The sequence below is a fragment of the Falco cherrug genome, chromosome 17, assembly GCF_023634085.1.
Source record: "Falco cherrug isolate bFalChe1 chromosome 17, bFalChe1.pri, whole genome shotgun sequence".
Classification (NCBI taxonomy): domain Eukaryota; kingdom Metazoa; phylum Chordata; class Aves; order Falconiformes; family Falconidae; genus Falco; species Falco cherrug.
The window spans coordinates 4,245,837-4,381,867 of record NC_073713.1 but is presented as its reverse complement, the minus strand read 5'-3'; the positions used below and the strand labels follow the sequence as shown (position 1 = coordinate 4,381,867).

Genomic DNA, 136,031 nt, shown 5'->3' with positions numbered 1-136,031 from the left:
AAGCTAACATTCAGGAGTGAAATTATTCTTAAAGCCAGATCACATAGCTGCTCTCTGGAGCTTTCCTGGGGCCTCTGGAGAATATAGACTCTCCTGGACACCTGGTGGCTAGAGGAGAAACAAACAAGCTAAAACGGTGAATTAAAAGCGACGAATACACTGACAGGTCACAGGCTGGGGGCTTCTTGCTCACAGCTCTGCTGCTGGGAGGTTACGGCACCAGCTCGGTGAGACGAGGGAAACTTTTTCTCCATCATCCATCCCCGTCCTTAGCGTGTACGCACACGTACCAGCCTTGGTGCTCTGGGCACCACGGTCCTGCCAGGAGAGATGGGAATTTTCCTCTTCATACTGCAAGCTTGGATTGCCTGTAATTCCGGCTCCTCTTCCAAACCCTCCGACATCTGCCCCTTCCCAGCCAGCTTTGCTCCTGCAGGAGGTCCTTCGGGCTTCGGCGGCTGGGGATTGCACCTTCTAGGATTCCCAGAGCTGGGATCCACCCGTGCTGGCAGGGCTTGAGCGGCAGACGCCCCAGTCTGCTCCCAAACCACAAGCTGCCACATCAGAACTGCTTTCCACCTCTGGAACAATTGCTCCCTTTTTTTCGGTGGCTGTGCCCAGCCCCAGATCAATGTGGGATGATCAGAGGAGCACGGCTTTGGTCGGAGAGGACTGATCCCTTGCAAACAAGGGATGCACAGCATCAGCTCTCTGCGGACCTCAAAGAGAGCAAGTAGGTGGAATCCAGGCCACCTAAGTAGGGAGAGCTGGCTTTCTGTGCTGGGATTTGCTCGTAGGAACATTTTCCTGATTAAAATTGTGCAGTGAATCCATAACGTCATCTGCTTCTCCACACGGAGTTATTTCTATTATTTGGGTGGGGAGCATGACTCAGAGAAATTATTTCCTCTGTTGTCCATGCTTCTCATTACTGGAAACACAATGGTATTTTTTCCCCTGTGTTTCATTATTTAGGATAATGATGCTGAGGAGGTGTCTGATAATGGGATTAGAAGCCCAGACTGGGAGTTACCTGCCTTATTCTCTGCATGCCCGAGTGAATATTTACCCCCGAGGTAATAATTAGATCCGTTTGTGCAGTGGAAAGTCACCCACCGTGGGCAGTAAGATGAAGACGTCAAAGAGTAGAGGATGGCTTGACGTTTGCCCTAAGCTTTTGCCAGGAGCGATGGGATAACTCCTCTGTGAACCTCAGCCAGGGCTGCCCCGCTAAATCTGAGGTTCCTTATTCCCCTTCCCAAGGACCAGCCCCTCTCCTCATCCCGTGTTGCCACCCAGGGAGTAGTGAAAGCCCATGAACTTGATCCTCCCCTTCGTAAAAGCTGTGGATCGGTCCCTCTGAACCCCTTCCCGAAGAATGCTCTGCTCCTTGGCTCCCAGCCCCAGTCTGGATTAGGCCAAAGGGATGCGGTACGGAGCCCATCATTTCCAGCAGCGATCCGTGGAGAGCCCGGAGGAGCAGTGGGACGTGGGCCCGGGAACAAGGGCCAAGATAAGTCTACAAAGTCTGAATTTGAGACTCCCAAGAGAGATCCTGGTTGTCAGGCAGCAGAGAATCCTGCCTCTGAAGATGGAGCTCTTTGGAGGGTGTCACGCACGCTCTCCTGCAGCAGTCGTTCTCCTAAGTCAGGAGTTACTGCAAATCCAGCAACCGGATTGCAAAGGCAGGATGGGTGGTTTGGTTTGAGTTTTGTTTGTTTGTTTTTTTTCCTTTCAGAAAACAAAAGCTTTCTACCTTTTGCCTCTTTTCTGATGGCTCTTTGTAAGGATCTGCTGTCAGCACAGAAACTAAGCTCTAGTTCCGATAGACAAGTGGACTCAAGGAAGTTTATTAACAGAATTGTTCAGGATTAAGACTGAGACTAATTTTATATAAGTCTTTAATTAAAACCCTTACTCTAGAGCAGGTAAACAGGGGAGCGCTGCTGATCTGTGATGTTCCCCGAGTGCTCCTGAGAGCCGTGCTCTCTTTTTCGGAGGATCCTATTTTTTATCAGTTTCATTTCCTGCTTGTGCTTTCTAACAGCTTCGTTTGATTAAACTCGGTGTAGTTGCAATGGCAGCAGAGCAGGAGATGGATGCCTCTGAAATGGGATGCAGCTGTTGCCCTTTCCCCCATGCATCGGGATTCTCCACTGTGCGTGCTGGGAGGCGCGTTCTCCAGGTGGGATCCTGTGTGACGGCAGGAGAGAAAAGTCGGGGTCAGCAGGGTCTCTTGGGGTTAGCAAGACCAGGTTGTTGCAGTTGCATGTGTTAGTTCATGCTTTCATAAATATTTCCATCTCTGTTTAAAAACCTTTCTGCTCCTCTCAGCAAGCCGTTTCAGAGGCAAACGCCTGTGGCCATCCTTCATCAAAATTTCTGTCCACGCTTACATACGTCCCATGTGACTGGTTTGGATATTTTATTTTTTTTTACTAGCATTGTCCGGTAGTGCAAACAGTCCTGCTCCCTCTCTGCTGCTTCTCTCCCTGGGTATTTATAGCTGGGGATCGTATCTCCGTGCAGCCCTCATCCTGCTGGGCGCTTGGAGGCTTGTCTCATGAGATAACCTCCTTCCCCTGATCACTCTCATATCCTTTAGCTGCTTCTGTTCCAGGCTGTATTTATCTTTCTCGAACACGGGTGATGAAAGCCGGGCACATTGCTGCAGAGAAGGTCTCCCAGCAGTGAGACCTCCAGCACAAATACCTGATGTGGCTCATTTTGGAGTTATAATTGCATTATGTTTTAATATGGGCCACCTGATTTTGGTAGCCAGAAAGCTTGTTGAATCACTCACTGATTACCACACTCCTGGATTGCTCCTCCCATGTCTCGCTTCTCTGCTCCAGTCCTTCATCTCCCGTTTTTTCTGCGGGATGTGCAGCCCTTTTCGGTCATGGCGATTTGGCTCAGCTTTTTGTCATCAGCAAACTTTGCTGGCTCAACTCTGCTTTTTCTGGCCAGGGTTTTAATTAAAGACTTACATAAAATTAGTCTCAGTCTGAATCCTGAACAATTCTGTTAATAAACTTCCTTGAGCCCACTTGTCTCCCTCCAAACACGTTTCCCTTTGATCTCTAGCCACCCTTGTACCCTCTCACACAAAACCCCACTTTTGTCAGTGAAGTTATTAATTCCCTATACAGAATTATACAGTCTGTACAAATAGCTGGTGTATTGTGTTTCCTTCATCTAGAAAATCCATTATCTTATTCAAGACAGAGATTAGGCGCAGCAAACTTTCCACATTATCCCATTCCCCTGTATCTCCTCTCCATTTAGGGTTGCTTCCCCCCTCCCCCCCCCCCAAGCCCCCTCCACTATTGAAGCCTGTGTTCAGTCTGCTTGTTTCCAATTTTCTTTCCAGTTCTTAAATATATGTGACATTTCTTCAGTGCCACCTTTGTCTGGATCGATTTATTGAAACTTTTGCTCTTGGAGTTTGCAGTTCTGTGATAAGCATCTTGGTTGTGACACAAGAGCTCTCTGAGATTTGTTTCTTACTAGTTCCAGCTTTTCTGCCCTCATTTCCCCCTTCAATCTGCCTCCTGCTTTCAGCAGTTGGAGTCTTTGCATTCATTTTTTCTATATGGAATCAGAGTTACCATTTCAAAAACTCAAGTGTTGCTTTCCATGAGAGCAGAGCTGCCCTTCTGCTAATTCAGAAGGTCCCAGTGGGAGTGGATACCTGCACCCAGGCACGGAGAGATGGAACCACACCATCGGCAGCAGATTTATCCCACCAAATGCAGAGTTCCCAGGTATCAGCCGAGCCCGTTTTCTGCTGAGAATTCAAAGGTCAGCCAGCCAGGGGTGGGAAATGGAAGCAATCCTGCACAATACCATTTCAAACAGTTTTAACAACAATATCCTTGCATACCTGCCAATGTTGGGGTTTTTTTAACATTTTTTTTTAGCTCTGGTGTTGTTAATCTTTTTTTTCCGTATCCTCTCTGTTTATTTTTGTTGCAGATTTATTAGGTGTGCTGTTAAGTGCCATTTAGCTTTGCAGAACTGTCATCGCCAGCACTTTATGAATGGGATCATTCACTGACAGACTATTTAAACGCTAAAAAGGGGGAAAATTTACTGCTGCAGGTCAGTGAAGAAGCCAAGATCAACTGAAACTCAGCTTCGTTTCTCCTTGAATATAGGAATGTGACGAAGGCGCTCAGAGTTTTCTTTAACGTATCCTTATCCTTAATTTATCCTCACACGTCAAACTGAATGTCACTCTGTTTTGCAGTGGTATTTTAACTAAAATAATGCCTTTCTTTCTGACAGCTTGCAAGAGCCCGGAGATCTAAAAATGTGGCTAAACAGGCAGTCACACACCTGCTAATTAAGGCTATGAATAAGCTGTGACCAGTCATGCAGCCACTGGCAACCAGTTCCAGGCAGGGAAATTTTTAGGCAAAAAGCGAGCAGAGTTTTGCGCATGAAATGCAACCCTGGTTACAGCAGCCTGGGAGCAGTTCTGACCTTTTTCTCATGATAATCTTGAAAAAAACCTTAAACACCTTACCATCATTTCCTGTTTCTGCCCCCTGCCTGGCAGAAGGGCAACGCTGTGTCCTTTCTGCTGCCACTGGGTTCACAGGTTCGAGATTTGTTTCTTCCACCCGTGCAGCACGGCAGCAACTTCTAGCCCAGGAAGGATGTTGTAAGGGCTCCTCAATGCTCTTCTCCAGCTGAAACATCTCAGAAGCAAGGGAAGTCCTGCAGGAAACGGTGCCTGCCTTATTTCAAATGTTCTTCCTGAAAGGGAATAGTCTCCTCGATTTTTAGTGTCAATCCTTATACAGAGCCTTCAAGAGACAGAGCAAGGCTGTCTGTTTGCTCCCTTTATTTTGCGTGTTGAATCACGGCCTTCACATCCTGATCTTTCATAGTTGTCTTTAATTGCTGGGGAGTGTGTAAATATATATATATTTTTTTATATATGTGCATGTGACTCTAGATTTGAAGGAGGACTGGACGAGCTCCAGGAACGCAGCCGGTGGGGAGTGCTGGGTGCTGGGCGAGGGAGGTAGGTGGCCTCAGGTTTCCCATCTCTCATGTCTCTGATGCTCGACCCTGTGAATTCTGCCGTTTTTTTCCCAAGTGAAAGTTTTCTCTGCACCTGATCCTGGGATATTGCCAGGCTTACAGCTCATTATACATGGGGGATCAAGTTGTATTGTAAAGTTGACAAAAATGACTATTTTATATATTTTTCTCCAGCGATTCCACATTGCCGTGCAAGGCTTCTTGACTAATCCGCTCCGATTCAGAGTTAATCCTCATGCACTCGGTATATTTGCGTGTAGGTATTTGAGAGATTTAAATGGACACCACTAACCCCTTTGGGGTCTCATTTCTTAACATACCTTCAACACTTAATCTGATGGAGGAAGATGAGACACAAAGGCTTCTTTTCTGTAGCAATCAGCTTTAGCTTTACTCTCCTTACAGGGTGAAATCAAGAAAACAAGAACTCCACGGCCACGATTTTAAATGCTTTAGCAACATTAGTTGAGGCAAAACTTCTAAGCCAGGGTGAGACACCTATTTTTCAGATAGGGAAGCTGAAGGCACAAGGAGGTGAAGTCCAGTCCTCAAAATAACAAAGACAGGAGTAGCAAGAGTGCAAAACCCAGGGATGCTGTCTGAGAGCGGTAAGAGCGTGGACATGCATTCAGCCTCTTATAAGAAATGTATTCGAATTCCTTTGAAAGCTTTGGCTTGTGAACCAGGGTGTAAATCTTGCAGAGTTTCTCGTAAATTCTCCCAAATCCCTGTGCGCTTTTTTTTTTTCTTTAATTATTATTTTCTATTATAACAGACTTTCAGGTAGTATTTTATCCCCCACAATCCCAGCCCCAGTCAGCAGGAGCAGAAGGATGCGAGAGGCAGGGGTGGGAGCAAGCTGTAGCGTTCGGGTCTGGAGCTGGGTTATGAAAACCCACAGCTGTGGTGGAGCTTGCGAGGGGCGGTGAATTCGTGGAGGCACCCAAAGCTGGCAGTCAGTAATCATGCAAATCATGTACGTGCTCCTGTGGGGCCGTGCAGCAGCTTTAGAGAGGTTCAGGTTGAAGCCACCAGCCCTTAATGTTTGAATGGGATCTTCACGCCCATCTCCAGTGGAGCCCCCATCAGCTTTACTGGCCAGGTTGGGGTCCGAGCCCTCTCAGGTCCCATCACTGTTTTGCTGTAGTGTAACTCCCACGCCCAAATTGCCTTATTCATTCCTGTTCTTAAGTCGAATAAGCTCATACCAGTGTGTTTCACCTGGATTTAATAGAAATGCTGCCACGGCTCCTTGGTGGAATTGCTGTCATTTACCCTCTTTTGCTGGCTCCTTCTCCAACATCCTCCTCCAGTTTCAGTCGGTAGTTGTATCACTTTATCATATTGCTGTTGCTTTTATGGTATGCAAAAAATGAACCCTTTCAGGACTAACAGTGAAAAGATGAGGAAATAAACTTTGTACTACCTTGATTTTTTTTTTTTAATTATCAAATTTTAACATTCTGATGTTGAGAATCAGTCGGACAATGCTACGCAGCAGCGGCTTGAAACACTTCTCCCTTTGGGTGGGCTTCATCTCTCCTGCCTTTGACCATCTACAAGTTTGCTGGTTAGTCTGAGCTGACCATCTTCTTCCAGTATGGCCAGTGCAGAGAACGAGACAATTTATCCTGCCCCCCCGCAGAGGTGATGCTCTCCAGAGCCACCTCTGACTGTACAAGGACGTGAAGTTGATTTCCCAAGCTGAGATTGCTGATGTTTAGGTAACATCTGAAGCCACCAGACCTTGATTTGCATGGAAATTAATGATCCCCTGGTACCTCCAGCACAAGCAGGTGCCTTAGGTTTTGACTGCTGTGCTCTTAGCCAAACGCCCCCCGCCACATGGGGTGGAAGTGGAGAATATGGAGCAATTTAGCAGACGAGGTGTCCGAAGAGTAGGCTGAGGTTTGTCCCGTGTCAGCAGTGGGTGCCAGGGGCTCAGGGGGAAATACAAGGCACAGTAGCAGACAGATGCAGAGCAATCTTTCTTCCACAATGGCCCTTTTCCTAACCTCTAACAGCTGGCTTAACCCCGGTACATGACATGGTATATGCCTTCCAACTGCTTCTTTCTTCTGGCTATAATGACCCTAGGTATTATTATCCACATAAATTACACTTTGGCTCTTGGGTTTCAGAAGCATCGTGTGGCAGCGAGTCCTGCAGCCTCATTAAGCTCTCAAGTACGCCCTTCCTTCTCCTTCTGCACCGAGCCGCTTCTCGCTCGTCGGGGATGGGCGCGTGGACATGCCCCGTGCAACCCCTCACGTGCCTTCGGGTTCACAGACCTGCCCTCCCTCCCTCCCCTGGCATCGTGCCCTTGTGGTGGCTGTAGGCAAGAGCAGAATTGGGCCCATCAGCTCTGTAATTGCTGGTGATTATAATTAATAAAGTTCTATTTTTATCCAGCTTTTTTTTTTTTTTTTTTTTTTCAGAAGCGATGGGGACTTTGGCGTAATAACAGATGTCGCATTAAAAATAGGTGATCTTTCTAAACAGGCTGTGAATAGTTACGCTCTGTTCAGCCTTTGTTTCTTAACTTGGGGAAGGAACAGAGAAATCTCTGCAGTTGCTTAATGGAGTAATAATAACTCGCTGTTACGGTTATTCCATTTGGCAAACGTGAAAATATTCCCCCGTGCTCAGGCACAATGTTTTTGAATGGAGACAGCATTAACGTGGCCGAGGCTGTACGAAACCTTCTATTCATAGGGCTCAGCTCCTCGCTGTGCCAAGTCCCCTTCCTTGCATGCTAGTTATATTGTCAATGAGTTCATTAGCTCTTGGTCTAGAGTCAGAAGGAAAAAAAGCTGTAATTGCAGCTTCTGGAAAATAATATCTTGTAGGGGAAGGTTTTTTTTTTAATTAACATTATACTTTTTGTTTAGCATTAAGAAAAAATGATGTCGAAGCTGAAATGGCACGCATCTCATTTTAAAATCTACTGGATTTTCCCTAATGGACAGAATGGATGATGGAGACGGCAGGAGAGACGTTTTAACAGCGAGGCTAATTGACCATGGAGCAGTGCGCGTAGGTTACGGTGGATTTTCCATTACTGGAAATATTGATATCCAGAGAAAATTTCGCTTCTTAAGAAACTTCCTCTAGTTAAAATTAATTCTGTGCCTGTGTTATAAGGGAGATGAGAAAGGGGGGATCGCACTGGTCCCCCCGGCACCGTGTGGCATTACCTCCCAGCCCGGTGCTGGTGGGATCACCGTGGCCCTTTAGGAGAGGGACTGAAAAAACCCCCGGGAGCTGGTGGATGCTCTCCGCCGTGTCCGTGGGTTGGTACCAAGCCTCCGGCTGCACACAGCGGGGGGCACCGCGATTGCTTTTGCATGCAGAAGTGCTGGCTGGGCAGCGCCTGGAATTGCTGCAATGCAGTTAGGCTTAATCCTGCCTTGGCATCACGCGTTTACCCGGCGTGCCTCGCCTGGCAGTCCTGCTTTATAAATAGAGGGAGCAGAATGCAAAAATGACAAGCGAGGAGCATTTAGGGCCTGTGACGTGATGTCATCGGACATGAATCTGCAGTGGATGGGGAATGGATGACACGGAGCTGCAGGATCTGCCTTGCCAGAAGCCCAGCACCAGGCTTTCTCCTCGCCTTTAGCCCCCCGTCCCGGTCAGCAGGCATCTCCAAAGGGGCCTTGGGGAAGCAGATGAAAGACAGGAGGAAAAGAGGGGAGGGACAGACAGACATCTGTAGGTTGGGTAGGAATGATGGAAAATGCAAAGAAGAGGGTGTCTGTAATTGCATAGGTTTTTGCATCTCGCCCATTTATTTCTGTAGATGTTTCCTGAAAAAACAGAAGTTAATTTACCATTTCTTGCAACACCCAGTTTCCAGCATCCCCAGCTTCCAAGGCCTGCAGTTTGCAACCAAAATACTGAAGGTTTCTTGAAGTTTCTTCATGCAAACATGACCCTTCTACCCAAGCGTAAGTCTCTTCCCTCTAATGCAAAGGCATGTCTGTGCTGGCCTGCAGGGATGCTGCTGCGGCTGCTGCCATCCTGCTGTGTGTAGTGGTGCCCATGCGGTGCCATCTGACGGCTGAGCATGGAAAACAAAAGCATAATACAGGATAAAAACCTTCAGGAACTTAGAAAAACAGCTGATGAAGGATTTCTTTCTGGATTTTTGTTGGTTTCTGGGTTTTGGGTGGGTTTGTGGTGTTTTTTTAAGAAGCTGGTAAGATGTATTCTGTTGAGGCAGGAGAAGGAAACAGTCCCTCATTCTTTTCACCTGTTGCAGTAGCTTGAAATTTTTGCTTAGCTAAAATTACTGGGTTCAAGTGCAGCTCAGTGCAATGCTATACAGGAACCTAAAGACATAGTCGAGTCATATTTTCAGCTGACATAAATCAGTGGGGATCCATTTATACCCTCTGAGCATCTGGCTGGGTATTAGGTATTCCACCCTCTGCCCTCACTGCCAGCGGCTCGCCCCACGAACAAGGAATAGCTTTGACCCAAAGAAATGAGAAAGAAAGGTCAGGGTTACACACACCAGCTCCCCAGAAGTCAGGGAGGGTGGAAATTTGCAGCGGTGTCTGCTCTTAATGCCACGTGGGTGGGAAATTATTTACCTCTCCGTTCTGGAGAGGGAGGAGTGTGTGCCCCGGCGGCGGAGGCAGCAGTGCCGCGTTTCCCAGGCCGGGGCTGCAGGACTGGGATGGGGATCGTCGCGTGGAGAACGTAACCTACGAGAAAGGCCAGTGCTGGGGAACAACGGGAGCCTTAATTGCAGATAAACACTGGGAAAGCCACGTGAATCACGAGCCTGTGCATTAAATTGTTACACGTGTTTTGGAAATGGGAAAGAAGAGCCTCAGCCGGTGAAGCCTGGCGTTGGCAGAAGAAGCTGTTCCCACCTATTTTCTTTTGAGGCAGAGAAAGGGTGAAGAGAAAGGGAAGAGAAGGTAGAAACCACACATAAACGTTAATTAATGCTCTCCAGGCTGCTGCATCTTCTTGGTCATGTTAAACCTTTAATCCCTGGGATTGACGACTGTGGTGCTTTATTGGTTTCCAGATAATAAGTGCAGAAAGGGAGCACTGCGGGAAAGCCTTCGCATCCGACCCCTCGCCCAGTGGGCGTGCAGCCTGCATCCCATGGGAATGCCAATGCTGAAATCCGCTCCACTTGCGCTCACCTGCCCCGTGCTTTGCATTGACCCCTTTTATTTTCCATTTCCAGTAGGTTAAGAGAGTCGACAAGGTCAGTCACACCGCCAAAAGGTGCCAGTGTTGCACAATACGTTACATCCCCTTTGTTCACCGATATCCTCATGCCCTTCCAGAATGGGATTGTGCCCGGCCGTTACCGCTGGCCTCATGGCGCAGTGTGGAAGGAGCAGGGTGCCTCGCATGTGTCCCTGCCACGGGGGCTCAAGGCGATGGGTGGCTGCTGGCAGGGAGGTCTGGAACGGATTTCTTCTCCAGCGATTACTGCTGCTCCTTGGCAAGGGGAAATGCTCCCTCACTTGAACTCTTGAGGTTAAGCCGCATCATTCCTGAGTGTCATTCAGCGCTTAAAGGTGCTGTCAAGGAGATGACACAAGAATTTGTTAAGAAAGTAATGTTTCCCCTCATCCCCTGCTCTCCCTTAGGGCTCACGGGCACCCTGGCTAAGGAAGCGGTAACGAGAGGGGAGGAATTAAATCGCATTGCAGCTGCCCCAGAGCCAACACGAGGGGCTGGCTCCAGCCCGCGCCTGGGCTATGTGTCTTCAAGGGGGAGAGGAGGCAGGCAAAACAAGCTCTGCACAGTTTTCCCGGAGGTATCGATGAGTTTAACCCCAATTATTATCCTTTCTGGGATGGCTGATTGGGGGTTTCATTAATGTTTATTCCAAGTGAGTTGGTCTAACCCCATTTTGCAGGTGAGCGACTGAGACCTGGCCACCTAGCATCCTTTCCCAACCTGACTCGGTCTTTCAAGCACTAGATAATATCAAGGTAATATCTGTTTCAAGAAATAGAAAACAGACATTTTTTTTTCGTGGCTGTCTCTGGAAGCCGAATACGCAAGACACGCTCATCCCACCGACAAGTAGGAGCGAGCCCAAAACGCAGCCGGGGAGGCTGCCCAGCCCAAGAGGGTCTCCTCTTTCAGAAGCTGTGCTCTTTTTTTCATGTGTGGAGCAAACCCTTCATTTTCTCTGGCAAATAATGATAGTGTAGGGTGAAGATTTATGGCATGGCTGTTAGTTTCTTGATGGTAGATATGCAAGGCTATTTAACTATTGCCGAAGGTGAAAATCCATAAAGATGATGGAAGAGTCTCTCCCCAGACAGCACAAAAGGTCATTTGTTTTCTTCCTGAAGATCTCACCGAGTTGGTGATGCTGGCGGTTTTCGTCTCCTCGGCACACGTGGCACACATTGCTTTGCTCCTCCAGTTTTGTGGGCGAGAGGGCCACAGAAAAGGTGCTTCAATTTATTATCTGCCCCTCTCTATTTGCATTCCTCCCCTAACATCTCTTGCTCAGGTTCTAAGCCCTTCCCAGGCTCCTTCCCATCCCACTCACTTCACCCCGCTCTGAAAGTTTTAGGTGGTTTTTGCCCCGTTGCTTGCTTAGTTCATGAGTTCCCCTCAAAAGCAGACATCTCTCTGTTGGGAAAACAAGGTGAGGCAAAAGCAAGATCCTAACGTGCTTGTTGCTGGGTATTTCAGTAGAAGATAATAATAGTAATAATGGTAGTAGTAATAATAATGGTGATGATTATATTAACAACAACAACAATAATGCAACAGTTGCTGGGGCTGCTGAGGAAAACAAGTGCCCTGTCAAAACAAAGTTTTAGCTGAATTTTTCCCACCGTTTTGGGTTGCAAGCGGAGCCTCGAGCAGGCAGAGCCGCATCCTGCATGTCCAGACCCTTCTCCCCGGTCCCGCACCTCCCGACTGGCATAGCCCATCTCCAACCGCACCGGAGCAGAGACAAGCATGGCGATAAACACTAAACAGAGGTGACGCGGCCAAGCAAAATGCAGGAGGTGAAAGCCCTGGTAATCATTTTTGTCTTGGAAAAAAAGAATTTGAGAACACACACTGGGGAGCGTGTAAGCGGGACGGAGCTGTGCTAATGCTTGGCACCCTCTGGCACGGCGACGGGGGCGTGTGTAGCCCTGGGCCCTCGGGGAGGTCTGTCTCTGCATGTCAGGTGGAATTTTTCTGCTCGTATCTTTCGTCAGTGAAGATGCATGTTGGCTTCCCCAAAACGTGAAAGATAGGTGGCCTCTAGGAAAGGGGCTTAGCCCCACACCTCGAGCGAACCTGCCCAGCATCCACCCAATTTCAGTAAGAGTGACATTTTCAGCAAGCATAATTAGAAAATTAGAAGTTCTCCCCTCCCAAACTCCTCCCCGTGGGGAGCAGCGGAGGGATGGTACAGCCAAGCCCCAGATGCCAGCAATGCCCCTCTGTGCCAAAACCTGCCAGTGACCCGCCAAATGCATCCAGCTGTGAAATACTCGTTTCCTCTCACCGCAGGTGCTCCTTGTGGCTTTCAGGCTCGTTTAGTCCATTAAATAATTGGAATTGCTTCATGGGTAGGCAAGAGAGAGCAAACTGGGCTTTCCCCCCCACCCTTTTTCCACAACTGTTGGGTGTGATGTTGACTTAGCTGGACAGAAACCACATCAGCCCAGGAAGATGGGAAAGCAGTGCCATGTCAAGCGTGAGATCTGACAGAGCAGTTGGTGTTTGGCATGCAATCCCACCATCCCGAACCCCTAAATCCCCCAGGCAAGGCAAGCTGGGGACTGAACTTCTTGCCCAGTTTCTTGGAAATTGCAGCCAGAATGTGCCGCGGAAGAGCTTGGAGAAGACACTCAGCAACCCAAGAGCAACCCTTGGTGAGGCCCTTTTAAAGAGAATTATTTCAGGTTCTGGCCCCAGTGCTCCAAGTCTCATTTTAGAATGATCCTTAAAGAGAAATGGAAAAAATATGCACTTAGTGGGGTGGGGTGGGGTGGGTAAAGGATGGGTAAAACCATTTTCTATCAGATCCCTGAGCAATTTGTTTGACCTCCTGCGGAATGTAACCCTTAGACCTTTATGCATGGTGCCTGTGTCAGAGGATGGGATCATGGCACTAACTTTTGTACCAAGAAGTGATGGACCATTAGAGGCTTCTCTCATCCCGGGGGACTTGCAGTCTCAATGTGCAAAGCAGGAGGAGAGAAGGGGAAGCAAGGAAAAAAGACTTGTGCAAAGCTGTGCTCCAAAAGAAGGGTCTAAGACATGCCCACCACTGGATGTAGCTTGGGTGCCTGAAGCATGGGTGCAAGAGAAGACACAGCTCTTTGCTGTGCAGATGGTCACCAAATGGACAAGGAACAAAGTGAGTAATGGCATCAGCTGCCCACTCCGTGTCTTCTTGATCATGGCTCTCCTGCCAGGAGTGGGATGGAAAGAAGCTCACAAAGGGTATCTCCTTTGCCTTGCCACTTACCTCTCTGGTGTGATGGACATTCATTTTCCCATTAAACTCTCGGGGCAATCATGTTCTTCTGTCTTCCTCACCCAAGCCTGCATACCAAACCTCTGCTCATCAGAGGCCAGGCGAGAGCCAGGAAGAGCTTTGCTCTCCCTGAGGCATGGAAACCCTGAGTGGAGCACTAGCCCTGCCTGTTCCTGGATGCTTTCAGATAATGATGTTTTAATAAAAGATCTGTCACTCAAATATTTCCGAATCATTAAAGAAAAAGGGAATGAAAAGGAGTAATTGGAACCCTGAGCCCAAAGGGGTAATGCAAAAAAAGAAAAAAGCCAAAACAAAACACAACCCAACCGCAAAGTGGTTGAGAGACCCTAAACTTGAAGCTGAGCCTGAAAATCCCTCTGGGAATTACTTTCTTGTCCAAAATCCAGAGGGGTCTGTGATTCATAGCCCAGTCCTGCCCTACAACGGCAGCTGCAGAGGACAGGAGGTGGATTCAGGTGTTAAATCCTGTCCTCTGCCCCTCACCGCTGGGTTTGAGCTGGGAATGGAGCAGTGGGAGGAGAGCCAGGAACTAGTGAAACATCTCGAGATGGAGCTGATGAGGGCCAGACCTCTCACTCCCGCTCGGGCAGTGCTCCCACCAATGTGAAGGCTTTGCCAGCTCCTGTGATTTATTTTTTTTTTTTTCTGTATGTCAAGGATAGGTGGTGTTTGTCCAAAAAACTCTGGCTTTAGGAGTCATGGGATCTCCTGAGAGCCTCTGTTCCTGGGAAAGGTGGAGATGGAAATAAACCAGGACATTTCCACCTCTCGGAGTAGGTGGGAAAAGCTGGAAAGGGTGCCTTCTATGAGTGAAGAACTTAGGAGGCAACCTTTATTGTATTCAAAATCTCGTCACTTTAAAGCTGATCTCATTATCCGTGGAAATGAGTCATGGGTTTTTGAATTCGTGTGGGTGGCAATATAAAAATTTCCTCTGAGTAAGGAGAGCGGGGTTTGGCGAGTGGGCAGCTGGTACTTTCTCCTATTCTCTCGCAACGAGGCAGCGCCGCTTCGAAAGGCGATGAGGTGAATCATTTCTTCTTCTTTTAACGGCAGTTCTGGCTGAGCTGCCCATGCCTAGCCCGGCCCTGCTTCATTATTGCTTAAAACTCATTTAATGCAGCTCTTCAAAAATTATCTCTATTTTCAAAGGGGGTTTTCAGCAAGAGAGGGCTTTGCAGGGTGGGAGCAGGGTCTCGTTGTCACCTTCCCCCTTGGCCAGGAGCATCTCCTCTGCCTGCTGTGTGTGGTTAATTCAGGGATATCTGGAGAGAAAGGTAAAACTGTTCCAGGGTAATTAGCCAGAACTCATGGCTACGTAGGCACTCTATCGGCACTTGCTGCGCCTCGGGCTCATTTTGCTGTCACTTGGTAATGCGCCTCTTATCCTGTGAAATACAAACTTGGGTGGAGCTTCCCTTTTCACCCCTTTGATTGTTCATCTGGAATCCCAAGGGACTGGAAATGAAATAACATTGGCTTTAGTGACGTTCCCCAGATCAGCAACTGGATCCTGGGAGGATGCCCTGGGGCGCTTTTCCACCAGGTGGGAAGAGAGATGTGCCTCGCTGCTGCGCTGACCCCTGCTAAGGCAAGCACATGCTTGAGTCACCTACTTACTTTTATTTGTGTGATTTAGCGCAATAAATCACGCTCGTCTTTCCCAGGCTCCCCCGTGCAGCAGTCCGGATACTTGCCTGCCCCGTTTTCAAGCGTGGCGCTGAGCTCTCCATCACCCTGCACTGCCCGGGGACCCGTTTTACCTCTTGATAGGCACCTGCATCCGCAGCACTTGCCCCTGGCAGGTGAAGGCTGCACCTCCTGCCTTGCCAGAAGCTGCAAAGGCGAAAGGACTTGTCCCTTGACAAAAAAAAAATAAATGACCCTACCCAGCTTCTTGGAGCATAGTTTCCATTGAGAAATGGAAACATTAAAGCAGGGAATTTATTCCTTGAAGAAAACAATATATTGGGTAAAAATCTCACTGTAAGGTTTTTATCATTAAAGATATCTTGGCCTTATCCTTCCAGCCCATTTTTCTGTGAATGAGAACTCAAATTAATCACTGCCATCTTATCCTCACAGATGTTACCGATAGTTCTGTCTGGCCCAGGTAGGTGGAAGCCCACCGTTTTAGGCACCATCTGGCAAACCAACAGCATACCTAGAAATAATCCCTAAACATCACAAAATTCCTTCCTTCCAGTACACAGAAGCTGGATGCTTTTGGGTATTTATCAGATGAGCTATTCTGGAATAATTATTTTGGTAGGAACGTTTGTGTTCCATAATGAGTGTCTTTTTTTCCCTTTACCTTTACACAACTTGGAAGGCAATTTCTCCATATCTGGTGTTAGGCAACTTCTCACCAAGACAGTTACACACCGTCATGCACAATAATATTAATTTCCCTCTCCAGCTGGATCTAACGCTGGATTTCCAGCATCTTTGATGGTTCGCAGCACCTTCAGCGAGGTGATTCACGGTTGTTTAATGTTCACCAAGACAGGCAGGACTTGGTGAAGCAGCTCAGGGTCTTGCTACAAGGGGACCCGAAACCGTCATGTTTGATCTGTTCTGAGCATGGCACCACGCTCCATCCCCTTGCACAGACCGGTGGGTTCCTGCAGACATACCCAGGGTCCGTTCAGGGTCTAAGGGTAGGAGGGGCAGGGGACACCAGTGATTTCCCACCCCCTCCCAGCACCTACGTGCCTTGCCGGGTGATCTCTCGCACGATGCCACATGCAACCACGCACACATAAACAGACGGAGGAGGCTGCTTGATCTGCCTGGCCTGATTGAGAGCGCAGAGGTCTGTTGTGGTGCCTGTTGCTATAAACACGCTGGCAATTTGCACAAGTATGTGACATTGTAAAAGTTCCTGAAAGATTTTATCTGGTTGATTTTGGCTGAAAGCCCTTGATTCACATAGAAATGCAGGTAGAGAGACAATAAGTGTGTATCCATGTGTATATTTTCCACTTCCTAAAGGCCATCAAATTGGAAAGGGAGTGGGTTTGCTTTGCTCAAACATCTCCTGAGTTGAAGACAAGGTAACCCAGGAAAAGCCTTTCCTTTAAAAAAAAAATATTAAAAAAAACCCACGTTGCTTCTCAGTGTTAACTCCCTGCACAGATTATCTGGGCAATCTTTAGCAATCTCTTGTACCTCTGAGTTATTTTGATTTTAAAATAGTAGTTCATAACAAATCTGAAGCTGTCAAAACTAAAGGATAGTACAAAATAGCTTCAAGGTTACATAAACAGAGTAGCTGGGAAACAATTCAGTAATGAGTATTCATCTCAAGAGTAGGAGATGTTTACTTTTTAAAGAATTTTTCCACCTGAATACTGGCCCTCTTTGTTTTGGGAAATGTTGCTTTAATGGCATTGAAAAGCTCTGTGTGAGGAGCAGGAGAGCACATGGCAGAAGGCAAACTGGGCAGAGGAGGGGGGAAGCGGAGCTGGGGCAGTACTTGCCCGAAGCATGTTCGATGAGCTTTTTGATGAGAAGCAACTGGGAAAGGGTGGGAGCTGGGGAGGGTAAGTGGTATAAATTAGAGTAGGCTGGTGCTGATGGGGGAAATAATTGGGGAAAATTGAGAAGATGAGGTAAGTGTGAGCTTGTGAGCTGCTGGGGAGGTCAGTGGGGTGAACTGTGGGAGTTTTGGGTCTGAAGAAAGGTGAAATGAGAGATGCTCTGGGATTTTGTGCTGGAGGAGGGAACGGAGTAGTAGAGCATGGGGGGTCCTTTGGAGGCAGCAGGTATCAGCTGTACCTGCAGTGCTGAGGGGAACCCCATGCTTCTGCCCTGGCTGGATGTAGGACACACCACCTTTGGAAAAGAAAAGGATCCTGGGGTTGGAAAGGGGGGAGTTATGAGCTGGCTGTGACCCACTTGCTCTGAGCAGCTCCTGAGGCTTCCAGGGAAGGAAAGAGGCGGGTGCAAATTAGTGGAGCAAATTGCAAATAGGGATTGAGATGGAGGAGGCTGGACTGGAAAGAGTCGACAGGGTCTGGGGTGGGAGAGAGAGCTCTGTACTTAAAATTGCCGCGGTGGGAGGGGAGGGCTGGGCTGGAGGTGGTAAGGGAAGCAGACAACAGCGATGGGGGAGGAAGCGACTGGGAGAACATGGAACCCGTGGTGGGGACAGGGTGGGAAAGGGGAAGGAGAGGGGCAAGGCTGACGTTACGGTGCAGAAGAGGGGTGTGATAAGACAAAGCTGGTAAGAGGACATCTGGCAAAATTCTCCATTCCTGAGGGCCCCCTGCAACAGCCTTCCCTCCTGGGGCAGGAGATCTTACTGCAGCAGGGCAAAATGCCAGCAGGAGCTGCCCCTCAACCCAAACGCGTGTGTTATCCCACTGAAGTGTATAGGAGCAACAAAAGGAGGTGCCTGTCGCAGGGCTCAGTCTGCGCCAAGGCTCCAGCTGTTTTCTTTCCTCCTCTTACTTGTCCACATTACTTTTCGGGACATTTCTTCCCCAGCTGCAAGTCTCTCTGGCCCACTCAGTTCATTAAATTAATATCAGTGCAGCTTCCGAGATGCTTACAAGAGATGTGTATTTATATTGACCCTAATTCAGCAAAACACTTAAGCACATGTCTGACTTGCAGCAGCTGAATGGGCCAACACGACTACTGTGTAACTAAAGCTCAACATAACTTAATGTCTAGTTTATTGAGGGCCTGCTCAACTAATTAGTTAAATCTTCCACGAAAAGTCACTAGGATCCTTAATAAAGCAAGGCTCTATAAACAGCTGTTGTGTGACTCTGCCCAGGTCACATTATCTTGTTTGCAGTTTAGATGCCTGAAATACCTGACCTTTTTTTTTTTTTTTGAGTGTGTGTGTGTCTGGGGTTTAATTGTTCATGAGAAACACTTCCTCCTTCCCCAGTAAGAGATACTAAAGCCACCAAACATTAATTGATTTAAAGACACATGGTACCTACTAGGTAGATGTGGTAAATCACAGTTGTCAGGTAATTAAATGCAACCCATAAATCAGATCAGAGCATGTGAACCAAGCATTCAGTGTCGATGCCTTTAATTAATGTTGTAAAACAATATTTCAGGCTTAGATCGAGTGTATGAGGCAGATAACATATCAAATTATGGCTAATAAAATACCAGCAGTGGATACGGCACTAATAACCAGTAGCTGCTCTGCTCCTAAATACCCAGGTTGCACCCCAACAGGTGGCCCGCTTTGAAACGCGGTATGCAATGTTATTGCAGGGGGATTAAGAGTGGTCATTAGACTCTCATTGCTCTTGTAACGCTGGATTAATTAACCAGCAAGCAGAATTATCTGCCCCCGGATCCATCACCTGCTAAAATGTACCAGCAGGTCATGAAAGATTAGACCTGGGGGGAGGCACTGGTTCTGCCTGTCCTCGCAGCATCCGTGTGGTTGTGGGCTCCCCCACCCGGGGTTGTTTGCGCCCCTGGGAGGGGTGGTCTGTTAAAGGAAAAAATTATTTTCAAGCCATAAGGAAAAGGTCAGATTTTAAAGGAGTGTTAAGGAGTGTGATGCTGTGTTTGAAGAGGGCAAATTCTGGTGGGTTTGCAAATCCCATGTTTGTTTCCCTACTGGTCTTGGGTAGATGCTGATGGCTCTGAGCAACAGTTTGACTGAGAATGATGGGGTGACCAACCCAGCTGGTGCAGCGCTGGTGATACTCAAGGTTTCGGATGCAGCGAGCCAAGCAAACCCCTCGCAGGGCCAGACCAGTGCCCAAGATGCTGAGGGTGAAGGTCCAGGTTGAGTGGTGCGTCTCACGTCCTGCAGACCACTTGGTGGTGTTCTGCCCAGGTGACAGTAAACCCCCTGCTGTGAAAAGGGACTTTGAGGCTGATTAATGAGTGGAAAACCTTTGCTCAGCCACATGGGTGTCTGCTGGGGCACACGGCCCATGATCATTTATGCTTCAGACATTCCATTTGGTACAGGAAGGCTGAGGGTCTGGAATAATCAAAATATGTTGCATTTGAGAATTGTTGATCAATTTAACCGGGGGAAGGAAAAAGAGGGAGAGAGAAAATGTCCTTTAAAAAAAAATAATGCTCAGTGTTAACAACCCTTTTCGTTTTTACCAAAAGATTCCTTTTTCAAGCAGAAATCGTCATTGATAAATCCGTGTTTTGCTGGTAAAGCCACCAACTAGAACTTTTTAAAAGCCATTGAAATAAAAAAAGCCTCGAATTTTGAAGAAGGAGCAGTCCAAGCACTTCAAGATGCTCAACTTTCATATTACAATCTTTTTTTTTATTATTCCCACAAAAGGAAAAAACTTCATCTCTAAGCCAGTTCCTCGTTTCCTTCTGTCCACCTCCAACCTCTCCCATGCTTTAAAAAACTGTCCTCTTCCCACGGAGCATTTCAATTCCATCAGGCCAGCATTTCCCAAAATAAAATGAGCATTTCTAGGAGTTGCTAAGCTGGTCTTCTATTTAACTTTATTTCTAATTGGTCTTCTCATCAATCCTTTCCTCTTCTCTCAGCCATTTAGATATTGAAAGTATCCAGATAGTCTTTATAACCCCTTTACATGCAAATTATCTGTAATTTATTAAGGATTAAGGCTTACCTAAAAAACACTGCTTTAGTCACATATCCATTACGCCACCGTGAATTTGTCTTAAAAGTGCTTTTTGGCTCGCAGAGCTTCCCGTGGGAGGAAGTTTAAGTTCAGACCAAATTTATCGTGTCCTAAATGCATGGTTGGAAGGAGCCAACGTCGTCACTCACGATTTCTTGCAGATCTTTGCAATTTAACAGGGCTTAAAGTCCATCATTAAAAATACCCGGGAATTGGTTGTGCAAGTGAAATGCTTTCTTTCCCCCGTGATGTTTGTAGCCAAGTTGTAGTTGGTGGCTCGGGAGTGGGTTTTGAGCGCAATGTGGGCCCTTTTGGCTCGGGAGGGATCCTACCCTGTACCAAATTATAGGGGACTGGTGTGGAAGGGACGTGGAGCTGAGCGTCAGCTCCTTGCCCAAAGACAGAATTGGAGCCATTCCTGGCAGGCATGTGTCTAGCCTGGTTCCTGGGAGCTGAGATGGAAACTCCCTGCCTCCCCAAAGAGCACAGAGGGATAAGTTGCCCTTTTAATGCCATTCCCAGGGCACAGACTCTGGGCTCTTCTCCTAATTCCTGGCTGTAAAACTCTCCTTCTTCCTCCCTTGCATGGATTTGGCCCCTCTGCCCTGCTCCACACTGCTTTTCTTCTTCTCCCTTTTAAATAGTGGAGCTGAGTCCTTTGGTTTCACCCTCGTTCTTCATAGCTGCTACTCCTGCCCGGGATGCGAATGGGAACAAATAGGCTTTGTGTGGTTTCTAGATGACTGTCAAAGCCCCATGGCTTGAATATTATTTGGCTGAAAGGTAAAAGGACTCGGGGGGGGGGGGGGGGGGGAAGAAAAAAAAAAAAAAGAAAAAGAGGCAAATAAATATTTTCTGTCTGTTGCACCTCTTGTTTTATTTCGTGATATGTTGGTTAGTACAGAGCCTGGTGCTTGCTTACTGCTTGTCTTGCCAAGGGCACTCACAAAATTTTCCTCTTCCCTTGAATTTATTTGCTTATTCTTTTTGTATCCTTGTGAACAATCCTCTGGCTTTTGAGATGCTCAGGCAGGAGGCTGGCCAAGAGCATCTTAAGTTTGAATGGAGCTTTTCTCTTGGGTTCACTGTGCACCTTGATTTATGATGCTGGAGCAAGACGCTGCAATCAGGATGCGTCGATTGAGGCTCAGTAGGTGCAGAGAATATAGGGCTTGGAGAAAGAAGCTTCAGGTTCTTCCCTGGATTCTCACTGCTCCCTGTGCTGTTCCAGACACGTTTCCTAAATATTTTTTTTTTCATGGGAGCAGAGGACTGGAAAATAATTGTGAGCAATAGCTGCCTCTTTCCTTTCATCTCTTTGCACCCTCTCTCCTCTTCTTGCATACGCAAAGGCTGCCCGCTCGGTATGTGCTCGCTCTCTGAAGAGAGGTTTGCTCGTTTGGGTTCACGTTGTTTCAGCGCTTGGCACAAGAGGGTCTGTGAGTCAGGCTTTATGGGTTCCATGATAAACATCATAAAGAACGATGCTGCTAATGCTCATGTAACCCCCGAAAGCGGGGCATGAAGAGAACCCCTTTCTGCTGTGAGCTGAGCACCGCTGGCACGAGCGTTGGCAGCACCGCTGCTGAAGCACAGGTAATTTTGTGGCAGAAATGTCATGCTGGGACCTCTACTCTCATTTGTATTCTCCTCCATTTTCCTGCTCTTTTCCCTTCCCTTTTTCTTGTTTGCTCCATGTCCCTTGCCAACAGAGCAGCAAAATAAATCAGATACAGTCTCGGTGGCTTTTCCCCCCTCCTTAGCAGGCAGGAGGGATGCTAAACCTCCTGCAACCTGGCAGCTCTGCTCAGGGGCAGTAGGAGGAGGCAGGAGTTGGGGTGCTGCATGGCACCCCCCCCCCCCTTTAGCAGTTAGCAACTCTTGAAATGCTCATCAACCGGTTGGCAATAACCTCCCGTGCAAATCACTGGGATGTTTTCAATATTGCGTCAGAGCCTTTTGTCCCTTGAATCGAAGCAATAACTTGGGGCTGTTGGAGGCAGCAGCCTGAGGTGCCCTCCTGGGTCGGGCACAACTTGTCCCCTGTGCGTGTGTCACTCCTCGCCTGCGCTTTCCAACTGAAATCTGGACGGAATAACACACAGAGCTTAATTGTTCTTCCACAGCTAAGTAATTTACACCCCAGGGCTTAATCGTTCCTTTGCACTGATTCCCAGGTTTGCACTCCAGGGCTTCCTGCGGATTTTGTGGGCACCGCTCATGGAAACAGAGGAGCGGGGACAAATAGGGCAGGAGTGAGTGACGTGCCCATGGCTGGCTTCCCCCCTCTCCCTTCCCACTTTCCAAGCCCTTCTCTCTCCAGGCACGCATGTTGAGACAGTTCGCAATGATCTAGGTGAGAAGCTGGCAGAGCAGAAGCTTAAATCTCAATTACCTTCCTTCTTGTCCGTTTGCACAGGATCCTTATCTCCCTCCGTGTAACTCTCTGTATTTAATTATACGCAATGATAATCCTTCACACACTAAGCGCATTATTAAGCAATTCCCAAGATAAGTAGTTTTCTGGATCCCCTATTATGATCAGATATTGGCAATCAAGCTGTCTTCCACTCTCCCTCCTGGGGCTAGCCTGCCAAACCCAGCCTTGTTTGGGTAGGTGAGACACAAGACCCATGTGGGAAGCTGCCTTGCAAGGAGAAATTTAGACGAGAGACTCTTGGTGGGTAAAAGATAATACATGGCCGTGCAAGTCTCCGTGAAGCCAGTTCAGATGTTGACTTGGGGATTGCTTTGCTGTCCCAGCAGACAGGCTGCCCAGAGGCAGCAGGAATCCTCCACCCGTGTGTTGCACGTCCCGCTCCATCATTTGAGCCATGGGGGCCATGAAGCTGCTGCGGCTCTTGGGTTCTGTGGTTCCCTTTTCAGCCTGCACCACGGCAGCCAGAACGAGAGCCATCTCCTTCTGCAGCCACCCCCCAGCAGCCTGTGGCGTTGGGCTTGGTACAGCTTTGAGGTCTGAATCTGAAGATGAGTGGAAAGAAGTTTCTTCCATCTTTGCATGGTTTGTGTTCCCGGGTCCTCTGACCATTTCTGTGGAGCTCCTGTGCTCCCTCCTCTGCACGTCTGCCCACGTCCCACCTGCCCGGTGCTGGGAAGATGAACTAAAGGCTTTGCAACTTGGTAAAGGCTTTAGCAGCCCACCATGCTTCAGTTTAGCTAGGGGGTTCCTCCTTGCCTTCCTGCTTTCTCCCTCCCCAGTACCGGCGTGCTTTGCAGAGCAGGGATGAAGGTCAGCAGGGCACCGTCAGGCTGGCATGTGGGGCTCCCAGTACCCAGCAAGGGGACATGGTCAGGCTCCCTGGGCAGCAGCATCACTTGCAGCAGTTTTCCCTCTTGTTCCCATGCGTGCTATGGCATTTCTGGTGCCATCTTGGGTTGTTTCCTCACGGTCCGCTTGAACAGGCAGCCCCCCACCCTGCACGTGTGAGACCTGCGGGATGCGCAGCGTATCATCACTGCACTGCAAGAGGCGAGGGATTACAGGGATCCCTCCTCGTTCTGTATGGGCAAATGCTGTTTGTAAGTGTAATTGAGAGGATGGCTTTGGAGTCAATGACTCTAAGCTTATGTTGTAGATGGATCATGTTTCACCTCCTTCAAAGCATTTAAGAGCTTACAGAAAAACAAATGTCATTGCTCAATCTGCAAAGTGTCTCTAATGCAACTTGTTGTCTCTGTTCTTTCCCTCTGAGATACAGTGGAGTTGGATTTATTTCACTTTTCAAACTTCCCAAAGGTTACAGTTGTCCCCTCCTTCGGTGTCGATGCATACATGTGTATTTGTGTACATGTGTAAAGTGTGCGTGCCTGTGTACTTGCTAAGGGTGTCTTCACCCGCTCTCCAAGTATTCCTGGTGAAAGAAATATTTAGTTATAGCTGTTTGTAGGAAATCTTTAATCTTTGAAATACATGCGCTCCTACAAATTGCAGGAGGACAGATTCTCTGGCAGTGTGAAGGAGTCGATGCTCAGCGCAGAGCATATTTTTTCCCCCCACCTCGATATCCAGTCATCATTAGCTGAATCCTGATTATTTGCGCTGTAACACGCCAATGTGGGGGAGCAGCTTAGGTAACTCCCAGCTTGTAGAGTCTTCTGCCCTGTATTTAAGAATCGTCAGACCTCACGTCTGATCATGGGGCTGTCAAAAACGCAGAGACCTGCGTAAAAGACTTGAAACATTTGCAGCTTGCAAGCATGGAACAGGAATTCAGGGACAGGAGGGCCAAACCCATAAAGCTCGATGCTGAATTTGCTGCTTGAAGACCATTTGCAAAATCTGGAGGTGAAGACATCTCTAGCAAAGAGTAGCAATGCTCAGGTGCTCCCTGCTAAGGCATTTCTTGCTCTCCTGAGCACAGATCTTATAGTGGAAGAGCCCTGGTCTGACAGCATATTTCTCCTGCAGTCAAGGCTGATCCTGCCACGTGCCTGAGCTCGTGGATCTCCACTCTTACACACATTGCATCTGTATCCCAGGTGAGCTTTGCACACCCAGCACGATGTGCAAGCTCCGTGCCCCAGCACCACCCTCCCTGCCCGGTGCCCTCACACAGCTCAGTCATTTACGTCCCTTAATCAGAGAGCAGTTTGCTGCCATGCAAATCATTGGGTTAACCACCCCACTTCCCTTCAGGAGGAATAACAATTGTGAAACAGCACGGAAGGTAAGCAGACAGCAAGCAAAGAGCTTTGCTAATGCTCCCTGGTGCGCCAACAATAATACATTTTCTGCAGTACTACCTCGCGTTTTGCTAGCACATTTCATCGTGCCTCTCATGGCGTTCTGCAAACGTTAATTAATTACAGTCTCATTACGTCTCTGTTAGATCCATTTATTTATTTATGAAGAACTTTCCATCCCCAAGCGCTCTGGAATCTGTTAATCACCTCAAGGCAAACAGCGTGCCCAGAGAGATGAGATCTGCTGCAAAAACGCTGGGGATAAACACAAAGACGCTCTTGTGCGCAGGGCTTCGGGCTGCGGTCGCAGTCAAGATCCCGCGTTTCTGCAACCCAGGCCACTTGGATCTGGCCATGCCGCACGCTGGCACGGTTTTTCAGAGCTAGGTGTAGGGGATGAAGATGCTCTGGCCCATCCGCTGTCCGAGGCACTGTGGGGTACCCTCCTAATCTGCTTTGGCACGAATTAAAACTGATTAGTTCAAACCACAGCCCAGAGAGTAACCGCCTGGGCATCTGCCTCCGGCTTAGCTCTGGCGTGGAGGTCAGTGCAAAAACATCATTTTTTCTCTCCATCTCTCGCTCCCCTATCCGCATTGCAAGACCTGTGGGACGGGAAGGGGACATTTCTTATTCTGTGCTTGCACAACGTGGAAAAAAGGTTTGGTTTTGTTTCTCCACGGTGCCGTTTGCAGCTTTAATCTACCAGCTTTGAGCACTGGAGGCGGAGAATACTAGAGGGAGAATTTTTGGCTGATGGTGAGCAATGAGGCAGGCAGAAATAACAGCAGGATTTCTGGGTTGACTTTGTGCCATCTCCTCACCATGGGAGTTTTAATACCCGTGTCAGCAGGCAGGAGCAGGGTTTGGCGAGCTGCACGGTGTAGCTCAACTCCAGTTTGTAGCTCAACTCCAGCTACAAAATACCCGCTGACTATCAGTCCAGGCATCACTCCTGACTTTGGGAAAATGCTTAGCACCCTTTGCTTACCCACGGTAATCAGGTTTTGCCAGGAGGTAGCCAGGCTGGTATTGCCCCGAGACCTTGGCCGCCTGCTGCCCAAGGGATTGGATCGTTAGCCGGCCAAATGTCTCTGCTCCAGGCTCTGAATAAGTCCCTGGGGGGAAGAGCGAGCTGGGAGATGCTGGGATAAAGCCAGCTTCACACCTGGGAGCGGGTTTCCAGTTAGGGAAGGGTGGTACCCAGGGCTGCCCCGAGGACTTGGCAGCGCTGAGGGTCCGGCCGTGCCCATCACCCGCTCTCACCTCCAGCCGTGGTTCTCCTCCAGCTCCAGCAGGTCTCTGCTCAGCTGGATGGAAACACGCAAAGAGGCACCACACAGGAGCAATTAGCTCCCATGAAACATTCCACCATTAGGAACAATAGCTGGCTTAGTTCTCATCTGATTGAATTAATGATATTCTAACAAGTGACGGTTTTTTTCCTTTTAAATTTTCTCATTTGGAAGGAATTGCTCATCATAAATTACACTTATAAAAATTAGGCCGGTGTTTTGTATTGTTTACAACAAGCACTTCAGGGTTATGGATGTTACTCATTGATTTATAATGTTTAATTCCTCTCCCCCCCCTGGTTTAAGCTCTTCATAAATCAAGCGGAGATGTCAACCCTGTGTCAACATTTCACTCAGCCTGCAAGTTGCAGGCAAGTTGGGACAGCCGATCGTAAGGAGAAGGTTGACTCTTCTCCTTCACTGTCTTTCCCATTTTGATTAAACAATAAGAAGGTGAGGCTGGCACTTGTCAGTTATTTCTGAGTCACTTTTCATTAGGCCTTTTTCAAACACTCTGGAGAACAATGTTGGAGTCAAGCGATCCAAACAACTCATGTTCCCGCTTGTGCACTTGTGGGTTAGGGCAGCAGCTGCCATGGAATTACACTGGGAGGCTCAGCAGGTGTCTGATGGTCCTGGACTGGATCCGGATGATGTCAGGCAGCTCTCATCCTGGCAGGCTCCTCTACCCCCCAACCCCATCGAGCTCCTGGGGTCATCATTTCGAAAGCCCAAAGAGGTGGTTGGGGTTTTTTTAAGGGGTTCTCCAAGAAGCGATGAAGCTTCCAGGAGTGTCCAAAGCAAGCTGGGTGCAGCTGGGTAGAGTCACTGAAGATCTGAGCATGACCCAGAATTGTTGCTTGGGCAAAGTCCAAAAGAAGGAGGATTTAAAGGGTTTTGGTGAACAACATTGCACAAGTCTGCTGTGTAAGGGGCTGAGACTTCAGTGAACTTAATGAGAATTAGGGACTGAAGGACCCCTGAGAGCCTCTGTCAGCACCTTTCTTAGCCATAGGGTAAATCAATCCCTTTAGAAAAGGGGAAGAAAAAGTTGCTTTCCCCAGAGATTTTGCTAAGAAACGCCATGGATCTAGCAAAGACTACCCAAAGCACATGAGGTCAAACCTGAGCATTTTTGGCCCTTGACTGAGGTCACGTTAGCAGGGAGCTGCTGAGCCCTCAACATTGCTCTGCCATCGCGAGGATGCCCCGTGTCTGACCTCCAGCGGTCACAAGACCGGTGGTGATGTCCGATGAAATCCATCCTACCAGGCTGAACATCCATCTTTCTGGAAATGAGGTCTCGGATTTAGCTTGGGTTGAACTTCAGATGAATGACTAAGCCACCAGGGATGGCAGTCCTCCATTTCTCCTGCCCGTCTGCTCCGTACCTACATCATCATCAGGTGCTTTAGGAGGAGCCAGGCTTCACCTTAAAACCAAGTGCCTGGTAGGTGCAGGTATGTGTGTGTGGGGCTATCTCGTATAATTCCTGCCTACACCGTGCCTACACTAGGCGGTCTTATCGGCCAGCCACTTTCCTAAGCAATAGGGCTCGCCCAGTTGTAATAACAAAAGTAAATAAATACATTTTAATGATCTGATGCCGGTAATTAACAATGCTGAAAAACAGATGTCTCCCTGAAGAGCTCATAAGGCAGCCGATTGCGTAAGCCGGCCCATTATGTGGCCATGAGTTGATTATTAAAAGAAAACATTTAGCAAATGCAGAACAGGATATTCATCTGCTATTACATAATGGTAATAAGCAATTGAATTTAGGCAGCGATACAGTCTTCCAGCCCTTACCGAATGCCGAGTGAAGTGTATTTATGGCCCCCGATGTGAAATAGTCCTCCTTGTTTTTCCGAGAGGAGGAGAGATCTTTCAAGAGATAACATATAAAATAGACTCTAGTTGCTTTAACATGAAGCAAGATGAGTCCTCCGGATTAGTTTGGATTAGTCTGTTGCTAGTGGCACGGAGGTTTGGCGCCTGGCCATTTATTCACCTAGAATACGTACAGCTAATTGGAAAAGCACCTGCGATGAGATGTAGCTCACCACCTGCACTTTGCTGAAATAAAATAAGCCTACATAATTGACTACATTACCTATTAATGTTACGAAATTGCCCCCAGGCATTTTTTTATTATTATTATTATTATTTTTATCATCTCCTCCCCCCCGTCCCCCTTCATTCCCCAAGCTTTTATGAATCAAACTTTTGTCTCTTGCTTTTTCCTTGGAAACTCCAGGATTGTGTCGCCGTATCAAGACGAGGACTGCTCTGACAGACTTGCTTCTCCCTGCAGGGGAAACCAAGGAAATTAATCCTTCTTGGTAGGGAGAAGCAACAGTTTGACATTTACCTCCTTGTTCTCAGGGGACACAACCTCCTCCTGGTCTCTCCCCTTTCCCCAAAAGAAGTCCAGTAGGAGTCTTTTGACTGTCCTATGAGGCTGTTGACATAATCCAAAGCATGATGATAAAAAAACCTTCTTGTTGGCTCTTTTTCTGGCCACAGCGAAGTGCACAGGGTGGACTTTGCCTGGACATTGTTAGCAGAAGGTGTTTTGAGCTTGGTGTGGTCAGTTGGTTTGGAGATGGGGGTGCTTCCTGCCTCATAATGGCCACATCTGGAAATAGGCGGGAGACGTCATCCCTTGCTGGAAGACTTTGGGCCATGAATTGCAATGGCCTCAGGGACCTGCACACTCAGGACAGCCCTGCTCCCAGCAGTGGCCGAGGCTTGGTGGGATTAAAGAACCTCAGAAACCTCTGCTGCTGCGTAATTGCTGGGGAAATGAAGGCGTAGATAGGAAGGCTCATGGAGAAGAGCCGTAGGAAATTCCTCCTGTTTCATCTTCTCCCCCTCCACCCCTCCTGGCAACTTTGCCACAAACTTGAACCAAGCTCAAACCGATCCACCTCTGTGTGGCTCAAAGAACAAAACAAAACAAAAAACCAAACCCCAAAAAACCCCCAGATTAAGATTTTCAAGGCATTTCCTTGGCTTCTGCACAGCCTGATTGGAGAGGAAAGAAACCCTACGCTCTCGTGGTCAGAGACACCATGCCAAACGGGGGCTTGATTTCCAAAATGAGTGGCAGAATGGGGAATAAAATTCAGGAGCCAAGTTTGTTGCCAAGTTAGCCAAAGTGTTTAGCTTTCCTCTGACTGCCAAACCTTCACCATCAACAACTGGCACCACTGTGGGCTTCAGCTTGAACAAGCAAACGCAGTTGTTCTTTGCCATTTCAAATCATGAGGGGAAAGTGGATAATTATTGCGCCTGGTTTATAATTACTGCTGCTCTGTATTGATAATTACCGACATGACTGCACAAATGATTGCGTCACTTTTGGATTAAACGACCCCGCTAAAAACTACTGATGTGCCAAAAATAATCAGAGTCAATGGGAGGATCGGTTAAGCCCTTTGAGGCGGTAAAAGAGCAGCAGCCAGAGAAGCCCCCTGCCCATGTCAGGTGATGTGGGCACGGCTGGGGATGGTGAGGTTGGCAACTGAAGGAGGATGCAGGGATTGGGGTTTTGGGTTGAAAACGTAGCAAACAGATCTCAGCAGAGAGAACTGAGCTCTTTCAAGCACTGACCTCGTTGAAGTGGCCTCATTGGGTGACCGGAAAATAAAATCTGAATTTTTTCCTCTCTTGCATTAGAAAAAAAACAACAAACAGTTATCTGCAACTAAACCATTTATCTATAGACAGGTCGACCCTGGATGTTGAACTTGGTTGATGTACTGTTCTCCCATGGGACACGGTCATGCAGAGTCCCCCCTGCTGCCTTGCAGTTTGGGCCAAAGAGGTTGCCTCGTCTGCGGGGTTCGGCAAACATTTGTGGTCAGGCTGCACTCCAAACACCTCCTAGTCCAAGGAGAGACTTGCAGCAAGAAATCATGAAGCTTGGCCTGAGGGCTGGGGGGAAAAGCCAGAGCTGTGCCGGCCGTGCGAAGCCGGAGGGTGTTGGGACTCAGGAATCTAGTGGAGCTGCGGATGGAGCCAGCTGTGAAATGCCATTGCCAATCAATCGGCAGAGCTGCACGTGTTGCAAGACATCCCTTTTCACTTCTCAGAAGCTTGGGAGCTGATTAGACCCAAGGGTTAAGTTCAGGCCCAGCTTTAAGGGACACAGCTGTGATTTCTCACTGGGGCATCGTTTCCCATCCCATTCCTGTGCAGGGAAGAGCTCCAGCGGGGAAGAGCCTGCAAATCCACCAGTCACCTGGATAAAAGAGATCTTGCCACATAGCCTGAGAGGCCGTAATGGGTGAGGGCCCCTCTGCAGATGAAACGTGCTTGGGTGCGCTCGCTGGAGGCCTGTATGGGCTTGCCGTTCACCTCTGTCTTGTTCCCAGTCCCTGCCACGACAGTCCTGGCTTGGCTCCACTGCTCGGTCTCCTCTGGCTGAAGGCTCCACCACCGATGGATCATGGGGGTCCCCTCATCCCCTGGCATGTGTGCCTGAGGCCAGCTCCAGTCTGGAGCTGCATTAAAATATATTCTGCTTCTCAGGTCCCTGTGAGTTTGCATTTTGAGGATTGCACCTAGATATACTAGGCAAGGACACCAACAGGATCCCAAAGGATCTGCCTTGCACAGCTTGTCCTATCCCAGAAGTTTAGGCAGGAGTCATCCAGCAACCCAGGACCTTATTGCCAGGGGGATGAGAGACCAGGGCTGTAAGCTCAGGACCTGCCAGGCATCGTGCAGGGGACCAGGAGATCCCACTGCTCCCACAGCGAGAGCCTTGGTGTCCTCCACAAGTCCAGGTAAAGACTCACTCAGTTACAGCACTCCGGTTCCAGCCTCTCTGCTTGTTCAAAATTGTTTTATTGTTTGGGTTTTTTTTCTGATTTCCAAGCAAAACAGGAAACAGTTGTTTTGGCTGAATGTCCTTGTGTTGAACACCAGCGAGGTGTGTGTTCATCCCTGTGTGCCTGTGAGGGAAACGAGGTGCATCCCTCAAGAATGTTGAAGCCAAATACAAGTTTCATGCTTCCCACAATCCAAGACCACAAAAGATGCAAGTTCTTGCCCCGCTACGAGAAGCCCTTGCAGACCTCAGGCATCCCATGAACCGGAGCAGCCACCCCAGCACAGGGCTGTAGAAGGCACCAGCTGTAGAAGGTACATCCAGGCAGGGAATCACAGGTGATCAGGTCTTTGTGGTGCTTATGGCTCAGCACATTCCCAGCGGGAAGGTGGCTCCAGCAAAGACATTTAGTCCTGCCTTTGCACCCCATCTCTGGGATAGAGAGGTGCCCACGGGCACTGTCAGCGTTGCGGCTGACCAGCGGTTGCAGTTTGCTGAACTGCTGTAGCTTTTCCCCATCACAGATGCTTGGAGCTCGCCTGCATCCCAGGGCAGAGCCACAGCTAAAATGCATTCCCAGACACACAGAAGTACAGCAATTCCTACCAGGGAGACCAGCACCAGGCCTCTGTGCACCACGGGCTAAATATTCAATAACTCAAACCCCTGGCATTATTGTGATAGGGTTGGTTTTTTTCCTTCCTGAGGCTCCAAAATATTTTTGCTCTTATTATTTTAATTGACCCCTGAGAAAAGAGCAGTATCAAGACAGGAGCTCAGATTACTGAAGTTATTATCCTGTTGTGTACAATGAGTGATTATTTTATATATATATAGATATAGATACATATAAACTCTTTTTTTCTGCAAAGGCAGCAGTTCAATAAATAATTAATGTTTCTTAATCCTGTAGCTATTTCTCTCGCTGTAAAAAATTAATTGGTTTTCCATCATCTGTTTCCCTCTGACCTGGAGGTATCTGGCACGGCGTTCGTGCCCCTGCTTAAACACGCTCCTTGTAATCTTTGTCATGCCCATGGTACAGAATCTGAGGGATAAACAAACTAATCAGAGATATTAGAGGCACCTCCAGGAAGATTTAGTCATCGTAACACTTTGCGCTTATGCAGCATCCATCCGTCTGGGAATAATTAAGCCTCTCAACCCCTGATGAGGTAAATGCTGCGCTCGTTGGTGTGTAGACTGGTAAATAGAGTCACAGAGAGGTTACATGGTTTGCCCCAGACCACACAGTAAGTCAGTGGCACCACCGAAAAGGGACCGTTTCCCCCATTTTCTCTGCTGCTATGAGGCCACATCACCTCTGAGATGTGCTAAAAATTCAGCGATGAAAGCGAAAGGGGCTCCAAGGAAGCACCAGGCAAATATTAAATAGAAAAATCTTGGACTTGCTACATGCAGACTCAGCAAAAGGCAAAACGGTTCCTAGATTGAAATGCTTTTACACCACCAGCTTACAAAAAACAACTGAACTGTGGAGGGGGATAAGGCGAAATAACTCAGAGGTCCAAGGCAAAACTGCAATGAATTCAGGGCTTGCTCCTGCTCTCTTGGCTGGTCCTGCACCCATGACTGACACAACCTGTCACATAATCCTGCTCACAAGCCCCAGCTTGAACCTGGAGCCTATTTGGGCTTCACATGTGCAGCCCGTTGCTCCTTAATTGCCCCGCTCCTAGCCCCGGTCCTACACCACTGCAACCCTACGCTGCCCTGATGCTGCCAGATCCATCACCAGCAAGGAACACTGGCAGGAAGGTAAAACTTACTTAACAATAAGCACATTTAAGATAGATGTTTAGAGAAAAAGGTATTTTAGGAGGAAAAGGGACTTGCTTTCGTTGCCTGTCAACTTATTTCAATGCTCTAGGGCTACTCCGGTCCCAGCCCACTCCCCAGAGCATCTCTAGTCCCCGCTCTTCTTTTGGAAATGCTGTCATTCTTTTGATCTTCTGTATCCTCCAACTTTCCCCCTTTTTGCTCCGAACTTTGCAGGTTGGCGAGGGAAATGAGAAGCCCTTAAAGCTTCTCAGCGCTCTCTCTGACAACCCTCAAGTGTTTGCTGCAGGGTGTCTATGAGACATCATGTTTTCTCTCAGCTTATTTTTTTCCTCTCAGCCATGTGCAGGTGTGGAGCATCCCGCTCGCTAGGAGAGCACACAGCATTCACGAAGCATCCCTGAGTGCTCCTGCATCATGCTTCGCCTGAAGCTTCTGCCTTCCCCAGGTCCCGAGGAGGACAGCTTGCTGTAGCAAGGAGCTACTGCCCCCATTTAACTGAGGAAAATGTGGAACTGCACAGAGAAAATGTACCTGCTGGTAAGCTGGAAAATATGATTTTTGCACATAATAGTTCACGTCCTGGCTGCATTCACGGTCTGCAGAGTCGGGCTTTTGGGGTCTAGTGTCTCCTGTATCTCAGCCACTGGTGGTGGCTGAAATGGCTGTGGCTGCCGTTGTTTTACCGGTGTCACGGAGATGAAAAGCTGCTATTTCAGGCTCCTGTGGTCTCGCATTAACTGGTGCTGTTGCTCCCATTTTGTGTGGGAGACTGGCGGGGCGAGCTGGCTGCCCTGTCTGGGCTGAGGACAGCAGCTTGCTGTGCTTCGCTGGAGGAGGATTCAGTGGTTCATGAATGGATTGTGCCCGAAAGAGTTAACTGATGGGGAAATGAGAGCCAGTTCAGCCTAGGGGAGCTAGCAAGTACAAGCATTTTCCTAATATGAAGCTTTGTTTAATTATGTCTGATGAAGGCTTCAGTGGGAGCCATCACTGCCATTGCATTTTCTGGAGTAAATTCCTTCCCTTTGATTTGTAATCTGCTACCATCCTTACCGGCCCATCTTGTACAAACAGCCCTACAGGCTGTAAAATCAAATGGAAAATGTGGGCTCACATGGCACAGCCAGAGTCTGAGCCCAAAGGGCGTGACGGGGAGGCCGGGAGGTTACAAGGTAAAGATTCATGCTCCCACCATCCCCGCACATGTCCGGACCGAACTCTCACGGATGTCTGGAGTGCAGATCCCAAAGCCCAGCATTCCCAAGAGGACTGCCACAAGTTCAGCTGGACGGTCCCAGCATCCCCCAGCCCCACAGGAGTCACGGACCAGTGCAGCCCCAGAACCAGGTGCCAAAGATGCTTCGTGTCAGCCCATGCAGCAAAGATGCTTCGTGTCAGCCTCGTCACGCCCCTGGCCCTGGAGCGGAGTTTCATCATGAGATGTTTCTGTAAAGCTGGCTCAGGAGGGGCTGAGGCTGCTTCAGAGCACAGGTGTGATGGCAGAAGCGTCTGTCACACGGGGTGGGTGCAAGCACAGTCCTCATCCTACAGCAGGGACACGTTAGGGATATGCGTGCCCCTTGCCAGGGCCAGCCACTGGCCACCTGGGCTGGGTCACTCTCCCTCCTACAAACAGGGTACTCGGCGTAGGAGCAGGCATTTGGACCAGCAGGTTATAAACAAGGGAGTTATTTGGCCCACCAATCTATAGATATTCCTTGGCCATCAGAAGTCAGACAAGCTTAAAGTCTGGAAAGCAAAAGTGCACAGATTTTTTAATTTTTTTTTTCTAAGTGCATCGACCCCCCCAAATTGCCGATGACTGCAATCCAGCGTGCGGTAAGTGGTTAATATAGCCACATTGATTTTACAGCCAGAAGCAAATGTAATTATCATCTAGCCCAGCTTCTTGCTAAGCCCAGTCCAGCAAGAAAAAAATATTAATTCCTACATTAAGCCAATAGCTTTGGGTTCATTTATAATACCACATCTGAAGAGAAGACTTGTATGGGAAACTGGCAAAAATACCTTGCACTACATGAACTCTTGATCCAGTGGTTAATTACTTTATCTCTTACCCCTTACATCTTACTGTTAATCCTGCTTTCTTTTGTGTCCTCGAGAGACTGGGATCATGATCCTGCACCACATAACGCACCGAGACGGCAGCATTTCCCGGTAGGAGCTGAGAGATCACAGCATCATTCCCCATGGGAAAACAGGTCTAGGAAACTTCACCGAGACACAGACTTCATAGAATCATCCCAGATATATTTATATATTAAAACACAGCAGCAATGACATATGCTAGCATAAATAATTGCATTTACTCATTACTCATACTTTGCCTTTGGAATTTTTTTCTTCTTTTTTTGCTGTTTTACAATAGTAGCAATAGCAGTTAGAGCAGTAGCAGTAAAACTACAGAGCATCCATCTAATTACATCTCAATTTAATTATCGCCTTTCTTTGTGGCTCCATTCTAATGAGGTCTTCGGGTTGTTACGGTTGATGATGAACTGGCTGTAGAGGTGTTATCTGCTCTTCACCTGAATAAGCCATACAGGGCAGAGCCCGGAGAGGGCCCTTGGAAGGGTGCAGCCTCGCTCTTTCTGCCTTGCACACAAAACAATCCAGATTGTGAAATGCCTGTTGGAAAGGCAGATAAAAAAATTGAACAGCCACAGGGCACCCAGGTTGGTGGATGGGTTCCAGCAACATTAGGTCATAGATTAATTTTAATTTTTTTTTCCTCTCTCCCAAAATACACTCCGGCACTTTTCCAGCAATTATCAAAAGTCACTTTTTATAGCAAGGGTGTCTTCTACAGCACAGTTCTCCAGATTCTCTTCCATTGGCTTCATTCTCATCCAATTTCATAGCTTTTCTTTATTTATTTCCCATTAAGGTGGAATGATTCTAGAGACAGGAACTCGTATTTTGCTCCCGATCACCCCAGTGTAAGCCCAAAGGAACAACCCTAAGGTCGGTACGTCTCTACCAGAACAGACTGTCCTTCCTGGAAGTGGGGCAGAGACCTTGCTACGTTTGCTTGGCTTGTGCTATGGCCTCTGCCACTTGGGAGGGATGTGTTTTCTGTTGACATCCTAGAGGTTAAATAGCAAGTGGGGAGGATCCTGCTTCTTCTCCTTTAAGTGGTTATTCCCGTAGAAAAGTGCAGACCCAATTAACAGTCATTGCAACAAAATTGTGGAATTCACCCGTGGTGCATTACCACACTGAGCAAAAATCTATTGCAAATGCAGAGCAATGACATTACTTTCAGCCCAGATAGCGTTGCTGAAGTGCTGCCCGGCCCAGGAGCCAGTCACGCTGTCCTTTACAGCACGTCCCCAATCTGGAAAGTGAGAGAAGTGAAGCAGTTTAACAAGGGCCATAGGAATCAGTGGCAGACTTTAGGGGAAACCCACCAAGAACAGAGTTGACGTTGACCTCAGACAGCAGAGGCGGCCTTTGGGTAGCACTGCGGGCTCGACGGTCTCATCTTGGTGCGTGGGAGCAGCAATCTCAACTTCTGGCTGCTCGTAAAGCATCCCATCCCTAACGGGTGCGATGCAAATGGCAGGGTGACCTCATTCATCTCTGGTAAAGAATCTAGCTTACAGACCAAACGCGTCACCGTGTGTCTGTTGTTTAGGTCATTTTGCTTCCAGAACGTCTAAGATCAAGTAAAGATTTGGGGGCAGAGCCAATGTAGCCAGTCTTAATCCTTGCTCTTACTTCTAGGCAGCGCTCCCACCACGTTATCCTGCTTTGATGAAAAGAAAGAGGAGAGCTGCTCTTATAGTATCTGCCATAGACTTTAGGACTGCAGCGTCTGCAGCCTGGTTAAGTACATGTCTAGCAAAGCCACTTCAGTCCCAATATTGGCAATGTTGTGCCTAACGGTTTTCTAGCAAGTCTAGAAAGCAGGGATGGAGAGTAACCTTGAAACACCACCTGGCCTACCTGCCCGCAAGGTGCAAAGGCAGAGACATCTCTCTTTCATCCATGCGTGACACTTTTGCCTATCCTGCCCTTAAAACCCACCAATGACTCCAATTCCATATTTCTGTCAGGAATCTCTCCTGGTTCTTCATTATATTCAGATGTTTCCTAAAGGTCAGTCTGAACCCCTTTGTTCTAGCTCCACTCCATTCCTTACTTATCCTGTGGAGAGTGCGCAGGGGCTATTTCACTGGCTCACTTAAATATTTTTGCGTGGCTTTAATTACGCCTCCTTCTCCCCTTTTCTCGATGGAGCAACCCTGTCTTACTCAGTATTCTTCCAAATGTCATGTTTTCTAGACTGCTCATCAATCCTGCTGCTTGTTCTGTTGCATAAAACAGACAGATGATTGTCCTCAATCCACAAACTGAAATTCATTTAAATCTAAGTAGATAATTGAAGCTTGTTGGATCAATATCAGGCGATGATCTAATATATTGACTAGAGATCTCTATCTGAGTAGCAATGGATTACTCATCAATACGTGCATAAATGACAGGGCCTCTGTGGCCAGATTCAACCTGGGCTTACACCATCCACATCCAGGTCATCTGTGTACGTAATCTGGGCTGCCTCTGAGCCTGCAAGCCCTTGTCCAACGATGGGGGATGAACCAAAACCTGACAAACCCCCACAACCCTCCACGGCTTGAACTAGAGACCCAGTGGTGGAGCCATTACATGCTCATGTCATCTCTCGTGGGAGACCGTCACAAGGAGATGAGACATAAAAGCTGTGGATTCTCCCACGTTTTATATAGGGCTCAGCCTTTTAAAGCTTTTTTTGCCACTCCATGAGATCACCAAAGAAAGACTGCTGTTGCCAAAGATGATCAGGGTCGTTTGAATTACCTTCTATCTGATGCCTACAGAGACCCTAAGCCCTGAGGTTAAGCAGGGTGGGATGAATCTGGGTACCGGAGAGTGCCATGGGATTTAGGCACTTTCATATCCATATCCAGCGAAAGTCTTCCCCAAAAGTCGCTGCTGCTTCCACCCTTAGTCCAGGCTCAGTGAAGTTCATTAAGCACCTTTCCGGGAAAGTTGCGTTGCGTGCTTAAAACATCAGATCCAGGAGCTCACAAGCCACAGGGTATCTTCTGCCACCTTAAGTAGATGGTGAGACATGGGAATCTGAACACGACCCAAATAGCCTGAGATATATCTTATATCGTGACGTGGGTTTAAAAGAAGAAGGGAAAAAAAAAAAAAAAGGTATTAGCACACAAAATATTAAGTCATTCATATTTTCTGCAATTAATTTATCTGTCATCAATAGACTCATAAACTATTTGACTCTGTGACAGCTTGGAAAGAGAAGATGCCAACTTTTCCTGCAGGTGTGCATCTGGTTGGGAAGACATCAGCAATTGTACGTGCAGGGAAGGAGGGTGATAGGAGGGAGGCAGAGGGGTTGTGAAATAAGATGGGAGTGAAAGGGTTGGCAAAAATGCTCACTAGCTGCATTTGTCCTCCTTAGACATGGGAAGAAAGGTTTGCAAAGCACTGGCTTCAAGCAGCATTCCCCAAAGTAGGTTGAGAGCTCCTTACCGCACAGATGAACCCATACAAAGAGCCCAGGGCACTATAGAAATGCTTCAGCCCATGTCCTACATTCAGTGTGGTACTTAAAATATGTTTTCTGGGCCAGATACCAGGCGCTTACATGCTAGTGCGATTGTAAATCCTACTGAGTTCACCAGGACGTAGGTTCCTTTATGTTTTTTGCATATTTACTCTTTGGAGCTTCTCCCTTGGCACTCGTGTGGGCAGCTCCGCGCTGAGCCGGTTTGACAGCCGGGATCTACAAGACTTCAGGGCTTGGGAGGTTTGGAAAATGATCCGAGTCAGGACAGATCTGATGGGTCCTGGTAAAGGTCAAGCAGGAGTGGGCGAGAGGGCGTTATTAAAAAGAAAAAAGATATAATATAGCTATATCTATAACATATATTATGTGTTATGATGTAACACTATATATGTTAATGTATATAGATAGGGTATATGTTACCCTGTGTCCTACGAGGCTGGACAAGTATGAAATCATCCTCAGCTATTTTAGCAGATCCTCAGGGTTTTCTCTGAGCCAGGACTGCAGGGTTTGGGGGGGGGGATGGGAGATGCACGGCCAGGGAAGAGACCTGAGCATGGCCAATGGACCTTGGTGTTTCCAGGTACCTCCAGGTGAAACCCCTCTGTGGCAGCTGCTGATGAAGCGTGAGCCAGCAGCATCCTGCCCTTCCTGCTGCTGGGGAGAGATGAACTGTGGAGCTGAGAAACCCTGGTAGGCAGCTACTGGTGTCCCTGGGTGAAAGCTGCCTGGTGGGGTGATGGAGGAGGGGCTGGAAGAGGACCCCCAGTTGGCAGGGATGTGGCTCCTTTGCCCACCTCTTGCTTGGAGCTGGTGTTTTGCAGATCTCGGTCAGCTGGAAGTGCTTGGAGAGGTCACTCAGTGGCTCTGTACTGCTTTGTGGGATCTCTTGGGGCAAATGTTTCTCAACCTCCTGTTTTCCTTACGTTTAAGTTAATTAATTGTAATAATCAGAAAGGTTCTCCTTCTCACAATGGGTTCACATAGCTCCCTCATGCCTAGTTAGGCAAATTGTGGGGTTGTGGGAGTTTTGCCTGTCTGGTAATGCTGGCAGCGTGAAGTTCCAGATAAGCACCTACTAATTTCTATTTTTTTTTAAATGAAACTGGTGTTTGTCTGAAGCTGATGCCCAAAAGATTGAAATGGTTTTGCATTCAAATGGTAAAAAGCTGTTCTCTGCTCGCTTTGTGCAAAAAAGGGAAAAACCAAAGCCCTTACAGCCACAGAAACAAATAACCCGGGTGGAAATCTGGAAAAGCCCTGAGCTGAAGGCTCTGTTAGAAAGAAAAGCGGGTAATGAGTCTCAAGGGCTAAGGGAAAACTAGTAGCGAGCAGAGTCCTGGCTACCTTTTTGCCTGCCTTTTGACTGAAAATTAAGGGGGAACGTAAAAGCAAGGGATGATGCTGTGGTGTGGGTACCAGAACGGGATGGCAGGGAAAATACGCAGTGAGAAACAAATTAAGATCTGGACTTGTCAAATAATGAGGATGCTTCGCTTCTCCTGAAGCCCAGGCAAAGCTGAGGATGCTTTAAACTGAAGCCTTCCAAGTATATGTTTGCCCAAAGAGCTGGCCCTGCCATACCCATATATATTGTATGTTTTATGCATTGCAGGCTTGTTGGGCCCCCACTGAAGCTTTAACGTTACATGTGACGGGAGTTCATGTCCTTCTGGACCAGAAGGGAGTCGGGGATGCAGCCAGCTGGACTCCTGCTCTGTCTCTGGTTGTTACCAGGTGCGATGCCATCCCAGCTCCTACCGCAGCGCACAGAGACATCTAAAGGCCCCATAAGATATGGCAGATGATGATGAGCGGTGGCCTGGAGGAGGCACCTTTGCAGAGGAGCTCCAGCAATGGCACCCTGCTGCCGGCGTGTCTCGGGGACCACAGCCTTGCCAACGAGGTGTGTGCCTCGGTGCCGGCCGGAGCGATAGGCTCCGTGGTGGATAACGTGTTTGGCACCGATACACCCACCTCAAAACTCAACAGAGAAACAGCTCCCAGGTTGCAGAGGCTCCAGATCAAACCCCTGGTAGATGTTGCCTCTTCATTGTGATTTTCACGCTGGGCTAAATCCAGCTCGTGCAATGGGCAGTGGATTGGAGGGGAGATGCAGAGGTGCCCACAGCGGAGCTGGAGGTGAATCCTTGGATGCTGTAGGCAAAACCCAGGTGGGATGCGGGAGCGTTTCCCCTTGACCACAGAAATCTGCAGCGAATGGCTGCTTCGTCCAGTCCACTTGGCTCTGGCAGCACATCCCACCCCTGAAAAAGAATTAAAGAAAAACAGGGGGAAAGGGGGAAAGTGAAGAACCAACTCAAGGAATTTCGCTCCACAAATAGGGAAGCGTCTTGAACGTGCCACTGGCGTGTTGCTGCAGACAGCTTAAGCCGAGAGAAAATTCTTTGGCAGTGACATCAATTCAGCAGTAAGTAATGCATTTTCTAGGGCTGAGATTCAATTTAAGGTCTCTCTCCAGTGAATGGAATGATTGAACGGTACTTAGAAAAAAAACAAAACCAAAAAAAACCCCCAACAAATGAGACTCCTTTTGTTAAGCTCTCGTCAGCCCATAATTTAAGAGAGTTTTTTTTCCCCCTTTTTTCCACTTGAACTGTGGTTTGTGTACTGAAGTCTGCTAGAACTGCCTTGAACTTGGCTTTCTGTAATCACACACACCCCCCCTCCACCAAATCTAGAAGCTGACAATAAAGTTTTTAGATGCCGAGTGACTCATACAGAGCTTTGAGGATCTTTAGTCCCTCCACGCTCAGCCCTTCTACCTACAAGCCGGGACCCAGCAGAAACCACAGATTCACTAAATGCCAGGGAAGGAGAGCAAGAAAAGGACAATTTTGAGCCGTGCATCCTTGAGAAACATGGCACAGAATGTTCTTTTTTTTTTCTCTTTTCCTGGTAAATTGTGCAGCTTTCAGCAGTCTGTTTTATAATCTCCCTAAACCGAAACCTGCCCCTAGACCACTGAGTTTAATAACCCCCAGCAAATCTCTCCTTCAGAAACTGCCACATTTTTTCCCTCTACAATAAAAAAAATAATTAGAAATTGCCGTAATTTTATAGGGAGCTCTCACTGCCTGTGAATTTAAAACTAGCTTGTATAATGTGGCGGTGAAAAGGCAGTAAAGAATCATTTTGTACCAGCAAGGGAAGAGCTTAAAAGTTTATTTTCTTGCTGAGTGACTGGAGTTAGGCAAAACCCATCCCCAAAGGTTTCATTGCTGGTGATGCAGCTGCGGGGATTGCCAAACACATACTCAACAGAGGACTAGTTTTCTAAAAATAGTGATTAGATCGCTAACTCTGTCTCTCTCCCTTGATCCAGATCAAGTCTGAGGACAGACCTGGAGCTGGTGTGAGGGGAAGGGAGGGTGCCACTGAGCGTGGCTTTGTCCACCAGCTCTGTCCCCTCATCTCCTGCAGATCAGGGCTAGGGGGAAACCTGCGGTGACCAGTGTGTTGACACCACCAGATCTCCATCTTTGAATACAGTGTGGTTTAGGCTAAGGCACTGTCTAATGCTGGGGGGGGAATGAGGAGAACCTCACACTTGGGCTGTTTTGAGGTGAACACGTGTATGTAATTTTGATGTTGGGTTTGCAGGGTCTGCTGTGCCTGGCCACATGGGTGACCAGAGTCCGCCTCTGGCTGGGAAAAGGGCTTTCAGCTCAGGGGGCTGTTTGGAAATGAGATTTCAATCAAAGCTGGCTGTCTTGACTCTGCAGTGAAGGGAGAGAGAGGGAGGTCAAGCCAGCAGCTCACCCTAGCTGTTACAGACACGTCTCTCCAGCCATGGTGAGCTCACCCCCAGTGATGCTCACTGGGTTTCATCCCTCTCTGGGTGTCTGTGGGTGGGTTGAGATCGTTTTCAGGTAGTCTGCGAGGGGGTTGAGAGGTTTTGAGGTGGTCTGTGGAGGGGTTGAGATGGTTTTGAGGTGGTCTGCACGGGGATTGAGATGTTTTCAGGTGGTACATGGGGGCTTGAGAGGTTTTGAGGTGGTCTGCAAGGGTGTTGAGATGTTTTGAGGTGGTCTGCGGGGGATTGAGATGGTTTTGAGGTGGTCTGCGGGGGATTGAGATGGTTTTGAGGTGGTCTGCGGGGGATTGAGATGGTTTTGAGGTGGTCTGCGGGGGATTGAGATGTTTTTGAGGTGGTCTGCGGGGGATTGAGATGTTTTTGAGGTGGTCTGCAGGGGGATTGAGATGTTTTTGAGGTGGTCTGCAGGGGGATTGAGATGTTTTTGAGGTGGTCTGCAGGGGGATTGAGATGTTTTTGAGGTGGTCTGCAGGGGGATTGAGATGTTTTTGAGGTGGTCTGCAGGGGGATTGAGATGTTTTTGAGGTGGTCTGCAGGGGGATTGAGATGTTTTTGAGGTGGTCTGCAGGGGGATTGAGATGTTTTTGAGGTGGTCTGCAGGGGGATTGAGATGTTTTTGAGGTGGTCTGCAGGGGGATTGAGATGTTTTTGAGGTGGTCTGCAGGGGGATTGAGATGTTTTTGAGGTGGTCTGCAGGGGGATTGAGATGTTTTTGAGGTGGTCTGCAGGGGGATTGAGATGTTTTTGAGGTGGTCTGCAGGGGGATTGAGATGTTTTGAGGTGGTCTGCAGGTGGGTTGAGAGGTTTTGAGGTGGTCTGCAGGGGGATTGAGATGTTTTCAGGTGGTCCATGGGGGGGGTGAGAGGTTTTGAGGTGGTCTGAGGGGGAGTTGATATGGTTTTGAGGTGGTCTGCAGGTGGGTTGAGATGTTTTGAGGTGGTCTGCGGGGGGCTTGAGAGGTTTTGAGGTGGTCTTCAGGGGGGTTGAGAGGTTTTGAAGCAGTCCGTGAGTGGCTACTGAAAGCTTCTGACTTGGCAAACGATGCCAGAAAAAGCTGTAGTCTGTGTCCCAGTGGAGCCAACGGTTTTGCAGAAAGGTTTCGGGAGCAACCGCTCAGCAGTGGCGCAGCGCCTGCCTTTGGGGGGGGGACGTGTGGGGCACAGCCGGGGTGATCTCTCCCAGACATGATCCTTCAGGTGGAGGTTGGAGCACTCCGTGGGACAAGACGCAGAAGCAGTTTCCACAGCTGAGCTGCAACCCACTCCCGAGGCGCCTTATCTTCATCTCTACTTGTATCTACTCACATGCAATCAAAAGCCGAGGGGTCTGGGATGAGACCTGCTTTGGCATTACCCCGGGCCAAACAGCAGCTGGGTGTAGAGGGTTTGGTTTGGGCATTTGTGCCACGGCAGAGGAAGAAGAGGCTGCAACGTGAAGAGGCTGCAAGGTGAAGCACACCCTAGCTTCATGCTGTGGCTCAGCTTCGCTTGACGCGTCACCTCTCCTGCTTCCTTGCAGTGATGCTACGACTGCTATGAGCTTAACTCAATAGATGGAAACTCTGGGGAAAAAAAAATATAATAACATATATTTTATTATAAAATAAAATAGGAAAACCCCATTTAGAAATCGGCTGCCAGTAAGTAATTCTTCTCTCCCGTAGACCCCGTTTCCCCTGTGCTTCAATAACTTTCTGGTTTGTGGAGTAGTTTGGATAAAAAAGGAGCTGGGGGGGGGCGGGGGGGGAGAGAAGTTGCTGAAAAAGTAAGTCAAAGGCTCCAACATGTGTTCTGGGCCGCTTGAATTCAAGATGAGGGGTTTAGGCTTCCCGTGGGAGCTCCCTTTCACAGCTCTCCCCTAATCCTCTGGAAATCGCCTGTTCCCTACAGCTGTTGGTTCACCAGATCAACTATTTGTTCAATTATTCTTGGCCGAGATGGCGCGGGCTGCCTCAAAGGCTGCCGGCTCCATCCCTCAGCCCACTTCAATCGCCTTTGGAGGAGCCCCAGCCCGTTTGAAGCCCACCGTCCTCCTCGCAAGAGCGTCTCCCCTCCCACGCCCGCATCCTTTTTTTATCCTGCTATGACATCCCCAAGCGTGGCCGATGATGCTCTGGTGCGGCTGCAGGGGTGGGTTGGGAGGGCGGCTCTGGTGTCGGAGCGCCTGGGCAAGAAAATAATTACAAATGAAAGAGAGATTAGCAGAAGCTGTTGCGACAAATGCTGCTGAAACGGTTTCTGAAGCGCCGGCGGTCCCTTCTAACGGGAGAAATCAGCTGCAGCTGCCATCCCTATGGTGAGCCAGAGAAACACGGGTCCCACTGGGACCCCGGCATGAAAGCCTGAGACCCGACAAACCACGGCTCCAGGGGACAAGATGACGGACCGGGGCAGCTTCGTGTCATACAAATGGACCGGTAATTAACACAATACTTTTTTTTTTTCTTTCACATTTGCCTGCCCCCTTCACCTCCATCCCCCAGGCTCGGCTTTTGCAGAAGCGTTCAAACACGTCTAATAAATGGCTCGCAGCTGCTGAAAGATGGCTCTTGCCTGGTGCTGGGAATCGCTCTGGGTTCACCTTGCGAGGGCTCTGAGCCTTTGACCTCTCCGAAACGGGCATGCAATTCCTAAATGGCTCCTTCTAGTTTCAGGTAAAGCCCCATTTTGGTTTGCCAAACCTCCCCTCATTTAACCCAAATGTCAGAATACCCCATAGCGGTTATCCAGGGATGCCTGTGGTATGGGACACACAGGAAAAACCTTGATGTTCTTTACAAGGGACCTGAAATAGTTGATTATTCATGGAAGGAGGAGAGATGGCTTTGGGAAATCATTCCTGCTGGGTGCAAGGCTGAAAGCATCCGCATGTCTGCCCAAGCATGGCTTGGCGCAGCCAGGTGGGGGTATCTGATGGATCCGAAGTGTGGGGTGGTTGGTGTCTGTGCTGCAAGAGAAGGTGTGATGAGATACCACCTTCCTTAATCACGCTTTCCTTAATCATGTGGCTGTGGAGGAGCGGGCTCAGTCCTCGTGTGTAACCTCTGCCTCACGCAGGCAGGAGGCAAGTGGTGAGTGAGAGCTGTGAACAGTGGTGATGCCCAACTCATCAGCATCTTAATTATGGGTTCTTCCCCCCCAAAAAAAAATCAAAGGTCAGGGCTGACTAGTGCCTGGCGTTTCTGGGAAAGGGAGCGGAGGGTTACTTGGAGGAGCAAGGAGCGTATGTTAGCATATGTTAGCATAACAAGCAGGTCTGTTAGATATTAGGCTGTTCATTTCCTGGGGTGGTTGGCTCAGGGGGGTAAAATCCTGATGGGCCAAGGCAGTGGGTGAATGGGCAGGTCACTGGGATGGAAATGCTGCTGGCATTCCCTGGAAAGCTAATTGTGGGAAGCGTGCAGGCAATGCGCTTTAGCGGCTTGCAGAGAAATGATGCAAAATAAAGCAGAGAGACAGGTCGTAAGTCTGGAAGAGTCACCCCAGCTGAGCATCCCCTTTTCACCAGGCTCAGCAGTAGGTGACCATCAGGAGGGAGGGCAATCCAGCTCGCATGCAGGCAGATTAAGGGTGCAAGCAAGAGGCCAAGATGAAGACAGCATCCTTGTCTTCTCTCAGCCATCCAGCCTCACGCTAACCACAGGGAATGACAGGCTGGTTTTTGCTTAGGGCTGACAAGCACCAATAATGCTTTAATCATTATCTGTCTGTTATAGACAGCATATATACAATGATGTCTGTTATAGACACTATTAAAAGCATTGTCTTTTGGCCTGGAGCTATGGGGAAGTCCTGCCTTGATGACCAAAGCATGTCCAAAGCTTGGTAGTCCCATGGAATTATGAGATGTTAGCGTTTCTTTTTTCCTGCAGACTCTGAGTTTTGCCCCAGCAAGAGCAGATACTGGCCGTGTCGCTGTCAGAAGCGGTACAGGACAAGGAGAAAGATTTCGGTGAGGTGCTTCCCTTTGGGTTCACGTCTTTGTGTCCTCCGTCCAGGGCTTGCAGCACCTGAGCAGAGGCGCTGCAGCATCCCTCTGTTTTGGGTCTTTTCCCTAATTTCTCAAGTCAAATGGGATGTGCAACCTCCCTGTGTCTGCATCCCTCTCCCAACTTCCCTCTTACCCCCTCCCACCTCTGACCCATCCTCCCTCCATCACCCCCAGGTCTCTTCCAGCTGCTCCCCGCGTCTCGCAAGCCCCAGCAATTGCTTTTGAAACAACACGTCAAAACACCATTAGCCTGGTCCCCGGCCAGCCTGGCTGCCTTCCCCAGCCGAGCAGCGAGGACAGGCTGGCGCTGAAGCATCCCGCCTGGTACTTTGAAGCACCCGCCTGCGCTCGGCGGGGACAGCTGGGCCATGCCACAATCCCCTCGGCCCTTTGGGCTAAGCTGGGCATTTTAAAATAGTCCCCCCCCCACCTCCCCTGCCCGATGGTGACAACTGCACAATTATTTTAGACGCTGTTTACGGACCCGCGGGGTAACCGGAGCCTGCGGGTGGCGGGGAGGAATGGGAGGCAGTGGGCAAAGGGAGCTGGGGGGGGCAGCCCTGCGTGGGTTTCACCCTAATTAGCAGCCCCCTCATTTCTCAAAGGGTGTTGGAAAACTCGTCCGTGCATGCAAAGCTACAGCACCAAAGAGATTGGTGGCAGAAAACAGGCACTTTGCTGCAATCCTTATTTTTTTTAGGTTTTTGAACCCCTTCACATTTGTTTTAGGGCTCGCCAAAAGGCAGTGCTACCTCCTCGCTGGAAAAGTAATGCTGCCAGGTGGGTTGGGACAGCAGGTGGGGATGAGAACTGTGCTGGGTGATGCTTCGCCTTGTGCCTCAATTTCCCCGTTGGTAAAACAGGGATGTGATGTCCGGGACCACCCCAGAAAAGGAGGGGAAGGGACCAGGTTAGAGCTGGTCTTCCCAAAACCAGTGCCGCACCCCGGCGAAGCGCCTTTAGCAGAGGGAAGGCTGTGACAAAGTGACACACGGAGCTTCTCGCCGGCAGCGTGGGGCTGGCTGGGAGCTGGGCTCCACTCATGGAAAGCCAACCCCGAAATGGGGATGCAGACCCCCGTCCCCTGGGCCTGCGCCCCTGAGCATCCCTTGGCGGTGCGGAGCCTTTCGGTGAGCCCTCAGCACCACCTAGTGTTCCCAAATTTTTCTGGGGTTCATTTCTGCACGCTGGAGACCTGTCCGGCCACGACTTGCGTGTGATGGCTTGTCCCCAAGGCCAGAGCAGCAGCAGCATCCCGCAACCCTTGTCCCTGCATCCGCGAGGACCACCCCCCCCACCACCACCACCCCCCTTCCAGTTACTGCTCTTCTCCCATTTCACACCACAAATCCCTCGTGCAAGCTCTCGGGTGGAAAGGCTGCTCCCAAAAAGCCCAGCACCCGCTTCCCACAGCCCTCCCAACGCTTTCTCCTTTGTGGCCGTGGGTTTACAGGGCAGGCTGAAATGCTTCACCCTCCAAGGTCACTCCAGGGGAGCTTATGGGGACCCGGCTTTGTAGTACATCACAGCTGTATTTCCATCACTAAAACTCAGTAAGTTTCAATTTCTGGATTTGCTCTTGGCCCCTGGCCCTGGGTATGTTTTATTTTGATGAAATGCAACTTTTTAGGGTTGATTGGGATGCTGACAATTAGCAGAAATTATAAATGTTTGCTGAGGAAAGAGAGTTGGAGCTGGAGTGCTGGGGAGGAGGGGGGAAATTTTAAGGATGATAAATATGGGGAAGGAGAAAAAGTAAATGGCAGTCTTAACAACAACACTTTCCAAATTTAATTTTAAAAGCAAAGGGTTCAGTGTTAAGGTGTCAAGATGATGCACTAATTTTCCCTCGCTTTTCAGATGAAATTACCCACCGCATCTGATCCTGCCGGTCCCTCACAGCTTCACTTCCCCAGTAACCTCACCCTCAGGCAAAGGCATTTCTTCCAGCTCCAGGTCAGGATGCCAAATAAATCCACTAGTTTTAACAGGTGACATGAACAGCAGCAAGGGGCTGGGGAGGTGACATTCCTCCCTCTGCCACCGAGATGTGCCCTTGCTCCACTCACTGCTGAATGCAGCTTGAAGGAGGGGAAAAAAACCCAAACAATAATAATAATAATAAAAAATAAAATCATTTTTATGATAAAAAAAAAAAGATCATGATGCTCGGCATCAGCTGGGAGTTATTTTTTCACCCTGCTCGCCCCTGTTCAAGTTTTGCCCACTTTGTGCTCCCTTTTCATGGCAATTGCTTTAAATTTTAACCTTCACCACCTCTCCCTGCATCCCCCTCTCTGCTGCCTTGCGCTGTTCCCTTGCTCTCCACCTTCACTGTCTGTTACATTTCTTTTATCTAGCTGCACAATTTTCTTTTTAATGATCTTCTGTCCCCTATTAACGCTTTTGCTTTCTGCAGGCATGCTGCTGTGCTGGCAGCCAGCTGGGACTGATGCAGTTTCAATCACACCGGGGCTGAGCTGTCCCCACCTTGATTTAATTCTGGTCCCCTCTGGCTGTTTTTATCCATCTGGGGTCTTGGATCTGTTCATGGGGAGGGGGTATAACGGAAAACTTTGGGTTTTTATTTTGCTTGTTCTGCCCCAGAGCGATTCCTTTTTGGTCTGGCCATGCATGGATGCTGTTTGCTCTCTGCAGCTGCAGAGGTGCCATATCGGATTTATTAATCTTCTCGTTTTGATGTCTGGCAAACACCTTCCTAGACATCTCTGCGAGGGAACAGGGTGTTTGCAAGAATTAGGTCACGTTTTGAGCAGAGGTCAACCAGTCCCTCGCTATCTCCTTTGCTAAATGCTCAGCTTGCACCTCCCTGGGGCTCTTTTCACCACCCGCATCGAGGAGTAAATTCTGCTGATGGTGGTTTGGAGGCAGCTGCAGGTCTCTGCCCCTTCTCCTCTTGCAAAGCACTTTGGCATCGCTGCAGACCTGGGTTGCGTGCGGTGGGTAAGTGCTCAGCTGGCAAATAGCCCTGAGACGGGAGGATGCTGTGAAGGGATCCTTCCCTGGGTACCACAGGACAGAGCTGCTCCCTGTTGCCTCCGTAGGAGATGCATTTCAGAATGGGAGGGTATAGGTATGCAACCGTTTTCCTGCAGATATTGCCACCGGTGGGTGCTATGTTTCACAGCACCCGCTCATTTAGGCAGGTTTCATATGCACCCGTGCATGGGTGCAGGAGGCTGGGGGCAAGGAAAACAAGATGTGATTGTCTTGGTTGGAAAACACATCAATATCCCAGCGAGGGACCACATAAATATTTGTGCCTGGGCGAGTATGCCAGCTTGCTTTCCAATTTTCCTGCATCTTAAAGTTGCAGGCAACCCGTGCAGCTCCCCTCTCCAGATGCGCATCCACGTGGCGGACGGCTCTTTCACCCATCCCCTCTGCCAGCACAGGAAAATGAGGGAACTAATTTCCTCCGTCATTTCCCCCATTTCTCTGAGCAATTAATTCTGAGCTCTTCCCATGCAAATTTACGCATGTTTCCCTCCTCTTCCTACCGTGTGCTCCAGCCTGTATCTAACGCTGCATCCTTGGAGACGGCAGGTGCCAAAGAGCCTGTTACCTTCCCAGAGGGAAGATGTTTCCCAGAGCATCAGGCTCCTGTTTTCCTGGTTACTCCCTGCAGGTTTGTTTGCATGTCAGTGTGAAGAGACTGGCAGGCTGCTGTTTGCTGCCAGAGGTCCTATGGATATGTTTAGGGGCTGTACTTCTGTGTGGGATAGGCAGGGAGAGGACAGAAATCAGGGGGTGGAAAATTAGAGATGAGCAGGACACAAAACACCATTTCGAGGCCTCAAAAATTCCTAGGACAGGAATTGTGATTATTATTTTTTTGTTGTTGCCAGGACTGATTTCACAGGAAGGCAATAAGATTTAGAAAAGCTGCTAATCCGGACTTGAGCCCTGGGGTTTTTTTTGGCTGGGGTGCAACATGGTGACCAGGACTCCCACCTCCATGGACCGTGGCTGGTGAGGGGGGCCGAATCCTGGACACAGGTGAGATGAGTTACACCCTTTACACGTGATTTCAAGGCCATTTAAGGAACTGCAGAGGGGTTTAAGGGGTGCCTGAGCTCTAGTGAAGGTGTAGCTATAAATTAGAGGTGACTTTGGGTTTTGATGTGTTTTATTGGGAAACGGTTGCTCAGGACCACGGGGAAGCGAGAGGTTTTGCTGAGGTGGGGTCCTGTTCAACCCCCAGCTCAGGGATGGTCTTTACTACAATAAATACACACAGAGAGGTTATTTGTTTCCTTATAGTAAGATCCACCTCCCCCCACCCCCTGTGGTTTCGTTCTGCAAATATTTGACGGTGCAAATTTCCTGGTAGCTAAGAAACACTGAACGGCTCAGCAGTGTCAGGTAGGGGCAAACTTCCATTTCAGAGTCAGGTTTAGCTAAAAGTTTAGCTGAATTTGGCCTTCCAGGATGGGAGGAGCTGTGGGATTTATGCACCAGGTCCAGCAACTTCAGCGCTACAAGCAGGATTTTTGCATGATGTTTTGGGGGCGTTGGTTTTGGACATCCCCTGCCTCGTTTTTCATGAGCTTGCACAGAGAGGCAGCAACTCCCCAGCCAAATAATCCTCTCTGTTTCCAGGATCTCCCTCTCATCACTTGTTTTCCTCCCATTTATTCCTCAACCTCAGTTTCAGGCGTAGTTTTCTGGGGGTAAAGCTCCCCATGCGCCTGCAGCAGGGCTGGTGTAAACACCCTGATTTATTCTGATTTATTCCAGGGCTTGTGGGACACAGGTTAGAATGGCAGCAGGCTCCTGGGACATTGAGGAAAGGATTTAACGGAGGAGCTGCCTAACCAGAGGAAAGAAATGCCTGCAGCTTGGCTTTTGCCTCTGGAAAATTTGAATCGCCTCACCTGAAAAAACAAGCACGGTTTGGGCATCCAACCCCACCGCCGATAAAATCAGCGGCGAGAGGATGCCTGCGGGATGCTTCCCCCCATCCAGCAGCACCCACCTCTCGGAGCGGTGAGAAAGGATGAATAAATGGATAATTATTTTTCGGGGAAGTCACCTGTTTAAACAACGCTGTGGGACGGAGTGAGGGAATAATTCGATTTGACTGAATCAAAATAATAATAATAAAAAATACAGGGGATTGCCAGGCAGCACTTCTAACCATGAAGTAATTTATATAAAGGGGGTGGGTGGGGGTGTGTGTGTATGTATTTAAAACATGAAAATTCAGCTTTCTTCCTACAAATTCCCTGTGGCAGGTGTATTTGCTCTCAGTGATGTAAGTAGCTGCACTGCTCCATGAAAGTGCGTTAAAACCAGGGCTATTGCACAGAAGGCTGTCAGGGCTTCTCTTACAAATAGCGATAATAACGCTTACCTCTCTCCCAAGGGCGTCGTGGGGGTTAATTATTTAACATTTGTAAAGCACTTGCAGGGCTGGAGATGAAAGTGGAAAGTATTATTAAGAATAAACTACGTTTTATAGGAGGCCTGGTCAGAAAATTGCATTTGGAGTTGAAATATGGGTTATGAGCAGGGATCCCCGGAGGAGCATCCATCACGACCTGGGAAGCACGGAAAATGAAGTGCCTTAAAGAAATTAATCCGTTCTGCAGTGTTTCATGGCCGGGGCTGCGCCGAGGGATGCGGGGAGCTGGGGTGGGGGGTAATGCCCCATAGGGCCCCCCTGTCCCCACGTGAGGTGGGCAATGGTGGAGCCCAAGAGGAAGAAATTTAATCATTGCAATGAAATGGGAGAAAATAAAGATTTTTTTTTTTTTTTTTTTTTTTTTGGTGGGGTCGGGGGGAAACCTGGAGAGAGCGAGTTTCTCAAGTCAGGAATTTTGTGGGGGAAAACTGCAAATTAAAGCACTCGGTGTGCACAGGGGTGGGTTTTTTTCGTGTGTCCAGGGTTATCTTTCCCCTCTGGCCGGGGTTCGGGGAGGCCGACAGCACCCAGGGCTGGTGGGGAGGAGGCAGGGGAGGAGCACGGCTCACCTGGGCGCAGGTGCGGCAGCGGGATCACCGGGACAGGTAAGGCTCTGCTGGCTGGGGAGGGGGATCGTGTTTGGAAAGGGCTAGGGAAGGGGCGGGGGGGAAATCACCCTGAGCCGTGGGGCTCACCCCCCCTAGCTCGGAGGGGAAGGTTCCCCACCTGCCCACCCTTTGGGTAGGGATGGATGTGGGGACCCCTGAATCTGGCACCCAAACCAGCCCCAGAGGGAGGGAGGAGAGGGTTCAGGGTGACCCCAGACCCACTCCCCTTGGGAAAGAAAATCATGGGGGATGCTGGGGTGTGGGTCTGCCCACCTCACCCCTTTGGGGTGTCCCACCGCCCAGCGGGATGGGGCAGGGGGGAATTTGCTACTGTCCCCACCAGGCTGGGGTGGGACGCGTGGGGCAGCCTGGCAAACGTTTTCCAAGGAGGAAGCTGAAAAACAAACACGCTACGTGGGGCCCAGCAGCAGGCAGGGGTGAGTGCCACCCCCCCACCCCCCCCCCCCCACCCCCCCGATCATAAAAGCTCGAACAGCTTAGACCCACATCGAACAGCTTAGACCCACGTCGAACAGCTTAGACCCACGTTGAACAGCTTAGACCCACGTCGCTGCTGCCTGCGTCCAACCAGAAACCCCCTCCCCACCCTCCTCTCCCCACAGAATCACCCACAAAACTCTCTTTAAGTGTCCTAAAATGTGCAGATCGGGAGGAAAACCAGAGTCTGGGGGACTGCCCTGCTTGGGGGACAGTGCCCCCCTAGCAGGGCACTGCAGGGAGGGGTTCTTCCTTCTTCCAGCTTCCTTCCACCAGCTTGTCGTTAAAAAACGAGCAACATCCCGCTTTTGCAGCAGGGTGCCATCGCCCAGGCGCAGGGCGCTAGCGGAGGTTTATGTCGGGCAGCCACGGCGATCTATTAGATCATTAAATCGGTGCTCAACAGCCTCAGGTTTGTGTGTTTAAGGGGGATGAGGGGGTGTATCAGGGATATGTTGCAATGGAAATGGTTTCTTTAGTAGCTGGTCTTGGACAGTTTTCCTCATGGGATGTGGAAGGCGGCTGGGAGACGTGCTTAGCCTGGGTTGCGTCGTGGGGCAATCGGGACCGTTTGATGCTGAGCAATTTTCTCATCTGCGGAAAAAATACCGATCTTTGCGGCGTTTCTGGTGGTGGTAATGCTGGTTTTGAGTGGCTGTTTGGGTCGGTGATTGTGAGGAGTAGGGGTTGGGGGTGTCGGGGCTGTCCCACCGTGGCACGTGGTGGAGCTGGGGAGGCAGTTCAGCGCACAGACCTTGGCTCGCCAAGTCCCATGGCAACCACCACCTTTAAAAAACACTTATCTCTTTGGTGTCACGCAGAGGCAAAGAAAAATGGCTTCTAAGATGGTAACACGCATTTCCCAAAACAAATCATTTTGAAAGTCAGACCCGGTTGCCTTAAAACCACAAATAAGCAACTGTAGGTCATAAAGAGAAGCAAAAGGATGACGAAGCTCCCACTCTGAGCCCCTGTAATTAAGAAGGCTTTAGCTAATTTATTTCTTATATTTCTCTGCTTGGCTGTAACTTTGAGCTGCTGCTTGCTGCTTGCCTGATGGTGGGGCTCAGCACAAGGGGTAGGGATGGAGCATCCAAAGCAGGGACTTAAGAAAAGGAAGGCAGAAAGAGCGGTAGCCGGCAGAGCGCAATATAACCTCTCCATCGCCAGCTTTTCGGTCCATCTCTCCCCCAGTGTCTCTCTTTAGGTGAGTCCGTTGTGTCTATTAAATAGAGCTGGGGTCCAGCATCCTAAATTTGAAGCTTTCATCTCAGTTTGAACTTCCACATTGATTTTTCCCGTTGCAGCGGGCCTTTGTTTTCAGATTAGCCCGGTCTACCTCGTGTGCCTGCCTGCGCAAGCTCCGGCAGCACCTGATGGTCCTCCAGATATTCCCCGGCAATTGAGCCTAAGAGGCCCCGATGCTGATGATAATTTTTAACCCAAGTCTAAACCCACTAAGGATCCTTTAGAGACAGAAAAGTTGCTTTCCCGGTTTTGCAGACGCAGCTGGTCTCGTGAGTATTAGTAACAAGTAACGTGATTGCTCAGTGTCACCGTTAATGCTCCCCAGTGCAGATGGAGGCAGAGATAGAAGAAAACCCGATGATAATGGGATGAAATGGTTCAGAGTAGGGTTTTAGTCTGACATTAATGCATTAGGGATCCAACTCCTAGGGGAGCTAATGGAAGTGCTGCTATGATTAGAAGTGCCTCTTCAGACAAGTAAGACAGCACTGGTAATGGAGCGAGGCAGTGCAGGCGGGCAGCGGGCAGCAGGAAAGCTCGTATTTGTAGGCGATGCTTCTCCCGGCATCTCTTGGGTGTCTCCTCTGCCCTCTTTCTGTCTGCAGGGTTATCCCACCCTCATGTCATCTTCTCCAGCGGTGGGCTGCTGCCGGCCCTCCCAGGCGGAGAAGTTGGGCTGTGGGGTTACGCCGCACTCAGAGCAGGGAGGCACCGGGCTGCCCGAGGATGCTCCTTCAGCCAAAGCGCTCCGCTGCTCTCAGGCTGGAGGTCTGGGCTTGATGCTGTCCTGAAGCCTCAGGGTCGGCAGCAGGAGACCCAAACCACCTCTAGAAGGTTGGAAATAGCTTTGTTATTTCCAGGGATACACCTCGGTGGCATTCCCCAGCTCAGCCTGAGCTCAGCCCTTTCCTTTTCTTTTCTTTTTTTTTTTTTTGCATGCTAAGACATTTCTTCACTGAGACTCTTCTTCACTGAGTCAGCCTTTTCCCGGGGAGTGTCCCTGTAACCCAGGACACTCCAAGAACCAAGCAGCAGGTCCCACGGCGAGCAAACCAGCTCTGGTGTGACTGAACTGCCTGATTTGCAGAGGTCGAAGGGCACAGTTAATTGCAGGGGGGACGGCTGTGAGCTGTTTCCAATGGCAAACTTTAGACTGTAACTTCCAAGCTGGGGAAAACGGGAGCGGTGCCCTGACTGAGACATTATTGATGCACTAATAAAACCTTTACAAAAACAAAAACAAAAACAAAAACAAACCAAAACAAAACAAAAAAACCCACCCTTGGTAAAGCAAATGAGACCTTTGGAAAACTCGAAAGTTTTGGCTGAAAAGGGATTATCTGTGGCTGCCAGGGTAGAGTGAGAAGAAGAGGTGAAAGCCTCGTTGGGCTCCTCGCCATCCTCCCTGCTGCTCCAGACGCCTCCCCGGGTGGCTGGGCACATTAGCTCTGAACCAAGAGAAACCAGCTCCTTTGAGAGGTGGTAAGAGCAGATGAAACAGTAAATCATTAAGCCGGCGCAGCGCACGGCATTGTAATAAACAGGGGGCAAAGTGCACTAATTACAAGCCAGCAGGGATGCGGATGCATTATCGAACGCGCAGGTTGGGCGACGAGGGAACGAGGCAAAGCCACACTTTGCAGGGATGTCCTGTGATGGTGCTTGTTGCTACCAGCCCCACCATCAGCTGGACCTTGAGCTTTTCCTTTTCCCCAACGTAGCTGATAGCAGGCAAAGTCTCGCTGCTTTTGGAGCTGGAGGGATAAACAAAAGCTGTTTGCTCCAGGGCACTCGCAGTTGAAAACAGAATTGTTTGGGGTTTGTTGTTTTTTTTTTCCCCCACTGTGTTCACCTTTTGCATATTTTCAGAGGAGGAAGAGAAGCAGGAGAAATAGTTTTGCTGGTCACGCGTCCCACGTAAACTGCCCTGCTTCCTGCTACGAGCCGTCGGGTGGGTACAGACGGCAGCAACCCCAGAACAGCCCCGCCGCCCTGCCGAGCTCAGCCCATCTCACGTAAGCGCCCCAAGGTTTCAAACATTTAAGTTTCCCCACTTTGATTGACTAGTGTATCCTTTCGGTCATCCCACTCTGACTGCACCAATCTCCCGTGGGAAACTATCAGGTCCCGTTAAATCTCTGCCTTTAAAATGTCACTGCTGGAGCTAGGTCACGGAGTTATTGACTATATATTTGACTATATATTCCTGCGGGAGTGTTATAATTATAGCATGAATGTGTTGTGATATGGCTGCACTACTTCTTGTTGTGGTATTCCGGGCTCGAGTTAGTTCTGCTTTCGGTCATTATCCTGGTATTAGAGTTTCATGTATGTGATGGGATTCTCTGCTCACCCAGAAAACAGGGATTTTTCAGCCACCTCCCCGGCTCAGGTATGCTGCTCCCTTAATCACAGGGATACAGGTGGATGCTCTGATTCCCCGATTGTCTCTTTCAAACAGACTATTGTATTAACCCACTGGACTGTGCTCGCATTCCTGGTCAATGGCGTCCTGCTTTGATTTTGTGTTTAATTACCCAGTGCCCCCTCTGTCAATAAATCTCTCCTTTTAAGTCACAAAATAAGGCAGAGCCTTGCAGCACTGCTAACAACTGCCTGCAAAGCTGCTAGCCAATACGGTAGAAAATAATATTTCTATGCACAGTTTTTCCACTCTGGGATTAAATCCCTTCCTAAATCTGTTCGCATGAAACCCACCGTGATAGCTCCCCGGTGTGTGGTGGAGGCAGGACCAGCCTGGTGTAAGCCACAAGGACCTCAGCCGTGTTTGCTGCGGCATGTGCCTGCCTGCACCGGGGTGGTGTTTGCACGAGGAGGCAATGTTTGCTCACCTCCAGGTGTTGGATTAGCTGGTTTGGTTAAACCAGTTCACATTGGGCAGGTTGGCAACAGGGCTTGAGCAGGTCTGATCTAACGCGGCGGATTTGCCTGCCTCTGGGAGGTGGTATCTGCACCCTGCTGATAGCGCGGGCAGGGACTTGAAGGGGCGAAACAAGGCGTTCCTGGGACAAACCGACCTGAAATTAGGTATTAATAAAGCCAAAGCAGCCGATCGCCTCTCTCAAAGGCTGGCAGCAGCAAGCCTTGTCCAACCTCACACCCAGATTACCCTTTATGCAGCAAGCAGGCAACAGGAGAGTAAGAGCATTTTTTAATTTATAATTCCAGCCGGTGGGGACTGAAGCCCAAAACACAGCTGGGGAAGGTGGTTGAAGGATAACGGGGTCGTGGGCATCTGGGATGGGGAGGTCAGGTCCAGCATCAAACGATGCAGATGGATGGCACCCACTCCACGAGAGAGCTGGTTTCTGCCCAGCGCTAAGCGGAGCTCGGAGCGGAGAGGAGCATCACTCAGTGGAGAAGGAAGCCCTGGGTACCTGCAACACAGCCTTTGCTATCAATTAAAAAAGATCCTAATTGACCAGCCTGCCACAACCGACCTGTGATTGCACCGAGGCAGGCCTCCAAACATATGCTCGAGCCCACATGAAAGAGCTAATCGTTTCTTCACCCAATTAAGCAAACCAGCAAATGGCAAACAGGAGCCGGCTGGGTTTTAATTGCTGTAATTCTCCTAGGAAACGCGTCCCCCGGCTCTGCTACAAACCGCCCGCATGTGCCCCGGCACCAAGGGGCACGGGGGCTCGAGCAGCTCGGTTGGGATCCCGGGGCTCCGCGCAGTGCAAATCCGGGCTGAGTGATGCTCCAGAGAGAATAAGGGGTGGGAGGCGGCAGGGATGCCGGTAGCACGTTGGTTTGTTTACCCAAACCCAAAATGTTTTGTTTCCAGCAGCTTTTATTTCTGAAACTACATTTTTAACAAAATGCTTTGGCTTTGCGAAATAGATGTGGGGTAGCTTTGTGGGTTGGTTTGGGTTTTTTTTTCCTTCACCCTCCACGGGCTAAATAATTCCAGGAATTTAAAAAAAAAAGTTGGACATAGCACACGATATCTGTGGCTGTTCAAGGAGCTGCAGAAACCCACGGACATTTACCCCTAGACCTTACTCTTTTCCCTGCGTGTTATCTCTCCTCCGTGGTCCCCAAAAGCCCACCCTGCCCTGGTCGGCAGCAGATGCTCTCAGTCATACCTGCAGAAGGGTAGGAGAAGCAGAGACCACTGATGGGAGAGATCCTGGGGGATGCAAGGTTCAGACTGGGATGTGTCAGAGACCACAGCAGATATGAGGCCTCTGCTAAACTGGTCTGGGCTCTGGCTTTTGTGGATATTTCCCAGTCTTGGGGCAAGGACCTCAGGGAGGTCCCAGATGTTCCCACCTCTCCCCCTTGGAGGCTTTCCCCATGCTCCTTCCTATTCCTATGTGCCTGGTCAAGCCTTTTCCAGTCCTTCCTGAAGGGAAAATCCCATTATCTTTTTTCCCCAGTGTTATGTCAAATAACTGGTGTATGTCGTATAATGACGTTTTTCTTTGCCTTGTAGTGAGAGGAGGTTGTCAGGATGGCAAACTTCAAGGGTCACGCGCTCCCAGGCAGTTTCTTCCTGCTCTTTGGGCTCTGGTGGTCTGTGAAATACCCGCTGCAGTATCTCAGCCAGAAAGTAAATAAGAAATACCACAGGATTTATTGCTTCCAGCGCGTGGATGCCATCGAAGGGGGAATCAAAATCATCTTTGCTCTGATAGGTAAGGGTTATATTTGACTAGCAGTGCTGGTAACTTCCCGGCCGGTAGCAACGACCGTACTGGAGCCTTTGCTCCAGAGAAACCTGTCCAGACATGGTAGGATGCATCTTAGATGTTCATCTTGTCTTGATCTGTAATAGAGTTTGATGTGATAAGACCAAGTCTCATACCCCTTCCCCAAGCTGAGCAACCATTAGTACGGGCAGCCCTGATTTTTGCACCCAGCCTTTTCTCCCTAGCGTAAACCCATCAGCTCTTGCTTCAGACCCCCCTGCAGCAATGAGTAGCACCAACCACCATGGCAAATAAACCATCAGGAACGCCATGGTCTCGTGTGTGTCCGTGCAGGGATGCTGGCAGAGCAGTTCGTCCCGGATGGCCCCCACTTGTACCTCTACAGCGGGGGGAACCGTGACTGGGTGAAGCTGATGAACTGGCAGCACACCACCATGTACCTCTTCTACGGCCTCTCCGGGGTGGTGGATGTCTTCACTTACACCTCCCAGGTGGTGCCGCGGGGTCTGGATCGCCTCATGCTCTCCGTGGCTGTGTTCGTTGAAGGTCGGTAGAAGGTGGCCCGTGACTCGCGGCAAGGGGGGGATGTTGGAGGGTGAGTCAGAAAGGGACCAAAATTTGCCAGACTGAGGTAGTGCTCTGAATGCCCCTGAAGATAAAACACGTTGTAGGTGATATATTATTGAAGGGTGGTCCGTAGCAAGGTGGGAAATACAGGCATCGATAAGTCCTGGCTTTGCCTGGTTTGGGATTTCTGGGGTGGCAGCAGTACAAAGCAGTGGGCTGAGTTTCCTCATTATGATAAATGGTTGGTGGATGCTGCATTTATCTTACATCTACAGAGCTGCTCGCATGCCCTGCGTTCCCCCCCGAGAGCCATTAATTGCACTGCAGGCAGCGTCATCCTCATCTGCTTGCGTTGCACGTGGCAAATTCGACTGACTTATTCCAGCTTCAGTACATCATGAATATCATTTTGTCTTCAGGCTGTCTCGCAAGTCATGAGCCAGGATTTCAGACCCCTCTTGGATCACATGGGGAAAAGGCACTAGGAAATGAAGGTCTTGCTTATATAAAAAAGCCCTTAAGGAAGGCGTGTCTGTTGTTATTTTCCCTTCCCTGATCCCAGTGGTTTCTGAAGCAGAGCAGGGGCGGCTCAACAGGCGCAGTCTGGCATGTAAGAAAAAGAAATCTATCATTTACAGCTCCCGAGAAAATGGTGATGTTCAGCAATAGAAAGGCAGGACACAGCAGGAACCCGGCTGCGAGGGGGGGGTGATCAGAAGAGGTGATGGCACCGACACGGGAAGAACCCCCCCGTCAGCTGTCCTCTTTGGTCCCCGTATTGCTCAGACCCTCCTGCCCCACAGCTGGGCATCTCATCCCTCCAGGCTGGTGGGATGGCAGGAGACCTAGAGGGATGGTGCTGTGTGGAGTCCCTTGTTCTCATGGTGACCCGTCTCAGTTTGCCAACCGGGTGGGTGATTTACTCTGCCGTGCCTCTGTGGTCACGGTGTTGCTAACACTACTCTAAGCACGGTACGTCTTTTGGCAGGTTGTCTCTTTTATTACCATGTCCTTCACCGCCCCATGTTGGATCAGCATATCCACTCCCTGCTGCTCATCGCCATCTTTTCAGGGGCCTTCAGCACCATGCTGGAGGTCTTCCTCCGTGACAACATTGTCCTGGAGATGTTCAGAGCTGGAGTCACCATCGTCCAGGGAACGTGGTTCTGGCAGGTCAGTTCTGCCTTCTCATGTGGAGCAGAGCACCGAGGTGGGAGAGCAATGGGAAAAGAGGAGAATTAGCCATACATCACGTATCAATCGCACGTCTCTGAAGGATAATTTTGCCAGGCTCGCTTCATAAATAGATCATCACCCAGAATGAAAATTTACTTATCGCAGGTCATCTCTGATGACTGCTTCTGCTGAAATAGCTGTTTGTCTTGGCTTATTGCTTCTCTGGGGGGAACAGCAAAAGCGAGCACTTGCAGTGAGCGAGCAACATTTTACAGTATCTAACAACCAAGGACTAATTGCTTAATGTGTCTAATGCACCCTGCAGCACTCCCTCTGGTTTAGTGGAGAGATGCAAACCCCATCAAGCAATAAAATGGCTGAGTAAAAATACAACCAGCTGCTCGCTTTGGTAGTAGTTGGAGCTAACTGCTCCCAAAACCAAGCTGCCACCAAGAAATGCGAGTTCCCCTCCTCTTTCTCAGCCCCAGGTCTGCTGCGCTATCTCAAACCAGCCTTTATTCAGAGGTTAAAACTGGGCTGAGCTTGTAAAATACTGAATTTGGAGTTTTTAAAGGATGGCTAGGAGCCTGCAGTGCAGAGGGACAGACCATTGTGTGGGGTTATTGTACAGAAAAAGAGGCCGCAGGCACAGACCTTGCTTGGTGTGGCCTCTCGTTGCAAGGCTGGGCCTCAGTAAGGCCAGTACAAATGAGCATCCCAGTCAGGGCTCAAATCCCTTGGTCACCATGGTGGGGACCGAGATGGACAGGGGGCTGCTGGAGGTACATTGATTCCCCAAGGTAATAAATCACTTGTATCCACCCAGATCGGTGTTGTGCTCTTCCAGCCATGGGGAGGCCCCACGTGGGATGAGAAGGACCACAGCAACATCATGTTCCTCACCATGTGCTTCTTCTGGCACTGGGCAGCTGCTGTGGCCACCCTGGCTATCAACTACACCCTCACTTACTGGTACGGCTGGGGGGTGAAGGTGGGCAGGGGCGGGGGTGGCTGCGGTGAGCTGCGGATGCGCTGCAGCCGATCCCAACCTACAAAGTCACAGCTGAATAAGCAGCCCCTGACTACTGCAAGTTTTAGGGCACGGCAACAATTTGTCGAGTGCACGGAATGCAAAATAGTGTCAGCAAGAGGCACGGGTGTTGAACGCGGAGAAGCAAATGGCTGAGCCCCTGGAGCTGCTCCTGGAAATCACGCTGGTTTTGGTTTTTTATTTTTTTTTCTCTGCACCCAGTGCTGGAAGTAAAACTTTAATTCGATAAAAAAATCAAAGCATTACCAGGATGCCCTGACATTTAGTCCCCTCCCTTGCAAGGGTTTCAAAGCGGTTGACAGTCACTGAGTCGTTAGAGGTACAACAGCACTGTGATGGCTAAAACATCACCAGCCCCCAGCATGGCTTTTCCAAGGGGATGGGAAGGGGATGTATCCCACTTTCGAGGGTACTCCTACCACCTGTGAGCCTCTAAAGGATGCTGCATGGCTTGCTGAGACACAGGCTACAGAAGGATCAGTCCAGTCTATGCAAGCAAATAGACTCTAGAGAATAAAAAAAACCAATCCTCCCCTCAACCAGCATTTGAGGACCTCTATAATAGTTCCTGCCCCTCTGTGTGTTCACCACAAGCGCACTTTGCTCCCCTGAGCACCCTGGCATTTGTCTGGGGGTTTTGCTAACAGCAGTTTATCGCTCGTGTGTTCCAGCTGCATCCAGAGGTGCAGGAGAGGCAGCGCGGAGCCCTACATCGGTCTGGGAGTCCGGCAGCAAAAGTGTGACACGAGCTCCCAAGCTGCCTTCTTAAATGGATCTGATGAAGAGTGAAGAGGGTGCAATCTCCTTCTCCAAATACATGAAGAATCTGTTTTCTAGAAGGAATCAAAAAAATCTAATTACATATTTATGGTTTGGAAGGGTGAAGAGAGGTGCCACCTCTCTGCTGCTGGGAAGCACATGGAGCACACCGCGGGCAGCTGCCCTCCATGCCTCCCTGAACATCACCCTCTCTGAAATGAGCACAATTTGGGGTGATTTTTAGCAGCCAAAATAAGCACAGAAACTTAATGTGATGAGATGGCTTCATCCGATGGGTTCCCATGTGTGTTTCCGTAGTGATGGAGGGCATCCTTGGGCCAGCTGACTTTTCCAAGAGCCTGGAGGCTTTGACGTGCCGTGATTGAAGTCAGGGAAACCTCCAGGCTGAGGTCAGGTACCTCTGGACCAAAGCATCAGCTCAAGGAGGAAGAGTAGAAGAGTGCTGAATGTGAGATTGTGTCAAATTTGCACCGCCACAGCTTGATTGTATGCAGTACTGATTTTATTACCGAAGCTTTGAACTAAAGAGAGGTTTTGTTAATAGTTTTCTCATTCGCTTAAAGGCTGAAAAAGCGAATAAATGTGAAATAAAAAAATCCGTAGTGAGCTGATATCCTTAAATTTAAGACTGATAAATTATAGAGTGTGTAATAATAGCTTAGACAAATCCATCCCTCAGACCTGTAAAGCTTGAAGGACTGTAAGATACACAGCTTAGCAGCAGGGATTCGTAAAACGTCCCAGTTTCCCATTGAAAATAAACCTCTCAGCTTGGAAAGTGAGATGAAACAGGCACAGGTTTTGTTTTTAGCCTGCCTTTGCCACCTAATCTCTTGTAAAAAGTGACTGGAAATGTCACCTCCTAGATAGAAGGAAAATACACCAGTAGTGAGTATAGGGATTAAAAAATCTGTATCTATATTCATATATAAAAAATAAACACCAGCGCAAACGGAATTGCAACTCTTCATGTCTCGAACCCTGGGGCTGGAAGGATGCTCTGCAGTGAAGTCTTCTCACTGCTGCGTAACGGTGGGGGGATGGATGGCAGCTGGGTTTGTGCTCATGCTCGTGATGGAACAGAAAAGCAGCTACTGGCAGGTCCAAGCGCTCGCAACCCCACGCTTACCCCCAGGAAAGGCAAAGCTCGTCCTTGAACACCCTCTCCCCTTGTGCAAAGAGCCTGTTGCAGACTAAGGGGGCTGCAGCAGGGATTTTATTGCTTATTAACAGCGCTGTAAGGGCTAACTAGCTTTCTTTGAATGCCAGCTTTCCTATCTATCCACCACTGAGCCGGTTTATTTTGCACGGCTGGATGTCGGGAGGTGCACACAGGCTCGGCGTGCAGAGGATTAAGCAGCAGAGCCATACGTCTCCACAAATCCACCTGATAAAGGCCGTGCCATGAAGTCTCGTGAGTTGTAACCGCTGACCACGACGAGCGTTTTGCAGATACTTTTTTTTCCACCAAGTTTTGCTGAACTGCACCGATTCCTCTCGCCGCCGCGATGCTGGGCCGAGCGTTTTGCAGGGCGCCGCCTCGGAGCGTGCAGAGAAAACCCATTTGCAAGGTGACAAACCCAGCCACCGAGAGTGCTGCCGGACAGAAATCAGCCCGATCGAAGAGCGGAAAGGCTTTCCGTGGCACTCTGAATTATTTCTGGTCCCCTCTGAACGATTTGCTGTCAGAAAACAGCCCAAACATCCCATAATCAGCGTTAAAGAGCCGCGTGAGGGCAGCAGCAGATGGCAGAGCTGGGGCTGGGCGCAGGCGCGTAGCCCAGGCTGGCCGAGGTCCCAGTCACCTTGCAGCCACCCTCCTCCTGGCTACCCCCAAAAATCAGGGGCTATTTCCACCCGAGGACATGCGGCTGAAAGCTGATCTTGGTTTTTTAAAGCACTCCTTGCTTTCGAAGGTGGGAGAGGGTTTATTTAATTCTTCTCGGCTCTCTTTGCCCCCCTTGATCTTGTTGTCCCCTTTCACCCCAGGTTTTCTTTGTCCCTTATGACTGTTTGGCCACAAAATACTTTTCCCCTCTGTAGCACCCGGTGTCTGGAATAGTTTCTGTCTGCCTCATTAACTCCCGGCTCCTACAAACATCCCAGGACTGTCAGTATAGCGCTCATTAATTTGTTTTCCAACTCTGGAGCACATTCTTTCCCGAGGTATGAAGGTCAGTGAAGGAGGAGAGATACAGCCTGTGATTATGTCGGAAAATACAGGTGGTGGTCATTTGGGGATGAGAATTAAGGGTTTTCATTTCAGCTAAAACCCACATTTGTAAAGAGCTTAGGTACCCAGCCAAGGGCAGGAAGGATGCTGGGCGCACAGAGCGGTCCAGGGATGGTTTATCACATCACGAGGTGCAACCACAAGCCATCCTCATGTTTATTTCTTACACGATAGGCACACCAGCGCAGTCCTAAAGGGACTATTGCTTTTAACACAACCTTAATATCACCCACTTGTCCTGGATCGTGTTTTTCACCATATAAACTGAGTTACCGGCCTAGTGCGTTTGTACGGGACCCCCTGGCCCCGCAGCTGGAGTGGCCCGGGGGTGGGTACAGCTGTGTATTTGTAGCCATATCCACAGCTTTAAAAGGGCTGTGATGCCCTGGGAGATGTCTCAGGGTGGGTGTTGTCTTGTGTAACTGCAGCTTGATGTTCTTGGATGGTTGTCACGCAAGTGACCTGCTTGTCCGAGGCAGCAGGGAGCTGCCGATCCTCCCGACAGCAATATCTAACCTGCCCTTAGAAAGGGACCCGGGCAAGACCCCCCCAAAGCAGCCACATATCTCGGCAGCCGGCTTTTCCTCCAGCTGGAAAGCCAAGCCCTTGGTCAGGAACCCCAGCACAGCCCGTCCACGAGCCACTCATTTCTCAGGCAGAGATAGCATCTCCCGCTGCCAGCCTTTACGGCCACGTTTATGTAAGGCTGAAACGATGGTGTAGGCAGCAGAACAAGCCCTGCCTATGCTTTTACCACCTGCTTCACCTCCTCTGTTGCCTGTTTATGAAAGCTGGTGTTAGCATTCGTCATAATAATAATAATAATACTTTGCACTTCCCGAACAACCATCCATCTGCAGCACTCGAGCTGGTGGCAAACCTTTAATTAGATTGTGCCTCCCACCACCCCCAGGAAGCAGGCAAACATTATCACATTTTTTCATTAGCACCGAGGCTGATGATGAACCTTCAGGGAGAGGATGTTGCAGTTACAGCTGAGAAAAAAAGTAAAAGAAAAAAAACAGAATCGAATTCAGCTCCGGCTTAGGCTTGCAAATATTAGGGGGGGGGGGTGTGGGGTGGGCACAGATCTGCCTCCCCCGGTCTCTCCCAGGGAGGAAGAGGAGGGTAGGCACACGCTGGTACAATCCCATAATACTCCTCCATGCCTCAGCAGTTTGCAGCTAAGGAACTGTAATGGACTTGCAGCCGTCCATGCCCGCAGCGATTTTCACAGGCACAGTGCGCGAGCGACCCGCTCCGTGACTCGGAGGGGGTTTGCCATCCTTCCTCCGCATACCCTCTCCTCCGGCTGCTCTTCCCAACCACTGCTCACAGTTTCAGCCTCATGTTTACCACGGGGAGCGTTTGAAAGTCTAGAAAACCCCTCTCCCCAGCCGCTCCATGTCTGTATGACTCTTTGCACTGTCTGAACTGCAGGTACTTTAACACAAGCCACCCTTTTCATAGGAACCTTCCTCTGTGGGCTTCGCTCTTTGCTGGCCCTTCAAACTCCGTGGCAAAAGGCACCTTCAGCCCCTCAGCAGATGGTTTTCAGCTGGGCCTCGTTCCCCCCCTCTCCCTCCAGCTGCTGCCCTCCCAGCTTGCATTTCCCCCCTTTCTCCAAGGACTTGACTCATCCTGGGTGGGCAGTGGCTTTGTGCTCAGCTGCCCCTTGGGGTCTGTAGGGCTGGGTGGCTGCAGGAGGGGATGCTGAGCTGCACAGAGGTCCCCAGCGGTGCTGCTGCTTTTTTTCCAGTGAGAAAGGTAGGCTTTCTCTGGCTGTATTGGTTTTAGGGGTGGGACTCTAAGGATGGAGCTCCTACGGGGGCTGCTTTGCTCTCTGTGCTTGGGCTCAGTGTGCCAGCAAGCTGCTGAAGCTTAAGCTTGGGTGAAGCTGCGTGTGTTTGTAGAAGCCCCTCGGCTGCGGTGGGCTCCCCCCATGCTGCAGGACCCTTTGGCACGTGTGCTCAGCCCTTTGCAACGTGTCTTGCTCCCCGAGCACCGTCGGAGTCAAGCAGCCACGGGCGCACGGCACGGCTGCATGCCAGCACCACCGCCAGCTTCTTGTTTTCCTTCCACCTACTTGCTGCCCCTGATAGGGAGATAATGGGTAGGAAAGAGCTCCTGGCTATGGCTTGGTGGCTTTTACAGCCGTGCCGGAGGGCAGCCCATCACCCTGCGGAGGGTTGTGCAGGCTGGTTTGCTTCTGTGCTATTCCAGCCATGGGGCTTCCCTGGAGCGATGGCTCACGTGTGGCTCTTGGCAGGGCTGGGCATGGCTTACCCTGCAGTCTCGCTCAGGGTTCGTTTGGTTGGGTTTTTTTCAGGTGCGCGAGGAGTTATGTGCAGGGTTGCAATCCGGAGAAATGCTGGGTTGGGAGCTGAGCGGTCACTAGCGGCTGCGGTCACTCCTCGGGTGGTGGGAGGCTCGGCAGCGCGCCGGAGCAGCACGGTTTCTTCACCATCAGCTCAGTGCTTTGGAGGGAGGTGGGGATGCTGGGGTGGCCCGTGGTATTTAGTTGCCTCGAGGCACTTGTGTTGCTCATCTCTGCAGCCAGCGAGGTGCTACGGCTGGGCGTGCAGCCACCGGTGATGTGATGTGCAGCGGATGGGTAGTGGCTTGTGTTGGTGGGGGCTTGGCGTTGGGCACTGTTGAGTATCAGGTAAGTAAAAAGGAATGGAAACAGGCTGCTGTGTCCTGCCAGCCCATCTCTGGGGGGAGAGAGGGCTGTCGGACCCTCCTCTTGGCTGCTGTGGGCTGGGAGATGGAGCTCACAAGGGCTCTGCTCCGGTTTGGAGCTCCTGGCCCGAAAACCTGCTGTCTACAGGCACCTTTTATAAGGTCAGATCCCCCTAAAAGAGTTATGGTGTACCTGGTAGCCCAGCTGTGAGACTTCAGAGCCCCTCCAGCAGAACCTGGCCATGCTGGGAGATGCTGCAGCCTTATCTTTTCTTGGCTCCTTCCCCAGACATCCAAAAAAACCCAGCATAACAACTGAATATACGTGGTTGCCATGGGAACGGGAATTGGCTGCTCATCCTGATTTTTGTGGCAAACTCCAGAAGCCTTTTTTTTTTTTTTTTTTTTTTTTTTTGTTATTAATAGCAGACACGAGGTGTTCCACGTTGTGAAAGCCAGTTGACTCAGCGTGCTTTGAACTGGCCTGCAGGATGTTCGGCTCTAAACATCCTGTCTGAGGGCCACCTCCCCTTGGTGGCTTCTCCCTTTATCTGCCTCTTCTGAGTAATAACCGCTCCTCACTGCCACATCTGGAGTGGGAGAAGGACAGGCAGGAGTCACAGGTAAATTCTTTTACCCGTAGAGAGAAATATGTTGGCGAGCAGCTGTGCCATGGGATGGAGGTGGCTGCCTGAACTTGGGAAGAAGGGATGTGGGGAGAGTCCGTTTCTGCAAGGCAAAGGTTTAGTGTGGTGATGCCACCGATGAGGCTGATGAAGACAGTTTGCTGGCAGTCCGTGGCTTTAGCCCTTTTTTGTGGGGGTTATCATGTTTTGGGGCGGTATTGTGGCAGAGGATCAGCAGAAGGAGCTTGTGCCTCTTCCATTGGGTGAGGGCTGTCGGCACAAGAGAGATGTGCCTGGGTAGCAAGGATGGAGGAGGATCCACAAAGAGAAGACTCTCCATGGCCAGGCACTGAGCTTGCCCTCTGCCTGCAGGTTGGCTGTCCTAGGATGCTGCCTGTCAGGCTTGGTGCTTGCACCCGTGGGTGCTTGTAGGGGCTGCTCACGTGCCCACAGGGACAGCATCCTCCTAGCAGCATCGATCCCCCCTGCGTCAGCTCGAGCAAGTCCCCACGTGGGGCCAAAATCACTGATGGCGATGGACCTGGAGCTGCATTGGCTCCACAGGGAGAGCTTGGAAATGGGGCAGAAATGCCGTCCTTCTGGAGCCGAGCCCAGGGAGGCAGCGAGCAGTCAGCGCGAGGCACCATAAGGAGAGCAGGCAGCTCCCGTATGGCCATTAAGCAAAAGCATCGCAGCCTGGAAGCTGCGGAGGGAGAAGGGCAGCTCAGGTAATAACTTCTGACTGCAGCCATATTTCAAGTCCTCTGGCAGACAAACTAGCTCACAGGAAAAATAAATAACCTGGGTGCTTCTCCTCTTCCCCGGCTGTGGCTCCCTCGGAGCTCAATCAGCGTTTATGTGAGCGTGGACTCAAACACCGGGGCCGGGGGAAGCCGGTGGGTGGGAGGTGTCAGGTTGGGGCTCGGTGGGCTGGTCGAGGGGCTGCGTGGGTGGTGGGGGGTTGTTTTTCTGCACCTCCAAGATGTGAGATGTGCAAGTGGACTGTTGCTTGGAAACGTGTCTGCTTTCTCTGCAAAATCGTGGCTGTTGTAGAAAAGAAGGTTGGGGTTGTTTTTTTTTTTTTGAGTGGGCGATGTGCAAGCTTCTGCTTGACCAGAGGGATGGGTTTGGGACATCTCTAAGTGAGAGATGCTCCAGAATATGTGGTGGCTGCCCCAGGGCTGTGCCCAGGTGGTGGGAGGCAAAGAGGGCTTGTGGCACCTACTGAAAGCCTTGCTGGAGGGGGCTGCTGAGAGGCTGCAAAGCAAAATGGTCCCTGGCCCTGTAAAGCAGAGCAAGGCCGCTCCGCTGAGGAGAGGGATGGTTGGAGTAGAAGATCCCATGAACAGCTCTGAAACAGAGTGGTTTGGGTCTGCTGGTAACTAAGGTAAAGGGGGGATGTGGAGGGATAAATCCCTGGCCTAAAGCTGGATGCCGGTGTGGCTTGGAGCAGCCTCTGGAGCTGCAGGTGGGACGTGTCATTTCTGATGTCCGGGCACTGGGACTTCTCTGCTCTCCTCCAATTAAGCATGTCAAATTAATGTTCCTGCTATGTATCTTAACCAGGGTACGCTCCTGACTCCAGCTTCAGGCTGTTGCCCTTGCAGTCACGGTCCCTGTAGGACAAAGGGAAAATTTGGTTATATATTGTGCAGTTGTGCGCTGCTTAAAAGCTGCTGTTTGGGTTCAGTCGCTTTAGCATGTAGGCATCTGTGCAGGGAAGATGTGTGCCCTGGACTGGGTGTCCAGGCTGTAATCAGGAAAGATATGGGACTTGAGCAGTCTCTGCGTAACGAAGGCATCTGAATTAGAGCAGGAAGCCATCGCCGATCCCCAAACCAGCTCCTGGCATGGGGTGTTGCTCGTCTACCTGAAAGGCTGTTTAGTAACTTCCCTCCTGAAAGGAAACCTGAACACGGTGCAAACAGTTCTGAGCCTTTCCCAGGTCACCTGTGTCCGGAGGTGCAACGGATGACAACAGTCTCTACACCCAAACACCGCGCTCGCCCACGCAGGGCTGAGCCAGTTTGACCAACTCCAGCTCTGCAAAACCCGACTGGGGACGTCTTGCAGAGCTCTCCCCCACCTAGGGCACTTGCCACGCCACATCCTACCCTTCTTTTGCAGTGCCTAATTACTTTCTAGTGTGGGAGGACTCGGAGAACGTGCTGGAGTTGTTCATCCAGCCTCTGCAATTCACTTTGGTATTTATAAACACGGCGAGGATGTGATTTGTGATGCAAGGGCAGGCCGGTGTGGCGGCTTAGGGGTGAGTAATGCCTTCTTCCCTGCACATCCGACCTGTAGAAAAGGACCGGGAAGCCCGTGGGGAGGCTGAGAGTGAGACCTCCTTAGGTGGTAGATGCGTACAGAGAGCAAGGAGAGAGGTCTTGCTGGAGGGAACGAGACCATCCTAAGGTAATATCAAAAGCTCATTGCGATAAGCGTTTAGATAGTTACTTACTCCCTTCTGTGCTTGCTGCTCTGGGATTTTTTTCAACAATTTGAGTATGGGCTTGAATAGTTTGCAGGCTATAACTTCGCCGGTCACGCTGCCGTGCCTTTGCTCCTCTGCATCCCTGCCGGTACTCAGTGGTGCCGGTACTCAGTGGTACCAGTACGTTGGTCGAGCTTAGTGGAAGGCAATTTTCATGCCTTTATTCTTCCAGCTCTTCCTATTGGAGGTGCAAACTCTTTCCCTGGTGTTAAATCACCGCTGGTGTGCGACACGAAGGTTGTGTGGGATATGCATGAGGCTTCTGTTGGAAATGGTAATGGTGCTTGGGTTGCCTCCTCCAGTAGCACCCTGCAAAGCCTTAGCTTGCTGGAGCTGCTGAATTCACCGCCCTGGTAATTATCTAGTTTGGAGGCAGTTTATGTTCTAAGGAAATAATTGTCATGTTGCTTTTTTATTAGCAAAAACTTTGTTATGGTTCCTCTTCTAATAGCGTGTAGCTGTTGTGCTTTCTTGGGTGTTAATGTATTTTTCTCTGGCACGATGAAGTCCTGCCGATTATGTGCATCCAACCACATACACATATATATACATAAACACACACAAATATATGCATATATACAGTGGTGCGCAGTGGCAGCTTCTTCTTGGTGACATCACATCCCTGGTATGACCTGTTTGCAGCTGATGGCAGAGCCACACACACCCGCTCTGTCGGGATGCAGATCCCTGGGGATGCTGAGCAAGTGAGCAGCCCGATATCTCTCTTGGGGTTGCTTTGGGTCGGTCCTCAGGCACTGTTTGTCCTTGCAGGTCCAGCAAGCAAGCCCGATGCCAACGAGTTTCCTTGGCAGCGCCCTCCGGGGCACCTTCTTCCTCATTTTTGGTCTCTGGTGGTCTGTGCGATACCCCTTGAAGTATCTCAGGCAGAGAGGCAGTGCCGAGAGCCAGCCAAGCTATGGGGTCCGGCGTGTGGAAGTCTTTGAAGGGGCGGTCAAAGCTTTCTTTGCTCTAGCAGGTAAGAGGTGATGATGATCTCTGCCCTGATACCTGCTGGCATTGCAGCCACGCTCCGCCACGAGACTGGGGCCGTTTGTAGTGGGAAACAGCTGCGGCTGGTGTGGGGGAGCTTGGGGACGTGCTCGTGGAATGCTCCGTGATGGGACCTTACTACCGTTCTGGGCAAATACCGCTACGTGTTCATCATTGCAAAGAAAAGTTTTCTGCGAGCTTGTTCTTTTCCCTGTGTAAAAGGAGGAAAAAAAGGTGACTTCTCTGCTCTCTGCCCAGGGATACTGGCCGAGCAGTTTGTTCCCGCTGGCCCCCACCTGCAGCTGTACAGCTCCACGACGCACAGCTGGACAGACCTCACCCACTGGCACTACACCACCATCTACCTCTTCTTCCTCCTCTCCGGCATCGTGGACGTTGTCTCGCACTCCCCGCTCAAGTTGCCGCTGGGCTTGGATCGGCTCTCGCTGGCCGTGGCTCTGTTCATCGAAGGTGAATCGCCCGCAGTGGGGGGTACGGGGTGGGGGAGGTGCTGCAAGGGTCACGGGTGTGCAACAGCTCCAAAGCCCCCGGTTTTTCGAGGCTCTGAGCAGGCGGCCAGGGCTGTGGGGTGTGCAGGTATGTGGTGGTGCTGGCTGCATGCCAAAGTTGCCCCTTCCCCGTTTCTCTCCAAACATGAATCTGGCCAGGGCTGGATCCCCCAAGTTCATGGGGTGTGCACGAGGACCCAGGGATGTGTGCTGCTCCTGGTGGTAAGCAGCTGGCGTGCTCTGGAATTGCAGAAAGGTGGTGTCCCCCCACCTCGGTTGGATGCAGAGAGGGATGAACCCTGATACAAAAGTCACTGCCATCTTCTGAGCTGAAGGTCCCCATCGCCGTGCTCCTCCTGATGGCCCTATGGTCCTGTGGGCACGGGGAGCCCCACAGATCTGTGGGCAGAGCAGACCCCGGCACTGCCGAGGGAGATGATGGCAGGAGCCTGTTTGCTGCCTGGCTCTTCCCACCAGGCAGATCACAGCAAGACCTGGAGCACAGTCTGATTTTTCAGATATTTTTTTTTTTCCCCTCCAGAAAACAAATCCCAAAGCATCCCTTTCTAATGCCGTGTGAATCTCGGCAGGTTTGCTCTTCTGTTTCCGTGACTACAGCGATGCTGCGCTGGACCAGCACGTCCATTCCCTGCTGGCCATGGCTATCTTTGCTGGAGCCCTCTGTGCCCTCCTAGAGGTGTTCCTCCGAGACCACATCATCCTGCAGACCTTCAGGACCAGCTCCTTCCTTCTCCAGGGCTCTTGGCTTTGGCAGGTCAGTGCGTATCCAGCGCTCCCCTCTGAGCGGGGGGCTTCACGCTGAGGGAGGCACGGGGAGGGGGCTGCTCTGCCTGTTACAGCGCATCTGTTGGAGTCAGACTTGCAGGCTGGTTGAAATATTTTGGTAAATAAGAGGAGGAAAGGAGGCAGAGTGCCATCACGGAGATTACACGCGTGTCATGTGTGCAGCAGGGGCAACCCTGCATGCTAATTGGAAATTAGACCCCACCAGGGTGGGAAACTACAATCATGAGGTTTTGTTCTTTTTATTAAATCTAATTTCTGCCTCTATGTGTTCCAAATAGCTGAAAATATCTGCAAACCTCTGACACAGTCACCCAGTTTTCGGTCTAGGGAGAAATGCACAGGCTGGCAATGCAGCCTTTGGGTCGTTGTCCTTCTCTGGGGATGCCGGGCTGCGTTGCGAGCATCCAGATGCAGAGCATCCCTCTCCTCCTGAGGCGCACCCCTGTGTCAGTCAGGGGGGACAAGCGTGCCTGGGGGTGCTGAGGGCAGCGGTCCAGGTGTTACTTGGGATTATTGTGCCTCGAGTCCATGGTCAGCTGCAACAGCTTGGTGGGGATCAGGAGGAAAAGGGATGTACTAAAGCCTGGCACACGCTGATGCCCAACGTCTCTTCCGTCTGTGACCAGATTGGGTTTGTGCTGTCCCCTCCGTGGGGAGGACCGGGCTGGGACCAGACCGACCGCAGCAACCTGACATTCCTCACCATGTGCTTCTGCTGGCACTACGCCGGCGCCCTCGCTGTCCTGGCAGCAAACTCTGCTGCGTCTCGCTGGTACGTGGGGGAGAGGGGACCAGGGGGGTCCCAGCACAGTGCTGGGATGGCCAAGAACAATACCCAGACCTAATACTGCTCAGGGGAATCCAGCCACCAGTGCTGGGATAAGAAAAGTGGGTGTTGATGCACATCCAAGCACGGACCAGTCTGTGGCTTGGCTGGAAAGGATGGGCCAATGCTGCAGAGCAGATGGTCCTTAGCAGGCTTCCCCAGCGGGCTGAGGTGAGCCGACGGCTCTTGCTGCCCACAGATACCTGACTGGTGTCACTGTCCCTCCTGCAGCTGTAACGAGTCCTGCCAGCTGAAATTCGGGGACATCGACGTGGAGCTGGACTGCGGCATGTGCATCCGCAAAGGCAACAAGAGCTCCGGCGGCGCCCTGCTGCCCGAGAGCGGCTTGGATGACAAGTGAGGCAGAGACGGGCATGGAAACATCTTCCCCGCTGGCTTAGAGCTCTTGAGATGACATTTTTAATTAGTCTTGATAAACTACAGTGGCACTTGATGGCAGAGCATCAGAAGCGGGAGGCAGGACCCCGAAGGCGGAGCATGGCAGGAGATGCAGAGCCTTTCCCGTGCATTCCTTTGGTGGCAGCAAGAGCAAACCAGGCTCGTCTGGGAGCGAGTTTTTAATTTTCTGTGCCGCAGGACTGGTTTACTGCTGGAGCCCAACTGGTGTGGCCAATTTGGCTATTTATTTTTTTTTTACATGCTTTTACTTCTGCTTCTGCAGAAGGGAGGCAAACCAGCGTTCAAAGCTCCTGGTGGCTGCCGCTCGCTCTGGTGGTGATGGAGGGGGGGTTTGTACAAAGCTTAACGCGCACAGAGTACATGTGATCACCAATAAAGTACTTTAACGAACCGCCTCCGTGCATCTCTTGAAAAAGATGCCTTGAGATGGAAGGCACGGTTAAGGTGATGTCTGGCCTCGAAACGGTTTGGGGGGTGGGTGAAGTGCCAGAAGGATGGGACTGCGTGTGAATTAATGTGGCCAAATGTGCCAAAGAAAGGGGTGGGTGGCCAGTGGATGGCGAGGCTGGAGGCTGCTGGGAGCCCTGGCACGTAGCTGCTTTCCTGCTGGTTTTGAATCTGGAGCGGAGAGGATGAGGTAGGTAGGGGAGGCAAGCTGTGATGGGTATTAGCGTGCCTGGAAGATGGGTGTTTGCTGGGCAGGGCTCAGCTTGGAGAGAGACCCTCAAAGCAAGGTGATGGCTCCAGCCGGTCCGTGTCGAGCATATGGATGCTCCTGGTAAGTCTCTGAGAGCCGGGCCGCACAGCGATCTCAGCGTGAGTATGGCTTCTCTCCGACAGCTTTATTCCCTCCCTGGAGCTGGCCGCATCGAAAGAAAACCTTTCCATTCCATTCTAGGTGTCTGGGCGTGGGTGGGTGCTTTTCCCTTAGGTCCTTTGTTTGGTTTGCAGCAGAAGATGCTTCTTGCCATCAAGATCAAATGTACAAGACGTCGCTAAGCGGGATTAGTGAAAGAACAGAAAGTGCATCGTCAGCATTTAAAACGCTTGCGCCACGTCTGTCGCTGAGGGCTGGGCGAACTGGGGAGCACGAGCAGCGTGGTGGTTGTTATCTTTTAATACCTTTGCTGCGCTCCCCTAAGACGCACAGGAGATGGCTTAGTCTGAACGCATCACTGTTGGTCTGCGCGACGCCAAAAACTCAAGCGAGCTTTGGAAGGAAAGAAAAACCCTTCCCGGCTCAAAGCAGTTGCCATTCCCAGCCCCGCGGGAGGTCCCTGGAAGAGTAAGCGCTGCACATTTTTATTTTGTTTTATTTTCTCCTCTTGGAGCAGGGCTGGAAGGAGGCCAATGCTTGGCGCTGCTGGCAGCTGTCAAGAAAAGGACCTCGAGGACCAAAGAAACCAAGGCGAGCGCGGCGTTTGGGGCTCCCACGTTTGGCACCCACATACAGAGGGCTATTTTGGGGGGTCGTACCCTAAGTTCTGGTGGGGAGGCTTGCCTTTAACTACAGATGGTGTGGCTCACCCGTGTAAGAGCGAGAGCTTCAAATGTGCTGCGTGGAGGTGATGTGCTCTGTTTGTTAATAATCCTCATGGGACTATTGCAGGGTCATCTGGTCAACTTGTTATAGACTAGCTGCCATTAACGGGAAGCTCAGTGCATAGGTTAGAACCCTATGTACTGCACTTTGATTGAAAAGAAAGGAGGAAAAAAACAAACCCTCTTTCCCCTTTGATCAACTAATGTTACTCTTTTCTCTTTCCTGCTTTTTCTTGCATCCCTCTCTTAGTGAGGTTTTGGCTATGTAAAATGTAGGTGTTCAGTGGGGGTGTATCTTCTTGCCTTGCATAAATGCAAATAAGAGCAAATAGTTATGATCATCCAGCTGTGCATTCTAACAAGCTTGGCAGCATCGTGCTCCAAGTCTAACACTGACGCACGAGGGTGTCTTAAATCCGGGCTCGCAAAATTACCTGCCATCTAGTCGGGTGATAGAGGTGCCCCATATGTGAGATACGACTAACGTTCTTTGGGTCGATAGAGTAGGAAGAAGCAATGAGGTTGTTGTGGCCGTAATTGCATTTGTCGAGCAGTCCCTAGCTACCTGTGTGGGATCGGGATCTTCTGTAACAAGCCTTTAGCCCATACTGCTCTTTCCCCTGGATGCTGGAAGGTGATAACGCTCACCCAGCGGGTGATGCACAGGTGTTAGGGGTGAGGAACGCCTGCGCTGCCCACCCACAGCTGCTGCCGCCCATGCTGGTAGCGCGCTACGGACACGAGGGACCCTGAAATAGGGGGAGTATGGAGCTGTGACATCCTGCTCCACTGCAATCCCTGCCTCCCCGAGGCAGGTTACGATGCTGGGGTGGGTTTAATTACTGGGGATCTCATTATTATACACAAACCCAATGGCTACTGTTCCCCTGCTGATGCAGTGTTATTTTCTGGAAGAACTCTGGATGCCTTGTGATGCTCCCGCAGTCCGTCTGTGCTGTGGGTACCCGGGGAGACGGCAGCGATGCAGATGTCCCCTCCAGCGCTGATCTTCTTTCTTGGTGGGCTGTGATCTACTCCTGGAGATACCTTGGCCAGCCCGCGATGCCATGTGTCTGCTGAGCCACACATCAGCAAGCTGTTAATGTTTAACCGAAAGATACCGCGCAAGCCAGGAGCAAAGGTACCGCTCACCTGTGTTTTATCTCAGTTTCCTCTTTCCTGTTAGCACACGGAAACACAAAGGGAAAAATTTCTTCGTGGCAAATATTCTCTGCTGCACAGTTAGGCTTGGGGAATAGATTGATCCACCCAGAGCCTGAGCCCGCTGGAGCGTTTGGAGGGGATAGGGACCCTTGTGCTTCCAGACATCGGAAGGGGCTGTGAGAAGGCCACTGAAAGGGGGAGATGAAAGTTTCCCCCTTTCCACAACTCAGAATCATTTAGGTTGGAAAAGACCTTTAAGATCATTGAGTCCAACCGTTAACCCAGCACCACCAAGCCCACCCCTAACCCATGTCCCTGAGCACCACATCAACTCTTTTGCTGCTGGCAGATGTCGGGGCCAGGCTTTTTGCCCAGAGGAAGGGCCCTGGAAGCCTTGGGTGGAACGGCTGGGAAGGCGAGGGGTGGTTTAGGGTCTCCCCTTGCTGCAGCTAGAGGGAGGAGAAGCTTCTTGAGACCATCTGGGAAGGTGTTGCTGGAAGAGCCAAAGTGCTCTGCAGGCTCTCAGTACCTGGCAGCTGCGCGCAAAGCTTTTTATTGTTATTACTGAGAGCTTTGCTGGAGATTCACGGTTTAAAGAGGAGTTGAAATTAGCGCTTTAAGCACCACTAAAATCTACTGTTTCAGTTTAATTAGTAAACTTCGTTTCCAAACTTAGTGCCGTTGCCGCACTATCATCAGTTCATTCAGAGGATAACTGAATTTTCTAGGTCACTTTTCTCTTGCAGAACTTATCTTTTTTTTTTTTTTTTTTTAATGCATTTCTTGCCTATTAACTCAAGTGATCTCAATAACAGTAAGCAGTATGTGCTTACGCATCCTCTGCAAGCGTGCACAACTCTAACCTCATCCAAACCTCACAGGTAGGCTGTATATGATACCAGCAAGCTGTAATTAACAGTTTAGCAGCTTTAGTAACGCTGTAGCTGGGTCGTGCCTGCCTCTGCCCGGCATCACTAGAGAAGGGGCCACCCTCTCGCTGCCCCCTTCTCCCAGCTTGGGACACTTCGGTTGCAAACCAGAACCCGGTGGGGCCAGGGCATCCATGGCAAGCAGTGCAGCAATGTCTGGCCGTTTTCACCCCTGCCAAAGGCCGAGCGGCCGCTGGCTGTCGTCTTGTCCGTGCCAGCCAGTACAGCAGAGGGATGCTGGTTCAGGGAAGGTGCGTTGCAGCCGCAAACGGGGTGTGCTGGTGCCCGGTGAGCTGTGCCTGCAGCAGCGCCCACGTCGAGCTTCTCGTTGCAGCCACTGGAAGAGCATCCCGAGAGGGATGAGCGAGGTTGAGAACCCAAAGGCAGACGCACGTGCCTGCCCTGCCCTCCCCGCTGGCCGCTGGGAATGATGTGCGTGAGGCATCACGGCTTTATCCCCTGCAGAGTAAGAGGTATTTTTATAAGAAGCAGGTTGGGGTTAGGGTTTAGTGAGTCTGTACGTGATGCCTCCTGGGGGGGGGGGGGGGGGGAAGTCTGATATTTGTCCTGGGGAAGGCAGCGAGTCAGGCTGTGAAGTCCTCCTGCATTAATCGTGTTAGAGCTCTTCAGATCAAGTGCAAATCCTCCCCTCCGGTAACGACCAAACGGAGCGTTTGGCTGCACGCAGAGGGTGCAGGCTCTCACAGGGTATCGAGGGACACCGGTAAGTGCCGCCAAGGAGGGGAAAGGGGTTTTGCAGCTTTGGCTGGGGCAGTTTTTCCTGGTGAGACCGCAGGGGCGTTCATCCAGCGACGCTGTATTTGCTAACGGACGGCGTGGGTGGAACTCGGTGAGCGGGTCCAGTGCTGGCGCGGCCGCTGGCACGAGGGCTGGATGCCTGGTGGCTCGGGCTGTGGGATGTTATTTCTGAGCACTTGCTTGCAGGTGTGTTGGCCCATCTATCACGATAGCTGCAGCCTCCCTTCTAGGGCCCTTTTCTGCAAAGGGCTAAGCGCTCCATCCCCATCCAGCTACATGCGTCGCCCTGCGATGCTGGCGGCGATGCTGATCTTAAACCTGGGCACGTGCTCTAGCCTGGGTCAGGCAGGAGTTACAGAGTGTGATAAAGATGATAAACTATGGGTTATTTGTTAATGTATTTCTATTAAAATCTATGGGACTCCAGACCAGCGAATGCTTTGCTGAATGCATAACATGAAGCTCAAAAATCATGCATTTTGAGTCTCGGTGATGCTTGTGTTAGGGTGGCATTATTGAAATAAGGTACAACTTTCCCCTTGATCCATCATCTGTGGAGTCAAACCTGCCTCATACTGCTCACATCACTCGTTTCTTGCCTAACATTTGGACGGATACATGAATTTCTGGTAGGTGGTTTTGTTTTTCCAGCTCTGCTTTGAAAATTGATAGGAGTGACTGTGTTTTGGAGTGGGGGGGTGGGGATAAAATAAAAAACCAGGTGTGCCAATGCGTTTCACAAAACAAATTGCTGTGCTCATAGGGCACCCTTTGGTATTATACAGCAACGCTGTAGATTTATGGCTGTTCAGCACACAAGCAGGGTGTTAATGCTTGTTACTGCAGATAACGAGCAGCTGCTTTCTAAAACAGACGCGTGTTGGCAGCTCCAGGTGAGCTAAACACCCTGGGTGGAGTGGAGGTATTTCAAAATACACTAAAAATCAGCCAAACAATTATAATCTGTGTTTTATACTTAACTTGGTAATACTTATTTCCCTTACAGGACGTGGGGACGTTCACGCATGGCGTCTAGCTCTGAAGATGGGTCTTGGGCTACCTGATTGCAGTGGGATTTTGAAGCTCAATGAGAGCATCCTTCTCCTGACAGCACCAGTACACCACCAGTACAGCACTGCTGCTCGCCCAAGAAGCTCCCCGGCCGAGGTGTTGCTGAGGGAAGGGCATGTTCCTCGGTGCCTTTGCATCTCCTGGACAGAGCTCAGCTGCCCAGGGATGGGTGTAGGAGGAACGTCGGCGAGCCGGAGCCGGAGCCCCGCCAGCTTTCCCCAGCTACTGCTCAGCGGTGGGTGCGTTGATGCTGACGCTGTTACAGATCAAGGCAATGAAGCACAGTAGGCAGCCGGGGAACAGATGCGTGCACCAAGAGCCGTGCTAAGTGCTCTCAACGTTTCCATATAGCAAAGTGCGGTGCAATGAGTTTGTAATTACCCGCCCTACTGTTTTCTCTAAAGAACTATGAAAACATCTTGCGTGCAACTGCTGAAGGCTGGTAAACCTTTTGTCCTCAGCAAACCTGAGGTCGTCCTTGGAACCTCCAACTGCAATAGCAGTCAGGCTTATCCCTGCGGCTCCTCTCAGGTGTACTTCTGGCTTGTTGCACATGCCAAGATGTTGGGGATAAATATACACAAAGTTTTTTTTCTAATGCTCAGTATTATTGTCAGCATTATTGTCAGTGTTATTTCCTTCTCCAGCACCTGGCCCGATTGCGTGTGCTGGGTAGAAATACCCATGTGTGGTGACATTGTGCTGGGGGGCGTGAGCACGAGATGCCTGGATTATGTTGTAAACGCAGCTCAAGCCATTAATACTGAATCAAAACTTGGAAGAGCTGAGCTCTGTAACTGGTGCTGCAGTGACGAAGAGCAGCAGTGCCTCTTACCTCCTAGCTTCCCTCCACTGGTGACTTGAACTGCCCCACGTCTCTCAGGAGTGAGGCTGGCAACGCCGGAATAGAAAACGCCTGTAGCACCCGCTTTGATGTGTGAGCTCAGTAGAAAGATGCTTTTATTTTAACCTATTCGCTACCCTACCATTTTTGATTTGCAGCTTATTTGTGACACATCTTGCTTACTGACCTCACGGCCTACGATGTTCAACCACGGCTCCCCATGTCCCTTCACCCCCTCCATCACCTGGTGAGCACCGTCATAGAGATGCAAGGGTGGAAAAATCTGTCTGTTGCATTGGGTTTGGGTTTTTTTTTCCCCGAGGGCTAGCGGCATCGGATGGAAATGGTGCGGCTCTGTTTCCTCCTTGCTGGCAGACTCAGTTTGTGACCCAATGCAGAAAACCCACCCCCTTTCCTAAATCTGTCAGAAAAAGTTACCGGGGCAAGCTGCAGCACGGCTTGCAGGGGATGTCTGGGGCTTAACTGCACCTACAGAGAACATTGTAATAAGAGATTTTAAGAATAAAATGACACTGATTTTATCATGTCTTTTTTCTTTGCATGATCTAAGACCAGTATTTTGAATTTAGTGTTCTACATAGGGCTGGGAGTTTGAGCTGTAGTTCTGCTTTAAATTAATGCCGCATCCAAACTTTCTGTTACAAAAGCCCTTGGAAGATGCAACACCACAACAGAGGAGCTGGCCTAAGTTGCGCACCTGCCTTGCCGAGGGGAGCGGATGAAGAAGGGGAAGAGCGCTGCTGCTGGTTTTGCTTGGCTTTTCTTCAGTTACTAAGTTTTTGTGTGTGTGGGTAGAGCTCAAGCTTGCAGATGTTGTGCTGTAGCAAAGCACAGGTGAACTTCACACTGAAGTGGCAAAAAGACAAAGGTCTGGAAACATACATCATGGCTGAGTTCCTGGAGCAATCTGCTTAATTAACTGATTGATTAATTATCACTTGAGCTGAGGGCTTGAGACTTTAGTGAGCTCATGTATTACAGCCTACAGGAGATGAATCAACTAATTTATATTTTGGACCGGGCTTAAGTGCAGTGCTGGAGCCCGCATGGGATGTATAAACGTGATGGTGAAGCTGTTCTGTGAGCTCTCCGGGGGCAGAGAGCGAGCCAGGAGAACTCCACAGCTGTTCTTGTGTTGACAGAGAGAATAAAACATAAAACACAAAATAAAGGCTAAGTGCTCTATGCTTTCCCTGGGGCATGAGAGTCAGCAGGTAGTAGGTGTAAGGGGAGATGCTTCAAAATAAAAGATGACTGATACCAGTGGCGTGATCATCTTTTATTGGGTACAGTTCAGGTAAAGAGCTCCCTGCAGATGGAGGCAGACACCCTCACCTCCTCCCAGTCTAAGTCAAACACAGCAGCCCTCACCTAACAATGAAAAAATCCCAAGTGGATGAGATGCAGTCCCCCCCTTAGAGTTTATACAAGGAAAACAAATGACTGTGGCCCCTCAGCCACAGGTCCCTAACAGCCCAGAAGACTGACATCTCAAATGTAAAGTGCTCGATGGGCCCAGTCCAGCCCTACATCCCTTACTGACTACATATAGTCTATAGAAATAGAAAACACTTGATCATCTCCAGGCGTAGCTCATGTCCTAAGCCCCTTGTAAAAATAGGAACTGACAGCACAGGAAAAAACCACACCACTGGACACCAAAAGTGATGTGGGGCCATAGGAAATTCAAATGTTCTCTGTCATTTTGCAAATAGGCCTGACACATAAAACGCAAGGACTTTTCCCATCTGTGGCTTCCAGTTCTTGACGTGCCATCCTGAAAAAAGAAGGGTGCAGCAGCAGCCTCGGGGATGCTCTTGGAATTCACCCTTCAAAACAAGGAGACAGCAGGAAGAAAAACAACCTCCCAGGATTATGAGGAAGGCACAAAATACATGTAAGCTGTACAAAAGGGACTTACTCCATTAAAGAGCTTGGATCTGTGCCCCAGCAGAGCCACAGTGGTACCCAAGGGCTTGGTCCAAATGCCACCGTGGGGGCACGAGCCCTGGGACAGCACCTGCACTGAGCTCCAAGGGCTCGCTCCAAGCTTGGGTCACCAACAAGCAGCAAGAACACATTTCAGCTCAGAAAAAACACAAGTTACCAGAGATGCATCCCAGCAGACAACAGCTGGACTATCGCTTTGCCTGCAGGCTCCTTCCCTTCCAGCGCTCACGTGGCAATGAGCCGCTCGCTCTCCAAAGATGCTGTGTGAGGAGCGTTGCCTTCCTCACGCCTGCTGAAAAGTCTTGTCTGCATCTTCCCAGGATAAGACGAAATCTCAAAGGCTGTAAAGCAGATTACTCCATTACATCAAAAGAACAGACACTAAAAAGCAACACCCAGGACCCTTCCCTCTGCAGAAAAATAGGGTTGAGCACCCCAAGGACTGTATCCCCAGAAAACTGCTGCACAGAAGTAACTACATTTGCCCAGGGGAGGAAAAAAAGGACGCAATTTTCCTGCAGCCCGCTGTTAAAGAAGGAGTAGGAATTCACCTTTAGACTTTACTAACCTCCTATAATAATTCACACAGGTTTTCGTGCCCCAGAACCCAGGGACGGGGGAAGGAGAGCCGCTGCGGAAAAAGCAGCGTTCTGGCCGACCACACAGCACCTGATCTGACTCCAGAGGCGGCGGGAGTCAGGCGAGATGCCCTCCAGAAGTCCCTTCCAACCTACGTTTCTCCATGAGCCTGCACCAGCTGCAGGATTATTCCCTGCCAAACTGCCAGCCCCGAGAACACAATTATTCCTCACCTTGGATTTGATCGTGTGGTGCCAGCCCCGAGAGAATCGGCTCCGCTCTGTTCCTGTGCCAGCCTCCGCCGCAGAAACCGGGGGCCCCGGGAAACATGCAAAACAACGCCCCCTCCCCAAACACGCACCAGCAGCAACGGAAAAAGCCCACCGTGTAAGGGCTCTTTTCGACTGGGTTGCTTGCAGGGCTGCCTCTCTTCGCTCCCTGTTCAAAGGCAGGTCCTGGGGGCACCCAGCCCAGCTCCCAGAACGGTAGGTGGGTGCTGGGTCCCCTTCCCCGCTCCTCCTCGGGGAACACCAACACAAAGCAGCCACCCGGGGAGCAGGCGAGGGAACCAGTCCCTCCCTCCCTCCACTCAGAAAGTCTTTGCACTGCTTTCTCCCTGCAGGTATTTTCTCTGAAGCAGCTGTGCTTTCTACAAACAAACAAACGACCCATCCTGGCACCATCCCACAGAGCAGGTTTTTCCTATATTTCGAGCCTGCCATTGCTAGGCAGACCCCCTCATCTCAGAGACCGTGCAGGAGGACGCACCTCTTACCTTAACCGCTGCCTTATCGTAGCAAGAACATATGCTACGATACAACCCAGAAGGGGTATTCCATCCGACTCGGTCACAACTGCACCTTCCTTACCCCTCGCCTAAGCTGTCCGGAGCGAGCAGCACCCTCAGCCTCTTAGACATTACAGCAGTAAGTTTTACAGGGAGAGAATTTCCAGATAATTTAACTCCTGCTTGTTTCTCCCAGGAGAAAGGCACGCAGCCCGCAGGACCTCGGCTAGTCGGCTGAGCAACGCTTCCTGCAGGACACCCAGCCTCCCTCATGGCATCGCCTCCCCAGAAACCGAGGATGCAGAACTCCGCTCCCGCTGCAGAAAGCGCTCGGCAGAGCCCCAGCAAGCCCGCCGGGTTCGCTGCCATGGGCAGCACCAAGCAGCAGCAGTGCCCAACGCACCTGCAAGGCAACGGGTGGCATCGCAGCAGTGTGGGGCACGGTCACAACGGGACCTTCCCGAGGCTATGGCACCGGAGACACCTCACATCACCTTTATAGCTACGCGCAGATTGCTAGAGTCACTGCAGCTTCTGCGCTGAGTACCCTTCATCCTCCTGATGACCAGTGTCCTTTCTGGCAGTAAAAGCACCTTCTGCTTCCTCGGACGGACGAAACCCCGCTGCTCCCAATAAAACCGGTGGCACGCTGCAGTCCCGAAGTCACCAGGCTTCCCATCGGAGGTGGCCTCCGTGGTACAGGGGGAAATGACATCCTTCTGCCGCTTCCCCCGCACGGACACCTGGAAGGAACAGTAACGCGCACACAGCCGGCGTCAGCAGAAGCTGCAAAGCAGCAAGCAAACGCGTGCAAAGCCTCGGGTGCTTCACTTACTGCGATGCAGTCGGGCGGAGGAAAGGCGCAGTCCAGGGGGCTGCACGCTCCCCCCCGGCCCCAGCATTTGCAGGGGGCAGGTGAGGAGGTGGAGGGGCCGAGGGTCCCTTCCAGGGGAACCTGTGCTCTGGCATGAAAGCAGGCGAGAGGCTCCCGGCCCCGGGCAGCCAGCCCTGGAGAGGTTTCTGGCTCCGGAGCGGCCTCCAGCCCAGGCTCAGAGGAAGGATCTGGACCAGCTCGTGTTGCCATGGAGACCGCAGGGCCTTAAGAGGATGCTCGGAGGAAAATTCAGAGGTCAGCCTGGCTCCCCCTGCCCCTTCTGCTCTCACATCCAGAGATCAAAGGGACCATCCAGGGAAGCCCAAGGCATGGCAAACAGAAAACTGGCTAAGTCGCCCACCTCCCCCCAGGAAACACAGCCAGGCTGTAGGACCCACAGCTCCACAAAGCTGTACGGAGGGAAGATGAGGAAGCCTCTGGAAAACGGGAATATTCCCAAGCTGTTCCAGTTAGAGCCAGCAATTTTTGGAAGAGGACATTAAGCTTCACAGCCCATGCCCCATCACCTCCTCCCCTTCCCTCTGCCATTGCAGGGTCTTTACCCACTCCCACCGACATACACCACAGCAACCTTTTGGGGAGAACGACCCCCTTCCCCCAGGTCCCAGCCTGAAATAAACCAGCCTGCCTTACACCGTCCCGGCAGCCCGCACGGAGAGCCTACAGGCCAGGGGTTAAGTGCTCCTGCAACGAAGCACAGGCTCCCCATGGGTCACCGGTACATACAGCAAAAGCCTCACGTTTTTAACGTGCTCGTTCCTGCAGAATCAAGTCTGCATGCATTACTGCCTTGGCTCAGTGCAGCTCCCACCCCACCTGCAGCCAAGCTACTGGTGCCTGCTGGGATCCACGGGCGAATCCGGGGAGTGGTGCCCGGCACAGGTTGAGGATGCCCCAATTCCTGCACCGGAGAACCAGCTTTGAAGCCCACTGCCTTACAGCTCCCCAAGGCTCCCAGCCCGGGCTAAGAATTGCAGCCAGGTGATTTGCACGGGGTCCCACCGAGACCCCAGAGCACGAACAGCTTTTGACAGCGGCCGAGAACCCCCCACAGAGGCAGCACAACCCAGAGCCAGCACAGACGGGATTATTACACCAACTTCATTTGCTGTCCTGCTTACAGCATATAGATCAATGCTCATTTCCAGCAGCTTGCTGTGTTTTCAAAGGCTTGACCGAGAGATTTTCCCACTTCCCCAAGTACTTAACATCAGCACGTGCTCGCCCTCCCCTGCCCTGCCTTACTCTTATTACTCTGCTTGCCAGTTACCTGCTACTGTGTCCTATAAAACCAATCCTTCTCTGGCTCATCACACTTCGGCCCTTGCTGTGCCTCTGTCATCCCAACGGAGCCACGAGCAAAGCACCGATGCAGACTACCGAGCTGCAACCGCTCTGGAGACCCGCACAAAGAACCCCCCCTTGCAATGACACCCGATTCAGGAGCTGCACTAGAGCCGGACAGAAGGACGCAGGACACCCAGCCTCGAGATCTGCGGCTTGCTCTCCGAAACAGCGACGCTCAGGGCTAAACCCCCCACGTCTGAGGATGAGGAGGTCTGATGCGCTCCCCCAGGTTAACGTCACCTTTCGATGGAGCAGCCCAGGGAAAGGCACCGCATCACCGCATTCAGTCGGGCTCCTCTTGATCAAAACCACGCTCTACATGCCTCCGGGTGTTGCTTTCCACATGAAAGACAAGCCAGGCTAGGAAAAGAAATCCACCCACATTGCATCCACCCAGCGGTGGGCACAGAAGGGTTTCAACGCACGTTACCCCGCTGCACCCTCCGAGAAGCAGCACCAACACGCAGCTTTACAGGGAGGAGACCGAGGGATCCAACACTCCCTCCTCCGCTCAGCGCTCCCGGTTACCAAATCCCTGCAAACCTCCTTTTTCCTTCACCGAGAGCTACGCTGCTCCTCTTAGAAGGAACAGAGAGGACTACTTGGTTTGTTAAATCATAGTTTTCTCCGAAACGCAGCTCTCCACCACTCTCTGTGAGTCTTTCACCAACCAGCTACTCCACCACGCTTCAGATCATCTCATTTTTAAGTGTCTTATCGCAATAAAACCTTTGACACATCCCCCCGACGGGCTCCCTGCTGGGACAGCGGCCCCTTACTTGCCGTGCGGCCGGCAGCAGTAACATCTGGGTCACATCTTAGCACCGATCTTCAAGTGACTACTTCTAAAACATCGCTTTTCAGAAGCTGCAGTCAAAATCCATCATAAAGAATCGATCCCGAGCACTTGGCGGTCTGCGCCAAAGCAGGTAGCTAATAGACTTTGATCCCAGCCTGACGTATTTATTTTGTAGGACTAATAGAATTTAATCGAAGGAAAAAAAAAATCTAATACCCAAATTCAATTCTGGAATTCAATCCACAGCCTCTAATTTGTTTCTCTTTCAGGTCACCCTACCTGAGGGTGCAGTCCAAGAACCAGCTTTGGACTGAAGATCTGCTTCCCCATCATTTCAATTGACTTTACAGTTTAAAATCAGAACTCTTTCCCAAGCAGTTACGACAAGGCAACAGACGGCACTTTCTAGGGCAGCATCTGTTCTTTCCTGCAGAGTCTGAATAATTTAACCAGAACATGGAAGTTCCAGCGGAACCAAGGAGCCCATGTTTAAGGAGAAACGGGACACGCCATCGTTTCCTCTTCAAAACCGCCGAGCCCCCGCGGTTCCTCCGCCCTCCTCCCCCCCTCTCCATCCAGACCCACCGGGAACCGCTCCGGTCAGTGCGATGGAAGATCAGTTCTGTCTCCTGGCCTCCTACAACAGCGTTCGAACGGCGATGACTCTTCGGTCATTTCACCGAGACGTGATCGAGGAGGAATGTGCATTCAAGGTCACACTTCAAAGAAGGAAAAGAGAAACAGAATGACATACGGGAGCAGAGACAGCTGTGGGCTGCACAGGCTGCCAGTTAGAGGTGTTCTGCAAGAGAGAGTTAAACCGAACAGTCATTTCCCTTCGCAAAGCAAAAACAAGAGAAGCGATACAGCAAACACCAACCCAAGTTTGCCAATTACTGCCCCAGGCTCTTCGGGTCTTCGAAGCGTCTCAGCTCCTTGAATGCTGCCAGTTGTGGATGGCCGGAAACTGTGTCGCTGCTGGAGGCTCATCTTTTTCTACGCCCTCTTATCTACAAATTCCAAGATCTCCCACAGCCCCCCTTCCTCTGCCCTGTTTCTAAGGCCTGCAGGCAACACAGGCCCCCCAGCACACCACCAGCAGCCACCAGTGCTCCCCAGATCCCCCTCCCCACTGCCTGGAACGGTTCCTACAGCCGGCTGGGAAGGGCAGGTGGACGGGAGCGGCAGGAACAGCTCGGCGCTTTGGCTCCGCTCGCTCCCAGAAGCCGTGCCAGCGGCCGCCTTCATCCAGGGAGCAGTTCGGGCACGTTTAGCACCGCAGAACCATCGGTAGCGTCTTCTACAAACCAGCAGAGGACAAACCGCAGCCACAGCTCTAACTGACCTGCGCTCCAAGGGCTGCAGTGTGCGAGGGCACAGAGCTAAGGAGTCCCGGGCGCTGGCGTAGCATCGTGCCTCCTCTTCTCCGCAAAGGTCAGCAGGATCTGGGAATACCACAAAAGCCTCCGGGGACGGCTATGTGTTCTCACCACCAGCACGTTCCTTCTGGCCGAAGCAGAGGTGGACAAAAAGGTCTCCGCAGGTTTGGCAAGGACACGGCGGGAGGAGTGAGAAACGAAGCGAGGCCGTGAATAAAGAGAAGAAACGCTCTGGAAGTTAAAGTGTTTATTGATGTGTTTAAACTTTGTACATTCCCCACAGACCACACTAAGGAGTTTGCAGGTAAATCTGTGCATAGTGGGAAGAGACACGGAAGGGGGAAGAAAAAAATAAAGTCACAGGAAAAATAGAAAAAATACACCACAGGTTACCAGAACCTCCAGATTTAAAAAAGCCGTGAGCATTAACACCAACTATACAAGCATTACAAAGACATGATGGTGAGTGGAACAATACCCCTTTTGTTCTTCCGGGGGGCCTATGCATCCAAATTCCCTTAAAGCCGGCAGTATCCCTTTCCCAACTCATCCCTCTCTTCCCTCCCCAGTTCAAGCGAGCTCCGCGCTCACCAGCCACCGAGGTACTGATTATTGCAGTGATTTGTCATTTCTGGGCAACCACCCAAAGCCGTGCCTGTGGCCCTACATCACCGAAAAAGAGATGCAAAGGCTCAAAAATCTGCCTCTCAACTACTTACCACGTTGGTGAGGCAGGAGAGCTGGGGAAAATTAGAAAGTAGTAGTAGCAAGAGGGGGCTGTTAATGCCAGGTGAGTACTGAAGGAAACCGGTTCAGAACAGAAGATTTAAATTCAATACCAGGAATTTCCAACTCTAGAGCAGAACTGAATCTGGAAGGGGAATGTGCAGACCCCAGTATGCACAAACCATGTTCTAACATTCCACTAGAATAACTATAAACAGAGATGCTAGAAGCCTTTTAACTCCTTGCCTCCAGGGAGTCTTGATTCCTAGAGCCCAAACTGCTAAGCAGCAGGGTGCACACCATTGGCATATGAGGATGGGTTTTTTTCTTTTTTTTTTTTTTTTTTTTTTTTCTCTTTTTCTTTTTTTTTTTCTCATTATAAGGACTTTTGTTAGTTACCATTCCCAATTGCTTCCTTGCTTATGCTGTCACAGATCCTATCCCTAAATTAATCTCTTTGCAACTCCCAGCGAAATTCACTTAATTAAAAAAAAAAAAAAAAAAAAAAAAGAAAAAAGAAAAAAAGGAAAAAAAGAATACTGCTTTATATATAAAAGCCAAAATGACTGAAGAGCCACAACTGTCTCCTTTTTACAAGGTGGGCTGGTACAAATGACCCTCAATATACAGGTGGTCTATCAGAAATAAAAATCAACATTTCCCATTTTATATATATAGAGCTTGTATCAGACAACAGTACAACGGAACTGGTATTTTTCAGATTATTTAAAAAAAAACAAACCTACATCTCAGTCAAATATCTGCAATAGATCCATTTTTCCCATTTAAGGAGATTTATATATCATATTGTTATATTATCATTTCTTCACCCATTTAAAAGAATGGAAATTGCAACTCTACAGTAGTAATTATAGTCTTAATGATCCAGGAGTTCTGAATGTAAGATGAAGTCCTCTCGAAGCAACTGTTGGTCAGTAGTTGATCCAAACCGCTGGACCACTTTGGCCCTCCGCCCTGCGCCTCTTCCCCGTCAGGGCTGTCGTATCTTCATCTCTTCTATATCTGCATCTGCTCCAGGTATTTGTAAGTGGGGTTCTCGTAGCCATGGTTTTGCATCTTGCTCAGATGCCGCTCTTCTGGGGTAAGCATCGGGTCAACCTTTAGAAAGACCAGACCGTTACTGGTCAATGGAGGTACTCTGGCCTTGTTTCACAGTAACAAGTGCCAACAGACAAACGCTGGACAGATACCGTGGCAAGGAGTAAACAGGGGAAAAAAGGTAAGCCACAAAAAATAGTTTGCTTAACAGAGTTCCTTGCCTGGGTGCTAACAACTCCTGCCCGCCCCTGCCTCTTTGGGGACGTTCTCCACAAATCTCTAATTAAAGTTCACTAACGTTATAAATTTGGGACCTGCTTCTCTCATGACAGAGGTCGCTCTGCTTTCCCGCATCGGTCGGGCAAAGGGGAAGAGCAGCTTTCTCTGGACTCCATTGAGTCATCATTAGAAATGTGCGTGTTGGGAGCACAAGGAAGAAGGAGGAACCGCTCTTCAGCGTTCAGCCGACCGCACGGTCCTTAACGGTTGTTATATTACTCAGGACAAACTGCTGAAGATTGACTGACTGACTCCCCCACTAAGGATACCGCCTGAAAAGCTCATTCTCTGCTAAATCCTGCCCTGAGCCAGACAGGGAAGCCTAACTGAATTCCTGGTGATAAGCAAATACAACTGTGAAGGGACAGGTCCCAGCACGTCACGCCAATGATCGATGCCTGCATACTAATAAACAAGCAGTGAAGATGGCAGCATCTGCAGAGTTAAGTCCCACCTAGCTAGGAGCAGAGCCACTGATGGCTTGGCAGCTACTGCCATCTTCGCCCCCTACACACACCATGTGATTCGATGCTGACTATTTTCATCCTCTGTTATGGAGCAGGAGTTGTTTCTCACCTCCACAATTCCATGGCTGATGGTCCCATACTGCCTCTTCCTCAGCATCACCAAGCTGATGACTATAACAGTAGCTATGGCAACAGCAATCACCAACAGACCAATAAGGGCGCTGCTGCTGAAACTGAAGTCATCGCGAAGCGAGTTGTCATTATCCTGGAGGGAAGAAAACAACGGAGCAGGTAGAGGAAGAGCGATGCAGGAGATGCGCTGCGAAATGCAAACCTAAAAGGTGGCCACCACTAAGGTCTTCAGCCATCTGTGGTATCGAGACGCGACTGATTACACTTAGCGTAAGTATTTCACCTCCAAGTCTTTCACCAAAGGGTAACAAACACAAAATTCTTTTCCCTACTTAGGCATTCTGGACAGGCACCGACCCACACCGCTTTCCTATCCTGCAAAACACCTCTGCAACGGAAGAGCGCGGGTAGAATCTAACGTGTGTTTTCTGTTTACATCTTTATGCAGAGAGGCCCTGACACTTTGTGCTCCCCAGGACCTCCCAGAGCAGCGTCAAGGCACCAACCCCCCAATTCAGTAACAGACAGGAACCGAATGCCAGCTTTAGGACTTTGCTGATCACCAGACTCAGTAGCCACATACATACCGGCTCGTCCACCAGCCCACCAACACGCTCCGCATTGAAAATCATTTCCTTCACATCAAGGGTTTCATCAATTACCTGAAAACAGTCACAAAAGCGTTTTATGAAAGGAGCCGTACAAAACAGGTGGGAGAAGGAATACGAAGAACGACAGGAGACCTTTAACAAATGCTAGCAAAGGCTCAGAACCACCCACCATCTCTCCCCTGCTCTCAACAGCGTGGGATGTTCTCTGACTTTGAAAGCCATCTGAGTTAGTACCACAACCATTTGGATGTTGAGCCTACCTCGAACTAAAGACCCAAGTGACACCCTAGGCCCTAGCCTTGGACACAGCATTTCTGGCATGTAAGATCCAACCTGTGGCTTTAAAACAGTTTTGAAAGGAAACTCTCAGAAGTCCACTTTTTTTTTAAAAAAAAAAAACACCAGGGAACTGAGGCAACGCGGCTGCCACTACAACCTAGTGAATTATTTACACTGTAGGCAAAGCTAATACCTGCTGGGTCACCTTCGGAAGAAGGCAAGGCCCTTCTGACTACAAAAAATAGGTGGGGAGACAGATGGAACACACCAGCACTCGCCGTGTTCAGCTGGCAAGCTACCTTGCTAAAATAAAGGTGTATCAAAGGGGTCTCCACTTGGGAATGCAGTTGTTAAATCAGACAGCTCTCCGGCTCAGGCCGCCGAAGATCTAGCTCTCCCTCCTTCCCTCACCCTCCCACCCTTCTGATGCTAATCAGTATTAAGAGCCTACAACAGTCAGAAAACTGACTCCCCCACACCATATGGATAATGAATACACCGACATTCCGTAAGCAGGAATGAGACACGGAAATAAGCCACTGCTGTTAATTAGTGTCCACAGCGGGCTTTGCTTTACAACGTAAAGGTGGAGAGCTCACCACATTTTCATCCACTTTGTTCTTGCTGTTAATCACTTTTTCTTCTGCGCCAATCAGCCCATCCAACTCCGTCATGCCAGAACCTGCACCAAAAGAGCAAGGCAGGGACCGTCAGCCAGCCCTCAGCAACGTTTAGGAAGGGTTACTACTCTTTGTAGAGCTGCCACGGCTAGCGTGTTTAACCGCACAGACCGCTGGTTATTAATCTGTCTTCATGCTGTTGTGTCAGAAGGGGAGCTCGTAAGCTACGCTACAGCGACAAGTGATCGGGGGCGGGGGGGGTCTGTTAATGAGGGGAAATGAGGTGGCAATGAGAGGAGCAGACAAGACTCACCAAAACCGGGCTGAAGTGTAAATCCAGAAATACCATACTGTTAAGCTGCTGTTAGAAGGTCCAAGGCAACGTGTAATGCAAATTGTGAGTGCACAGTTCCTCTCTGCAAATGTCACCCCGGGTCACCAGCACCTCGGCGTGACCCCCACGACAGAAGCACACGTCTCCTCCCTGCCGGGAGCCGGCGCGCAAGGAACGCTTTCAGCCGCACGGTCAGCATCACGGCAAGCGCATCAGCAAGTGCCTCGGGAATGAGAATTTCAAGGTCACCCAGCGTGGCTCTGTAATGAGCTGCTGTCCCGTATCTGGCACGAGCCCAGAAACAATAAATCCCAGGGCAAGGGAGGAGCAAAGAACTACACTCGCCTTTGTACCACATCACTCACTCATTTCTAAGCTGAAACTACTATAGGCTCAAGAGAAGAATATCAATTCACAGAAGGCGGCTGCTCTGCATAAACCGTTTTGATTTGAAGCGTTTATAAATAGATCAGATCAATAAGAGAAGAGTCTGATGCAAGATGCTCAGACCTAACACAACAGAGCCAGTCAGGAGAACGCCAGCTTTCCATTATCAGCAGGGACAGCGTAACGCCCTTCACAACACCTATGCCTCCCGAACGCAAAAGCAGGAGGACAGCAAAGCCCCAAACCGACAGCGGGGTCTCTCCAACGAGGAGCACAAGGCGGGGGAAATAGTACTACAGCGCTTAACACTTTGCCGGTGACTGCACACACCTCTCCGCAAGCTGCTGAGCTTGCAGGTTGCCTAAGACATTATATGCCAACGGCTGCTGAAATTGGCAGCACGTTCTTTGATGAGATGCAAGGAGAGGCTATAGCTGGCTCCAAGGCAAGTTTTTTTTACAGTGACAAGCTTTTACTGCCTGAAAATGCCAAGGAAACTAACGTTTCACTCCAGCTCCTCCCAAAAGAAGCATCTTGGGTTTTAGTGCATCCCCTTTTCCTGTACGGTTCTTTGGAGACAGTAATCATATTCCAGGCACGGCCAAGACTGCCAGTCTGACTTCTCACGGCTGCCGAAGCAGGTCATGTTATTGTGAAAGTCAATGATGGGGATTTTCTGGAGAGCCTAGCCACAAATGGTTTTTAGAGAACTACTGTGTCAGCTTTTGGCCTATGGCTGCTTTATTCGATTCTCAGGAGCTAACGTAGCATACTCTCCAGGGCTGGGAGTTCAGCTGCTGCACTGAGCTTTGCTACTTATCACAGAGTGCTGTACCAAATAACAGACCCAGTTCTACGTAGCTCAAAGGCACGCTTCAGTTTATATACTTCCCAGAGGAAAAAAACTACACACATACACAAAAAATCCTCCTGAACTTCCTAGCAGCCCTCATGAAGTTCAAGGAAAAGGGAAGGGAGGGAGCAAGTGCAGGATATAAGCTTTGTCTCCAAGTCACCAGCCACTCTTCCATTTAGCCAAAAGGGGAGAACCAGTTTATATTTACTGCCCGTAAGCCAACAAAGTAGTTGTCCAATTAAAACCAAACCAAAATCAAACTAAATGCTGTCCCAATTCTTTCCAGAGCAGCCAGTATGCTGAATTAGCTGTACGCTCTTCCACAAGAGGGATGAAGGTGACTTGCATTAGCAGAGAAACACCAATAATGAGAATCGTTTCAATCTATCCGGTCTTCACCACGTTACAAAACTATTTGTGTTCATATTAAATGGTTATTAGCAAAATCCTCTGCTCTCCTTTGAGATTCCACACGATGTGTTTGGAACCAAAGGCACAAGATTAAAATGCCAGCTTTACTCCCCACCCATAGCACTTGCTCCGCAGGTCTGCTCTCTCACTTTCAGAATTAGCCTTCCATTTCTACTTTGGGAACTGGATCTGCAGTAGCAGGTCACCCAGGCCCAATTTTTATCTGAGACCGTATCATTAACAAAGAAGTTAATTTAATGCCAGTATTTCCATGTCGCTCTAAAAGCCCAGGCAGTCCCTTTTTAGCCAGGCACTGAGTTACTGCACAGTTAATAATGACCTAAAGGAGAACTGGATAATCACACAGGCTTTGCTAGTACGGAGTGATGCTACGTGTGAAAAGGTGATGCTGAGGAGACCACAAACACAAAATCTCCTAACTTATCTGTCCCAGACTAGCCACACTCCGTAATAATCTGCGAGGACATTTAGCCGGGCAACACAGCCCCCGTCCGCTGCGGTGCTCTCGTTCCTAGTTTAGGGCAGCGAGGACAGATCCCACAGCAGGCAGAAGAGCCTCTAGACTATTCACCATCAGCACCGCGAGGTTTATTTTGAGAAGCGTCAAACATGAGTACGCGTGGAGAGATGCAAAGGACCACACAGCTGCAGACAGACTGCCAGCCCCCATTTCTTGAGGTCGAAGCTACTCCGTGCTGCACCCTCAGACACCACGCCAGCCCATCAGGGAGGAACACACACAATCAACTAGATGCTCAGACTAGATCGTTTCTTCAACACTAGGTCTAAACAAGCAAAATCAGAAGTTACTGAACTAAATGAGAGCAGGGAAATGAAAATCAAGGTGAGCGTGAAACTAAAATGAAGCTATCAAACACACTGAGAAGGTAGGAAAGTGATCAAAAGCACTGTGAGGGAGCAGCTTAGAACCAACCTTTTTTCATTGGATGGTACAAATCCGGCTGAGGATCTAGCAGGAGGGAAAACAAAAACAAAAATAGCAGAGAAAGGAGATTAAGAGAGAAAGGAAAAAAGGCTTGCGCATGATTTCTGACTCAGACCCTGGGAAAAGCTTTTAGTCTACAGCTTTCTTTAAGCTCAGACTCTGTTCAAGCATTTTTAAAATTAATACACACACACACACACACCAGCTGTCAACACCCAATGATACCAAAAAATATAGATATATATTTTTTTAAAAATAAAGAGAATTCCTGCATCCCTTCAGCAGGTCACAGCACAAAGCCTTAACATCTCACATGAGAGCGTTTTGGTTAAAGACTGAAAATTAATTCCAGAGTCAAGCCACACAGCAAAAATTTAACGCTCCCTGTAAAATGGAAAGAGATAAAACAATTTTGCAAAGAGAAGAATTGGGGAAGTCAAGACAGCAGCCCAGTGCAAATTACCGGCTGCACCACCTCTTTCCAGCGTACTGAGGGATACTGCTGGGGTGATGGCTTTACTCTTAGATCACCCAAAGGGACGGAGCTTTACGTTCCACTGCGCTGAGCCTACGGGCTAAAGAAAAGTGCCTCTGTTGTGTAAAGCCGGTGAACCCTATTTTCAGTTCCACATACCTTCACTTTCAGGCAAGGCTGGGAAGGTTTTCACCTGGAACGGACGGAAAGGTTTGCCCTCCAGGGGAATTTCTTCACTCTCCTCAGAGCTCACTCTGACATCCACCTGGGATTCAGAAATGGAGGATGTGAACTGATCCATATCTGCACGTTGCTCCTGAAGCAGCTCATCTGAAAGGAGTAAGAGGAAATATTACACAAACTGCATGAAGCCTGGCAGGGACAGAAAGGGGCAGATGGCTTGAACCTAGCTGAGGCAGGGCTGCAGGGGAACACTGCTCAGGGCTGCCAGGTTATCTTATCTTGCATGCTCTGAAGTCTCATCTCGAATTCTCAGTAAAGGCGTTGGCTAGAAATAGGTACAAATAAGGGCCAAGAGGTTTGATGTGGCAAGAGGTTTTGGCAAGATGGGATTAAACGATAAAGCGGGAAAGCATCTGCTTATTTTTAAGGATCTTTTTCACACACACCCCCCCCCCCCGAGAGACAGCTTCACTACTCAGAATATTGATGACTTTTTTTAAAGGGACAGTGGAAGTTCTTAAGAACAAACTCTTCAACTGGCTACATTGCAAAACCCCAAGACTATCTGCCCTGCTGTACCCAAGCACTTGTCGTTGAGGACATCCCCTCCAAGGAGCTAGCAAACCCTTTGGAGCCCACTTCACTCGATATAAAAGCTTGTGCTCCAACACGGTGGCACGGGAGCTGGCACACAGAGACACTCACCAATCTCATCTTGGATTTCTTCAGCCACATATGGCACCTTGTAGAGGAGAGACAAGCTTTGATTCATCCGCTCCTCGATCACATGGAGATGTGTCATCACCTGCGAATGTACGAGAGTGTGTGACTGCTACCAGTACTTCCCTCGTTTAATAAAATGTCTACTCCTGCTGGATCTGCCGTGATAGACAACAGAATGGGACATGGGTCCACCTCGTCCAGTTCTCTGACCGATGCTCTCCAACACATCGCGCTTCACTGGAACTGGCCATTTGTACATGGCGCTCTCAGTATTTTGGGAAAGGCTGGGGGCGAGAGAGAGGATTCAGCTGACTCGTGCTGTATCCAGCTCTCCACGGGCAACACTGAAGCTGGTATTTCCCATTTGCCAGATACGGTCGTAATTCATTTCCTGCAGCAGCTACAAGCAAGTGCTTTATTAAACAGATTATCATTCCTGACTACTAGAAAAGGTACACGCAAAGGGAGGGAACACCGTTATTTATCAACTCTGGTTTTGGAACAAAGGTGCCTTTCAGAGCGAGGGTGGCATTACATTTGTCTTACACCCACTACACCCACTCACTGGCAACAGCATTCTCCCTTTGCTTCAGAAATAATTTCAAACTCGATGCAACCTCAGATCGCCCTTCCCTAGCGGATTAAATTCACCGGTGAAGTGAAGCCTGACCTGAAGAGGGTGCTGCATAATCAGGGATCACGCAGACCCAGAAAAACATTTACACAGATGGCCAAATATTGAAAAAAGCTAAGGAGTTTGAATGGACCTGTTTTACAGCCTGACGTGCACCTGACCTTTAAGAGCACGGATGAAAGCAATTTAATTTTACATGTGGCAGCTTGTCAATCAAAGGAATCGATTGACGAGCTTGAAGTGCATCTGAAAACTAAAGGGAATGGAAATTGAACTGTACCACCCACATCCCTCGCATGTCAATTTGTTGACACTGCAGCCTTCAGAATGAATTAAGGACTGTTTAGGTTTTAGCTTAAGAATACAGTTCACACACTCCCTCCTGGGCTTTGGCAGCATCAGAACAAAGGGTCAGGGTAGACTGTGCTTGATATGCTAAGCCGTCTCTGAAGATGCTATCACATATTCCACATGGCAAGCCAGACATCAGCTTGTAAACACCACAGTTGTGACGGCTCTTCCTGAGGATGCGCAGCTTAACAAGAATCATAGAAGCACTGGCAGAGAGACAGGAGTTGAAGGTACAACTGCTAGCACGCAGAACCACCACGAAACCCATGCGACCAGGCACTTCCAAGCATGAGGTTTGCTTCTGGAAAATCACTGCAGCACTACTCTGCACCCTCACCAGAGGCGACTGTAACAGACCCCAGTCCCTGTCTGACTCTTAAATCATGGTATTTCCATCTACTGGTTATACACAGCCAAGAAATAAAGCATTTTTTCTTGGTGCCTATTTCTTTTTTTAATTGTTGATCTAACAATTATGATCAAGTGCTTGGCAAAGGTTACGTATTACGCTTTGGAAACAAGGCAGCAACTGTAGAGGCACAAGAGAATTCCCACAAACCCGAAACGGAGGCATCATGAAGAACCAGCCTAATGCAAGGAACATACAGAAGACGAGGTCCTGGAAGAAGCGAGGAAGTCCGATCCAAGGATCACAGAATCCCCAGCAAATAACTTCACAGGTGTCGGACAAAAGGAAACACGAAAATGATACCAAACTACTTCTAAACCTCTAGACTCATCATTCTGACCGACAGTGACTCATGTATAAACCAGAGCTCCAATTTTTAATGCTAAGTACCAAGGAGAATGGTACGGACAGTTATCTGGTCACAGGCAATACGCACACAGAACGGGAGACCCCTGCGCACGTACGAGAAGTTGCTATGGCACCCAGCAAACGAGTGCAAGGACTCGATGCATGGCTTGTAGAGTCTCCGACAGCCAGGACTGGGTAACAATGCCTCCCTTGATAGAAACATACCTGAGATTTCATCTGTGCAGCCTTTTCTGGGTCAACTGCCAGGACATGCTGGTAATGGCGAATGGTGTGCAGACGGTCCTTGTTCTCAGCACGAACATAGCGCTTCAGAGCTTGCAGGATGCGGTGAGGCTGCGGGGTTTGAGAGGGGAAGAGTTCAAGTCCATTTGAAACCAGTAAAATTCACAGCTGAAGTTCAGCACTTCAGAAGTGAGCCTGCTTTGTTACTGGCCAGATCAATCGCTGCGTTAACCTCTTAGATACCTTCTTTTTAAATTAAGTTTGTTTGACTCACAACACTGTGCCTTATGAATGCTAAACAAAGCGAAGGGGTGTTTTTAAGCAGGCAGAGAGTGAGTCAATTAGGACACCCACTGCTAGGTCTGCAGCTCAAACTGCTGTGATGGAGAAAGCTTTACTGGGAACCTATTCCCAGCTTCTGCCCTGGCACGTCACAGGGAGTCTTCTCACGAGCCATTCCCACCTTCCACCCTGCCCAGAGCTACCCTACTGTAAAAATCCGTTGCAAAAATCCCTTGCAGAGAAACCCACCCGCGGTGGGTCAGCCTGGAGGGCAGCCAGGTAGTTCTCCAGAGCAATGCGACGGCGATCATTCAGCATGGCTTCCACACGAGCCAGGTGAGTTTCCACAAGCTGCTGCTTCTCACTTGCTGCTTCTTTCTCCAGAGATTTCACCATCGCCTGGAAGTGCTAGAACAAAGAAAGTGCTCTGCATGAAATGCGCTGTATGCATCAGGGTCACCTATTCTCACTCACATATCTCCTCAGAACAAATGCAGCCTGTCACACTGCATGTCCTAGGCATTTACAGTAGGAGAGAAGGGCACTGAGAAGTGTTGACACAGATTTTATCTTTGCAAATTCCACAGCGACAATTTGCCTTCCAAACTCCCTTCACAAGCCATTTTAAAGGTCTGAAGAGGGTAAATGGCCTGGCAGATAAATCACGCTGGGGTTAGGAGATCCAGACCAACACAGTATTAATTCTTCCGCTCAACCCTGCAATATGGAAAGAGGATTGATCCCTTCAGCCCAGAGCCACTAATCTGAATTTGCAGAAGTTTACCAAGGTATTGCATAGGGGACTTTCATTGGCGCGCCTTCGTATCAAATCTCTGTACGTTCTATTAGAAAGGTCATAACCTACATCTCCAAGAGAACCAGAGAAGACCATTCAGTGTTATTACGTTTCAACAGAGATCATGACAAACTCTTTTGGACTCGCACATATTTCCAAACAGTGGCTTACATTAGAAAAACGTAGAGAGAAAACTGTTCCAGGACAAAATCCAACCCAGGCTTAAAAGCTGGAGTCATTCACTTAGCTGTGCATCGGTTTGAGGGACCTTCATATAGTTGTCTCTGTCAGAAGAGCCTGCCCCTAAACAATCCCATACTGAGAATATCCCTGATTAACTTCACAGTCTAACTGAACTCTCCTCATAAGGCAGAAGATTGGCATTTTGGCAGCAAACCAGTTTTATCTGCTGTCTAAGTGGTTTTCACAACGTCTGCCCAAAGAGGAACTGTGTGTCCAGAGTCAGGGCCAATCTGAACTGGGCTGCGAGGCCACTGGTTAGCGCAAAACAGGCCAAAGGTCTGAAGTTACCATTCGGCTCTGCTGTCGCTATGCTTGAGGGGTGAGATCTCTTCCTACTACTGGGTTTAGGAAAGGACCTGGCCCAGTATCGGATCATCTCCAGCTTTAAGAACAAAGCATGCACTTGAATCAAATCTCCTCTAAAAGGCAGCTGTTGACAGAACAGGAAAGCTGTTCTTCCATCTCAGTCATCTTTTGGCTTGGAATATTACAATCTTTCATTTAGTTTACTGGGAAGAAGGCAGCCAAGCACCAGTAACTTTCCTCTTTAGGTCCTTCAACTCGTACCTGAATGAGAGTCTGCCTTTCTGCCTTGGGGAGATTTACAGCTTGGTGTTCTGCTTCCTCCCATTCCTTTTTCACCTGGACAAGAAAAGGACAGAACATGTCAACACAACACAAATTTACATCTAATTTTTGCAAGCCCGTCTGCCTTCACAGGCAGATCCTTGCACAGCCTGTCTACATTTTGAAGGCACATCAGACCTGCTGTAGGGTTTAAACCTAGCACTTAAGCCCTCTGAGCAGCAAGCCAAGTGTCCCCAGGGATTCCTCCCTCCCAACACTCCAAAGAAATGAAATCTAATTGCCAAGAGCGTGGATGTGTTGCAAGAAACACACAGAAGGCTGGCGACTGGAAAGGAAGTCAGTGCACCATCAATTTGTCCACAGAAACATGGGCAGCAGCCACGCAGCGCGGCACAGAAGGCTAAAGCTAGATGCTCACCCGGTCCATGCGGTTGTGGTGTCGGACCTCCAGCTGCTCCTTCGCCTTCTGGAAGCGGGCATGTTCGTTATCATCAGCAGGGGTTTCGAAGTAGACATCCACATCATCAGTTGGCACTGCAAAGAGAGGGTAAGGATAAGCGGAGGTTCGGAAACCTGTGGTCGTGGATTGCAAAGGGCAGGTAAGGAGAGGAACCTCCACGCCTGCATAATTAACAATCTGGCAGGCTGAGCCTGCTGAACAGCCACCTACCAGGAGTCCATTTTGGTATCTTTGAGCTGCCAATTTACTGCACAACATCAGTTAGTTACATCATCCCCAAAACACAGTAATGCACTGCGGCAACCAGCACCTGTTCGGTCTCCTCATTAGTTGTGAGATGAGCACTATTTGGCTCCAGCAGCAGAATTACTTGAATTGCAGAATAAAGAACTGGTTTTCTCTTCCCTTTCACATTGGCTTTGGATAGCTTAAATGACATTTTGTGCATTAGCTGTTCACTGACAAGCCGGCTCCAGACATCATTAATATGATTAGGGAGCTTGACAATAAAGCTGCACAAAATGCTGCCCAATATTTTAAACTTCAAACCTACCTTCCCTACCAGATGTACCATGCAGGACTACCAGGCAGCGATATAAGACAAGACAGCAACAGAAGGGCGCTCAGTGTGACAAACTGACTCATCCAATGAGCTGGACAGTTTGTATCTTTAAGACATTCAGATTCGACAAGGGGAGAAATAACATTTCAGAACTGATTTTTTTCAAGCACCTGCAAAATCCGCAACAGGGGCTCTGTACTCCATACACCGCAGTTCAGGGAACATTGAACCAAGTTTCTGTGCTACAGTTTTAGAAGCTACACATCCCAGAGCCCTTTCTGAAACAATCTAGGGCAAGGAGGATGCACTCTGTCGTTGCCCTTCAGCAAAGGGAGAGCAGAAAGGGAACGTTAAGGCAACCTTTCAATCATGAGTGATTTGGGTGGGAAGACCTCTCAGAGGCCACTGAAAGACAGCATGCTTCAGAAAAAAAAATTTACCTGGCGCTTCAGAATGAATACAGGGCGAGAGTTTAGCACGCGCCTGAATCCACCAACCCTCGCCCTAACTAGGGAAGGAGGAATGAAGATGGGGAAAGGATTACTGCATGAAATAACGGCAACATACAACACAGGCATTACTCTTGTGTGCAAGGGGCAACGTCCAACCAGTACTGTATTCTGGGCCTGCTCATGGCATTTCTGAATCAGGCTTGGGACACAGAGAACTCTCTTTCCAGCCCCAAATCCCCCTGTAAGAGGACAAACTTTTGAACAAAAAGCTCCTGACATCCGCATCTTTTATTTCCCCACTTCAGTTAGATCAGCCCAACCTAAAGCACTTGCATGAAGCCCATTTTGTAAACAGGATTATGGCTGCATAGTCAGACTGCCAAGCCCCAGATAACACAAAAAGCCTTTCAAAAGGCTTTAATGGTAGCTGAAGTGGAAGTGCTGGAGTTCAACAATAAGATTAATAAGGAGGTTAAAATGTTTTTGGTAGTTTTATCATCTGACATAAAAGCCAGTTGAAATTGGTGCCAAAAACCTCAAGCTCTCAAAAACACAGGGATTGAATCATGATTCATATTTCAAACCCAGCTGAAAGCGGCAATCTGAATTCTATACTACTTCTCTGATAATTGCCCCAAACTAAAATAGCAAGAAAATGCCTACTGCCAGGAGAAGGGTGAGTAGCAGCTGACTTTTCAGGACCGACTGGTCAAACATATGCACGGTAACACGACTGGGGAAGAGCAAGTCTTTCTTCCGTGTATTTGGGAACAAACCCAGATACGCAAAAAGGCAAGCTATGTGTTTTCCCAGGCGGTTAGAGACAGCCCCCGGTCCCTGCTATAGGTCTGGAAGAGGACAACTACACCCTTAGCAAGAGCTGCAAGCCAACGGTGAGCACAGACAGCATACGCCGAGAGCCACTTTCCCCAGGAAAGTTCCCCCTGAAGACCTAGAGAAGCGGAGACAAGAGGAGACTGCTGCAAAAGGACAGACAGAACTGCTGCAGACACCAGAACCAAAAGGAGAAGCTACACACGTACCCTCTCTTCACCTAGGCAAGGAGGACGAGACACCAAACGCCAGACAGACAGTGGCTAGCTGCAAAAGGGCCAGCGGGAGGGCAGGACTTACTCATCTTTTTACACACAGCCATACAATACTCCTCTGACTCAAAATTGTTCCTGTTGCCTCCGCAGCCTCCATATATAAAGCGAATGCATTTTCTCTTGTTAGGATCGAAGTACCAACGAGGCATCACAGCCCGGCAGGGCCCTGTCATCGCCTCCTGGGAGCAGACAGCTGTGTGGAGACGGGTTAGAACATAAGCTAGTGAGGAGCACAGGCCTTGCAGAGCAATTTACACAATGCAGCGGCGGCGGCTCTAGTTCTTCTTCTAGGGCACCAGCGCTGGCCTCAGCGTCGCTACTTCACCAGCCAATGGGCTTTTGTCAGTTTGGGGGGGGTGGTGGTGGGATTTTTATTACATTGCAAAAGCACTGGTCACAAGGCTTGCTAGCGCTATTCACAGAGACTGAATATTCACGTGGTGTTCTGGAGCAAACGTGCAGCAGCGGGCTACCTGAGCAGTTGTCTCAACACAGAGCTCTCATCTGCAAGAGCCCTTTCTCCTTAGCTAGAGGCTGAAGCAGCAAGGATCTACTTTGCTGATGCCACAGCGCTATGCCTCAGGTGTCCCAGTGGTAGAGCCTCTGCTGTGTAAAACCAACATGATGCAAAGAAAGCCCATTAGTGCTGCTTAAAGCGTTCAAAGATGTCCTGCTCTCTGCACTCAGCCTGGATAGACGCTTCCCATCTTAAAGGTGAGGTACAAAAGCAAGTGAAAAGGCAGGCTAAGCAAGAAGAACATGATCGCCATGGCAATCTCAGCCGCTAGGTTTTTAAGTTTTGAAACATCGGTACACCAAATATTGAAACTGCAGGCTGCCACGGTTGTGGCCTGCTTCACAATAAGTGGGCAATACGAGCAGCTGCGTTATTCCGAGGCAAGAGAACACATACAGTGTATAGGTTAGCAACTGTTTGTGGTACTGCAGGGAAGAAAAGACTGCATACCCCCAAAACAGACACCCCAGTCACATTGTTCCCAGTCTGATTCAACACCTGCAGTCCTGGAACAGTCCCGTACATATATGAGCTAAGCCTTGTTTCAGCAAGTAAAAAATTATCTGCAGCATGCTGGCATTTTACCAAAAAGATGCAAGTACTGCTGGCAATGATTCAGTGATCTGTAGCTAATTGAATTTCATTCCCTCTCCCCTCCTCTGCAGACACTTCTACATGCAAAGTACAGGACATCACGTAACGCTGAGCCACCACACCATCAGCGGATGCCCTCCACAATGGCACCTACCGCTTAACAAAAGCTACCACAAGCACAGTATATATTACTATTGCAGAAAAGATGTATAACTCGCATAACGTTGGGCCAACCGTGCCGGCTGACTTTCTTTCATGAAAGAGAAGCGTTTACGCAAAGGCAGCGCTAAGTATGTTCCTCACTCTGAAATGGTCGGATGGCACCTTCACGCCACCTCTGCAGAGTACAGCCCACCACTTTTAGCTTCCTTTTTGTACGCTGGTATAAAACACCAAATCCAAGATAACCACCCCAAACCAGGATTTTAAATTCCTAGCGTACCCCAAATGCTTCCTTAAGGTCTTCCAAAATTAGCCTATGCAGATACGGCTTTTCTGACTCAACACCGCACCTTCACGGAGGCTCTCGTTCAACATGCCAAACACCGGGCTTTCTGCCAGCAGAACTGCTGTTTATCTGGAAGCATACGGCCCATGCTCTAGAGAGTTAATTTCAACACTTGAAACACAAGCATCATCAGCTCTCCTCTGTTTGCTAACTTATCTGGCAAATAAAACTTCCAAGTGGCATTTATTGACTTGATCTAAACCCCATCGCCAACCGACAGGCAACAAGAATACTCTCCAGGAAGCAAGCAAGCAAGGTCTGTAGGCTAGAATGTGTCTTACATTTCATATCGCTGCTGACTTCTTTTTCGGAAACAGCCTTATCATTGCTAGGCTCTGTGGGGGTCTCTTCGTTGTAATCATCAATTTTGTAGCTATCGTAATAGTAATCACGGTCTTCCACCACATCCTCCTCCTCTTCCCCTTCATCGTCTTCATCCTCATCTTCCTCCACAGCTGTTCCTGTGAAGTCTTCTACACCTGCCTCTGTGGGGAACTCACTGAAGGGATAACAGTTAAGTTAGGGGGTAAAGTTAAGGTTAATCACGTTGCAGCCAACCTTTGATGTACCAGAATAATGATTCTTTCTTCACCTGCTCTAGAAACACAAGCTGTGGGGAAAATAAACGTACCAACTACTGATCAGCCCATCAACCAGCGCAATGGGACTTCCCTTGTTACAGCCACACCTGCTACTGCAGGCAGAGCTTCTCCATGGCTGTGGCTTAATGGGGTTTCCTTGCGTTTCCTCATCAGCTTCTTTTCAGTAAGTGAAAGTCTGTCACTGGGGGAGCTTCCTACTGTAGCAATCAGACAGTCTTTTTGACTAAGGATGAAGGGAGGGGAGCTGTTTGGCTCCTCCGGTAAGAGGAGCACTGCAAAGTCATCTGTCCTTCTGCAAGGCTTTCTCAGGCTCAGGACAGCCCTTTGGGAAATTCAAAAGCACAGGAATTCTCCTCTCAGTCTTCTCACCACACAGGAATTGCTGCGTGAAATATTCACGAACAGCAATTGCACGTACAGAGCTGTTAACATCTATGCCAGTAAGAAACCTACCTTTTATAAAGGTCATAGTCTTCATCCTCGTCTTCGTCCTCCTCTTCTTTGGACACAGCCTCATCCACAACCTTTGCCTGAGGACAACACACGTATTCTGTTCCATGGAACTGGTCTACTCCACAGGGCAGCAGCATGCCGTAACGGTGCAGGATCATCCCTTCTGTCAGACAGGCCTGAAAGAGGAGCCCACTCACGTCAGTTTAGCACCCTGCTCTTGCTTTGGATAAAGCTGAAATTGGTCTAGCACACATCCCAAGAACACTACCAATGGTCTAAATTCTACAGCAAAAAGACAACAGCAACATAAGACCCAAGTCTGAACATCAAAGGAAAATGGATTTGAAACCTGTAGCTTAAGCAAAACCCCCAGAAAAGTCTCAGATTCAGAGCCATCCAGTGCTTCCTCGTATTAACATATCAAACACCCCTCAGCCCCTAACAACTCCTGATTTGTCAGCCTGGCTACTGTGTCCAGGAAAAATAACTATAGACGTTTTGTGCCAACTCAATGGAGAGAGCACTTGAAAGAAACAGAACTGGTGTTTGCTTTCCTGGGCTGGCCATTTCATTAAACTTTATCTATTAAACTTTACACTGGAGTAAGTGAGTAATCACTCAAATGGACTTTGCGTCAAGATTATTTTAACATGCTGTAGATGAAAATCAACCAGATAATTCAAGAAAAAGCCAAATGCAAACTGTAATCAGGCATTATGTCTACACACTTCTCTTAAACTAAGGGAATACATGGCTTTGTGGTGCCCCAGAAAATTATGAAGAAAGGCTTTATTATGTACCTCAGAATCCTTCTGTGCTTGGCTTTGTTACAGCACAGATGTAAAATAAGCCAAGTATTTCTGGAAAAGCGCTGCAACTATCTTGAAAGCCAGTGATGTTTAAATCTGCTAGACATTAACAAGTTTATCCTCAATTAAAAGGTGATTCCTCTAGCACAGCTTTATTTAGATGTATTTTTGCTCTCAGGATTTTAGAGAAGTAGGAAGTTGTAACTGGTGCATCCTTGAGCTCACCTTTACTAGCACCATTACAACTAATCACTGTGTTGCCGTTTCTGTAATTGCAGTTTCTACAAAATGGAAAACATGTACATTTCATCACGATCTTGTTTTCACTTCCTCCATTTCGAATGGGCGTGCAGAGTATTTGCAACATTTTTGCTACTCCGATAAAAAAAAAAAAAAAAAAAAACCCAACACAAAAAAAAACCAACCCACAACACAAAAAAAAACCCCACAGGCTAGATTTATTCTGAGAAGATAATCCATCTCTTATGTAAAACCTCCACTAATCAGTCACAATGAAACTCAGGCTGCCCCCAAGCAAACATTCCCAACCAAATCCCCAGCAGCAGCAGCAGCAGGTACACAAATGCAAAACATGCAAGGGAAGTAGCGAGTATCCTATGACCTGTAGATCTCCACCCTGGAAAGAAGGATGAGCCACTGGATTGAAACATGCCAGAGACCTCATTTCAATTCCTAGCTCCATCCTAGGGTATGATTTTGGGCAAGCTACTTAGGACAGCTTTCCACAAATGAAGAATAATTCAGCTAGCTACACAGGTTTTTTAAGTCACTTGACTACTTTTAATTATCTTTTTTTTTTTCCATTTGCTCTCTGCCTCGACCTGTATGGATAAATGCTGTATTTATTGCTCCGACACTACACAGCCAAATGGACGGATCCAGAATACAGATTCCTGCCACAGCAGCTCAATTACCTCTTTCGCCACAGTGTGCCAGTGCTGATGGCTTTCACACACATCCATCCACTCCTTATGGAAGAATTGGCACTTCTCTGGAACCAGCAAGACATCGCTTACAAACTCACCCACTGAAGAAAAAAGCAAAATGTCCACAGTTCACACATGTCCGACTTCCAACAGAAAACAAAGCCAATATCAGAACTCCCCCAAAGTACACTTTCGTTGCAACTGCCTCAAAGTTTTGATATATTTTTAACAGGGACAGGTCAGATCAGCAGCTATCCCTGGCAAATTAACAGAAAAAGAGAGCCTCAGTTTCCAAGGTAAAAACAATGTGAACCCTAAGGCTGAACTGAAAGCAAAGTTTACAGCCCTTGTTAATAAATAGTTGTTCATGGAACAGACAGGATTGACTGAAGAGATTTCACTCAAATCTCTGAGAAGATTGCATCTGCATAAGGAAGTTTTCAAACCACCTAATCACCAATTTCTAAATGAGTTGCATCGTACCAAAGTTAGTTCATGCTGTCTGGTGCCGTAACAGCCTGGAGATTTTTATATGCCACCAGCGTTATCTATGTTTTCAGTATCTGGGTATCTGAGCAAGTCGTGTTTGGTTTTGTTTTGTTTTGTTTCCAGATGGTTTAATTCAGGATCAACTGCAGCACATTCCCTGACTGGGACAGTCCTAACCAAAACACAGAGAGCTGGAAAAATAAAAACTATACGGCCCAAAAACCAGAGTACAATCACAGTCAGCAAATACACTGCATTCCACCAATTTAGACAGCCACCACCTCACCAGCATGATGAAGTTTTGGCACAATCTTAAACCCAGACTCTTTGCTTTTGAGGAAGGTCAGAGAGAGAGAGAATTGGTGTGCTCTATGGACTCTGTAATAGTTGGATTTAAAAACTATTTAGCCTGAATTTCCACCACAACTCGGTTTGGCACCACATATGAAATAAGTATCAGAACCGTATCAGCATTACTTTCTGTTCTTAGCCCAAAAGTCCTACCAAACACTGCCACTGGAACCCGAAACGTGAAATTTTCCCAAAGCTGAGATTTTTCTTTCTTTCTTGCAGATTTAAATGTCACATCCAGAAATTTTTAAAAAGCATATACCTAGATACTCTGAGAAGACCAAGAAAACATCTTCAGTCCAAGTGTTTCAAAGCAACCCCTTGCACACGTGACCGGCAGCTTTAGGAATCATTTATTAACATTGGAGAAAAGGGTTTTAAGTCAAAGGCCTTCTCTCACAGTCTTCAGGGAGTAGAATTATTTGTCCAACTAACCTTCAACACCACCTTTTCAATAGAAATTTTAATGTTTTGGGCGACCATTCTTTTTTTCAGCCCCCCAGGATTGACACCAAAGGCTCACGGACACATCTCCTATGCATTATACACAAGCTGAGTTTACAGACAGATTATCTGATGACAACTGCAAGATAATGAAATCGAGTAGCATTCATCATCCCTTTTCAATTTGTTTTTCTGTTAGCTAAATTTTAAACTAGTAAGACACAACAGGCCGGTGAGAACTCTGAGATGAAAGGTTTAAATGCTTCTGATAAGCAAGCTAAAACTGACCAGAGTTTAAAATGAAGAGACAGTGTTTCTGGGCAAGGCAGAAGGCTCAAACTGATCGGATACAATAATCATTAACAAACAGCAGCCGTTAAGCAGCTACTTTGAAAAACACCGAGTCTTAGCCCCGTCGCCTAAGACACATGGAAGATTCTCTCAGTTCACATCGGAACTGGAAAACCCGTACACGCTACACATTGATGGACACCTTCCCCATTCACGGCCACTGGTGTCAAAAAAGAAAAATCCTCAGCCTTTCCAGCTCGGAGGAGGTCCGAGAGGGGTTTCCATGCCACCTAGCAGCCAGAACTGTCAGCAGTTTGTCTTTTCACACCTCGCCAGGCTCGGCCCTGCTCCCATCATCCTATTGTTACCTTTATTTTACAGTTCAGTGAGAGTGCTAATGGGTTCTCCTCTTCTCCCCTCTTTACTTTTGAAATACAAAAGAGCTTTCATTGCTGGGGGGGGGGGGAGGCAGGAGAAGGGTAAACACTGCACACAGCAAGAGCCAACCTCAGGAGAGTCTGTGCATTAATGTAGCAAGGAAGACACAAGCTGGAACAGGAACAAAAAAATACAGTTTGACTGTAACCAAAAAGTCACAGGCACCCGAGAGAAACACATCATCCATTTACAACCAGCGATCTGAGCACTGCTGTAGAGGAGAAGGTATTTTATACACACATGGGCTACCGACTTGCAACTCGAATCTGAAATCCAAAGCTTGGGCCGTACAAGTCAAGAACACTGTGAAAGACACCAATTAAAACTTTGACGGACAGTTTAATGCTTATCAAATTTTAGGGCGCTGTCACTAAAATCAGCTTATTTTGCAGCTGGAGAATAGGCTTGGGGGAGGATTACTTCTAAAAGAGATGACCCTTATGAAACCAGAGATCTGGCTTTCATCCTTATTTCCATTAGAAGTTCTCAGTAGAATGGGTTTGGTTGCTTCTCAAACCTGAATTTTCACATCTATAAAGGCAAATATCTTTCTCCCAGGACGTGTCCACATCAAATTCCATTTTTTTATGAAGTGCTTTACGATGACCTAGTGGAAGCTGTTCATACAGGACAAAGCACCCATACAGTTCTGCAGTTTCACCTGCGTTCTCCTACATCAAACCACGTGCTAACCTGAGATACGAATACAAGTTATGAACACTGGTTCCTGCCGAATGCTCCCAGCAATCAAAACTCTCCAAGATCGCACAAGACTTCGTACAAAACAAGTCTTTCCCAGCGGATAACTGAAAAGAGATCCAGCCAGCTGAGACTAAGCTTACTACTAAGAACGCATGCAGTGCAGCGCAGCGTCAGGCACAACCTACGGGTCAAAAGCCACAAGATAAACATGTTGCCTGCTTCAAGTGGGTGGATAGATTCTGGAAAGCACCATGAAACCCATCACCGTTTCTCTCTTATTCTTTCACAGTTCAAAGTGGGGACATGGGATACAGCTGCAAGAAGCAGGGCCTCTTTGAACTAGCAAAGTTTAAATATAGTCATTGAAACAGAATAGAGATCTCTTGCCAAGACCAAAGCAGGAAGCCTAAACACACTGAGCATTCGAGTCTCCAAGGCAACAAAATATTAAAGCTCCACAAAAATAGGATCACAGTATTAAATCCCAGTGTCTTTGTGATACTCAAATACAATAGCCTTCAGGTTTTTATGGCAGTTGCAGAGAGAATGGGGATTTCTTTTTCGCGCCAGGCACCATTATTCCACCACAGCTGTTATCAAGCTGTCGATCTGTTTGAGAAAGGCAGAGTTCCATCTTGTGGAAATAAAAAATGTTTAAGCAGAAGTTGGATGCAGAAATGGCAACCTGATCTAAGAGAAGCCTTACAAACTCTGTTGTTCCCCCTGTAAGAAGCCAGGAGGCAATTCTTTGCTCCTCCCACAAGAATGCACAAACACATCATACCACGCACTCACCCAGGCACTTGTAGGGCACGACAATGTGAGTGTGGTCCTTGCACTGTTTCTTCCCTCTCTTGCACCAGCTGTCGATGCTGACAGGTTGGTTGGCTTCCACAACGTTCGTAACCTGAAGGTCTGGGTACATCTGTTTAACAAGACGCACAGGGAGGTTTCTCTCCAGAAAGGACAAAGAACATGCAAAGTGGCTCCTAACCAGGAGCAGTGAGGCTGGTGCTCTACATAAAAACAAGTTCAAATTTGCACGTTGACACAGATTCTCCTCTGGGCCAAGCTTACAACAGCTGAAGACATAAAGCTGCCAGCCGTTTGTCACACTGGGCTTGAGAAATGGAACTGGTCATCACTTTGTGGCAGGAGAAAGCCAGGTCAGGGCAAGAGCCTTCACTGGCACTAAGCTGAGGTGTCTGGCTTTGCATGGTAGCAGAGGAGTATTTGGGTTTGGAGGAGACTTACCTGTTCCATTCTGCCTGGTGCAGTGCGATACCCTCTGGAAGATGGCAACAAATAGAGCTCAGTAATCTCTTCAGACTCTCTCCTCACTTGTCAAGCCAACATGCACCCACCTCCTCAGGTTTCCTTATCCCTGCTCCATTTATGGTGTATTAATAAAATCCTGATGTCCTGCTCCGGTTCTCAAGTCCAGACACTGACTTACATGTAGAATCCTACTTCGGGAACCAAGCATAGCCCCAGTTGTATCAGCCTGGTAAAACAGTTCTAAAAGTTTTCCAGTCCAGATGTGCATTCTATCACTTTCCCATTAAAAAAATAACACATTCCTTGTGGTATTTTACATAAATTGCTCCTCTGAGGTGACAAGTAAGACACGGATCAAGGCCAATACGTTACAGTATATCTGGAGCATGCTGAAAGGAGATTACATCTTTTACAATAAAGCATAAAGAGCCTAAAGACACTGGCTACATTTTGGTGAGAATATTTTTCTAATACTCCGGCTGATCTGAACATGTCACCGAGAACAACAAGGCCATGTACTAATTAGAATAGGCGTCAGGTTCCATTTTGCACAACATGGAGCAGATGCTGGTTAACCAGCTCAGAGGCTGAACGTTTGAGGAAACCCCTGCAAACACAGACACGGGCACCTCTCTGACTTACAGACCGAGGACCTTCTGTGGCGGCATAGTTGATCTAAATCAGAGGTAGCTCCTACAGCCCACTGCAGTGTCCTGCCTGCTCCTCCTGGGCTATAAGCCACCAACACAATTCAGGGAAGTGAACTAGTCAAAAGCAGGTTAGTCTCCTGAAGGGTGAATTTGCTACCGACCAGCTAAACTGGAATCCAATTCCTTAGCAGCAGTGACGATTCAGGATCTCACAGAACAACTCACCTCCTGGCAGTACTGCAGAATATCTTCCTTTTTTCCAAAGCAGCTCTTGGTCCCGGACGTGTCAGGTTCCCATTTCCCAGTCTGGATGTTCACATGCATGTTTAGCTTCCCACAGAACATGGCAATTTGAGGCTCTGCCACTGCAAACCCTGTCCCAGCATTGGCTGCGAGTGCCTGTGAAGACAAACAAAAACAAAACATGTTGATTGCATTATCCGATCAAAAGCAGAACACATAAACCCTCTGGCATCTTCTCAGAGAGCTCCTGCTTAATCCAGAATATCAGCGGTATCTTGCAAACTATTTCATAACAGCATCCCTTAAAGCTCATGAGCCCACCACACAAAAAAAGGTGTTTTGTTTGTCCAAACTCTGTTTTTATTATTGCAACAGCTTACCAAAACCAAGAGTAATTCACACTTAAAGGTTGCGCTCACAAAGGCCAAAACAGATGTCCGAAAAACTTTAACTGATATTTGAAGACAAATAATACTAACAACTTTTGGCGGAGCTAACACTCCATGAGCTTACATGCAAAGCGGGTATTGCTACTACTAATCAACTGCTTCCCACTGCAAGAATGCTGCTCAGACTTTGAAGCCGTATGTTTCTCCCAAAATCTTCAAATATTAGATACAGAAAGACCTAAGCTTCTGGCTCAAACACCAAGTAAAGATGACTTCTGCTGAATCAGAAAAAACTAGCTGTTGCAACCAGCCCCTCAAAGCCCCCTGTCTCTCATTCTGCACACTCCTGTGGGTGTTTGTACTGCCTGGTTTCTGATGTGTATTCTGTGCACTTCTCACCCTGCACCAACAGACAAAAACCCGACAACCCAGACCCACATTTGGGTCAAACTGCAGACTGATCAATGAAAACAAGGTCAGGTTTTCTTTCTGAAATCTTGCTGCCTGACCAAAAGAAAGAAAGAGATTAAATTAAACTGCAGACGGGTTTTTTCTGAAAAGCCTGACTGGATGCTGGGAGCTGAACATCCTCTCCCTACATAACTACTAGCTGTTGTGAAAGAATTAGAAGAAAAAAAAAAAGAAAAGAAGAGGTATGAGGCAAAAAACAGATGAACTCCTAAATCGAAAGCTCTTTAAGGTGTTTAAGGGAAGGAAATCCATTTCAACTACTCCAGACGAGGCAGATTAGAAACTGCAATGCAGAGAGGCTTCACAGCACCGCTGCCCCTAAAGCTGCTTTTTTCCTGGCAGGCAGCACTACCCTAGGCCACCAGTCCTGCCTTCACGTTTAACTTTTCATGCACTCAAACATGCAGACGTTATTGTGGGCACCGTTCATCCCCTACTGCCTACAGATCCCCATCATCTCATATTATCAATACGTGTATGCTTAATGCAAATAAAGGAGAGCAAAGCAAAGAATTCAGCTGGACAACCCCTGCGTGCAGCTCCTAGTTGCTGGATATTAAGAAAAAATTAACTCCATTATAATTAGTTCATTTCTCCCTCTCCCAATTACACACAAAACCACTGCCTGGAGGGAAGACACTTCAACACTAAGGGAGAGGAAACGATTGTTTAGTGCTGAACACATAGCTAGTGCTTGGGGGATAAGACCAACTTGAGGCACAAAAGCATAAATTCACATGTCAGCTTCAGAAAAATTACCCCTCGAGTTTTACGAACTATTCAGCTGCACATCACTTAAGGGAAACAGTCCTATACAAGCAGCTTCTAGGTACTCTAACCCTTTCACCCAACAGACACTCATGACAGCAAGTTTTAGCGCAGTTGACAAAGCAAAGAAATACTGAACTATATATAATAGATACCAACATTGATGTGACCCTAACAAAACGTTTCCAAGTTCACATATACTTTCAAGTTTAGTGTAGATACATTTCTCATACTCTCCGTCCTAATGAAAACAGGACAGTTACGTACTTCAGGTACAGGAGGACTTCTGATGAATACACTGAGGCTGGGTAACAGGGTGCAGTCACTTTGTTCCTTCAGAAATCAAACCACTTAATAAACACGTGCTTCTAACAAGTGCCAACTGATATCAGGCAGCAACACCTATGCTCTTGCATGGCTTCCCTCCCTGCCGTATCATAGAATTGTAGCATCGTTTAGGGCGGAAAAGACCTTTAGACCATCAAGTTCAACTGTTCACCCAGCCCTGCCAAGCCTACCGCTAAACCACGTCCCGAAGTCCCACATCAATGCATCTTTTAAATCCCTTCAGGGATGGCGAGTTAACCGCTTCCCTGGGCAGCCAACACAGAACGATCCTTCATAACACACACATACAAACTTTGTCAGAGGGCCTTTTTATCTCTCTCCAAACACACACCCCTTTGGTACCAACAACCACTTTCCAGAGAGCACAAGACTTGACATGTTCAAGGAAACAATCCACAACACAATTCTATTTTATGACAACACTGCAACTACATCCAAGAGTCAAGCTGAATTCTGAAAAGAAAAAAAAAAGGCAATATCAAGTATGCAGAAAGCATTAACCCTCCTAAGAAGAACACAGTGCATCAAAAGAGAATAAATTGTACGTGTTATGAACGGTTTGGAGATCATTAGCACTGCCTATGCATGAGATCTTTGTACTTCAAAGCAAACCTAACAAGTATGCAGCAAAATAAGGTAACTGCATAAGCAGGAGAGGTGCAGGCTCCAGCTGGAGAGGCAGAAACCGCCATAAGCACGCCATTCATAACAGCTCTTGCATGAGCAAAACTCCTGTTCAAACACATACCAACCTCCTGAAATCATGCCCACCCCCTGTTTACATACCGATGTGAGCCGGTGGGGGGTTTTGCCATCTCTCTCTGGCCTGACACCTCTGCACTGTGGCAAAGGTATCATTCCTCCTCCCTGGATTGCTCACATAGTTTACATATCAGTCGAGTGCTGTTGCTGTAGCTACCAGAACATGCTAAGCCCCAATTCACAGCTGAACAAACAAGACTAATTACTTGCTTGATTTCATCAGTTTTAATCAAATGGAATAAATCTTTTCTTTAATTGCTTTGTTGAGTAAGTTAATGAACTTTGATATATTTTGAATCTTTAACCCTGTGACCTGCAAGATAAGATTTTTGAGGAAGGGACTTCCATTTGTCACCACTGGCGATCCACTCCAGCCACCTATCACAGCAGTTATTTAATTTTGCATTTTAATCTCATTCTACCTGTTCTGAAAGAATACAGCACAGCGAAATTCATTAGTACCAGTGGAGGCCACACCATTAATGCTGCTACCGAAGTAGTGAAGAAAGTCACCTCCAAGATTTTTTTGGGGGACAAAGTCATTTTCTGTTGCTCCCCACAATGGCCTTCGATGTGTCAAAAATAAAAGCAGATCGCTTGGGCTGACGATGCCTCAGGTTAGCTAGTCTACATTCAAGCATCATTTTGCAAAAGGAGGTTTGGGGAACACATAAACCAGCACAAAGCTTGGGATAAGGCCATGTCCTTAGCTAAGCTCTTCAGTACTTCAGAGAATTCATCCATACCACACTGCAGAGGGATGAACAAACTGACAGCGCATTCTTCTTTGTGAATTTCCCAGCCATAAATGGAAGCAGTCGCCTCTTTTTGTGCTGGAGAGCAACTATTCAATCCCTTAAACAAGCAGAGTGACAGCTCGAGAGGTGCAACATGCACAAAATGGAAGAGAGTTCATCCAGTTCTGTATGTCCTTGGGAAACACTATTTTAGTAGTTATCCTATTAATAGATACCCATAACATGAGAGCTAGACAAACGTTATCTGGGGAAAGACCGTCAGAAACCATTACTTTCCTCACTGGCACTTGCATTTACAAGATGTTTCACGATAAATCCCATTCTGCCTTTTGGTGTAATTCTGTAATCCAGTTTGCTTTCCAAGACCACAGAAACCATGATTCCATAAACACAAAAATCTCTGGCCAGGTCATGCCACTTAAATTCCTCACCCTGTCATGCAGTGCCTGATTTACGGTCCCAAAACATTGGAATTCAAACCTCTAAATCACTATCACTGATGGTCATGTCTCTGCCCAAGTATCCTGTTTTCCATTTACTACCAGACTCCTCAGCTTGTGACAGTGGGTTTGATGGGTGAGCTTGCTTTATCCATCCAGAGGCCTGGGCTCTACGTGGTAACAAGGGTCATGTCTTTCCTTCTTACCAGTATCTACCCATCGCAAAGGAGGGATGCCAGGCTAGAGAGATGACGGGCTTTGCATGGCGCAGTGACGTTCTTTCAGGAGGGTTTTTTTGAGTTTAAACCGCTTCTGCTCTCTGGTGTGCCTCTACTTCAACTTCAGTTTCTACTGCAGCTGGGAACAATATCCAGAAATTCCTATCAGTTTAGGTAAAATAAGGAATATTTTACATCTACCCCCAGAACGCATAGCGATACATTGCAGCTCTGATTCAGAAAGATGTAAACATGAAAACCGCCCCCTTGTTCCTTGCCTCTGATTTCCAGGATCTGTTAAACCTCATCACAACATACCTTATTTAGCATGTTGCCTATACAGCTACCGAATGTTATTCGGGAAAGCCTTCTGGCATGCGGCTGGGGACTTCAGGACTGAAGGGGGATTGGAGTTTCTTTCTTTTGTAAAGACAAGTTGATCATTACGGTGCACAGGAACGAGTTCCTCAGAGCTTTCCGTAATAGCACAAAGGTATCTACAAAATGTCACATTTAACTACATTCTGAATTTTCTGTGAGGTCAAACATTACAGTGACCTCACCCATCTGATCAGATTAGCCAGCATACGAGTCTTTATTCCAGCAAAATCGGTGTGGACGGGAGCTTAGCAGGAGATCTTAAGATTGCCTTTTCATTTATGCAGAAGAGCTGCTCTCACAGCATATGGTTTCTAAAGAAAATCTAGGAATATGCATTATAGAAAATCTGGCTACAGGGTGGAAGGACTGCAAGGCTTGAGAAGTACGGAGAGCCTGCTAGGAAAACTCATGCTGCCCGTGCTTTCCATCAGGCTTCTGCTGCAGCAATACATGAGCAGCCCTGGCCAGATAAAGGCACGGAAGATTAAGTTGGTTTAAAACTGAAACTCCAGCCTCTAGAATTTATAAGCTGCTAGGAGGAAAAAAAAAAAAAAAAAAAAAAAAAAAAAAAGCAGCTCCAGTCGTGAATTGCGTTGACTTGGCCAGAGAACACAGATTAATAGCTGCTGAGGGCATTCCCTGCCCCAAGAGAAAATGCAGAGCCTTTTGCAGGATTGTCTGCAGGTCGGATCAGATTTCCCACTCAGAAGAGTTACAGGTATTCTGCAACTATTTGCTGCTACAGTGACCAAAAAATGCCAGGCAGTACTCTGAAAGATCGCTTGTGCTGTTTGTTTTTAATTAAGCAAAGCCTCTGAAAGTAATACTGCTTATTAAATCAGAATGCACATGAACCGCCACCTGAGGGACTTCAGAACATGCTGTTCAGCACAGTCCCTACCCAGACAAATTATGCCCCCCACCTTTACTTAATTAAAGAAAAAAAAAAGCTTTTCTGCCTTTAAAAAAACCAACCCAGAACATTTCCTACTCTATGAGGAGGCCGACACTGTGACTCTGCCTATGTCTGTGTAATATCCATAGATACGGAGGATACAAACGGAACTCTTCCGAGTCCACTGAGGAATTCTAACAGTTCCTTTGATAGAAAAATGAGCCTTGTTCCCTTATCAGCCTTCTTGTGAGCATAACCCTTGAAGGCTGGTGGCTTTTAAATGTGCGAGTATTCTAACTTTTCACCCTTTCCTTGGCTGAAAAAATCGCTAGTGGGCATTTCTCTTTCCATCAGGAGAGGCCAGCCCTTGGCAAAATAGAAATAAAAATCAGAGATGTTGCAGGCACCGACTCTACGTCTGACAGGAGGCGTGAAGCTGAAGCTTTTGGAAGGGTTAACAGTTGGGTTGGCATCATAAAGCTGAGCCGTCCCAGGTCTCGACGTGCCGCACGGCCCTGAAATCTAATGTTCGTTACCGTGAATCTCACCTGAAAGGGAATTAATGGTTTATGGCAACCCAATATTCAGGAATGCTAAACTTCAATTAAAAAGCAGGAGAAGTTGGCAGACTGACTTTACGCACAAGAACTCAGAACAGAACACTTAAAATTCCCCTGGTTTGGGATTTATAACTTGTAAACAGGAGCAGAGCTTTCAATTTGTGCTTCAAATTGTTTCACGCTTTGTTTTCCTTAGCTTCTCTTCCTGCTTTTATTCAGCAGATAGGTGGCTTGAACCCAGGAAGTCTAATGAATGCCTGACACAGCAGGCAGTAAATCTACAGACTAGCAGCTCATCCTAGCTTTATTGCTTTATTTTTTTTTAAATTGCTGATAATTACAATAATGCACATGGGCAGGGGTCCAAGACAGGAAGAATTATTGTCTGCAGGCAGATCTGGTGTGAGCTGATAATACCAGCCTGTGTTTGCTTTTGAATTTAAATGGCAGAAATCTCAGTAAAGTAGTCTTTGGCTTACTTTAACTTGCTGGAAGGGGCGGAGTTCTCATCTGCTCGTCCTTTATTGACTTTTGTGGTAGAGGATTCTGCACCAGCAGAAAATTGGAAACCACCGCAGGAGCTGCAGCGCTAGCTCGGGTGCAGTTTATATCTAGATCGCTGCTGTTGATGCCTAACACGCAGCCTTGCACGGTCGGAAGTTCGGTGACAATAATCTACATACTTTCATACGTGCCGACAGCAACCGTAGCGTTCCAAAGACCAAAACGCTGCTGAAGCCTGAAGCATTCCTTACTGTTTTGGCACGCTCCTCTGCCTTTCTACGGAGAGAAGGGGAGATTTCCAAGTACCTTTCCAAGCAGCCTTTCTGCCCTTGGAATTTGTACTAATGAGGTAACAGATTATTTCCCCCTCCTCCCCTAGTTCACCATGCTCCATAAACCAAGCCTACATGAGTCACTGGGCAGATAATCTGCCTGTCAGACATTTGCACTCGGGAACAGCCACGGTCAGATAGAGAAAGCAGCACTGCAGGCAGTACTGGTGCATAGCTACGCTCAGGGAGCAGCAACCAAATTCGGTAAAGCCACGATTCAGCATCCTCGTGGCTTCCTGCAGTTGTTTGTGTAACACGGTTGCCTTTGGCATCCTCTTTTCTACCCTGGGGAGAGACAAAGTTCAGAACAACTCAGTTGGAGCCTTCCCTGAATAAACGTTACTGTACCCAGAACAGTGTCCTTTAAGAAAGATTAATGGATAGGCCTCCAGCTTTCAAAACTAAAGCTTGTGTGTCACGGCTAGGACGGGAACAGTGCACCACAAAAGCCACCCTAAAAAAATAAGGGCAGGAAAAGCGGCAGGCAGTACTAGTATGCCATTAATAATCCTTCCACAGTGCGCAGGTAGGTCCCAAGATGCTTAATCAGTCAGGGCACCTTCCGCTCATCGGAGGAACATCAGGAACGATTTTCATGCAAAGAATCAGACGTCTGCACTTACAGCCACTTCCCCTTTTCAGCAAAACACTGCAACGGTGCTATTTAAAGTACCTTTTTTATGGAGCGATTCTAAGACATATTACAGCACGTGGAGCTAGACCTATTTATTACTGGGCTAAACTAAGGCACAAAGTCAAGTGACTTGCCTAAGGTCACCCGTCAGTGGGCTCAGCCCGGTTTAATACTCAACTCCTCGGCGCTCCAATCTGTGTCATCATTCTGTCTTGCACAGCAAGACTAATTACTGTTGTCCCACCTGAATTATTTGGGCATCTGAACCACGGAGAGTCAAGATGTCTCGTTAGTTAGCCAGCAACTGAACACTTCAGCACAAGTTAATGTTTTCACATGTGCTAAGAATCAACTGAAGAAAATTGCCAAGGGGCAATTTTGCCTTCCTGGACAACTGGAAGGGAGATCCAAAACAAAACGTAAGAAAAGCAGCTATGATTTAACAGCGTTTCACTTTGACTCTCCTTTCAGATCTACTTGCATCACTGAGCTGACTGTTAATAGGAACTACCACCGTCCAGGACACGACACCAGCACTCAGACAGAAGGACTGCTGAGACACGCTATTTTATAAGTAACTTCTCCACATGGCTCGATAGCAAGTCCTTTCCATCTTAAGGCACGTTAGGCTACATGAGAGTTAGTGCCTATAACCACTGTGTGGTTACCAGGATACAGAGATTCCATGATACACAGGAAAGTTACATTTACAAAATCTTTCATCACTCCAAAACAATTTGTTCGAAGCAAAAATAACTTCTGGACTAAAACTCATCACAACTCACACACACACACACGATTTGTCCGCTAGCCTTCCTCACGGACAAAACCAGCAGAAAGGAGCCCGAGAGGATAATTTATCAGCATCAGGCAGGCAAAAAACAAACCCTTGCTACCGATTCCAAGTAATTTAGCATTCCAGGGGGGAACGAACCAAAACCAACCCCCAGAACCTGCCTCAAAACAGTGTGAATATTTGTTTTAGAGATCTTGTGAGGGTCACTGGGAGCTTCACAAAAAAGCCTGCAGTGGAGAGACCACTGTAGGAACCTGCGGTTACTCAGTCTAACCATGTGTCTAACCACTCGAGCAACTTGAGATAAAAAAGCTGCACAGACTGTTTTCACCCAACACACAACCATCCAAAAAGCAAGCAGGAAACTGAAGGGCATCTTTTAACAGAGCACCAAGAATTTGAAGGGGCAAAGAAAATACCTGCGGGGGAAAAAAAAAAAAGCAAGATAAAGGGAAGATAACAAGCAGGAATGCAGTTTGCAATGCAGTTTGGGTTTGGTTTCAACCATTCGTGAGCTCAGGTACCCCTCCTTTTAGAGATGTTGTTCAGTATCACAGATTGGCTATTTACACAGATTGCAACTGGTTTGGAACATGAGAAAATACTCATTTGGTATCTTAAAGTCCTGCAATTAGGCTAATACAGGAACCTCCCTGCAGCGCACAGGAATAATTCACCAGGTATTGCTCTAACCACGCTGAAGCTCAATAGGTCACACTGATGGCTTTCCACCCCCAAATTCACAATCTTCTGGAAAAAAACAAAACTAAACCCGAATTAATCAGTAATTGGGCCCTCCAAACAGTCCAGATGAAACTGCAAATCTGGAAGAGGAAACCATGGGGGTTTTAAGTCTTCACTTTCCAAACCATGCTAATGACCATCTTTTGGAAAACAGGAAACCCACAACTAAAATACACGGCTGCTTTCATCTTTGCTGCTGCTCCCTGAGCTTTGCCAAGCGTATGCTGGCCCAAACCAAAATTAACAACTTGCCAAAAAAATTACGGCATGGCCTTGCTGTTTTCAGTGTCCACACCGAGGATATGTTTACACTTAGAACTTGTAAAGTTCTGTCAAAAGCACAAGTAACTTCTGTAGATTACAGGTCTATTAAAATAGCCTGCAGTTAGTACGTATTACTGAGAATGGGTAACTTAGCTCTGGCTCTTTAACACACTTAGGAAATAATGCAAATTGGGATTTTCAACCAAAAACATCCCCCACACCTTCCCACACACCACCTCCTGTTATTTATTCTGAGAACTGCTCGTGGCTTGTTATGGACCATCTTTCAGACAGCGCCTGACATGGTCGCATGCAAACCAAAATCTTTTAAGAACCTTTAATGTCTAGGGGCACAAAACCCAGTGCTTTAAAACAAAAAATAAATCTTTGTATTTGCTCTTTAAAGATTCCCATTCTGATATGCTAAGTTTATTCAGTAAATGGTGGCGGTTTTTTTCTTAAATAGAAAACTTCAGTGTGACCATCACCCCAAGAAAGTTTGGTTTTCAGCTAGGTGCACATAGGAAAAGTTCCTAGCATTTATAGCTAAAAAAACAAATGCAAAAGAATTCACTTCGCAAAACCATCTCAAATTCTCACCAAAAAAATGTTTTTTTCATTCTCTTGCCTGCAGCTATTTTTGATCCCAGTAAAGACTAATAAAACCAGTGAAAGGCTGCCAGTTTCCTTCCACTAACGCTGGCAACCCAGAGGCAAGCGAGCAAGCACACTAGCAAGCGGGAGCACGATGAAGAACGACAAGCACAAGCTTACTTAAGCAGCAAAGAGGCTGAAGTGCGCGAAGATGTCTGGGAGCAACACTTCTCACTTCCAAGAGTCGAATGGCAAAAGCTTTATTGGTTTATTTTTAAGCTTGTCACCCAGCAGCCAAACATCTCGCAGAGGGATCCTGGTACCTAGCAGAATTCAGGCTCAAACCTCACAACATACTTCCTTCTTCCAAAGCAGAAGATAGAAGGTGGACCTCTACGTATCCCTCAGAGCTTTATTTATTTATTAAACCTAGATTTAGCAGTCTGACACATGTGTGAAGCCACATGACAAAAAGCATTTTGAAGTAGCCCTAAAGTTTTGTCAGCAGCAGGGTCACAGAAAGCGAAGGACCTCAGTAACGGCTTAATAGATCGCAATTTTTTTGCTCTTAAAAAGCAATCCTGACTCATTTAGTCGCATTTTACTTCTGAAGCATTAATTTATCAGCTGGGGTTTAATAGTCACAGCATCATATCGTAGCTAAGCTAGCATACTGAAACTCTAATGGATGTATTAAACAGTTCTTTCAAGGGAAGCAACAGATCTCTACTTAGGATAACTGCTTAATGCTATTAGAAAATTAAGTGGTAATTTATAGCACAGACTAAAGCTGGCTAGGTTGAGATCCCCTTTACTGATTTTGCCGATCCAGAAAGTAAAACTAGTTTAACAGAAGCAAGCCTAGAACCTCAAATATTTCAGGGCTAACACAACATTTGCACAACATAACACTGCATAACATTTAATTGCCTTTGGATGTTATACAAACACACCCAATTTTCACATGCCGAGTTTTATAGCGCTTCAGTCTATTGAGCTGTGTCAGACAGCGTAGCATCGCATGGAAATAAGCAAAATGGGAGAACCGATTTTCGTCTTTGATAAAATGAGATTTCAACTTGTTAGCAATTTCTTCTGGGTTTCAGTGGGAAGAATGAACTCTGTGTACGTCGATAGCCATTTCCTTGAGGTTTCCTTAAGCATTTTCTGGACATTTTCAAGGTAAGGTATAGAAAGTAGTGGGTTTTTTTCTTTTCTGTCTACTTCGCTGAACTACAATTGAACATTAGGCTGGTAGAAGTTATATACTGCAGCTGCACACACCTGATGGTCAGTTCTCTGATGAGTTTTAAGAAATGTGACACTTCAGTGAGGGTTTCGAAGCACAAAACCATCACAAGCTGAAAGCTTTATTATAAACGTGGAAGCAAAAACTACCTGTTCTGCAACAGCGAGGGAAATAGCTCTTTGAAAGAGAGCAGGCAGAACAGCTTTAGACAATCTAGTTATGCCTTAAAGAGGCAGAGAACTTCCATCGCCCCAACGGAAACTCCTCTCTGAGGTCTCCAAAAGGTACTACTATTTTATTTATTATTTTTTTCAACCCTTTGTACAGGCTGCCCATCTTAGCAGCAAATTAGTATTTTTTTCCTTCTTTTTTTTTCCGTAAAGACTTGGTATTCTCCAGCTGGAGGAAGAGTAAAGAAAAACTTCCAAGACGTGTTATTTTCAACACCAGGATTCCAAACAATTCTTTATTTTCCTGCTTGGAAAAGGCTATCAGTCAGTAGAAGAGAATTATTTACTTTTTCTCGAAGAGGCTTTTTTGCCTGCTCAGATGCTCTTGTCCCATGTGATAGACCCTTGAGTGAGAACAAAACCACTGGCCAGCTCTCACAAACAGGTTTTACTTTCCTTGACCCTACCAGCAGACACGGGCACAGGAATGGACATGCTGACTTAACATGCAAATCCCATCACTAGGGTGGCGACTGAGGGAGTAGATTGATTCGTGTATTGATGCAATAGGCCACTCACCATTTTCCTAGCCATAGGCTGAGTAGTTTCAATAGAGCTTTCACAAAGTCAAAAGATGAAAATATTGCATCAAATTCTAACCCCGGGGAGTGGTGGTTTTGTTTTTCCACTAGTTGACTTGAGACATGGCCCACTAAGGAGGCTTTTTTAACGGGCCATTGGCACCCAAAAAAGCTATACCGAAATTATAGCTCGGCAATACAACAGCATGAGAGAGTCAGAAACATTCCACAGTCTCACATCCTTATTTTGGACGTAATTTTTTAAAAACACAAACAAACAACAAAAAATAACCACCAAAAACCAACACCCCACAAAAACCCTTGAAAACCCAAATGAGCTCCTTAACAGACTATGTCTTAATTATCTTTGAGGCTGCCTCTCCCTGCAGAATCCCCAGCTAGCCTAGACAGCAGCGATACCAGTACTAAATGAATTCGTGTTATGAGGCGAGGAACATTCAGAAGACTGTGAATATTGCATTGAGAATTTTTGTATCTGATTGTAATACCAGTTTGAGGAGGAAAACAGGTTAGGTAACCAGTAGAAAATGAATTCATGTGTGTCAAGGCTGTGGGGCAATTCTAAATCCTGGACAGCAAAGACAAATGAACTAGCTATCCACGTGCACAATTCCATTAGAGGTTGCCTGTATTTTCATAGTTATACCTATCAATACAAGGGATGTGACTGTAAGCCTAGAGAGGCAGGAATAATAAGAACAGCCTTCTGCTTTGGGGCTGCTATTTGTTCCCAGAGTTAATTCTCACCACTACAGGAAGCATCCTCACAAATACTGCTATGTACACGATTTTAGGTTTCACTCCTGAGCCAAGGTGTTGCAGAGGGGACCAACTATCCATTCATATCCAGGAGAAAAAATGAAAGCAAGAAAGTCTGTCTGCAGACAACAATAGGCCAAGTGTTTCCACATGCAAACTAAGCCCCAGTTTCATCTTTCTGCAATATGAGCATTTGAAACTTGGCTTGAATTAAAGATGTTCACATCCTGATGCATTCCAACAGACTGTACCACTCCAGCATGTTCAGCCTGTCTGTATCTTTATTTTGTACTTTACATGACATGTGGTGTATTTTGCAGCTTAATGGCTATTTTAATCCTCTTCATCACTGAAGAACGTCATCCTAGCCGTGATGTAGATACATACTGTTAGATGGATGCTGCTCAGAGATGTATTTGAAGAGATATTCCAAAGCACAGAAGTCATTCCAAGGCAAATATTACAAAACAGAAATCTCAGCTTTACTTGATCTGGAGTATTTAAAGCTAGCTGCTATAAACAGTAAGAGTCTACCAGCCCCCTGTTACAGCACAAGAAGCAGCTTACAGGCAGGTCAGCAGCATCCTCTTAAAAAAAATATATATTAATAACTATGTACATGGCAATGCATCTCCAAGTCAACACCAGGGGAACAGCAGCTGAAAGTTTCACTACAAACCGCCGTGCACGTTAAGCCCATCGTAGTTAACTTTGCTGCCAGCTGTGGCTAAATGTTTCTTCTGCCTCAGTTATATGATGAAAATAAATCTAATCATCACAGGCTATTAAATAAAACACCAGAATAGCGTGAGTAAAGCTATCAGCCACTTACACAATGGGGACTAATGATTTAACTTCTTGCGAAAACATTAAAATTTTTGTTAAACTGTTAAAACTGTAAAGACAGTGACAGGAAATATAAAAAGCCAAACTGAAACCAAGGGCAGCAAGGCAAATGAAGTCAACTCATCTTTCCTTTTGCCTGAAGCAAAAGGCCATTTAGAGTCTTAGAAAGCAGCGCTCCTGGCTTCTCTTCTACGGTATAGAGGAATCTCACAGCCCAAAGTTTCGTGGGTGTCTTCACAGCACTCTTTTTTGGAGCGACCAGTTTAGCTGTCTGCATACACACGCCTCGAGTATGACACTGGCATTTCAGAACAGTAATGCTCTTGAAATACATCAGCATCTATTACAAAAGGACTACAATGATGCATTCTAGTCAGTGCCCTGCAATGAAAGAGGGAATTAACATGCTATAGATGCCCTGTGGAAAAGCTCCCATACGGTTATACTTTGAAAAGTATTCTTCTCATCACGCTAATTCCCATGTGAAGCAAGTTGCAGAAGCTTGCTCAAAACAACTGAGCACAACGAATCCATCCAAACCTAGGAATTTCAGCCTCAACTTCAAAATGCCTTTTGTCTGTATTGTGGGTTTTACATTTAAGCAAATTTGAAAGAAGATTTCCTGCCATCTTAACAGCCCTGCTACATTAGGAATCCAGCTCTACTCGCTAGTCTTCCTTGAGGCCACACTGCTGAGTGAAGGACCTGGTGGACAAAAGGACTTTGAGGTGATCAGCTGGTTGATGTTTATTTCTTTGCAGCTCAGCCTGAGAAACAAAGACACTCTGAAGCGAGATGCAAGCAGTTGAAACGAAGCATTAATGCATCTAAAACACAATGCTATGGATTCAAACGTATGGAATGATTTCAGCTCTTGTGGTAAGTTCTTACAAACTCAAATGTATCTTGTACATGCATGCAGTGAAAGGACCAATAAAAACAAAAGCATAAGCATGTAGCCAGAAGGTGAGGGACCCAAGCAAATCACAAGCCGTGATTCAGGCCATAAAGCCAGCTGCAGGGATACAGCAGTGCAAAATATTACATTGCAGCAAGCCTGCACTCTGGCAGGCCATTCATCTCCTGCCTTTGTTATTGGTAAATTGCTTCCGAGAAAGCGGCTGTTGCCCTAAACAGAATATCCACATACTGACTAGCTTTGTTGCAGAGCAAGTACTGATGCAATTTGAACAAGACAGCATTTATCAGGAGTGACAAGGGCAGGAGCACTTTTCTTTTTTTCCTCCCCTTCCTGTTTTTAAAGCCTCCAGCGAGTCTCCTCTCTCTTGGCTGTGGCACGATGCTCTGCCCCAGGCCCAAGCTTCACACATCCTCAGGAATACCGTAAATGCATTCCTTGACCCTCGTCAAGAATTCACTCAGCCTTTTCTGGGGTCTGGCTCTTGCCCAGGTAAGCCCGCAGCACCGCGTACATTCGTGTCTGAAGGCTGAGCTCTAATACACTAATACGTCACAAACACAAAAATCCCAACTTCTTTGGCTGGCTACCAAGAAAAGAAGAAAAAAACAAAACCAAAACCAAACCATTCTCCGCTGCTCAACATTTCCAGTGCTGAGGCTACAAGGCTCTACTTAAAGACACTGGAAATTAAGTAGTTACTTGAAACCCTGCAACAAAAACTACTTAGAGGCACTTAATCTTATTGCAGCAGTCCAAATGGGAGCTGCAAGCATCCTGCTCCACTCAGGAGTAGTAACGGGTTTCAACGATAACATGCACCCTCAACCATTTCTCAGTCTCCCTTTCTTCCCGACAGGCAGCAACGTTTAAGTACATGCATGAGCACTGCCATACCCTGCACTTCAGGTCTAATCTTCGACCAAGACCGCTAACACAGGCTAACGTGCTTAGCTTGGATCCCGACACCGTTTCATTCTTCAGGGTTTCTAAACGTGTATGTGATCTTGCTGCATAAAACAAAACAGACATCAAATTCAATTTCTTCAGCAAGAGCTTTGATAAATTATGCAGAGAAAGACTCACGTTCAAATGCAGATATACTCACTGGGAACTCAAACCACAGGTTTGAATCAACATTTTGCATTTAATCTTTTGAGAGGAATACTTAGCAGATTAAAGCAAATCTGCCCCTCTCTATTTCAGGCCACAATTACTGTAAGGCTACCAGCATAAGTAGTCAACCAGCGTTTGGTATTAGTGAATTATACTAATTCACGCAGATTCCTCTAGGACCACTTTTGGCAAGTTACTGGTCCCAATATGAATGGGAAAAGATTAAACACCGATAAAAAACCCCCTACTACTAAACTCAAGACCTGGCAACGCGTCATGCCAAGTCCAAAACCATACAGAGAATTTGGTGATTAAAAGCTTTATGCTGGAGGTTACCATACATCTAAGCAGAGACCAGCTTCTGTTGTGAATATGCAATCCAAATCCGCTTGAAACCTAACATGAGTGCATAATGTTTATTGCAACAGATGGCATAGGCAAGATTTTTCCTTTTGTTGCTGTCACTTCACACTACGCAATGACATCATAACTAGTGGGATTCATCAACCCAAAATCCAGAAGAAAAGGGACAAAGCTTTCAGCAGGGAGCTGGAGCTAAAAATAACATAAGAGCCTTTAAAGGAAAAGGCTCAAAGATTAAAAATGCAAATGTTTGACTTTTGATTTAAGCATCTCAGTAATGACGTTTGCATAGGGCAGCTCCTGGAAAACACCAAGTAGTTTTCCAAACCTGTTTCATCTTTGCAACAACATCATCAGAAGATGATTTTTGAGGTCTCCTCACTGACTATTTTAGTGCTTTGAGGTGGCAGATTAAAGAACCCAAGCACAGCATCTGCGTGAGAAAATGCAAGCTGCTGCTGTAGTAGAGAGTTAACAGAATAATAAAACTCTAATGCAAGCATTAAAAAAAAAACCAAAATAGCGAGCAGAACACGTCAGGCATTTGAAAAGATGACCCAGGCAGCAAATGTTTGTTGGAGGAAAAGACCTAAATGAGTAAGGGAACTTTCAAGGTTAAACATGACTTTTATTTAAACATGAAGTCGTCACCAAGATGATGATAATTAGCCACTCTTAAATGGAAACTTTACTAAATATCCACCTACTGTTCCAGCAAGGAGGAACCACAGCCCCAGACATCTGTGTGCTTGTGCGCGCTTGTCTCCCTCTCTCCGTCCTTGACCTGAATCAAAATACACTTTTGACTGCTGTAATTTTGTTAAAGAGAAGCTTACTGTATGAAATTACTTAAATGCATCCCTGTCACTAAGCCAAAGCCTGGAACCTGAGTGCTGAAGCATGTTTATCATCCACACCGCACCTCTGCACGATGCCACATATTAGCAACACTGTCGATAGCCGAGGTGAACCGTAACGCTACCGATGACTCGATGCCTCACCCCGGAGCAAAGACACACGGAGCTTTACCGAGACAACCAGGAAAGAAGAGTCAGCTCCCACCTTCTGTGGTTTTGGGTGGGGTTTTTTTTCAGGTTGCATCCAAGTTGTGCCAGCAATTTTTAAGCCCTCCATACATGGAGACTTGTAAAACTTGAACTCAAAGTCGTCATTTCATAGTGATTTTTGGTTAGTCTCAAAGCTCAGAAAAGCCATCCCAGCCAAACAATTATTGATTTTGTCTCCTCTGTAAACTTCTCTGAATCTCACGCACTGCACAGAATAATGTCAGACCCCACTTCATCAGCTGAAGGGCTTGTTTAGCCGCAACAACCTGCCGTACTGCTCACCTGTGCAGCAAAACCTGGCAGTTGAAGTAACCAATGAAACTTTCCAAGATTAAGAAGAGGAATCCCCCAAAAGGCACCATCAAAGATGACTAAATTAAACTCTATAGCCAGACACTGCTCAGCAAGCTTGAGAGCTAAGACTTCCCCTAAAACCACTGCTAAAAGATGTTACGGCAAGGCCTAACACAGTCATCTTTAAAACAAAAAAAATCCACAGGGGAAAAAAAAAAAACAAACCAAAACACACAAACCCCAAACCCAACAACCTCAAGCGAAGCCATCATCCTGGCAGTCAGCACACCAACATCGTGGTAGCCCAAAACAGCAGCAGCAGCAATCGTCCTCACAGGCTATCGTGCCAGTTCAGCCAGAAATAAGTCTTGATCTCCAAAACAGATGCAGAAATGTACACGTTCAGGAACCAGGTCTGCCTGTAACTGAAAACAAGACTTTCTGGACCATGCCTCCTCGCCCATCAGTCCTCTCCCTGACGAAACACAGAGAACCAACACGTGACTGGACTTTCCACTGTCACCAATGAAAAGGGAAAGTGAAATAAAACATTGGGTGCCAAGGAGAGTGCAATGTTGGACTCCAAGCACTAGTTACAAGTGATTGGCATGCTGCAAAAGACATAAACCAAAATGAAGGCCTGCAACGTGTAAATTCGTACAAGAACATGATCACAGCTGACAGCAGGAAATATGATAACAAAGCCTTATAACCAAATTCAATATATATATATATATATAGAGAGAGAGAGTTGATTTTTAAAAAAATAACAAATGCATTTGTTTCCCCACTGGTTAGACACAAAACATCCACTGTAATACTTCAAAATAAAGTGCTGGTAAGCAGCTTAACCGCGTGTGTTTCTGATCAGCCGGACACTTGATTACATAGAGCCAACCAGGCCACATTTTGCTGCTAGGAAGATTAGTTCAACACCATTGGCAGAACATTAGTGTTTTGATCATTCACCTCAAGCTGGAACTTAAAACTTTTATAAATGCACACAGAGACAAAATCTTGCATTTTAAACATCAACCCAATCAGACTGCGGAGCAAGCATCAGGACTTATTGACCATTTAAAAGCCACACCAGAAGGTGAATTTGACTTCTGTCATCTTTTCTGTGTGGATTTTCCGTTTTCCCATCTCTCGCATGAGGTAGTATAGCTTAGAGAAAGCGCAGTCAGAAATATGTATTTTAACTCCAACTGAGAAGGCAGATGGGGGTGAAGGTAGTAAATCTAGCATGGAACAAGTTGGGGGTTTTTAAAAAAGCATTAACCACATGCAAGTTCTACATGTGCAGTATATCCCTGCTTACAGTTGCAGGAATTAATAAATTAAAAGTACCACCAATGCAATTTGAGGAAACCCCTCTTAAAAAAATCCCAGCCAGAAACCTGACAGTTTACTCTGCTTACATCTTCCTTCTTACTGCTTTATAATTTACACCAATATGCATACAATAAATACGTATGTGTATATGGAAGAGTTGCTTTTAGACTTTGCGCAAGGCTGTCAATCCGCCTCCCTCTGCCTCACCCCACAAACTCTGGACTTACTTGCACCTACAGCAAAAAGACGAAAATGAAAATATTAGAAAATTAATATAGTCAAAGTGCCCTAAGGACTCCATTCACGGTAAGCAGTAAGGTAAAACCTGCGATAGGATATGCCATTCACCTGTGCCAAACTCGCTGCTAGTAGAGGAAGCAAAGCATGCCCATTATGGGTGTAGACAACACTTCCGGAGAAAAAAAAGGGACAATCTTGCAAGTTCAAGTACAGTTCCGAATTAGAAGCCTTACCAGAACGGTTTCTAGGCCACTGCAAGTATCTGAAGCATTCCAATTAAGAGCAAGCACCATCTTAAATTAACAACGTGTTTCAGAGGTGCTGACTGCATGAACTAAAAATCAATGACACTAAGTTTTACTGCACAGAAGTAGCATGAGAGCAAGCATCTGAAGGATTACGTCGATTTAGAAAACCTAAGCAGTTAATGAGAAGAGTCTGAAATGCCAAAGTGTAGAAACAGAGGTAAAGGGTTTGTTGTTCTAACAAGAAAGAGATAGCCGGGGACAGTCTATTTCTCCTCTATTTTCAACCCAAGAACAAGGTTATGGTTTAAGCACATTTGTAGAAGCAGATGCTACAGACAGAACGACTTCTGTTTACAAGATTGACTCTGTACGCCTCCAAAAGACATGTATATAGGAAACAAGCAAGGGCAATTTTTTTTTTTTACAAGCAACATCTAGAGAGAAGCCTAACCAGTATATAGAACGCAGACGCTGCATTAATCCCTCCTTGCACTCTAAGGTGCCAGAGCAGTAGCAGTATGTAATTATAATACTCTCGGGCAATGCGACGAAGACGTTCACCAAAAAAATCCCTGGTAGAGATAGTAATGCCTCAATAACATTTAAGAGAGGTCATAAATATTTCACGTGCGAAACAAGGAGAGCTGAAGGCCTTCTCCAAAGAGCAGAGCTTACCTTCATGTGGCATTCTACAACGCAGCAGAAATTCCAGAGCCTCTCTGCAATATCAGATGTCCATCTGATTTGCTTTATTTCCTTACACGTATCTCCACTTCACAGAAGCTTTGTTGAGGCTCAGAGGAGGCCCTGCATATAATCACTTTCACGTGAAAGCGTGCATTTCCTAACACTAGGAAGTGAAGTTTTAGGAACTGAAAGCAAACTGAAGGCCACACATTGAAGACTGGAATTTTACTGAGCCGTTTCTACTCACGACTTCAACACAGAAGTGGAAATTTCCCCTAGGTGGAGTTCTTTGTTCAATGCAGCAGGCAATTAGGAGTCCCTAAGGTCTGCAGAAATGGCACAAGACTGGTATTTTTGTCAGTGAGAATTTAAGCATACAATACAAAAATAACAACATGATAACGCATAATTCTGCTGTAAAACGTGCTGTTGGGTTTTTTTCCCCTCACCCCAAATCCTGGTAATTTGAAACAGAGAGGTAACAGACATAAGGATTCAAGATAAATTTGGAGAAAGACCACTAAAACCAAACGCGATTAAAAAAAAAAAAAAAGCAGTATTGAGTCCGCATCACCTCAGATTTCATTATACAAAAAGGTCAAGTGATAAAAAAGAAACTTTGCATCTTTAAAGGCCTTAAGGGCACAGCTGAAGTAGTTTATCATTGGAATACAGATCAGATCAGAATAGATCCATTTTCTTTTTCCAGTTGGCATCAGCGTCCTATTTGAAGTTCTCGGGGATGGCATAAGCAAAACACAGCAGTCAGTGACTTCAGACGCAACCCTAGGACACACAGTACCATGGAAAGAAAAACATTAGCGGCTGGGTATCAACGATTTCCCTAAGCTCTTCTATTCAAATTCATTTGGAAGAGAGACGGTCAAAGGTTATCTGCCATCAACACAGGATGATCTGAAAGGGAGACCCACTGTCACCACCAACACGCCCTATTCAAAGGTTCACATACCAATAATCTAAAAAAAAAAAAAAAAAATAAAATCTGCCACTCACATTCCTCTGTGCAGGAAAGAAAGAAAAAACAAATTGTAGTTGATAAGAAGATTACCGGGTGTTCTAGGGACAGGTAGCTAAGATAATCAAGTCAAAGAAAATCCACCTAATGGGACCGTGCCAACCCAACTAAACTAATAATTGCAGACATTGCTACGCATTTTCCTTAACTCCAGTACGCTTCCAAACGTCATCTTTATTGCTGGGGGGAGGGAATCAATCTCTTGCCTATTTTTCATCACATTACCTGACAGCACCCGGTAAGCATCACAGTATAAAACCTAAGAACAGTAACCATTTCGTTTCCTAAGCTCTGCACCAAGATAATTATTCTTGAGACAATCAGGCAGCAATAAAGACTCAGAGCTGCAGTCCCCCACAGACAAGACAATGGGAGAGGACGCAGCAAAACTAAGAATTAAAATGTCACAGTTGACATTTTGTGTCAGCAGATTAAGGCGGCCGTCGTGTCTTTGGAGGATGCAAATTCTGCTGCAGGAATGGCTGAACAGATTGAAGAGGCGTTGAGGACAGCCTGGTGCACTGACATAACCCCATGCAAGCACCGATTCGTGTCAGTGAAGACCAGGATGCTGCAGGGCACGAGTGAACCCCCACGCCTGGAAAACCAACCCTATTGCAGGTATCGCGAGCCTCTAAAAAAAGAACGATCTTTAATCCTTTTCATTTTAATCCTTTTCCAAGAGGTTGACACCCCCGTTCTCCAGGGCTGCCAGCCCCTCGTGGGGTGCCGAGGTGCGACACTGCTGCTCTCCCCTCCGTGCCAAACCCTTTGCCAGTCCTGTGACTGGCAAATCCTGGGATCTGCTTCATCAGATGGACACCAGGCGTCGGAATAAAATTACAGCCCCATTTGTTTTCCAAGCTGGCATTTTGTATTTTGTAGCACACATCCACAAGCAGCAGCAGCTTCCAGAAGGGATGCGCATAGCGGCCGAATTAGTCTCGGATATGACAGAGGAAGTGACCTACAGCTGGAGGAGTTTCCAAACAGGTGCAAGAGATTAGATTTAACGCGGCAGCCACCGCAGAGCAGCCAGGACAGTCCCCTACCACCAAGGTAATGCCAAGTAACTGACCTTGGCATTCACTAAAGACCCTCAGCGCAGCTCTACCGAGTCTGAAGTTATCTTTCCTGCCAGATAACCACCGCGCAAGTTTTGCCAAAGACAATTATCGCCACGTTCCCTTGATTTATAGAAATTTAACGAAAGGACTGGTACAACATAGGTGGAATACTAGCAGCCAAATAAGCCAAAGTCATTGACTAGACTAATTTCACACGACACATATTAACGATATTAAAGAACCGTGCTTATTGCCAGTTAGCAATTACCGCCAGCTTAGGGCTTCAGATTTCTGCATCACACAGAGGTAGATGTTCTGCTTAACCAAGCTTGTTAAATTTCACTGTAAACGATCAAATCAAGCCATTCACAAGTAGCCCGTTCTCTACCCATCCCTAAATAACCCAGAACATATACAAGACTGACACAATTGTTTTGCATTTCCAAACAACATTCAGTCATAGGTTATTAAACTCTATTTACATGCCGCGTTTGAAGCTCAGCATATACTTCGCTCTTTGTTTTGCTGTTTCACTCTTATAGATAGCGTATAGCGTGAAGTTTTTAAATCAACAAGATTTTTTCCTATCCACCTCATTGTGTAGGTAGCTAGATCACACAAACTTTTTGGTTTGGGGGGATGAAGTTAGAATCCCCCCCCCCTCCAATTACTTTCACATATGGAGGTGCAAACGCAATATATGGTCATATATATACACGTGTATGCGTATGTATGTGCATGTATATGTACCTATATGCATATACATGTATATATGTGTGTGTATGCATATATACGTCCGTGTGTGTATATTTGCGTGGCATCCAATCCGTTTCTATATTAAATGCATACTCTTTACAGTCGGTTTAAGCTCCCCCTCCAAAAGATAAGGCAACAGTTCAAACCCGAGGATTTATTCGGGATCTATCAAGCAGATAGCAACCCAATGGATTCCTTCAAGGCTTTTTTCTACGAAATCGCCCTCTAACACTCTTCTCAGCTTCTAGACCAATCTGTAGCTCACAGCTCTTGCCACCGTGCCAAGAATGCAGAGGTCACTTCTCAGAACACCCCCAACCCCCAAGGCAGCACACGCCAGCGGAGCCCCCAGCCCCCCAGGGACGGGGAGAGGCCCGCGGCCCGGCTGCAGCGCCCTGCGGACCGGGGGGGCCACACGCCCCCGCCGCCCGCCTCAGGAGGCCGGGCAGAGCCCCCTCAGCCCCCGGGGCCCTCCACATGGCCGCAGGCACCCCGCAGCCGCCGCTTACCCCCCCGCTGCACCGCAGCCCGGCTGCGGGCTGACCGCGGGTGATAACGCGCCCCCCCACACCCCGCCAGCTCGCCGCCCAGGGACGGAAACACCCCGGGAAGACGGCGAGAAAGTCCCACCTCGGCCGCGCTGGAGCCCGGCTCCCCCGCGGCCACCCCTCCACCCGCGGCCGCCGCCAGACAATGCCCGGCCCCCTCCACCCTTAGGGACCCCCCGAGGGAGCGCAGGGAGCGCGGCCGCCCCCGCTGCCCCAGCCGCCTGAGGAGACGGGCAGCGGCGCGCAGCCCCCAACGGCCGCCCCCGCCCTTACCCACCTCAATGTAGCCGGCGAGGGTGCCCGCGGGGCCGGCAAGCGCCAGGAGGAGCAGGAGGGGGAAGCGCAGCGCCGAGCCCATTTCGCCGCCGCCGCCGCCCAAGCGCTACTGCGGCCTCAGCGCCCCCCTCAGCGGCGCGTCGGGAGCCGCCTCGCAATGCCCCGCCCATCCGCCCTACCCTGCCCTATGGCGGAGGTGCTGAGCAGTGACGTAGCGCAGCCCCCCGGCTAGCCGCCAATCGCCGCGCCGCCAGGGCACGCTGACCCCGCCCCCGGGTGAGTAAGGGTGGCTGGGCGAGTGAGCCACGCCCCCCTCCCCGCTCCCAGCCAATAAGAGGCGGCGCCGGAAGGCTGCCCCGCCGGCGGGGGGCGA

At 48.4% G+C, this 136,031-nt stretch overlaps 3 protein-coding genes across 9 annotated transcripts; 2 read left to right on the top strand and 1 right to left on the bottom strand.

Annotated features, from left to right (window-relative positions):
• The first annotated feature begins 55,783 nt into the window (after positions 1-55,783).
• On the top strand, positions 55,784-63,157 carry LOC102054328 (transmembrane protein 45B-like). Its single transcript, XM_005437606.4, has 6 exons — positions 55,784-56,026; positions 58,474-58,675; positions 59,024-59,236; positions 60,246-60,430; positions 61,260-61,405; positions 62,156-63,157. Exons 2-6 carry the CDS (start codon positions 58,492-58,494, stop codon positions 62,271-62,273), a joined length of 846 nt encoding a protein of 281 aa, XP_005437663.1. The 5' UTR covers positions 55,784-56,026; positions 58,474-58,491; the 3' UTR covers positions 62,274-63,157.
• A 7,922-nt stretch (positions 63,158-71,079) lies between these two features.
• Positions 71,080-73,910, top strand: LOC102054152 (transmembrane protein 45B-like). Its single transcript, XM_005437605.4, has 5 exons — positions 71,080-71,278; positions 71,551-71,763; positions 72,392-72,576; positions 73,235-73,380; positions 73,666-73,910. The coding sequence occupies exons 1-5, from the start codon at positions 71,092-71,094 to the stop codon at positions 73,793-73,795; spliced, it is 861 nt and encodes a 286-aa protein (XP_005437662.2). The 5' UTR covers positions 71,080-71,091; the 3' UTR covers positions 73,796-73,910.
• A 14,242-nt stretch (positions 73,911-88,152) lies between these two features.
• Positions 88,153-135,818, bottom strand: APLP2 (amyloid beta precursor like protein 2). Of its 7 annotated transcripts, none has more exons than XM_055728502.1 (18): positions 135,660-135,818; positions 112,205-112,378; positions 110,847-110,976; positions 107,325-107,437; positions 105,581-105,756; positions 104,807-105,024; positions 102,932-103,099; positions 100,742-100,857; positions 100,303-100,377; positions 98,946-99,104; positions 98,397-98,525; positions 96,412-96,511; positions 95,683-95,853; positions 95,037-95,072; positions 92,073-92,155; positions 91,171-91,245; positions 90,561-90,716; positions 88,153-89,765 (listed from the first exon to the last, which is right to left on the bottom strand). In XM_055728502.1, exons 1-18 carry the CDS (start codon positions 135,738-135,740, stop codon positions 89,664-89,666), a joined length of 2,262 nt encoding a protein of 753 aa, XP_055584477.1. In that variant the 5' UTR covers positions 135,741-135,818; the 3' UTR covers positions 88,153-89,663. The 7 variants fall into 7 exon arrangements, with proteins under 7 accessions (XP_055584477.1, XP_055584478.1, XP_055584479.1 ...); XM_055728503.1 differs by having other exon boundaries at positions 92,076-92,155; XM_055728504.1 differs by lacking the exon at positions 95,037-95,072.
• Positions 135,819-136,031: the final 213 nt, after the last annotated feature.

What these genes read in the sequence shown, in the direction of transcription:
- LOC102054328 (XM_005437606.4), top strand. Translation starts at nt 58,492, where the DNA reads ATGGCAAACTTCAAGGGTCACGCGCTCCCAGGCAGTTTCTTCCTGCTC. An exon ending in CGTGGCTGTGTTCGTTGAAG is followed by an intron (nt 59,237 to 60,245) that starts GTCGGTAGAAGG and finishes GTCTTTTGGCAG; the next exon opens with GTTGTCTCTTTTATTACCAT. An exon ending in AACTACACCCTCACTTACTG is followed by an intron (nt 61,406 to 62,155) that starts GTACGGCTGGGG and finishes CGTGTGTTCCAG; the next exon opens with CTGCATCCAGAGGTGCAGGA.
- LOC102054152 (XM_005437605.4), top strand. Translation starts at nt 71,092, where the DNA reads ATGCCAACGAGTTTCCTTGGCAGCGCCCTCCGGGGCACCTTCTTCCTC. An exon ending in AGCTTTCTTTGCTCTAGCAG is followed by an intron (nt 71,279 to 71,550) that starts GTAAGAGGTGAT and finishes CTCTCTGCCCAG; the next exon opens with GGATACTGGCCGAGCAGTTT. An exon ending in AGGGCTCTTGGCTTTGGCAG is followed by an intron (nt 72,577 to 73,234) that starts GTCAGTGCGTAT and finishes GTCTGTGACCAG; the next exon opens with ATTGGGTTTGTGCTGTCCCC.
- APLP2 (XM_055728502.1), bottom strand. Translation starts at nt 135,740, where the DNA reads ATGGGCTCGGCGCTGCGCTTCCCCCTCCTGCTCCTCCTGGCGCTTGCC. An exon ending in AAAGGCAGACTCTCATTCAG is followed by an intron (nt 99,105 to 100,302) that starts GTACGAGTTGAA and finishes TCTTTGTTCTAG; the next exon opens with CACTTCCAGGCGATGGTGAA. An exon ending in GTACCATCCAATGAAAAAAG is followed by an intron (nt 92,156 to 95,036) that starts GTTGGTTCTAAG and finishes CTTTTGGTGCAG; the next exon opens with GTTCTGGCATGACGGAGTTG.